The sequence below is a fragment of the Mustela erminea genome, chromosome X (genome assembly GCF_009829155.1).
Source record: "Mustela erminea isolate mMusErm1 chromosome X, mMusErm1.Pri, whole genome shotgun sequence".
Classification (NCBI taxonomy): Eukaryota; Metazoa; Chordata; class Mammalia; order Carnivora; family Mustelidae; genus Mustela; species Mustela erminea.
In genome coordinates, this window is record NC_045635.1 from 128441712 (window position 1) to 128547514 (window position 105803).

Genomic DNA, 105803 nt, shown 5'->3' on the forward strand with positions numbered 1-105803 from the left:
GAGCCACCGTGGGGCGAGCAGCAGAGTGGGCTGGGGGACAGGCCCAGAGAAGCAGGAGTCCCGACCCCATGGGGCAAAGGGAAGCAGGGAAGAAGGAGTTCTAGACCTTCTTGGAAGAGGGACCGCTGGCACAAAAGCCCAGGGGCCCATCAGGAGCGAGACCCAAGTCATCAGTGTGGTGCAGAAGGCAGAGGAAGGGAAGGGCTGGGCTGGGCCAGGGAGCCGGGACTGGCTTCGGAGGCAAGGAGAAGCTGCCGAAGGGTGCTGGGCAGGATGGAAACAGCACGCAGTCACGCCTGGGGCCGCCGGTGTGGAGGACGGTTTGCAGGGAGGCGAGAGCGCGCAGCTCGGTCCTCACTCGTCTGCTGGTGGAAAGGGAGACGGAGCAGCCGCTGTGAAGGCTACGTGTGCGGTCCCCACAGGAGCCAGCACTCCACTCCTGGGCTTAAACCCAAAACTGAAAACAGGTGTTCAACCAAAAACTTAGATGTGAATGTACATAGCGGGGCTATTGGTGGTAATCAAAAAGCAAAAACAACCCAGAAGTCCATCAGCATGAATGGAGAAACCAGATGTGGTCTCTATACAACGGAATGCCATTCGGCTAAAAAAAGAGTGAAGTTCTGACCCCTGCTACAAAGCTGGAGGAACTGTAAGAATGTGACACTGAGTGAAGGAACCCAGACAGGGAAGGAAGGCCACAAACACCGACTTCCCTGGGAGGAAACATCCAGAATAGGCAAATCTGTACAGACGCAAAGCAGAGCACTCGTTGCCATGGCTGCAACTGTAGAGGTGATGCTCACAGAACACCGGGAATGTAGCAAATGTCACCGAATTGTGCCCTTTAAAAGGGTTAATTTCATGTTATGTGAATTTCACTTCAAAAAAATAGAGCTATGGATAATCGATGACAGGTACATTGATTGAGTGATTGATGACAGCTAGATGACACATGATCGCTAGATAATAGCGAGATGATACACGCAGAGAGAGGGTAGGCGATAGAGGTGCGGTCGAGAGAACAGCCACTTAAAGCAGCTCAGGCAAGGTGTGCTGAGGCTTGAAATCCCAGGCATATTGGAGACAGGAGGTGTGGGAAGGGGATCAGACTCGGGGGGAGTGGAGAGGGATAGTCAAGGTGACCCTCAGGCCCTGGCTTAGGTGGCCAGATGGCAGCGTCAGCTGGAGGAGGGTCAGGTGGCGGTTGAAGTCACAGGGAGACAACCTGGGGAGGACGTGCCCGGGCTTCCATGCGGGGGGAAGGACAGTAGCCTACATTTTACTTGAATTCGGGGGTTGGATTTGTTTTTGATTCCAGGAGAGGTGGCGAATTCAGAGGGCTAGGAGCTGTCCCTTCTTTTCTTCCCAAGATTGTTGACGTTGTTCTTACCTGATAATAAATCCTTTTTTTTTTTTTTAACTTACATAGTTAGAAGGGTTCTGTGGTCTGCCACCAAACTGTAAGTGATACAGATGGAAAGACACAGCTGGCAGATACTGTCCACAAGGAAGTTAGTGGAGAGAAATTAACCTCGGATGAAGTAGACCTCAGGGCACAAATCATTATTAGGAATAAAAGAGGTCACTGCGTAATGATTAAAGAAATAATTCATTCGAAAGCATTAACCATTAACATGTGTGCACCTGCCTAATGGTAGAAACTTAAATGTGTGTCAAACAAAAAAGTTGCAGTAAAAAGAAAAATTAATTAGTACATTTGCCGCAATGAGCGGCACCAGTTCTCGCTGCAGGAAAAACTGAACAAGCTTGATCGCCGGACACCCCCACACTAGAGCCCACACATTCTTCTCAAGTTTACCTTGAGCGTTTAGTAAAACTCACCGTGTCCCAGGCCATGGAACAAATCTCAACAAATACTAAAAGAATGGGTATTATACAAAACATGTTCTCAAACTGTGATAGAAAAAATCCTAATTTTAACTAAAATTAAGTCGTCTTGTGTGTTTGGAAGTTTTAACATACAAATGTAAATTTTAAAATACACTTCCAAATAAGTGGCTGGTGCAAGAGGAATTATAATGAAAATCTAACAACAGAGCTGAACAGTAATGAAAACACCCCATATGAAAATGAATAGGGGCGCCTGGGGGGCTCAGTCAGTGAAGCCTCTGCCTTCGGCTCGGGTCATGATCCCAGGGTCCTGGGATCGAGCCCCACATCAGACTCTGCTCAGCGGGGAGCCTGCTTCCCCCCCTCTCTCTCTGCCCCTCCCCCCCTAGTCGTGCTCGCCCCCTCATTCTTCTCTCTCTCTCTCAAATAAATAAAAGCTTAAAAAAAAAAAACATATAGGATGTAGCTCAAGCAGTGCTTAGGAGGAAATGTATAGTTTTGAAAAGAATAAGACAAGCACCAACTCAGGAAGTTTGAAAACCCACAGCAGAATAAACAGAGAAAGTAGAAAAAAAGGAAATCACAGAGCAGGAAATTAATGAGATGGGAAAAAAAAAAGATCAATAAAGCCAAATGTTTGTTCTCTGAAATTAACAAAATAAACCAGTTTCTGGCAGGAATGAAAGGAGAGAATGTGCAACTAAGCGATGCTAGGAAGAAGAGGGGGTAGCCGCAGGGGTAGCCGCCGAGCCAAGTACAATGGGAGGCTCTGTGTGTTGGGGGGGGGCCTCGAGCACCCGTGTAGTCTGTGCTTCTGAGAGTGTTTTACGAGCTGGAAAACGGGTGGAAGAGTAACAAGGGATGTAGGAGACCAGAGCAGGGAGGAAGCGGCCGGGACCTGGGGCTGGCTTGCACCAGAGCTGGAAGCATCAGGTACCTCAGAAGAAAGTATGTATGTCTGGTGGTGGTGGACGGACAGGAGAATTAATTGAAAATCTGATCAAGAAGCTGCTAGATTACACACACACACACACACACACACACACACACACACACACAGGCTGCTAGATGTTCACATCTTGTCCCATGTCTTGCAGAAGACCAGACTATACTCTCCATCAAGTGAGAACAGAAAGGCCTGTGGAAATGCAGGGACACCTGGGCAGCACAGTCGGTCAACCGTCCGACTCTTGATTCTGGCTCAGGTTGTGATATCAGGATCGTAGGATTGAGCCCCATGTCGGGTTCCACGCCTAGTGCAGAGTCTGCTTAAGCTGCTCCCTCTCCCTCTGCCCCTTTCTCTCTGTCTCTTTCTATATGTAACAAAGAAATCTTCAAAGAAAAAAAAAAGGTCTAAGGAAATGCAAATCAAGTCGTGGTGAAAAGTCCTTTTATTCCCACTGATTGGCAGAAATGAAAAAGTCTGACAATCCCTAGTATCAGCAGTGATACGGAGTCGCAGAAACCAGTACATTGTGGGGGAGGGGGGGCAGTGCTCTGGAAAGTGGTATCACCACTTTGGAAAACAATTTGCCATTATCTAGTAGAGTCGAAGATGAACATGTTTATGACCTAACAGTGTCACTCCTGGGCACATCCTAGAGAAGGTCTTTTACAAATAAACCAGATCACGAGCACAAATAGTTCAGGGCAGCATTACTTACAATACACCAAACCTAGAAACAGGCCATCTCCCCTGTATCATTCCGATTTTCGTACCCTGGCTGCCGAAGCAAGCTCTCTGCAGTAAGAGTGGGTCAAGTACGCAATGTGGAATTCAAGCAGCAAGTTAGAGAAACACATGTCTGGTATGATTCTATACGAAGTTCAAAAGATACAAAACTGGGACCCCTGGGTGGCTCAGTGGGTTAAGCAGCTGCCTTCGGCTCAGGTCATGATCCCAGCGTTCTGGGATTGAGTCCCGCATCGGGCTCCTTGCTCGGCAGGGAGCCTGCTTCTCCCTCTGCCTCTGCCTGCCATTCTGTCTGCCTGTGCTCGCTCGCGCTCCCTCTCTCTCTGACAAATAAATAAAAAATCTTTAAAGAAAAAAAAGATGCAAAACTAATGTTGTTTAGGGACGATGCCTATTTGGTAAAAGTATAAAGAAGAACAAGGAAAGGGTAGAGTGGCCTCTGTTGACGGGGGAAGAGGGAACACAGAGGCCCCGGAGGCTCTGGAGTACGGCCGCCCTGCCTATGGCGGGGACACAGGTGCAGTGCACCCAACCCTAGACAATTTGTGGGACTGTTGTGTGCTCTCGTGGATGCCTGTGGTTGAATAAAATGAACCTGCCATTTTTCTAGCTCAAAATAACTGACTATTAAGCAGTTTCACCCACCTTTTGACCTACCAAATTTCGTAATAATCAAATAAAACCAAAAGAATGTAGGCTAATAAATGTAAACTGTGATGAAATGTGCATGCTCCTAAGAAAATACTGTTTATCAAAACTAACTCAACGGACGTCTGGGGCACTCAGTGGGTTAAGCGTCTGCTTTTAGTTCAGGTCATGATCCCTGGGTCCTGGGATCGAATCCTGCACTGGGCTCTCTGCTCAGCGGGGAGCCTGCTTCTCCCTCTCCCTCTGCTGCCGCTCCCCCTGCTGTGCTCCCTCCTCTCTCTCTCTAACAAATAAATGAAATCTTAAAAAAAAAACCTACTCAAAATAGAAAAACTCATCCAAAAATTCATATGGAATCTCAAGGGACCCCAAATAGCCAAAACAATTCTGAACAGGAAGCACAAAGTTGGAGGAGTCACACTTCCGATTTCCGAACATGTTCCAAAGTTTCAGGAACCAAGACCGTGCAGTACTGGCATGAAGACAGACAAACAGGCCTATAGAACAGAGTAGAGACCCAGGAATAAATCCCAATGTATACGGTCAAATGACATTTGACCAGGATGCCGAGACCATTCAATGGTCACATACAAAAGTCAACTCAACACCATTTAAAGACCTAAACATAAGACTTAAAACTATAGGGGCGCCTGGGTGGTTCAGTGTTGCAGATCTGCCTTCGGCTCCGATCATGATCCCAGGGCCCTGGGATCAAGCCCCGAACTGGGCTCCCTGCTCAGCGGGAAGCCTGCTTCTCCCTCTCCCACTCCCCCTGTTGTGTTCCCTCTCTCACTGTCTCTCACTCTCTTTCTCTGTCAAATAAATAAATCATTTTTTTAAAAAAGACTTAAAACTATAAAACTTCTAGAAGAAAACATGGGGGAAAGCATCATGACATTGAACTTGGCAATGACTTCCAGGAAAAGACACCAAAAGCCCAGGCAACAACAGCAAAAAGTAGACAAATGGGACCACACCAAACTGAGAAACTTTAGTGCAACCAAGAACTGTGTAACCAACAGAGTGCAAGGCCCCCGTGGAACGGGAGAAGACATCTGCGAATCATACACCTGAGAAGGGCTTAATATCCAGAATACATAAAGGACTCCTACAACTCAACAACTAAAAAAATGAAATCATCCAATTAAAAAATGGGCAAAGGACTTGAATGGATATTATTACTCAGAGATGACTTACAAATGGCCAACAAGTATATGAAAAGATGCTCAATATCACTAATCATCAAGAAATGTACATCAAAACCACAATAAAATACCACTTCACACCCATTAAAATGATTACTATTAAAAAAAAGGGGGGGGAGCGCCTGGGTGGCTCAGTGGGTTAAGCTTCTGCCTTCAGCTCAGGTCATGATTCCAGGGTCCTGGGTTCGAGCCCCGCGTCAGGCTCTCTGCTCAGCCGGGAGCCTGCTTCCCCAACCCCCCGCCTGCCTCTCTGCCTACTTGTGATCTCTCTCTGTCAAATAAATAAATAAAAATCTTAAAAAACAAAACAGAACAAAACAAAACAAAAAACAGAACAGGGGGCGGGGGAGGCGCCTAGGGGACACAGTCGGTTAAGCATCCGACTCTTGCTTTTAGCTCAGGTCATGGTCTCAGGGTCGTGAGGGAGTCTGCTTAAGGATTTTCTCTCTCTCTCTGCCCCATGCCTGCTCACTCGCTCTCAAATAAATAAATCTTTTTTCAAAATTATTTATTTATTTATTTGACAGACAGAGATCACAAGTAGGCAGAGAGGCAGGCAGAGAGAGAGGAAGGGAAGCAGGCTCCCCGCAGAGCAGAGAGCCAGATGCGGGGCTTGATCCCAAGACCCTGAGATCCTGACCCGAGCCGAAGGCAGAGGCTTTAAGTCACTGAGCCACCCAGGCACCCCTCAAATAAATAAATCTTAAAAAAAAAAAAACACACACACACAGAACATATCAGGTGTAGGCAAGGATGTAAAGCAGCTGGAAACCAGCCAGCGTTGGGAATGATAAAACATGGTATGGGTGCCACAGAAACAGTGTGAAGGTTCCTGAAAAGATTTAAAATAGAACTACCATCTGATCCAGCAATCCTACTTATGGAGATATATTTATCCTAAAGAGTTGAAAGCAGAGAGATTTGTGGGGTTTTTGGTTTTTAGATTTTTATTTAAATTCAATTAATTTAACATATAGTGTATTATTAGTTTCGGGGTAGAATTTAGTGATTCGTTCATTGCGTATAGAACCAGTGACCATTTCATCAACTACCCTCCTAATGCCTGTCACCCAGTTGTCACTCCTCCCACCCACCTCCCCTCCAGCGACCCTCAGTTTGCTTCCTAGAGTTCAGCGTCTCTTATGGGGGATGCCTGGGTGGTTCCCTCAGTTAAGTGTCTGCCTTCAGCTCAAGTCATGATCCCAGGGTCCTGGGAGGCAGCACCATATTGAAATCCTTGCTCAGCGGGAGCCTGCTTCCCCCTCTCCCTCTGCCTGCCATTCCCCCTGCTTGTGTTCTCTCTCTCTCTGACAAACAAAATCTTACCCAAAAAAGTTATCTTATGGTTTGTCTCCCTCTCTTATTTCATCTTGTTTTATTTTCCCTCCCTTCCCTTATGATCCTCTGTCATGTTTCTTGAATTCCACATATGAGTGAGATCATATGATAATTGTCCTTCTCTGATTAACTTATTTCCCTTAGCATGACACCTTCTAGTTCCAACCACGTTGTTGCAAATGGAAAGATTTCATTTTTCGATGGCTGAGTATCATATCCTCTTTATCCATTCCTCTGTTGAAGGGCATCTTGGCTCTTTCCACGCTTTGGCTATTGTGGACATTGCTGCTATGAACATTGAGGTGCACGTGCCCCTTCGGATCACTACATTTGTATCTTTAGGGTAAATACCCAGTAGTGCAATTGCTGGGTCATAGCGTAGCTCTATTTTCAACTTTTTGAGGAACCTCCATGCTGTTTTCCGGAGTGGCTGCACCAGCTTGCATTCCCACCAACAGTGTAGGAGGGTTCCCCTTTCTCCACATCCTCACCAACATGTCATTTCCTGGATTTTTAATTTCAGCTATTCTGACTGGTGTGAGGTAGTAGCTTATTGTGGTTTTGATTTGTATTTCCCTGATGCCAAGTGATGTTGAACATTTTTTCATGTGTCTGTTGGCCATCTGGATGTCTTCTTTAGAGAAGTGTCTGCTCTTGTCTTCTGCCCATTTCTTGATTGGATTATTTGTTCCTTGGCTGTTGAGTTTGTTAAGTTCTTTGTAGATTTTGGATACTAGCTCTTTAACTGATAAGACATTTGCAAATATCTTCTTCGGTTTCTGTAGGTTGTGTTTTTGGTTTTATCAACTGCTTTCTTTGTTGTGCAAAAGTTTTTATCTTGAAGTCCCAGTAGTTCCTTTCTGCCTTTGTTTCCCTTGCCTTTGAAGACTAGGCCAGCCAGAAGTTGCTGGGGCCAAGGTCAAAGACTTTGCTGCCTGTGTTCTCCTCTAGGATTTTGATGGATTCCTGTCTCACATTGAGGTCTTTCACCTCGTTGGGTTTGTTTCTGTGTGCAGTGTAAGGAAATGGTCCAGTTTCATTCTTCTGCATGTGCCTGTCCAATTTTCCCAACACCATTTGTTGAAGAGACTGTCGTTTTTCCATTAGCTACTCTTTCCTGCTTTGTCGAAGATTAGTTGACCATAGAGTTGAGGGTCCATTTCTAGACTCTCTATTCTGTTCCATTGATCTATGTGTCTGTTTTTGTGTCAGTACCATACTGTCTTGATGATCTACAGCTTTGTAATAGAGCTTGAAATCTGGCATGCGCTGCCTCCAGATTCTGTTTTTTGTTTTGTTTTGTTTTGTTTCAACATTCCTTTGGCTATTCAGGGTCTTTTCTAGTACCATACAAATTTTAGGATTGTTTCAGCTCTGCGAAACATGTTGATGGTATTTCGTTTGGGATGGCATTGAATGTGCAGGTTGAAAGCAGAAACATTTATATATCCAAGTTCACAGCAGCAATATTCACAAGAGCCAACATGAGCATCCATCAGTTGATGAATGGTGGAACAAAATGTGGTCTAGCCACACAACAGGATGTTATTCTTTTTGAAAAAGGAAGGAAATCCTGCCATATGCCCCTATGACATGCAAGAACCCCAAGGACATTATGCCAAGTGAAAAAAGCCAGTCACAAATGACAAATACTGTAAGATTCCACTTCTCTGAGGTATCTAAAGTAGTAAAATTCATAAAGATGGAAAAAAATAAGAGGTGCCAAGGGCTGGAGAGAAGGCGCAAAGGAGAGTTGTTTGATGGGTTTCAGAGTTTCAGCTCTGCAAAATGGAAGTTCTGGAGACCTGTTTCATAACAGTATAGGCATACTTAACACTACTGAACTGTACACTGAAAATGGTCAGGATGGGAAATTTTATGTGATGAATTTCTTACCACAAAAAAAAACTTGACTCAAGAAAAAATTTTAAAAACCTGCACAGTCCTATAATTATTAAAGAAATTGGATTGTTAGCTTAAAATGTACGGATAGAGGGGCAAGAGACTGCAAAACCAAAGTCTGTAGATGAACTCTGTCAGATCTTCAAGAAATAACCCCCTGTCAGATAAAATGTTCCAGGAACAGAAAGGGAAAAGAACACTCTCCCAACACATCTTATGATGTCTCTATACCAAAACTCAGCAAGTGTAATACAAGGCAGAGAGAAAAGGGGGTGGGGGGGGGGGAGAAAGGAAGGAAGGACGGGAGGAGGGAGGCGGGAGAAAGCAAGCCAGGCCCGGACTATATGTGAAAAAAATACACCATGACAAGGTTAAGTTTAGCCCGGAAAATGCAAAGGTGGTTTAACATTAGAAAATCAATTAATGTAATTTGCCATATTAATGAATGAAAGGAAGAAATCTCTGTCACCATCTCAACGCACTGGGAAAATGCATTTGATAAAATTCCACACATAGTAAACTGGGACTGACAGGGAAAGTCCTTACTCTCATAAAGGTATCTACCAAATACCAGCCCCCAACAAACACTGTGCTTAATGGTTAAACATTGAGAAGATTCCCTTTCCTTTTTTTTTTAAGATTTTATTTATTTATTTATTTATTTATTTATCAGAGAGAGAGGGGGAGAGAGCGAGCACAGGCAGACAGAGTGGCAGGCAGAGGCAGAGGGAGAAGCAGGCTCCCTGCTGAGCAAGGAGCCCGATGTGGGACTCGATCCCAGGATGCTGGGATCATGACCTGAGCCAAAGTCAGCTGCCTAACCAACTGAGCCACCCAGGCGTCCCTTATTTATTTATTTAACAGAGAGAGTGAGATCACAACTAGGCAGAGCAGCAGGCAGAGAGAGGGGTAACGAGCTCCCCACTGAGCAGAGAACCTGATGCGGGGCTCGATCCCAGGACTCTAGGATCATGACCTGAGCCGAAGACACAGGCTTAACCACTGAGCCACCCAGGTGCCCCACCTTTGCTTCTTTTTGAAGATTATTTCTGTATTTATTTGATAGGAGAGAGAGCGCACGTGGGGGAAGGGGCAGTGAGAGAGGAAGAAGCAGACTTGCCACTGAGCAGGCCTCCATCCGACGCAGGACTCAAGCTCAGGACCCTGGGATCATGACCTGAGCTGAAAGAAGACACTTAACCCACTGAGCCACCCTGGCTCCCTCGCTTTGTTTTAATTCAGTGTTGCACTATCCAGGAAAGCAAAGTGAAAAAAAGAAACTCTAGCTAAGTTCATCAGGGATATTGGTCTGTAATTCTCCTTTTTTATGGGGTCTTTATCTGGTTTGGGGATCAGGGTAATGCTGGCCTCATAGAATGTGTTTGGAAGCTTTCCTTCTATTTCTATTTTTTGGAATAGCTTCAGTAGAATAAGTTTGATTTCTTCTTTAAATGTTTGGTAGAATTCCCCTGGGAAGCCGTCTGGTCCTGGATTCCTGTTTTTTGGGAGATTTCGGAACACTGCTTCAATTTCCTTGCTAGCTTGGTCTGTTCAGATTGTCTATTTCTTCCTGTTTCAGTCTTGGTAGTTTATAAGTTTCCAGGAATGTGTCCATTTCTTCCAGATTGCCTGGTTTGTTGGCACATAGCGGTTGGTAATAAGTTCTAGTAATTGCTGCTATTTCCTTGATATTGGTCATGATTTTTCCCCTTTCATTCACGATTTTATTAATTTGGGCCATTTCTCTTTTCTTTTGGATAAGTCTGGCCAGAAGTTTATTGATCTTATTAATTGTTTCAAAGAACCAGCTTCTAGTTTCATTGATCTGTTTTACTGTTTTTCTAGTTTCTATTTCATTGATTTCTGCTCTAACCTTTATTATTTCTCTTCTCCTTCTTGGTTTAGGCTTTATTTGCTGTTCTTTCTCCAGATCCTTTAGGTGTAAGGTTAGCTTGTGCATTTGGGATTTTTCTAATTTTTTGAGAGAGGCTCGAATGGCTATGTACTTCCCTCTACGGACCAACTTTGCAGTATCCCGTAAGTTCTGAACAGCTGTGTTTTCATTTTCATAGTTTGTATGAACTCTTTAAGTTCCTCTTTAATTTCCTGGGTGACCCATTCATTCTTTAGCAGGATGCTTTTTAACCTCCAAGTGTTCGCATTCCTTCCAAATTTTTCCTTGTTGTTGAGTTCCAGTTTCAATGCATTGTGGTCTGAAAATATGCAGGGAATAATCTCAGTTTTTTGGTATCAGTTGAGCCCTGATTTGTGACCCAGTATGTGGTCTATTCTGGAGAATGTTCTATGTATACTCAAGTATTCTGTTGTTTCAGGATGGAATGTTTTGTTTTTATCTACAAAGTCTATCTTGTCCAATGTGTCCTTCAAAGCTCTTGTTTCTTTGTTGATCTTCTGCTTAGATGATCTATTGCTGTTAGTGGAGTGTTGAAGTCTCCTACTATTAATGTTCCTTATCAAATGATTCTTTTTATTTTTTTCAAGATTTTGTTTATTTATTTGACAGACAGAGATCACAAGTAGGCAGAGAGGCAGGCAGAGAGATACAGGAAGGGAAGCAGGCTCCCTGCTGAGCAGAGAGCCCGATGCGGGGCTCTATCCCAGGACCCTGAGACCATGACCTGAGCTGAAGGCAGAGGCTTAACCCACTGAGCCACCCAGGCACCCCTCAGTATGATTCTTTATTTTGGCTAATCGTTGGTTTATGTAGTTGGCTACTCCCTTGTTGGGAGCATGGACGTTTACAGTTGTTAGATTTTTCTTGTTGGATAGACTCTTTAAGTATGATATAGTGTCCCTCTGCATCTCTTACTACAATCTTTGGTTTAAAATCTAATTTGTCGGGACACCTCGGCGACTCAGTGGGTTAAAGCCTCTGCCTTTGGCTCAGGTCATGATCCCAGGGTCCTGGGATCAAGCCCCGCATCGGACTCCCTGCTCAGCAAGGAGCCTGCTTCCCTTCCTCTCTCTCTGCCTCTCTGCCTGCTTATGATCTCTGCCAAGTAAATAATAAAATAAAAATCTTAAAAAATAATAAAATCTGTCTGATATGAGAGGTGCCACCCCAGCTTTCTTTTGAGGTCCATTGGTATGATAAATGGTTCTCCATCCCCTCACCTTCAATCTTGAGGTGACTTTAGGTTCAGAATGAGTCTCTTGTAGACAGCATATGGATGGGTCCTGCTTTTTTATCCAATCTGCAACCCTCTGCCTTTTGATGGGAGCGTTTGGCCTATTCACATTGAGAGTAACTATACACAAAGATAAACTCAAAATGGATGAAAGACCTCAATGTGAGGCCGGAATCCATCAGAATCCTAGAGGAGAACATAGGCAGTAACCTCTTTAACATCGGCCACAGCGACTTCTTTCAAGATATGTCTCTAAAGGCAAGGGAAACAAAAGCAAAATGAACTCCTGAGACTTCATCAAGATAAAAAAACTTCTGCACAGCAAAGGAAAAAGTCAACAAAACACTGAGACAACCCATGGAATGGGAGAAGATATTTGCAAATGACACTATGGATAAAGAGCTAGTATCCAAGATCTATTGTTGGGAGCCAGTACAGGAGGCCTACTATAAGAGCTGTAAGGGACTGAATATGATTGGCTGTTCGTTTAGGTCCACTCACGCGGGAGGTGCATGAGCACAGTGCGGTGATTGGCTAGGCGGGCTAAGCTGCCGGTGTATATATGCTTGAATGTACTTGTAGAGGGGTGGGCCCGCCGGGAGCCAGGCCCTGCCGCGCGGCGCGGGCCAGAGGGGGCCGCAGTCCGGACCATGGCGGTGGCGGCGGCCCCGGTGCTGGAGGCGGCGGGCGCCGAGGGGCGGCGCGCGGCCCTGGAGGCGGCAGCGACGCCCGAGCGGGGCGGCGGGAGCTGCGTGCTGTGCTGCGCCAGAGGGGGAAGAAGATAAAAAGAAGCCATTAAAGAAGCTTGCCTCCACGCGTGTCTCCGCGTCGTTCTTGCTGGCGAGAGCGACAATCTATAAAGAACTTCTCAAACTCAACACCTAAAAAACAAATAATCCAGTCAAGAAATGGACAGAAGACATGAACAGACACTTCTCCAAAGAAGATATCCAAATGGCCAACAGACACATGAAAAAATGTTCAACATCACTGAGCATCAGGGAAATACAAATGAAAGCCACAGTGAGATACTACCTCACACCAGTTAGAATGACCAAAATGAACAAGACAGAAAGTAACATGTATTATTGGCAAGGATGTGGAGAAAGGGGAACCCTCCTGCACTGTTGGTGGGAATGCAAACTGGTGCAGCCGCTATGGAAAACAGTGTGGGGATTCCTTCAGAAATTACAAATAGAGCTTCCCTAGGACCCTGCAATTGCACTACTGGGTATTTACCCCAAAGATACAGATGTAGTGAAAAGAAGGACCATCTGTACCCCAATGTTCATAGCAACAAGGTCCACAATAGCCAAACCGTGGAAAGAGCCAAGATGGCCTTCAACAGATGAATGGATAAGGAAGATGTGGTCCATATACACTATGGGGTATTATGCCTCCTTCAGAAAGGATGAATACCCAACTTTTGTGTCAACATGGACGGGACCGGAAGAGATTATGCTGAGTGAAATAAGTCAAGCAGAGAAAGACAATTATCATACGGTTTCACTCATATATGGAACATAAGGAATAGAGCAGAGGACCACAGGGGACAGCAGGGAAAACTGAATGGGAAGAAATCAGAGACGGAGATGAAGTACGAAAGACTCTGGACTCCAGGAAACAAACTGAGGGTTACAGAAGGGCGGGGGTGGGGGGACGGGATAGCTGGGTGATGCGTATTAAAGAGGGCACACGTGGTGATGAGCACTGGTTGTTATCTGCAACTAATGAATCGTTGAAAACTACATCAAAAATCAGTGATGTACACTATGGCAGACAACTTAACACAATAACAAAAGAAACTAGCTGAAAGGACTGGAAATGAAAAAGCAAAATAGCCATTAGTGGTAGATGAGATGATTGTGTAAGCAGAAAAAGGAACAGAGGGGCGCCCAGGTGGCTCCATCAGCTAAGCGTCTGCCTTCAGCTCAGGTCATGATCCAGGGGTCTTGGGATCGAGTCCCGCATCGGGCTCTCTGCTCAGCGGGGAGCCTGCCTCTCCCTCTCTCTCTGCCTGCCTCTCTGCCTACTTGTGCTCTCTCTCTCCGTCAAACAAATAAATACAAAATCTTTAAAAAGAAAGAAAGAGGAACAGAATCCACAAAAGGAATTCCAAAAGAATCATTAGACTTCATACCAGTGACACAGTCAGAATGTCACTGAGAAAGAAGACAGTCAGCATTTAGCATGGCATCATAAGTCTAACAAATGAGGTGTCCGTCCTGTAGGGAAACAATATATTTAAAGGATCTTAAAAAAAGAAAGAGAGATACTATGTTCATAGATCGGGAAACAATATTTTAAGATTTTATTTATTTATTTGACAGAGAGACAGAGATCACAAGTAGGCAGAGAGGCAGGCAGAGAGAGAGAGGGGGAAGCAGGCTCCTTGCTGAGCAGAGAGCCCGATGCAGGGCTTGATCCCAGGACCCTGGGATCATGACCTGAGCCGAAGGCAGAGGCTTTAACCCACTGAGCCACCCAGGCGCCCCTTCAACGAAATTTCTATCTACCCCTTCAAAGAAATCCCAACAGACTTTTCCCCAGAAGCTGACAAGCTGTTTCTTACACTTTTAAGGAAAACTAAAGGCCCTAGAGTAGGCAAGATAATTTAGAAAGATGATGAGAAGGAGCAGCAAACCGAGGGGAAAGCAAGGAGAAGGAAGAGGGGAAAGAGAAGAAAATGAAGCTTTAAAGCTTTTGTAAGTGTGCCAGGGGCAGACAAAGACACCAAAGGGACAGAGGAGAGAGCCACCTGGCCGCCTAGGCCCGGGACAGGGCACAGGACCAAAGGCTCAGAGCACCTCAGTGGCTGGATAGGACGACAGCCCCCCACGCGGAAAAGGAGAAAATGTGAGCCCTACCTCACACCACCTGCACCAAACCCACTCCAGATGGATTGAAGAATACGTGAATATGGAAAATTTTTGAAAAAATACTTAGAAAAGAGACCCAGGAGACAATTTCTATGACCTTGGGTAGGGGAGGATATTTAAGCAAGTCAGAAAGGACAAAGCATAAAGGAGAAGATTGATCAACGCCGTTACGTCGCGACTAAGACTTATTTACCAAACGGCTCCAGAAGCAAAGTGAGAAGACACCGCAGACCGAACCCTGGAACCCGGAATATATTAAGAGTCCTTCATCAAAAAATGGGCCAAGACCTGCTCAGGCCATTTTGCCAAAAAGGGAACGTAAAGAAGCCCCACCCGCTGGGGCGCCTGCGTGGCTCTGTGGGTTACAGCCTCTGCCTTTGGCTCCGGTCATGATCCCAGGATCCTGGGATCAGTCCTGGGATCGAGCCCCACATCAGACTCTCTGCTCAGCGGGGAACCTGCTTCCCCCTCTGTATCTGCCTGACTCTCTGCCTACTTGTGATTTCTGTCTGTCAAATAAATACATAAAATATATAAAAAAAAAAAGAAGCCCCAACCGCTGGTAGCCCCGGGGACACCCGTGAAACGCCCAGTGGGATGTCACCATCCCACACCCACAGAACTGACGGGAAGGACTAAGGAAAAGCCCGAAGCACGCGCGGCGGCCAAGATGGGGTGAACAGAAGTAAGTGTCTGTGTGCTGGCTGCTGTGGGACACCAGCTTGGAACACGAGCCCCCTCCAGGCCCAGCAGACTCCGAGTGCACACGGCCTGGGGACCCCCTGAGCCTCCTTCCAGCGTCTAGGACCCTTGCACTCGGCAAGCAGTCAGCGTCAGCACAGCACCCCAGGGGCTCAGACCAGCAGAGGCTGCCTCCCCGCCCTTCCCAAAGACCCTGATAAATGCGAGATCTGTGGGGATCGACGCAAATACATCTCCACAGGGCCGTGGGGAGGAGAAGGATTTCTTTTCTTCAAGGTAGGAAAAATGTTCTCACTGCTGAGCTTGAAGACGTGTCTTTCCTAAGGTCACCAGGACACATGCGTGTTAGGTGTAGAGGTGGATGGACAGATGGGGTTGGGGAAAGAGGGCCAGATGCCTATGGGGCTGCTGAGGGACGGTCCTTCCGGTCCTATGGTCCAGAGTCCTTCCCCCCACGCCCCCCCCACACACAGCGGAGGAGTCCTCCCCCTCCTCAACAGTCTGTCCCTCCAGGAGCTTCTAGATCCCTCCTGTGCCGCTTCTTGGCCCCTTGGAGGGTGCATGGATGGAGGCAGTCACATCTATGTCCACATTTCCTGGGTCTTCAGGATCTGGGTCATTCACCTCCCCCGACACCCTTGGTCTCCCTTCCAGGTCCCCTCTAGTGACCCACTCTCGTTCCAGTGTTCCAGTCACCCCGGCCTGTGCTTTTTATGCTAAGAACCCAACAACTCCGTTGGCCATCTCCTCTTGCCTTATGGACCCCTCAGTCCTCCTGTCCTTCCGCGCGCCACCCACCCCCACCCCCACCGGCACCCCCGCCCCCGCTGCCTCCACCCCACCCAACACTAGGTCTCCAGGATTCGGCCGCCTCCACCCAGGGCCACCAGCTTACACTTGTCCAAATTCAAAGCTATTTACAAGGTCATGGTGACATGATTCCAGGTTCTCCCTCATTTGCTCACCTCCACACCCAGCTTGACCAAGGCTGTGCTCCAGGCAGGGCACACGCCCATGAGCCCATCACCTGCAAGCCCTCTCCTGCCCAGCGCCTGCCTTGGTTCACGGTTCAGGGCCACACCACCTGGTGGTTAAGTGCAGGGGCCCTGCAGTCGACTCTTAGCCTGGCCACTAATAAGCCGTGCAACTTTATGCAGGTTTCCCCCAACCTCCCGTGCCTCAGTGTCCCCACCTGTGAACTGGAGGAAATAACTGTACCCCCTCCGGGGTCATCAGAAGGAGTGAATGAGTTCACGTACACAAAACACTTAGACCAGCCCTGGTTGCCAGGAAGACATCAGTAGGAGCAGAACTGTGTGGTTCAAGGTCAGCTTAAATCTCACTTCCTCTGTGAAGCTCTCCCTGAGACTTGGCTCCCCTCCTTGGGGCCCCCTGTGTCCGCCCTCCACAGGTGGGCTCTTCTGGCCATGGAGCCTCATCTGTTGGCAAGCAGTTCTGCCCCTGAGGCCCCGGAGACTCTTGAATCAGGTGGCGGTGGGCTGCATCTCTTTGCCACCGAAAGGCACTTAGTGGAAGGCTAGGGAGCGCCCTGCTACCCTACCTGCCCAGCTGGGGGGCGCGACCCCGCTCTCACCTGTCCCAGCCAGGTGTGCATGGCCGGCCCTGCGTCGTGCCCACCATGGCCGGCAGAGGGCAGCAGCGCCCTGCCCTGCACCGTCAGGCAAATGGGCGGGCGGGGAGGGGCTGGGCCGCCCTGCAGGCCCCGCCAGGATAAGTCGGGTTGGGCGCGATTGCATTGTGGGGACGGAGGCTGGGGCTCTGCGGGGACGCACTTCTGGCACTGCCAGCTACTCTTCAGCCCCTGCCAGCGGCCCACCCAGGTAGGAAGGAGCTGGGGTCGGCGAGGGTGCGGGGTGCGAGGGCCGCTGGATCTTGGGGCGCTGCCTCGGGACGTGCTGGGACCTGGGAGAAGCCCAGGGTCTGCAGAGCCCACTTGCCCGACAGAGCAAAGGCCCTCAGGCACCAGTCCAAGCCCTGAGACCCCAGCTCCTGATGCCTTAGGGACATGCTCCCCCTTGAGGCTGTGGCCCTGGAGGTGGGAGGGAGGACCCCCAGGCTTTTAACCCCAAATGGGAAAGCTGGCAGGGCTGGGGGCCAGGGGCCCGGCCCAGGGTAGGGAGGAGGCCCGCCTGGCTCCCCACCCCCACAGCCACCCAACCGGCCCAGCCAGGTGGCAGTGAGCCCCACGGCTGCCACCACCTCACCCTGGAGCCCAGAGCCTGCTGCTGGAGCCTGCTACAGCCATGCACCATGGAGAAAGCACGACCCCAACCCGAGTGCACCTGCCCCAGCACCCCAGGCCAGGGCCCCTAGCTGTGCCTGCATCATGTGCAGATGGTGCCCTGGGGGGTGGGCAGGACAGCCAGCTGCCACTCGCCACTCCCTTCCCCATCCCAGTCAGCACCCCAGGCAGGGAGGGGAGCCTGAGGCCCATCCTGGGATGGTGTTTCCCCGGGGGGAGGGGGAAGGGAACAGCTGGCAGCCAGTTGCCATGCCTGAGCCAAGCGCAGGGTTCCTGGGGGCCACGCCCCTCACCCCGTCCAGGGCCTCGTCCAGCAGCATCCTCCGGAGCAGGGCCGTACCTGGCACGACTTTCTAAGTCCCCTGAGGCGGGACTGGATGGAGACAGGTCGCCTGCTCTCTGGCCAGTCATATTCCGGGCCAAGGATGTGGGATGGGGGGAAGAAGTTCTCCTGGACGGGCTGCCTTTGTCAGCGCCTCCCCGCCCCCAGCCTGGACAAAGGCAGGCATTGAGGGCCAGGACTGGCACTTCAACCGGGCACCAAGGCTACCAAGGCTGAGGCTGGCGTTGCAGGGGCTCAGCATCCTGACCTTCCCGGCGGGGGGGCCTCAGTGGCCTACCCTGTGCCCTTCACAGGGACGGGGGGTGGGGGGAGGGACACAGAGAGGAGCCCGCTGGCTGGCACGGGTTGGGAGTGGGGTGGGGCTGGCTGTGTGGGTCTCATTTTTCTGGCTGGAAGAAACCATGTCCTTTGTCCCCAGGTCCCAGAGGGTGTCTCTCTGGGGGTGGGGAGAGGCAAGTAGCCCCCTGGCCAGAAGAGCCTGGGTGGGGTTAAGAGCACCAGATAGTGAGTCCGGCCCCGGCCTGCGGACAGAGAGGACATTGTCGGGGTGGAGGCAGGGCTGCCTTGGCTCAGCCACCACGGACAAAGCTGCCAGCTGTGGGGGAGCCCAGCCACCCGGCCCTTGGCCCCCCTGGCCTCCCTCCTCCCCCGGGGCCAAGCCTCAGCAGTCTCCCTCCCACTCTGGACAATGCCCCCCACAGCCGTCCTGTGCCTGTCACCAGTGCCCTGGGCCCGCTGAACGGAGAAGCGCCTCTCTTGGTGCCACACCTCCCAGGAGACCCCTCCATTGCTCCCCTCCAAGGTGGTAAGTGCCCGGGGCCCCTATCTGCACAGACGCTCCTGGGAGGGGCCAGGCCAGGCCAGCCAGGCAGTCCCAGGGAACTTCCACCCCCTCAGCCACAACCCCCAGAAACTGCTGCCGATATCCCGGGGTGAGAGGAAATGCCCCCATCCCCAAGCTGGGCCTGACCTTCCTGTCTGTGTTCCCAAGATAAGGGGCCTTGGGGCCTCCGTCTGGGCCTCCATCAGGGCTCTGCCTCCAGCCCGCCAAGCTGCAGGGCCCTGAGTGACAGCAGGCCTAACGCTAACCCGAGCTCTACTGAGGGCCTGGCTTTTGTCCCCTTCTCTGTGGTCCTGTACCCAGGGGCCCTGCCCGGTGTGGGGTGTCTTTCTGTGCTGGTCACCTCGGCAGCCAGCTGGGGTCCAACGGTGCCGAGCAGGTGCCGCGGCTAATGGCTCCTGGCTGGGATGTGGCCCGCAGGGGCCCCGCTCAAGCCTTCTCAGGAGGTCTGGGCCCCCCACTTGGCCCTCTGCAGATACCTTTAGTCTGAGCTCTGAATGGCTCCACGTGGAGAGGCGGGGGTGCCCATGCCTTGCTCCCTCCCCCTGACCGTCCTCTCCTTAGTCAGGCTTCCCCCTCTGTTCTCTCCTGCCACCCCATCAACACCCTCAGGGGCTGGGGCCCAGGCTTGCCCCTCGCCCTGCACCTTGTGTTGCTTTTCCATGCCCCCCCATTGCCTGCCCCTGTCCCCACTCCGCCTGGCCCTCAGGTCTCCCCCAGCCCCTGCTCTGACCGCCTCCCAGCCCTCTAGCCTACCGTTCTGTGGCTGCCTCAGTTTCTCCCTGGCTCTCTCTCCCTCCCCGGCACTCATTCTCCCTGTGGCATTGGTTCCTCCTTACAGCTGGCCCTGCCTGCCCAGGGCAAGTTTTCTCTCCCTGCCCTTCATGTCCCTTGTGCTGTGGCTGTCCCCCTCCCCTTGTACGGTGGCCTTGCGCCTCTTCGTCCTTGTCCTGCCCCCCCACCTCTCTGTCTCCGCCCATCAGAGCCTCCTGCTTCTCCTCTGTGCTGTGTTCCTCTGCTGCCCTTTCCTGTCTCTGGCACTGCCCTTCTGTCCCTCGGAGTCCTTCTGTTCGTGTTCCCACGGCTCTTCAGGGTCTGCCCCCTCCAACAATCTAGACGTATAAAAAGGAGATGGAAGCCATTCTTTCCCTGGCACCCGTGTGCCCCGTGTGTCCCCCCCTCCCTTGGACTCTCTCTCTCTGCTCCTTTTCTGTCTCCCTCGGTCTCTTTCTCCGTCTCCCTTCCGTCCGGATCTGTTGCTCTTCCGGATCGTTCCCTCCCTCCCTCGTGCTCTCTCCACCCGCTCTTCCCTTGGCTCCGCTCTCCCCGCAGGTGCCCGCCCGCGATGACGCCCTGGGGTCCCTTGGGGCCCCGCCTCCTGCGGGTGCTTCTGCTGTGCCTGCCGCTGCTGCCCCCGCCGCGGGCGCACCGCTTCTCGGCCCCCAACACCACGTTCAACCACCTGGCGCTGGCGCCGGGCCGCGGCACGCTCTACGTGGGCGCCGTGAACCGCCTCTTCCAGCTCAGCCCCGAGCTGCGGCTCCAGGCGGTGGCGGTCACCGGGCCGGTCTTCGACAGCCCCGACTGCGTGCCGTTCCGCGACCCGGCCGACTGCCCGCAGGCGCGGCTCACGGACAACACGAACCAGCTGCTGCTGGTGAGCGGCCGCGCGCAGGAGCTGGTGGCCTGCGGCCAGGCGCGCCAGGGCGTGTGCGAGAAGCGCGGCCTGGAGGACGTGGCGCGGGTGCTGTACCAGGCCGAGGACCCCGGCGACGGGCAGTTCGTGGCCGCCAACGCCCCGGGCGTCGCCACGGTGGGCCTGGTGGTGGCCGCGCCGGGCCGGGACCTCCTGCTGGTGGCCAGGGGCCTGGCGGGCAAGCTGTCGGGCGGGGTGCCGCCCCTGACCGTGCGCCAGCTGGCCGGGCCGCAGCCCTTCTCCAGCGAGGGCCTGGGCCGCCTCGTGGTGGGCGACTTCTCCGACTACAACAACAGCTACGTGGCGGCCTTCGCCGACGCCCGCTCGGCCTACTTCGTCTTCCGCCGCCGCGGGGCCCGGGCGCAGGCCGAGTACCGCTCGTACGTGGCCCGGGTCTGCCTGGGGGACGCCAACCTCTACTCCTACGTGGAGGTGCCCCTCGCCTGCCGGGGCCAGGGCCTCATCCAGGCCGCCTCCCTCACGCCCAGCGCGCTGCTGGCGGCCTTCGCGGCGGGCCCTGGCGGGGCGCGGTCCGCGCTGTGCGCCTTCCCGCTGGCCGAGCTGGACGGCAGCATGGAGCGCGCGCGGCGCCTGTGCTACACGGCCGGCGGCCGGGGCCCCAGCGGCCTGGAGGAGGCCACCGTGGAGTACGGGGTCACGTCCCGCTGCGTCGCGCTGCCCGCCGTGAGTGCTCACCCCGCTCACCCTGCGCTCGGCTCCTGCTGTCTCTCTCGGCCTCGTCCGGCCGGGCTTGCCTCTCTGTCCCCATCTCTCTGCACCATGTCTTGGCCGAGGCAGGGACTGCTATCTGTTAGCCCGGGCTGCGGGGGGCTGGGCACTGCCGGGTGACAATCCTAGTCGGAGGGTGTCAAGGAGGAGCGGGCTCTTAGCGGCTCTTTTAGTCTTTCTGCCTCTGCAGCATCTGCTTGTTCTGCCATGAGGCTGGGACCCTGACCAATCTGCCCTGCCCCCCGCAAGGCTCAGCGGCCCTACCCTCTGGCCTGGGCTTGCTCTCTGCCCCGGGGAAGGTGCCTCCTGCCTCTTGCCGGGACTGATCCTCCCCTCCCTGCCCATCCAGGACTCCCCAGAGTCATACCCCTGCGGTGATGAGCACACCCCTAGCCCCATCGCTGGCCGCCAGCCCCTGGAGGCCAAGCCCGTGCTGCAGCTCGAGCAGCCCATCAGCGCTGTGGCAGGCCTCCAGACAGACGGGCACACGATTGCTTTCCTGGGGGACACCCAGGGTCAGCTGCATAAGGTAAGGTAAGGGGCCTGCCCTGGTCCCAGACCCCAACACCAAGGCCTCTAGGCTGCTGGGCAGGGCCCACCCTTGCTGCTTTAACCGGGTATGGCCCGGCCCTGCGGCGGCTCGGGGAAGCCCCAGGTACCTTGACCTCTCAGGCTGTGTCGCGCCAGCTGGTCGAAAGGCCATGCCGCACATGGGTGGCTGGCCGGGTGCCACCTCCTGGGGCTCCTAGTTGCAGAACTTAGGAGGGCTGCCCGGGCTCCAGCCGATGGTGGGAGCCGACAGTCAAGTTGGGCAGGGATGCCACAGGCGGGGAGTGGACAGTGCCTGGTCCCAGAGCCAGTCTGGCCCCAGAAGCCTCTCCGAGGCCAAGCCTTGCCCCCTCCTGCCCTGCTTAGCTCCCTGCAGCTGCCCTCCTGCCCCGGCACTGAGGTCCTTACCCAGAGTGGCTGGGTGACAGCAAATGGGGGAGGGGAGGGGAGCCATGCGGGAGGCCTAGGGGCCTGCCCCACCCTCTGGGGCCCAGCCTGGCCTCCCTGGTATAGCAGGAAGGAGAGCTGGCCCTGTGGCACAGGAGGCTCCCCGGGAGCCCCACCCGAGAGCAGGGCGCATGCCCCAAGTCTTGAGAGCAGGCCTTGTCGTCCCTCCAGGTCTTTCTCAATGGCTCCCAAGGCCAAGTGTACCACTCCCAGCAAGTGGGGCCTCCGGGCTCAGCCATCAGCCCAGACCTGCTGGTGGACAGCAGTGGCCACCACCTGTATGTCCTGACAGCCCAGCAGGTGAGGCTTGTCCCTGGGGGTGGGGGTGGGGGCACAGGAGGCCCGAGGCCCAGCGCCTACTACCTCTGCCCCTTGCTGCCCATCCAGGTGGACCGGGTGCCTGTGGCTGCCTGCCCCCAGTTCCCTGACTGCGCCAGCTGCTTGCAGGCTCGAGACCCGCTGTGCGGCTGGTGTGTCCTCCAAGGCAGGTGAGCACAGGCCCGGGTCCGGATTTGGGCCAACAGGTGGTGTATGAGGGGAGGGCGCCCTGGAAGCAGCCTCAGGCCTGCCAGGAGGCCAGCTCAGCTTCCAGAGATGGAGGTACAGGGCCACTGCCGGAGCCCCTCCGTCCTGCCCCACACGGCGCAAGCTGCTGTCTTCTCATTACCCAGCCCCACTCCCTGGTCAGGCCCCTGCCGCCTCTCCCAGGTGTTCCCATGCCACTTCTGCTCCAGGAACCCCTTATGGCAACCCTCCCCTCCACAGCAACGGCCCCCCCTCTTACTCACGGTCCAGGCCAAAGCCTGCACTTTGGCTGCGAGGCCCTATCTGCTTGGCCCAACCCTCACGAGCACTGTCCCTTTCTGTCCCCCATACCCGGGTAACGTGCTCCAGCTGGGCCATCCTCCCGGCCCTCTCGCCACCCATTGCCTGGGGAGCCTGAGACCCACATGCCGACCCAATGGCCCGTGGCCCTACAGGTGTACCCCCAAGGGCCAGTGTGGGCGGGCAGCCCAGGCCAACCAGTGGCTGTGGAGCTACGAGGACGGCCACTGCCCGCACGTCCAGAGCTTGCTGCCAGCCCACCGCCCCCGCCAGGAGCAGGGCCAGGTGAGCTGCCACTGCTGCCCACCTGTGGGGGCTGCCCACAAACTGCCCCCATCGTCTTCCTCCTCTCCCGCTGCCTCTGCTCCTACCCCGCTGTGCCCGAGCTCCCTCTCCTTTGCTGACACCCACCACATCCCCCTACCGAGGAGCCCCTGCCTGCTCTGTTTTCCTTGACGTGTGTCCCAGGTCACCTTGTCTGTCCCCCGGCTGCCCACCCTGGCCATGGATGAATACTTCCATTGTGCCTTTGGGGACTATGACAGCTTGGCTCACGTGGAAGGGCCCCACGTAGCCTGCGTCACCCCTCCCGAAGACCAGCTGCCGCTGAACCCTCCAGGCACAGGTGAGGAGCCCCTGGGGCCGGGGGCCAGGGGCCGGGGCAGGAGCTGGAGGGGCAGGAGCCCCGTGACCCGCCCTGCCACCACCGTCCCCTCCCAGACCACGTCACCTTGCCCCTGGCTCTGATGTTTGAGGATGTGGCCGTGGCTACCACCAACTTCTCCTTCTATGACTGCAGTGCCGTCCAGGCCTTAGAGGCGGCAGCCCCGTGAGTGCTGGGCCTGGCGGCTGGGGAGGGGTGAAGCCCATAGGGCGCCCGGCCTGAGCATACCCCTGCCCCTCCAGGTGCCGTGCTTGTGTGGGCAGCCTCTGGCACTGCCACTGGTGCTCCCAGAGCAGCCGCTGTGTGTATGGGGAGCACTGCCCTGAGGGCGAGGACACCATCTACAGTGTCCAGGAGGTGGGTGGGCCCCGCCCCGCTGCCGCCGCGCACCCACCGCGCACCCACCCCATGTGTGCCCTGCCCAGCCCCTTCTCCTGCCAAAGGGCTAAAGTGTCTCCGTTCCGCAGGTGGATGTCCAGGTGCGTGGCCCAGGGGCTTGTCCCCGGGTGGAGGGCCTGGCCGGTCCCCTCCTAGTGCCTGTGGGCTGGGAGAGCCGTTTGGCCCTGCGTGTGCGGAACCTTCAGCATTTCGGAGTGAGCGGGGGAGGCAGATGGGGAGGGCTGGTGGGGGGCGCTGACCGCGTCCAGGGTCCTGACAGTGCCCACTCCCAGAGCCCGCCTGCCTCCTACCACTGCTGGCTGGAGCTGCCCGGGGAACTTCGAAGGCTGCCGGCCTCTCTGGAGGAGATGGCGGGGGACGTGGGCCTCATCCACTGCCAGGCCCAGCAGGTGTGTGGCCGCCCAGCAGCCTCTCCTGCCCCTGGCTGCTCTCTGCGGCCCTCATGCCCCCACACCTGTTGCCTCCCAGATTGTTCTTTGCCCTCCACATCTTGTCGTCCCTCACAAGGCAGGCTCTGTGCACCCCAGCCTCTGCCCTAGGCTTGCAGTCCGGTGGGAGACGTGGGCACTGAACTAGGGCACCCATTCTGGGAGGAGTGTCCTGGAGGAGGCAGGGGTCAGGGTTGTCCGGAGTTGGGCTCGGCCTGACCCCACCCTCTTCCCATAGTTCCGCCCCTCCATGGCGCAGCGGGAGCTCCCGGTGCCCATCTATGTCACCCGGGGCGAGGGCCAACGGCTGGACAACGCCCACACTCTCCATGGTGAGCTTGGGGGCGGCAGGGGCGGGTAGGACTTGGTGGGGGGCAGGGGGCGGTGCCTCAGCGCCCTGCCTGACCTTCCTCAGTGACCCTGTACGACTGCGCCATGGACCACCCTGACTGCAGCCGCTGCCAGGCAGCCAGTGGGAGTCTGGGCTGCGTGTGGTGCAGCCACGGCCAGCCTGCCTGTCGCTATGGTCCTCTGTGCCCCCCTGGGGCCGTGGAGCTGCTGTGTCCCACTCCCAGCATTGACACAGTGAGCCCCCAGCCTCCTACCTCCTCCCCGTCAGCCCCGCCCCTCCCCCTCCCACTGTACTAACCCCACCTGGGTCAGACCCACCTGCTCAGGCCCCCAGGCCCCGGCAGCTCAGTTCCGCCCCAGGCTGGCTGGTGGGGTACCCCCATGGCAGAGCAGATGTGGGTTCGGGCCACCCTTCCTTGCTGCAGGTCGAGCCCCTAACCGGGCCCCCCGAGGGCGGCTTGGCCCTCACCATCCAGGGCTCCAACCTGGGCCGGGACTTTGCTGAGGTACAAGATGCCGTGAAGGTGGCTGGCCGCCCCTGCAGCCCGGAGCCCTCTCTCTACCGCACCTCTGCCCGGTGAGCCATCCAAGCTGCCGGCAGCTGAGGGACGCCCTCCCGCCCAGGGAAGCCGTCAGAGAGCGGCTACCCAGAGAGAAGGGGAGCTTGCAGCCAAGAAATGTGGGCCTGGGTCAGAAGCGCCAAAGGAAGATGAGCCCGGGGAAGGAAGTGGGGGCTGGCAGTGAGAGGAGGTGGCAGCGGGGTAGAGGGGGGAGTTCTGGGCGGTGGCTGGTGGGCGGGTGGCCCCCGGCTCCTGCTGAAGACGGGCCTGGTCCATGGGAGGAGCCCTGAGCAGCTCCCAGGCCTCCCTTCCCCAGGATTGTGTGTGTGACGGCTCCTGCCCCCAGTGGCACCACAGGGCCCATCCAAGTGGCCATTAAGAACCGGCCACCAGGCATCTCAACCCAGCATTTCACCTACCAGGTCAGCACCCACCCCAGAGTGGTTCCCACGCGGGACATAGGAGGGAGGGGAGGAGGGAAAACTAAGTGAGGATTTCAAAGTTGGCCCCAGGTAGCAGGAAGAGCTGGCATGTGTCCAGAAGGAAAACCAGGTGATCTGTCTGAGTGATCATCCCGGCCACCGAGTGGAGGACGGGCCACGGACACCAGTGGGACCGTGGAAGCAGCCAGTGTGGCATGCGGGTGGGACCGAGGGAGAACGGGGACACCTTGAGGCCGAAGCCGGGAAGTGCAGGGGGGCAGGGCAGAGCAGTACCAGGAGTCCGGCAGCACCCCAAGTTGGCCATTGGATCTCAGGATTTAGAGTTCGGGGGGGGGGGGGGCTGGGAGGAGTAAGCTGTGGCAAAGGAAGAAGCCGTCCTGAGGGGCAGAGACGCAGTGAGGAGAGACAAGCCCCTCTCAGGGCAGAGGAGAGCTTCGAGGCTTCTGGGAGGAGGGTGTGGTCAGCTATGGCCCACGGAATAAAGCCCCCGCACCTTGGGGCCCAGAGCCTAAGGGAGCAAGTGTCCGGCACCCCAGCCTGCTCTGTCCCTCAGGACCCCATCCTGCTGAGCCTGAGTCCCCAGTGGGGCCCCCAGGCGGGGGGTACCCAGCTCACTATCCACGGGCAGCACCTTCAGACAGGGGGCGACATCAGTGCCTTCGTGGGTGAACAGCCCTGTCCCATGTGAGTATCTCTCCTGTCAGCTGGGGTTATCCTTGGGGGCCTCATTACCCCCTTGTGTACATGGAGGCAGTGGGCTCAGGGCTCCCTAAGGCTCCCATCAAAGTCCAAGAGAAACGGCCACTTTGCCCTAATGGTCTCTGCCCTCACTGAGGGAGGCAACGTAGGTCTCTGGTTGGGTAGCCAGGCCTGGGCTAGAGCTCAAGATGCCAGAGCCGTTCGCCCCTGCCCCCGCAGCCAGGAGCCGGTGTGTCCTGAAGCCATCGTGTGCCACACCATGTCCCAGGCTAGCCCAGGAGAAGCTGTGGTTCGCGTGGTCTTCGGCCACGCCCAGCGCACGCTGCTTGCCAGCCCCTTCCAGTACACGGCCAACCCCCAGCTTGTGGGTGCTGAGCCGAGCGTCAGCTTCCGGGGGTGAGGCGGCCTCTGCTCCTTCCCCGGGGAGGTGGGGCTGGGCCGGGCTGCCTGCCACCCATTTGGCTGCTGACTGCCACCCAACGCAGGGGCGGGCGGCTGATCCGCGTCAGGGGCACCGGCCTGGACGTGGTGCAGCAGCCCCTGCTGTCCGTGTGGCTGGAGGCGACAGCAGAGGTGCAGGCGCGGGGAGCCCGGCCCCCAGATCCCAGCCCGAGGAGGAGCTGCGGGGCCCCTGCCGCGGCCCCCCAGGCTTGTATCCCGCTCGAGGGGGGCTTGCTGCAGGTGAGCACCCTACCGGCAGGCAGCGGGGCCGGTCGCGCCTGGGGTGCGGGGGCACGGGGTGCAGATGGGGGGCCATTTCACGCCCCCGGGAGCGAGCGAGGAAGCCCCAGCTCACCCCTCCTCATCCCGGGTCCCGCTGCCTCGCAGTGCTCCACGGTCTGTTCCGTCAACTCGTCCAGCCTCCTGGTGTGCCACAGCCCCGCCGTGCCAGACGGGGCGCGCCTGCGGCGGGTCTTCTTCGCTCTGGACAATGTGCACATAGACTTCGCCAGCGCCAGCGGGGGCCAGGACTTCCTGTACCAGCCCAACCCCCGTCTAGCCCCCCTCAGCCGCGAGGAGCCCGCCCGCCCCTATCGTGTCAAGCCGGGCAACGTCCTGGATGTGGAGGTGAGCGCTTCTACGGGCCGCCTCTGCGTGGGGACCACGGGCAGCCCCCCGCCCCCCCCCGCTCAGGCCCCTGCTTTCTGTCCCAGGGCCAGGGCCTCAACCTGGGCATCAGCAAGGAGGAAGTGCGCGTGCACATCGGTGACGGCGAGTGCCTGGTGAAGACACTCACACTCACCCACCTGTACTGTGAGCCGCCACCCCGGGCCCCTCAGCCCACCAACGGCTCGGGGACCCTGCCGCAGTTCGTGGTGAGGGGGGGCTCCGGGCACAGAGGTGGCTGGGCACTAGGGCCCCAGAGCCCTCCCCCCACTCAGGAGCCCTGCCCACCCCCCGCCCCAGGTTCAGATGGGCAACGTGCGCCTGGCCCTGGGCCCTGTCCAGTACGAGACCGAGCCCGCCCTGTCTGCCTTCCCTATAGAGGCCCAGGTGGGCCTGGGCATGGGCGCTGCCGTGCTCATCGCCGCCGTCCTGCTGCTCAGCCTCATGTACAGGTGAGAGGCTCCTCCCCGTCATGCCTGTGCCCACCACCCTCCTCACTTCCAGAAAGGTGCACCAAGGCCGGCCTCCACGCCCCAGCCACCCTGGCTTGGTGGCCTCGGGCTCCCGGCCGGCTCGGGCCTGTGGCTAACACCTGATCCCTGGGCCGCAGGCACAAGAGCAAGCAGGCCCTGCGGGACTATCAGAAGGTTCTGGTGCAGCTGGAGAACCTAGAGATCGGTGTGGGCGACCAGTGCCGCAAGGAGTTCACAGGTGGGGAGAGGGCAACAGGGAGGGGGACAGAGGACCCACCTGGGCCTGAGCCCACACATCAGTGCCTCCTGGTCCGCAGACCTGATGACCGAGATGACTGACCTCAGCAGCGACCTGGAGGCCAGTGGGATCCCCTTCCTGGACTACCACACCTATGCCGAGCGCGTCTTCTTCCCAGGGCATGGCAGCTGCCCACTGCAGCCTGCCCTCGAGGGGCCTGGGGAAGACGCCCGCCGTGTCCCCGTGCGCCAGGGCCTCACGCAGCTCTCCAACCTGCTCAACAGCAAGCTCTTCCTCCTCACAGTGAGGGCTGTGCGGGCGGGCGGGGGCCTGGAGGGGTGCAGGCCGGGCCGTGCGGTGGGGCTGGGTGGGCACAAAGGCAGGGCGCTGCGTGGGGCGCCCCTGAGTGCCAGCGCCCTGCCCCCCAGCTCATCCGCACCCTGGAGGGGCAGCCCGGCTTCTCCCAGCGGGACCGCTGCCACGTGGCCTCCTTGCTGTCCCTGGCGCTGCACGGGAAGCTGGAGTACCTGACCGACGTCCTGCGGACACTGCTCAGTGACCTGGCCGCCCACTACGTGCATAGGAACCCCAAGCTCATGCTGCGCAGGTTGGCGTGCCCGGCCATGCACTCCAGAAGCGGGGTGGGGGGTCTCCCCACGGAGCAGGGGTGGGTGGGGCAGGTGGGAGGGAGGTAGACGGGCCTCCTTACCAGGAACAGGGGGCACAAAGGGCTGACAGGTGGAAAAGCTCAGCCCAGGGCCCAGGGCGGGGGTGGGGGCCCTGCAGCACCCCCTCTCTGACCTGGGGCCCACTCCCGCCAGGACAGAGACCATGGTGGAAAAGCTGCTGACCAACTGGCTGTCCATCTGCCTCTACGCCTTCCTGAAGGTGAGGGTCAGCCCGGCTGACGCCTTCTCCCCTCAATTCCTTTCCCAGCTGCCACCTGTAGCCCCGCTGACCTGGGCTCCCTGTTCCCCCAGGGGCCCTGGGGTGTGAGCCCTCCGGGAGGGCTGGGTGTGAGGTTGGGCCGGCCATCATCCCTGCGAGCAGCCTGTCCCGTCGTGCCCGCTGCAGGAGGTGGCCGGGGAGCCGCTGTACCTGCTCCTGCGGGCCATACAGTACCAGGTGGACAAGGGCCCCGTGGACGCCGTGACGGGCAAGGCCAAACGGACCCTGAACGACAGCCGCCTGCTTCGGGAGGACGTGGACTTCCGGCCCCTGACGCTGATGGTGTTGGTGGGCCCCGGGGCCAGCGGGGCAGCAGGGAGCAGCGCCATGCAGCGCGTGCCCGCACGGGTTCTCGACACAGACACCATCACCCAGGTCAAAGAGAAGGTGCTGGACCAAGTCTACAAGGGCACCCCCTTCTCCCAGAGGCCCTCAGTGCACGTCCTAGATCTCGGTGAGAGAACCTACCCGCCCATCCCTGCCTGGGGCCATCCCCACCTGCAGGTGCTCAGCCCTGCACTGCCCCGGCAGGGAGGGGGAGGGAGGCTGGGGGTGGGGGTGGTTGGGGGGAAGAGGGGAGCTTGGGCCCTGTCACCCTGAATGCACCACCAGTGCAGCCTCGGGGCACAGGCTGCAGGCTCACTGGCTTCCCCGGGCGCCCCCAGAGTGGCGCTCGGGCCTTGCTGGCCACCTAACCCTGTCCGATGAGGACCTGACCTCGGTGACCCAGAACCGCTGGAAGAGACTTAACACCCTGCAGCACTACAAGGTGCCGGGCGGCCGGGGGCTGGGGGGTTGCCCCCGCCTCCGCATCAGCCAGGGAAGGAGCCCAGCCTCCGCTCGCCTTCCCGCCAGGTCCCGGACGGAGCCACCGTGGGGCTCATCCCACAGCTGCACAACGGACGTGCCGTCTCCCAGAGCCTGGCCCAGAGCTGCCCCTTGGGGGAGAGTGAGTCTTATGGCCCCAGGGCTCAAAGCAGGCAGGTGGGAGTCCCAGTCCTGCTGTCCACCTTGCCTGGGTGTCCCCCACATCTTGCCAGGGGGCGAGCACAACCTCTAGGCTAGGCCAGGGACCTGAGGCGGACGAGGGCAGCAGCTCGTCCTGGCTGGGGAGCTCTGGGACCCCGGGGTGTTGAGCTGAGCTCTTTTCGCCCCTGCTCTCCGCGTCTCCCGCTGCCCTGCCTCGCCTGGCTAGGTGAGCGGGTTGGGCGTCCCCAGCCAGTGGTGTGGGACACGAGACAGGGGCTGAGGACTGAGGCCAGACTTCTGGGCCCTCAGACGTTCCCATGCTAGAGGACGGTGAGGAGGGTGGGGTCCGCCTCTGGCACCTGGTGAAAGCCACCGAGGAGCCAGAAGGAGCTAAGGCACGGCGAGGCAGCCTGCGGGAGCGGGACCGGGAGCGGGCGCGGGCCAAGGCGATCCCGGAGATCTACCTCACCCGCCTGCTGTCCATGAAGGTTGGTGTGGCTGGGGAGCTGCGCTGCAGGGGAGCCCTCTGGTTGGAAGGGCCCATGGGGATGGGAGCTGGGACTGAGCTGGGAGGAGGGTGTGGTCCTGAGAGCTAGTGTGGTAGCCTGAGTCCCCGGAGCGTGGCCCTGGCCCGCACCGGCCTCCCACAGCGCGCCCCCTGCCTTCCAGGGCACGCTGCAGAAGTTCGTGGATGACACCTTCCAGGCCATCCTCAGCGTGAACAGGCCCGTGCCCATCGCCGTGAAGTACCTGTTCGACCTCCTGGACGAGCTGGCGGGCAAGCACGGCATCGAGGACCCGGAGACCCTGCACATCTGGAAGACCAACAGGTACCAGCGCTCACGCGGAGCTCGAAGGACAGGCGGAGCCCGGGAGGGTAAGGCCGGCCGCGCTGGGGGCGGGGCCGCAGGTCCAGGACGGGAGCCCAAGCTTGGTGGCATCCGCCCTGCGTTTCTGACATGGACATGTCAGACAGCCCCCCGCGGGACTCGGGTACAGCACGGCCAATGATGCGCGCGGCGGGCCTGTGTCCCCAGCCTGCTGCTGCGGTTCTGGGTGAACGCCCTGAAGAAGCCACAGCTCATCTTTGACGTGCGGGTGTCGGACAACGTGGACGCGGTCCTCGCCGTCATCGCCCAGACCTTCATCGACTCGTGCACCGTCTCCGAGCATAAAGTGGGCAGGGTAAGCGCAGAGCTGGCATCGGCAGCCCGAGGCCCAAGGAGGAAGGGCTCAGGGAGGAAGCCACAGAACTCTCCACAGAACTCCCCGAGCCGGGCTGGGGAGGTGGGCGGGCCGCGGGGCACTGGCGGTGCGGTCAGGGGCGCAGGGCCGGAGCTCCCCCCGCCTCCCCGCTCAGGCCCACTCCTACCCGGAGCAGGATTCGCCGGTGAACAAACTGCTCTACGCCCGCGAGATCCCTCGCTACAAGCAGATGGTGGAGAGGTGAGTGTTGGGACGGCGGGGCTGGGGGGCGGGGCTTCCCGCCTTGCCCGCCCCTAACCGGGTCTCCGCCGCCAGATACTACGCCGACATCCGCCAGAGCTCCGCCGCGAGCTTTCAGGAGATGAACTCGGCGCTGGCTGAGCTCTCCGGGGTAAGGCATAGCCCAGGGGGCACAGCCCTCCGCCTCGCGGTGCGTGCGGGGGTGGGGGTGGGCTTTAAGGTCCGGGGCTGAGCCTCACCCCTCCAATGTGCGGTCCCCAGAACTACGCCTCTGCTCCCCACTGCCTGGAGGCTCTGCAGGAACTGTACAAGCACATCCACAGGTATTATGACCAGGTGAGGCCCGGCGGCCGGGAGGGGGTGGGGACGCCCCCTGAGCCCGGAGGGAGGCCCCGGAATCTCCCTGGGGCTGGAAGGAGGTGTCTAGACCCCTGTGGGCAGAGGAGAGGAAGGGCGCAGGTGGGGGCAGAGCGGCGGCCTCCATCCAGATGCCCGGGGAGGCCTGGGTCGGCCCCCGCGATCCCTAAGCCACTGCTGAGATGGTCCAGGGCTGCCCAGCCCTGGGCTACCCAGCCCTGGGCTCCAGGCTGAGGGCAGAGGTCTCAGACAGGGCGCCCTTCTGTGCCCTGGGCAGATCATCAGTGCCCTGGAGGAGGACCCCGTGGCTCAGAAGATGCAGCTGGCCTGCCGCCTGCAGCAGGTCGCCGCCCTGGTGGAGAACAAGGTGACTGACCTGTGAACACCGAACCCCACGGACACCTGAGGCCCAGCGGCCCCGGCAGGAGCAAGCAGGAGCCCCCAGCGCAGTGCCTGAGGACCCCCAGTGGGAGCCGGCAGCTGAGGAGGGGCCGGCGGAGAGCGGCTGGGGTGCTGCCCGCCAGGGGTCTCCCTGAGGCCTCCCCCTCCACCTGCCCCTCGCCCCCCGCATTGCCCCACCCGGACTATTTTCTAATTTATAGTAATCCTCACCTCTTCCCCCCACCTCCCCACTGTATTTATTTGCTTGCTAGAGAATCACATCTGGAAATAAAATAGAAATACATCTTTTTAGAAAAAGCCCAGTCCCCAGCCCCTGCCTTTGCCTGCGCAGTGCTCCCCTGCTTGGCCTTCCCCTCCGCCCCATGGCTGCGACTTGTGCCTGAGGAAGAGGAGTCATCCGGCGCTCCCAGGCCTTGCTCTCCCCTCTCCTCCCCCGGCCCACCCCCCTCCATGTATGCCCACCCCACCCTACCAGTTCTTTCCCGGCCCAGGGCTGACAGAACCAAGCATCTCCTACCTTGGGCTAAACACAATCACTGCCAAGGCCCCTCTGCTTCTGACTCCCTGACAGTCCCCAGCTGGCCTCCTGCCTCCACACTGTGCCCTCTGTTCCCTCCTGGCCACAGCCAGAGTGCTCTTTCTAAAGAGAAAAGTGCCCCTCAGCCTTCATGGGTCTCTCACACCAGTGCCGATGGGCGCTGGGTAGGACCCGCAGCTGCCCAAGGCCTCCCCATCTCTCCCCCAACCCCAGCCACTCTGTGGCCCAAGAGGTCTCCGGTCCATAAGGCTATAGGCCTTGCACCAGCCACGCCCTGCGCCACCCCGAAGCTCACCCACCCCTTTCTGGAGAGCTGAGTCTTCCTGGCCCCCTGTTAGAGCCGTGGGCTTGTTGGGTCGCCGAGGACAAGCCCAGGGTGAATGGTTCCCTGTGCCTCCCACAAGGAGGTGGAAGGGAGGCCGCACGGTGTCAGCGCTAGGGTCCTGAGTGGGCAGGTTCCCAGGCTTTGACACTGTTCAGGCACCTCTGCTGGGAGGGACCAGCTGCCTTCAGCTCATGTCCCTGACTCATTCATCCAGAATCCCCAGTGACAGCACGTTCAGGGAGAAGACAGGGACCTGCCTAACGGGTCAATGACCATGGGAGAAGTGGGAACCCCACTGAGAGGGGACAGGGAATGGGGTACCCATGGGAATGGGAAGAGTCACCTCTGGAAAGGCTACCACAAGGGCCAAGCAAGAAGCCAGATACTGTTCCAAAAGTGTCACTGGTGCTGTAGGGCATATGCAGGGCGGGCCGTGGAGGGTTCCACCTGAGGACCAGGTTTTCCACTGCCCCCCTCAGCTGACTCCAGCTCTGGAGTGTGGGGACTCGTCCTGGAAAGCACGTTGCTGACACGTCCCCACTCAGTGGGCCTCCTCTGCCACCCCTGGGCCACAGGGGCTTAGCCTAGGGCCTGGGTTGCTACATCCTCGAGTGGGTGTCCCCCTAGGGTCCGTAGGAGGTCCCCCTTGGTGCGGGGGCTGAGTACGGAGCGGTTGTACTCATCCCCGCCACGGCCCCCTAGGCCAGCCCCAGGGCGGAGGCGGCTGGGGGGCGGCTGGGAGGCGGCTGGTCCTGGGGGCCAGGTTCTCCCGGGCCATGGTGGCCGCACCGTCTCCTCCCCGCCACATACCTTGCCCACAGCCGAGCAGCTGGGAGGCTATTTATAAAGGCGGGTGAGATCAGCGGCCGAGGCTATAAATGCGCGGGCCGCAGCCGGGCCCCACAGGAGCAGCCGCCTGGGGCGCGGGAGCTGCGGGCCGCGCGACCGGGATGAGCGCCAGCGCGGGTGGCGGCGGCGGCGGCGGGGACAGCGGCAGCAGCAGCAGCAGGTAGGGCTTGGCCCGGGCGCCCGGGGCGGAGGGTGGTAGGGGGGCTCGGCGCCTTGGCCGTTTGCCGCCCGCTCACCCCACCCGCAGCTCGCAGGCCTCCTGCGGGCCTGAGTCCTCGGGCTCCGAACTCGCCCCCGCCGCGCCGGCGCCGCGGATGTTGCAGGGGCTGCTGGGCTCCGATGACGAGGAGCAGGAGGACCCCAAGGACTACTGCAAGGGTGAGGCCTGGCCTCGGGCGGCAGGCCGCCGGACACAGGGCAGCCCGGGAGGAGGAGGGTGCTGAGGCCGGCCCACGTGGGCCAGGGAGCCGGCGGGGCTGGGCTCTTCCGGGCCACCCCCCTCAACCAGGCAGGCTCCACCGCCCACCCTGCCGTCCGGACTCCCTTCCCCAGGCGGCTACTATCCCGTGAAGATCGGGGACCTGTTCAATGGGCGGTACCACGTGGTGCGCAAGCTGGGCTGGGGCCACTTCTCCACAGTCTGGCTCTGCTGGGACATCCAGTAAGTGGCCCTTCGCCCCCACCCCAGGGCCCAAGGGCCCGCAGGGAGCCTGCCCCTGGGCTTGGTTGGGGCCACCGTGATGCCCCGGGGATCCCGCCGGGGCGGCAGCCGACACAGGGCTTGGTGTCGCAGGCGCAAGCGCTTCGTGGCCCTGAAAGTGGTGAAGAGCGCGGGGCACTACACCGAGACGGCGGTGGATGAGATCAAGCTCCTGAAATGTGTGAGGCGCCGCCCCCCGGCTCCCGGGCAGGGCGGAGCTCCGGCGGGGCAGGCTCCAGCTGGCGCCACCCGGGAGGACCCACAGCAGGCCAGGGAGGGGGAGAGGCGGGCGGGAGCGCCTCGGGGGGGTGCCTAAGGGAGCAGCCGCTGATGGGCAGCTTAGAGCTATTCAGGGACCCTTTGCTCCAGGTCCGAGACAGTGACCCCAGTGACCCCAAGAGAGAGACCATTGTCCAGCTCATCGATGACTTCCGGATCTCAGGGGTGAACGGAGTCCGTATCCTTGTACGATGGACAGGTCGTGCGGCAGCAAGAGCGCCGGCTCCTGCCATCCCTGCCGCTAGGGCCTCCGTCCCCCCGACCTACACGAGGGGGGCTTGCGCCTCCCAGGGACACTAGTCTACAAAAGCCCACCACTGCTTTGGGGGCCTGTGTTCATGTGCCTGGGGGGAGCGGGGGCTGGAGGACCAGACTGACACTGATTACCCATCAGGCCGCCGCGGCGGCGGTGTCCTCTCTCAGAGACGAACACAGGAGGCACCATCCCAACGGGCACACCTGAGAGGGACAGGGACACTGCACTGACACTAGAGCCTCGGGTGGGTGGGGCCCGCGCCGCAGCTGTGGACCTGCCGGCCACCCTTCACTCCTGGCCCCAGATGTGTGCATGGTGCTGGAGGTCCTGGGCCACCAGCTCCTCAAGTGGATCATCAAGTCCAACTACCAGGGCCTGCCCGTGCCGTGTGTGAAGAGCATCGTGAGGCAGGTAAGCGCCAGGGGCCCCGCAGAGGCAGGGCGTGACGCCAGCCGCCCGGCCGCTGAGGTGCGGGAGGGGCTCTCCCCAGGTGCTGCACGGCCTGGACTACCTGCACACCAAGTGCAAGATCATCCACACGGACATCAAGCCCGAGAACATCCTGCTGTGCGTGGGCGACGCCTACATCAGGCGCCTGGCCACGGAGGCCACAGAGTGGCAGCAGGCGGGGGCCTCGCCCCCATCCCGCTCCACAGGTAGCAGCAGCCTGCATGGGTGGATGGGGGGGCGCTGTGGGCCTCCGCCCCGGCCTGAGTCTCTGTTCCTTTCTCTCCAACACCCAACCTGCCCCTCCAGTCAGCACTGCCCCACAGGAGGTCTTGGTAAGTTGGGGTGCCCCTCTTTCCCTGGGCCTCATCTCCCCATCTCCTCAGAGCTCCCTCCTCGGCCTCTCTGGTCCTGCTGCCTCCCTACCTCCCTGCCCCTCAGGGATGCAGGTGATGCGCGGGGTGGGTCACAGTCCCTGAACTGCTGCTGGGGACTTCTGGGCTTGTCACTGCCTCGGTACAAAGACACGGTGTCTCAGCCAGAAAGGGCCCAGGCTGCCCCCAGGAGAGGCCAGCGCCCAGCCAGAGGGAGGTCCCTTGGCTCCTCCCCAAACTTGAGCTCTGGGGAGCAGAATGGGGGCAAGGAGACAGGAGGTGGGCTGGAGTTGGGTGGCACCACGTATGGTCATCCCAAGTAGTCTGTGGGGAGGGGACCTGGGGAGCTCAGTCGTTGGGCGCCCGCCTTCTGCTCGGATCATGACCTCCGGATCCTGGGATGGAGCCCCACATCGGGCTGCCTGCTCAGGGGGAAGCCTGCTTCTCCCTCTCCCCTTCCCTGCTCGTGTTCCTGCTCTGTCTTTGTCAAATAAATAAATAAACCAAATCTTTAAAAACAAAGTAGCTCTGGGGCCCGGAAGCCTGGGCCCCCATGAGGCAGGCAGGCCACAGGCAGAGGCTTGGGCTACTCAACGGACCTGCTGGGAGGGAGGACCGGGGTGACCCTGGCTCTACTGGCAGACCGGTAAGCTGTCAAAAAACAAGAGGAAAAAGATGCGGCGCAAACGGAGGCAGCAGAAGCGGTTGCTGGAGGAGCGGCTGCGGGACCTGCAGAGGCTGGAGGCCTTGGAAGCGGCAGCCCAGTCGGAGGGTGAGCTTGTGGGTTGGGGGGGGCAGCGGGAATCGCCCGTCGGGCCAGTGCAGTACCCCCACCCGGGGTTGGCAGGCCACAAGGACCATCAGCTCCGACGGTGCCTCTGCCCTCTCTGCAGATGCAGGCTCGAGGCTAGAGGGAGGCAGCGGCTCCACCTCCTCCTCCGGCTGCCACCCTGGAGGGGCCAGGGCCAGCCCGTCCCCTGCTTCCTCCTCCCCCGCCGCGGGAGCGCGCGGCCTCAGCCCAGGCTCCCAGACCTCAGGCTTCTCCGGCTCGCTTTTCTCTCCTGCCTCATGCTCCATCCTCTCAGGCTCCTCCAACCAGCGGGAGACCGGGGGCCTCCTGTCCCCCAGCAGTAAGTTGAGTAGGGCCTGCAGCCGGCTTGGTTTTGGGGGTGGGCAGGCAGCTGGCAGGCAGGGTGGTGGTGCCCGGCCAGCTCAGTCTCTCCCCACTTCTCTTCCTTCTCCAGCACCGTTTGGTGCCTCGAACCTCCTGGTGAATCCCCTAGAGCCCCAAAACGCAGACAAGATCAAGATCAAGATCGCAGACCTGGGCAACGCCTGCTGGGTGGTATGAGCTGGCCCAGAAAGCAAAGCCGGGCACCCTGCTGTGAGGGCAGGGGCGCGGGGCAGACCCCAAGGAGCCCGTTGTGGCCTACAGTGCCACTCGACCGACCCCAGGGTCTGCCTCGTGACGCAGACCCAGGACTGAGCCCTGACCGGCATCGGTCCCATCCAGTCAGCAGAACCCACGGCAAGGGGCGGGATCACTGGGAAGAGGCCGGTCCCTCTCGGGACCTCTGGGGACCCTGAGGCTCAGAGCAAACCTCACTGAGCTCCCTGGGTACACGGCCCAGAGGTGGTAGGAGATGGTGGGGGCCGGCGGGGGACAGGCCAGCCATGGCCCCAGCTCCTCCCCAGGGCTGCCCTTGCCTCCAGCACAAGCACTTCACTGAGGACATCCAGACTCGCCAGTACCGGGCGGTGGAGGTGCTGATCGGAGCAGAGTATGGGCCCCCGGCCGACATCTGGAGCACAGCGTGCATGGTACGCACCGGCCGCCCCAGCCTCGGGCCGGCCTGCCGGCCCGCAGCCTCACCTTCCCCCCCCTTCCAGGCCTTCGAGCTTGCCACCGGTGACTACCTATTCGAGCCTCACTCTGGAGAGGACTACAGTCGTGACGAGGGTAGGCAGAGGCCAGCCCTGGGCTCATCCTCGGGGCCTCCCGGCTGCCCAGCCACCTCTCAGCCGCCTCTCTGTCCACAGACCACATCGCCCACATTGTGGAGCTTCTGGGAGACATCCCCCCAGCATTCGCCCTCTCGGGCCGCTACTCCCGGGAGTTTTTCAACCGGAGAGGTAGGGCCGAGCAGGCTTAGTCCACCGGGCTATAGGAGACAGGTCAGGGAGCACAGGCCCCCGAGCGGAGGGAGGACTGCATCCCAGGGCCAGAGGCCTCCCTGGCAGAGCCTAACCTGCAGCCCGTGGACCCGCCCCCAGGACAGCTGCGGCACATCCACAACCTCAAGCACTGGGGCCTATACGAGGTGCTCATGGAGAAGTACGAGTGGCCCCTGGAACAGGCCACACAGTTCAGCGCCTTCCTGCTGCCCATGATGGAGTACATCCCTGAGAAGCGGGCCAGCGCCGCCGACTGCCTCCAGCACCCTTGGCTCAACCCCTAGGCCCCACCCGGGCTCACCCTCAAGCCCCTCCCAGTGCCTTCAGGGAAAGCGGGACACCTCCTGCCACCCCCAGCTGCCCTCCTCCCCGCTACTGGGCGTCAGCTTCCTCCCGGCCCCACCGCAGGGCAAAGAGATGCTGGAGCCAGGCCCAGGGTTCGGAACTCATTCTGCCCCTAACCCTCACCAAGGGCCCCTAGTGGGAAGCGTGCGCATTTCTTTTCTTAATAAAGTGTGAACTGAAATGTAGGCATCCTGGAGTGACAGGAGCACAGCAGCCGAGGCGGAGACCAGGGAAGGAAGCGGATTTATTCCGGGGCTGCCCACCGAACCGGCGAAAAGGCTGGGGCGGCAGAGGGGACGCGCGGAGGCGGTCCCGGGGGACGGCCTAGGCGTCCACGGCGCGGCCATTGATGATGCGGATGTGGCGGATGATGTCCTGGATGGCCTCCGATGTGGTGCCCTGCCCCCCAATGTCTGGGGTGTGCATCTGCGGGGCACACACAAGCTGGCGCACATGCCAGGGGCCCACCGACACCTGAGCCCTACGCTGCAGGCGGTCCGGGGCCGCCCATGGTCTCCCATAGCTTGCGGGGGCTAAACTGCTGGCGGGAGGGCAGCAGCGGTACCAGCTCCTGCCCAGAAAGACCGACCCGCCCTGGTCCCACCCTCCTCTTGGGGGCAGCGGGAAGCGCCAGGCCCCCCGCCTCCAGGCCCTCTAGGGGCACAGTGGCCCAACCCTCAACGGGGCCAGGGCTCAGGCGGAAGGCAGGGGAGGGGAGAAGAGGAGCCTCACGTTTTCGTTGTCCATGGACGCCAACACGGCCTTACGGATGGACGTGGCATAGGAATGGAGCCTAGAGAGGGAGAGCAGCTCTCAGGCCCTGCTTCCGAGGGCCTGGCCGGGCGCCGGCGGCCGGGCATCCAGAAGCTGCTTACTTGAGGTGGTCGAGCATCATGCAACTCGCCAGCAGCGTGGCCGTGGGGTTGGCGATGTTCTTGTTGGCGATGCTCTTGCCCGTGTTCCTCGTGGCCTATAAGTGGCAAGACAAAGGCAGGGGGAAGATCTGAATGGAGGGTATGTGAGGCCATTGGTATAATCCAGAGAGATGGAGAGCGGAGCAGTGGGGGGGCCAGTGGCTGGGGCTGGGAGTGCTTGCTAATGTGGCCGGGGTCTCCTCTGGGGCACCAGAAGTGCTCTGGAACTAGACAGAAGCGATGGTTCCACAGCACTGTGTGTGCGCCTAATACCCCTAAATCGCTCATTTTAAGTGGTTTCTTTGTTATGTAAATTTTGCCTAATTTTTTAAAGAAAAGCTCTAAAAACAGAAACTAACCCATAGGTAACAAAATGTGGTCTCTCCATACGATGAAATGCTATTCAGACATAAAAGGAACGAAGCTCTGAGCTGTGCTACAGTGTGGGTGAGCCTTAAAAATACCACACTGAGGTACAGAACCAAAGAAAGAAGAAACAGAGACAAAAACGAAACCCGACTCCGCCAAGCTAAAGCAGCCCATCATAACAGCCCACGTGGGGAGGGGCGCCTGGGGGGCTCAGTCAGTGAAGCCTCTGCCTCCAGTCCCGCTCACGATCTCAGGGTCCTGGCATGGAGCCCCCCATTGTGCTTAGAGGTGGACGAGGAGGGGGACGCAGAGTCCGTGCTGAGCGGGGAGCGCTCGCTCTCTAAAATCAATCAGTCGAGAAGATCTATCCGAAACACCCAACCACCTCCATTTATAAAAGATGGCCATAAGAGGCAAATCCACAGCGACAGAAAGCAGGTGAGTGGTGGCCAGGGAGGGACAACGAGCAAGTATAGGGTTTTCTTTTGGGAGGATGACAACACTTGGGAGTGAGACAGCGGTGACGGCTGCAAAACTCTGAATGACCTAAACCACGGAAGTCCTCCACCTTCAGGGACCCGATGACATGCGCGCTACACAGCACGGAGGGGCCGGGAGCCCTGGCCCGCCGGGGCCACTCACCGTCTCAAACACAGCATACACGTGGCCATAGTTGGCCCCGGCCACAAGGCCAGGGCCCCCAACCAGTCCTGCGCAGACGTTGTTGACAATGTTTCCATAGAGATTGGGCATCACCATGACATCGAACTGCTGGGGTCGGGACACCAGCTACGGGACAAGGACACAGATAGGAGCCTGAGCACCGGAAGCCCACAGTGCCCAAGGCAGGCCGCCGGGGAGCCCAGCAGGCTGGCTACCTGCATGGTGGTGTTGTCCACAATCATATTTTCAAAGGTGATCTGCGGATAGCGGGCTGCCACCTCCTTGCAGCACTGGAGGAAGAGCCCATCGCCCAGTTTCCTAGGGGGGGGGCATAAGACACCAGTTTGGCCATTTTCATAGTCAGCTGGAGGAATGGGGCATGCAGATGGCCACGGAAGCCGGGTCGTAGCCTCTAACCGGCCCCCGTCTGTGAGACAGGCACAAGCCCCCTCTACCCTGCCCCCAAAGTGTGCATTGTGGTAAACCCGGATCTGGGAAACAGGCAAGGGGGCACAGCCCTGAGCATGGCCCCTCGGTGGGCCCCAAGTCCCTGAGAGCAGGCCCAAGGAGGGTGTTCGGTTCGGCTGTTTCCCGACCGCCTGCAGCACGGGTGGGAGCATAGCAGGCCAGGGGCATACATGATGTTGGCTTTGTGCACGGCTGTCACTTTCTTGCGCCCGCTTTCCTGGGCCAGTTTGAAGGCGTATTCAGCGATGCGCAGGGACTTCGCCTTGGTGATGATCTTCAGGCTCTCCACCACTCCAGCCACACTCTGGGACAGGGACAGGGAGAAGAGACCCTCGGGCACAGGTTTTTCTTGGAGTCTGGCCTTCTTTACTGTAGACCCTGGCCAGGCTCGTCAGGGCCCCATGACCCAAGGGGATAAGGGGACAGTCTGGATCTCACCCACCTCATGTTCTAGGCTGCTGTACTCGCCCTCTGTGTTTTCCCGGACAATGAGGATATCTATGTCCCTGTGACGGGTCACCACTCCTGGCAGGCTCTTACAGTGGATGACATTGGCATAGAGGTCCAGGCTGGTGCTGGGGACACAGAGAGAAGAGGAGCCGGCCAATGCCGATGCCGCTGCCAGCGCGCCCCACCTACACAGAGCCCCGACGCCGTGCCCCGGCTGCTCACCGAAGGATGTTGTTTCGGGATTTGTGAGACGGAGGCAGGTTGTGATTGGTTTCAATGTTGCCTGCAAGACAGAAAGAAGACAGGCTGGAGAGGGGACCCCAGGCTCAGCCGTGCCACCATGTTCCCCTTCTTGAGCAAGGAAAAAGCGTGCAGAAGGCGGCTCCGACCCGGGGACAAGATGGCTTCCCACAGCAGAAAGGCCTCACAGGGTGGCTGAGTGGCTGAGTGTAGCTTCCACTGTAAGCCCCGTGAGGGCAGGGACGGGGACGGTGGTGCAAGTGCGTTTGGTTCCCTGATGGCTTCCGAGGACCTGGAACAGCACCTGGCACGTAGCAGGCACTTGACAGATACTGACTGATGGACTGACTGACTGAGCGAACAAATGAATGAACCAGGGCTGGCAGCCGGCCAGGAGAGCTTGCCAGCCCCTGGGCAGGAAACGGTAAGATCAGGGTCTGGCTGGATGCAAAGTGACGACTCCTGTTTGCTAACGGGCAGGCCAGCCAGGCTGGCGCCAGCAATGTGACCTTGGCCAGCGTCACTGTTAGGCCTCGCGTCGAGGTGCCACATGAACCCTGGCTCGGGGGCAGGTGTGGGCCGCCTGGACCCAGGGCAAAAAGAACAGGAACAGCGGGGGCCAGCAGTCACCGGGAAAAGGTGGTCCGGCCAAGGGTGCCAAGTAGAGCAGGCCTATCTCCGGGCCCACCGGGGCCATCGCCCCTCCGAGTCACACCCTGCCCACACCGCCTTAGCCCAGTGCCTCGGGCACCTTGCAGCTGCCACGTCTGCTCCTCCTCTTGCCTGCCACTGCCTCGGGCTCTAGCTGGGGTCAGCTCTGCTCAGAGACAGTGGGTAATACAAAACCAAGGCAAACTCAGGGAGGGCTAGAATTCCTTCCGTGACACCCACAGCTATGCTGGCTGGAGCCAAGGCAGCAGGCAGACGGCTAAAACTGTGACATCTCTGTGACGTCTGGTTCGTGAAAAAGGTTCTGAGGGTCAAAGGTGACCCCAGCAGAGAGGGCTGCCCCAGGAGAGAAGGCGGTGGGAGGAAGCCCTTTACTGAACAGGCTCCCACACAGCCTACTGCCACCAAGATCTCAGAATCGCAGCACACACGAGACCCCAGAAGCTTCTGTTCACTCTCTAAGCACAAGGGTCCTCCCTACCCAGAAAAGGCCTGAAGTCAGAGTTGGGCGGCCCCAGGGACAAGTGCTGGTTGGAAGGGAAAGGAATCAAGTACGGTGTCCCATTCTGGGCCCCCGGACGCACCCTTCAGGGCTACACGGTTCCGCCGGATGGCCATGATGGCGTTGCGGACATCCTCCTCATCAGCATTGGAGCTCACGTGCACCTCTTCAAAGTCCACCGGCACACACGCATGCCTGTGGCAGAACTGGGTCAGAGTGGCTGGCCCCAGGCATCCCCCATGGAAGGGGTGCCTCTAGGGGCCTCTAGGAAGCCCAGACGGACCACTGGGTGCAGAGGCCCCCCCACTGCTGCTGCCCACCCTGACCTGGGTCTGACTGACAGGAGACTGGGACCACCTGCGCCAACTAACGGGGCGGTACTTGAACTCTACGACAGTTAGCAGGACCGGCAGCACCTTCCCCTCGCCCAGGCCAGTCTGGCAGGATCCCAGGCACCGGGATGCAACGCCTGGGCTTACGACCCTCCTGCCGCTGGTGCACTGGGTGCTCAGGCAAAGCCCCAACCAGCGGGCTTCTGGGCTTCCTGCCCCTCTTGGCACAGTTCTCAAACCGCCCCCCCCCCAGGGTGGGCCTGGGGTCCAACCTCCCCTAGGGGTACAGGAAGCGGGCCAAGGGGCTGTGTACCTGAACACAGACTTGACGTGCAACATGAGCTCTGGCCCTATGCCATCCCCCGGGATCATGGTGACCGTGTGCCGTCCACCATACTTCGCCGACGGAGGCTGGAAGGAGGGGAGAGTGCAAATGGGCTCGGTAGGCCCCGAGAGGCCAGCTCGGGGTACCTTACCGCAGCACCCCCCCACCCCACCCCAGACAGGGCTGCTCCTGGGGGCAGGAGCCCAGCAGCCATCCCCACCCGTGCCTGGACTTGGGTCACCCCAAAGCAACTAAAAGCCCCCAAACCTAATAGGCAGGTGAGAAGAATACTCACAATGGTTTGTTGCTAGAGGGGAACAGGAAGGAAGAAGACACCTGTCAGCCAAGGTTGGAGAACAAGGCCGTGCCCAGGGAACAAGGCCTTGTCCCTGGGGACAGCGTGCAGTACAGCTCGGGTAAGGGGCAGGGGAGGGCCATCCCTGGAGACCGAGCCGCAGAGGGCAGGACGCGGGGGGCCAGGCAACAAAGGCACAGCGCACACGCACCCACATATACACAAACATACGCGCCTCTGCACACATACATGCTCACACACACACGCACCTACAGGCCACACGCGCCGACAGAGCTGACACTCGTGCAAGCACCCGCAGACACGTGGACACGACGCTCGGGCAGGTACTTACTGAGATGCTCCTCCGGGGGGCCTCATGGGCACCGAGAACCTGGCAAAGAGAACCCAGATGCCGACGGCTACTGTCCAGCCCATCCGGCAAAGGCCAGCTGAAGTCCTGGCAGGGGAGAGGGACCATTCCCACCGTACCCAGACCGGTCCCACGTGTCATCCCCTCACGGCCACCATACACCACCACGTGGGGAGGAGCACACAGTGCGCACCTCCACTCCCCAAGGACCAGCCAGTCAGAGCACCATGCGGGGCGGCGGCCAGTCAGCAGCTGGAGAAGCATTCGTCTCCCTCCCCCTTCTTTGTTGTTTGATTCTTTTTTTTTGTAAAGATTTCATTTATTTATTTGACAGACAGAGATCACAAGCAGGCAGAGAGGCAGGCAGAGAGAGAGGAGGAAGCAGGCTCCCTGCTGAGCAGAAAGCCCAATGCGGGGCCCGATCCCAGGACCCTGAGACTATGACCTGAGCCGAAGGCAGAGGCTTTAACCCACTGAGCCACCCAGGTGCCCCTGTTGTCTGATTCTTTTTCAGCAATTATTCCTGCTCTGAGGTATAACTTTTATAACTAACTTGCGATTATGTAAAAGTTTTTAACACAGTGAACGTGGCACAACAGAGAAGTCCATCATAACAAACCACAGGGCCATCACAACAATCATTTTATCGTTTTCTAAATCTTTTTTCCTTACTGCAAAAGCAGCATACAGTCCTAACATGGAGATCAGAAGAAAACGATAGCCCCCAGGTCCCTGCCCACCCAGAGGCAGTCACTGCTGGCATGGCGGGGAACGGCCCTCTGGAAGCACAAGCCCGAAGCAAACGAGGCACAGAAAATCCAACCATTTAAAAAAGATAAACAGGCACCGATCTCTTGGAAGGCTTTCATGAGTTATTGCAAAAGTGCCTTGTGCCCTGCATGGGAGATGAGTATCCCCCAACCCCGACTCAGAAACAACCACATTTGGCCACACCAAAGCCACGTCTGACAGCTTCAGAGTAAAAGCTGTTCGAGCCAAAGGAGACCGGCGTTGAGAAGTGATCCATCCAGAGCCCCCACGCTATCCCGGACGTAAAAGCCTGTGTCGTCTGAGGCGCCACTGCAGTGGGGCTGCAGGTCCTCACACTTTCCTCCCTGCTATGCCCCACCTGGGAACACACCCAGGTGTCCTTCAACCCAAAGAGGAAGTGACAGAGCCAAGGTCCTTTTTGTCCCTTGGAGATGCCCTGCCACTTGCCTACCGGGACGGTACAGAGTGCTCCGGCCAAGAGCACCGTCACCGCAGCTATTTGGCGAAGAGCCACACCTTCCTCCTAGAAGTCTAGACAGAGACTGACCACCCGCTAGGGGTCTCCGTGGCTGGTACTCATGAGGCACCAGCCCGCACAAGCTAAGGCAGGACTGGTGTGCCGGTCACCTGCCCAAGCCAGGGGGTGGGGGGTGGGGAGGGCTGACCACTAGGACAAAAGGCTCCAGGTTTCAGCTCATCCATGTGGCCCCTGGATCCACGGCGACAGGCCCACCCACTCGTGGCTTTCCTATTTTTCTGTCCAGCACTTGTCAGTATCTGGATTCATCTTATTTGTCAGTCCTTGGTACAACTTGTGGACGGAGACTTCCACTGGCCTTCTTCCAGGAAGCCTTCTGTGATGCCTTAAAGGCTGAACTGTGGGTCCCCCTGGGCTCCCAAAGCCCTACCTACTCCCTCCCCCACCAACCACAAGCTCCTTAGGCTGCCCCTAGTACCTGCCTTGCTTCCTCTCCCACCCTAAACTCTTGAGAGTGGCAGCCTTGTCTGTCCAGCTCCCTACTGTCATTGCGAAACCTGGCAGGATCTCTGGTCCAGAGCTTGGACATAAGAAACATTTCCCGCATTAGTGAGCACAACAGAAAATAGAGGAAGGGATGGTGGGTTTGGGGGCCAGGGAGGCCTCGGTCCAAATCCACCATCCACTATTTTTGGTAGCAAACAGCTTAAGCTTGCTAAGCTTCTTGTCCTCACGTAAAAAACCCACAGAATCGAGATACGCACTTTATGTGGCTGCTGGGAGGAGGAAGCAAACCATTTGGTCCCCAGCAAGGCACACCCACCCACATACCACCCCTGGTCCCACCAGTTCCTTACACCAGTATTTGATCCTGGGTAGACCCCTACAGCTCCGAGGAGTAGTTCCTCCTCGGAGTCCACTGGCCCTAAGCAAGTACCTCGGCCGTGGTGGTGACCGTCTGCACTAGCTCTGTATGGGGGCACCTACCCCCTAACCCCTCCCTCGGAACACATCATCACCTGAGCTAAACCTCTCCACCACCCAGTCCCTGTGCGAGATGTTTCTTCAGGCTTTACTCAAAGACCCAGAGACTTACTTACTTCCCTACCTTGCTCTGGACAGACACAGGCACGTTCTTCCTTCACGGGGTTACAAAGGTTCTGCCTCACACCTAGGCTGCCCTGTGAAGCCACGCATCCAAGCCCAGTTTAAAGCAGGGTGGGTTACACGCACAGGCCTACTGCTTATTCCTTAAGCAGGAGGGTAGACTGTCAGTCATCCTTTGGTAGTACCACAGAAAGAAGGGAGTCCACAGTGGTATGTGTTCCTGCCAAAGGATTCACACGCTCCAAACCTTAGTGAGGCTTCTTTCGTCAGCGTGTTCTGTTAGGTCAAGTGCCAATGATGGCTGCATGTTTTTCCATAGGGACCAAAGATCTGGGGTTCATCTCCAAAGCTTCCCATACCCAGGACACCCAGTCTCAGGGCAAAGCACTGCCCAGCTACCAAATGTCCTCTGCGCCCATCCCCACGCCGACATGGACACAAGCACACACGGAAGAGGTTAGGGAGGAGACAAATGTCTTCACCGAGACTCCACCAGAGCCGCCGGGCCTCTAGCAAGCCCCTGATCAACATGCTCGGAGAAATGAGAATTTCATAAAGCGTAAGCTGTCACAGTGTAGACTTCCTAAGGAGTCAGGCAGAAGCATATCAGATGCGTCTACAAGTAGTGTCAGCAAAGTCACAGGTTTCTGGAAGGTCACGGTTGGCTAGATCCTTTGAGACAGAGGGGAAACTGGAGCCCAGAACAGGAGGGTGGACATACTGTGGATCAGTCTGGGAAGCCAGACCTGGAGGTCATACCTCTTGACTCCTAGAGCAAGTCCCTGCTCTCTAATGCTTCGGATGGCTTCCCATCCACCCAGGGACTAAATTATTCTCGCTTAAGTGTGTAAAGAAAGAGGAATGAGACCTGAATAACCAAGATCCTGAACGGAGAACTGAGAAAGCATGGTCCCCACGGCCTCCCACCTCACCAGTCTCAGGAAATCAAGCACTGTCCCATCCCAGAAGGCTGCAAGGAAAAGGCATCTGGGCTATAAAAACCTCTGGGGCTGGGGTGTGGTATCGCGGGTACTGGCGAACTGGTTCTCCAGCTCCACTGGGGTAAGTGACAAAGCGGTCCGCCATAGAAAAACCCGAGGACGAATGGGGGCTGGGAACCAGAATCCTAAGGCGGCAAGAACGAGGAGGGCCGGTACACGTGACCGCCTCAGAAGGGCTCTCACAATGTCACTAGGGAGGTGACACTGGGCCCGCTGCTGCCCACTCACCACGCCGGTCCGGAGCTCCCCCCACCCGCTCAAGATGCAGACCCCTGGGGAAGTCGGACCAGAGTCAACTTTAGCTAAGCCCTTCACTGACAGCGGAGGGAGCCAATCAACTCCGGCGCGTAGCCCACTCTCCGCCCCTCGCGGGGCCCACAGCCAATCGGGCTCCAAGACGCTCCGCAAGCCTGCTGTCTCCGGACCGGCCCAGCGAGCGCTGCGGCTGTCCCGCTGCCCACTGCCCCTTCTCACCTCCCAAGGACGGCAAAGGAGGGCAGGTCTGAGCACCGCCTTTGCAGCGCCACCGACGACCGCCGCCACCTTCAGCGCCATGACGGAAAGTGAGAGCAGCCGCACGTCCAGAAACGCAGACACGGCTCTCGCGAGAGTTAGGCAGGGTGGGAACTGCCGGAAGTGGGCACGGACCCGGCAGTGCGCACGCGCACGACCGCGCCGGTTCCCATGGCCTTTTCCGGCGCGGAGAGCGCCGCCGCCGCCGCCGCCATCTTGATGGGGCGGCCACCTGGGCCACTGGTCTGGGGAGGGGACACGTCAGTGCCGCCAGCGACGTCACAGGCCCGCCCGGCCCGCCGGCGCCTGATTGGCTGCCACTGCTGCTTACGCGTCGCGCTTCCTCCTCTGCCCCTCATGTTCTGGGGAGTCGCTCTCTTTTTCTCTCGGCAGAGAAGAGGCAATGGCGGCGCTGGCATCTTTCGGCGCCCTCGCGCTACTCCTGCTGTCCAGCCTCTCCTGCTGCTCAGGTAGCGGCCTGGCCGGAGCTCGTTTCTGGCGAGCCTCTCACCCACGACTGGTGGTGCGTGGGGGGAGGAGGGGTGCGGGCGAAGCAGGGTTCTGGGCCTTCTTTCTCCGAGAGGCAGGTGGCCTCGGGGCGCGGCGGCCGAGGCCACCACGCGCTCCCGCACTACACACGTTTACCCAGCAGCCAGGCTGCTGGAAGATACAGCCGAAGCTTTTCTCTGTCTACTCCCGCGAGGAAGAGCCCCAGAGTCTGCCCTGTGCGCCCGCTTCCCAGCTCCAGCAGGGAGAGTGACACCCGTCCCTGCTCCCCCTCCGGAGCTCCCAGTCCCGGAGGGCGAGGGGGGGGTCGGACAAGAGCAAAACTGTGCAGCTCGGGGTGATAGGAGTGAGAAACTAGGCTGGTGGGAGAGCAGGCACCTGACCCGCCCAGGTGGGACCGGGCCTCCCCAGGCAGGGAGCTGTAAATGAACAGGGGAAGCAGGGTTGTGCCAAGCAGAGGGACCATGAGCTCCGGCAAGTTAGACAAGAGCAGAAGAAGAGGCGGGGGGTGGGGGGTTGAAAGGGGTTGGGAGCAGGGGAGGGCTTGGGTGCCAGGCCGGACTGTTCACCTTTTCCCTGAGGCCCTGGGATATTCTTAAGGGGCTTTTCAGGAGAGCTGAACCACAGTCAGATAGTGAGCATTCTTGTGAGATTCTTAACACCTGGTGGCAGGGTTGAGCTCAAACTGGAGTCTAGAAGTGTGTTTAGGAGGAGGGCCTTGCCAGAACAGCGCTAGGCTTGGGGTGCCTGGAGTGGGTCCGGGATCCCATCTGTACATTCACTTTACCTGCCTTGCTCAGTTCAGAGCCCCTGGTGCCTGGAGTGTTGCATCAGCCTAACTGGGTTTCTTGCCTGCACCCTTTTCACCTGCCCTTTCGGAATTAGCCACAGTGTAGCCACTGAGGTCTAGAAAGGACAAACCTGGCAGTAAAATCCTTTGGTGCGCCACAGGGTCCATAGGACAATGGCCAAGCTTAGTGGGACACAGATGTGGCTCCTAAGAACCAGCCCCCACAGATGTTCCCAGGATGCTTCCTCCTCCTGCCCAGACCCAAAGCTTCTCTGTCTCAGTCTAACACATGGCTGTGCCAGGACACATTCGGAGAGTAGTTACCAGAGAACTTTCCCACTAGTAGCATCTGCTTGGCACCCTATGATTTAGGCAGTGCGCTTCCTATAACCTGTACGAGTTAGGTCTTCAGCAGTGTGGAGGTGGCTGAGGCAGCATCCTTTCTGTCTAGACAGCCCTGTTAAAGGGGAGAAGATGTGCTGATTTCCTTCCCTTGGGCAACACTGGGTCCGGGCTTGGCCTTCTCCCAGTTGTGGCTGGAGGCAGAGACCCCTTCATCTCAAGGCCTCATGCGTTGCAAGCAGCGCTATGCTTGGTGCCTGCAGAGGGTCCCTTCTGTCAACTGTCCATGGCAGCCTGCAGCCCCAGATCATTGCATGGCTTCCCCGTTGCAGGTCCGGGCACAAGTAGCAGTTGTGCAGTGAACTCCTACTGTTGCTGCTGCCCCTCCCCCCAATAAGCGAGCGCGCGCGCGCGCGCACACACACACACACACACACACACACACACACGCGCGCGCGCGCGCGCGCGCGCGCTTTGTGTCTCTCCCTCCCTCCCTCTCCCGTGCTCTTCTTTTGCGCTCACATTTAGGTTCACCTATACAGAGCCTTTCTGTCCAGCTCCCCAGCCTGCCTTCACGGCCATGCCGCCCTGCCTCCCCTTACCACTGCATTTCTGACTAAGCGTTTGGATCCGTCTCCCACCTCCCCACCTGACAGGTTGCAAAGGGCCCTGTATGTCAACTGACAAGGTCTGGGAAGTGGGTCTGGGTGGCCCCTTCTGCCCCCTAGCCCAGCACACACAAGTTAGGCTTTGCGTAGACCTTTCTACCTCCTCCCCACAGCAGAGGCCTGCGTGGAGCCCCAGATCACCCCTTCCTACTACACCACCTCGGATGCTGTCATTTCCACTGAGACTGTTTTCATCGTGGAGATCTCCCTGACGTGCAAGAACAGGGTCCAGGTGAGGCAGCAGGGGTTCAGCCAGGAAGTGCTGGGGCAGGAAGTAGGCAGCGAGCCTGGGGAAGCCGTTTCTCACTGGCAGTTGATGGGGTCAGACCCACCTACCCACGCAGGCGGAGGGAGGGCGAGGGCTGCAGCGGATGGGTGTAGGAGAGCGAGCTCAGGATACAGCCAGGCCAGACCGTTTAAAGCAGGTGTTACACAAACATTTTCTTAGTCTGCTCTGCCTGGGTGCGAAACCATGAGCAGACGTCTTGCTGTGCCTGGTAAGAGCGTATACCGAAGTGAGAAACAGCAGGGCTGTAGCCCCTGGGCTCCTGTGTCCCTTCTCTGGTTGTTGTCTGCCACAGTGTAGCCTTTCTGGTCTGAGTGCAACACTCCGTGGGTGGCTCATTGGATAACCCTGGACCCCAGTGCCCGCTTCTCGGCTCAGAGGCATAATGACTACACTTGAGTCAACCTGTCTCTATCCACAGTTAACAGGCTTGCTGTGGGTTAGGGAGGCTAGGCCACAGGGGGGCTGTGCCTCCCCCGACATGGGGAGACACGCAGAGAGGCAGTGACCGCATCGATGGCTCCATGGCATGGCCCTGGTTCTCCCGTCATGCCCCCTGCAGACACACCACAGTCCCTGTGGGCAGCACAGTGGGGCTTCTGCTGGCTGCCAGGGAGTGGGGAAGGTGACTGTCTTTGTCCCCTCTCCCAGAACATGGCTCTTTATGCTGATGTCAGTGGAAAGCAGTTTCCTGTCACCCGGGGCCAGGACGTGGGACGCTATCAGGTAAGGGATGCTGCGGTTGCCGTTTGAGTGGAGGTCACCTGCTCACTAGGACTCCGAAGCCCTCGGGGTGGCCCAGTGGAGGAGCACTGAGGTGCTGTGGTGTGGCCGGCTGGTGGGGGGCACTGTCAGCTCCACCCAGGGCCGAACGTCCCCAACCCAGGTGTCCTGGAGCGTAGACCACAAGAGCGCCCGCGCAGGCACCTACGAGGTCAGATTCTTCGATGAGGAGTCCTACAGCCTCCTGAGGAAGGTGAGGGTCGGCCTCCTGCAGCCCTGCCCGGGCCTCCGGGAGGGGGGGCACGCCCCACTTCACAGCTGCTTCTGCTCTGCAGCCCCCCTCACCGTGGCTCCAGGCCAATAGGGACCTCGAGTTCGGGGAGCAAATCGGCCGGGTGGGCATTTCCCATGTTCCTCTCTCGTCTGGTTCTCCTCTCCCACGACCCAGGCCAATGTTCCTGCCTGCCCAACCCCCGCCCTGCCCTACCTGGCAGGACCCGCCACCCCAGCCTCCCCTTTGCAGGCTCAGAGAAATAATGAGGATATTTCCGTCATCCCGCCCCTGTTCACAGTCCGCGTGGACCACCGGGTGAGTGCGCCGGAGACCCCGCCCGGGTTCAGCAAGCCTCGCCCTTTCCGAGGGAAGGGAGGCCAGCGCCGTGCACCCTGGAGGGAAAGGGACTCGGGCCGGCTGGCTTCCCACCGGCTCTGCCCCGGCCTGATTCCGGTCTCCTTTCTTGCAGGGCACCTGGAACGGGCCCTGGGTCTCTACCGAGGTGTTGGCTGCTGCCATCGGCCTGGTGATCTACTACCTGGCCTTCAGTGCCAAGAGTCACATCCAGGCCTGAAGGCGGCACCCCGGGGCTGGGGCTACTTTCAATAAACAGCTGCTGGCTCTGACCGGCATTCAGGACGTGGGCTCCTGACTCGCACTGTCCTGCCTCTGCGCACGGGCAGAGCCGGGGGGCCGGTGCCCGTACCCACCGGACAGTGTCGGGTTCGTGTTTGCTCCACGCTCTGCCATCGCAGGTTCTCCTTCCTTGGCCCCCAGTTCAGCCTTCCCTGCCTGCTGCCCCCCGCCCCACCGTGTCTGCCTTCTGTCCTCCCAGCTGTATGATCTTCGGGTGGCTGTCCTGTCAGCTATCAGCAGACAGAGATGACTGCCCCAGGCACAGACATGGGCAAGATGACATGCCCCCCCCCAACCTCTGAGGAGCCAGCTGCCACCCTCTTCCAGTTCCAGCCTCGCTCCTGCTCTGTCGCCTTCCCTGCACCAAGAGGGTGGCTAGTGACCTGGCCCTGCCTGGGGACCTCCTCCAGACTAGGGAACACCAGCCTCTCCCTGTGCCTTGTCCCTCACTCCTCTGGACGGGGGTGGGGGGGGATGTAAAGACTGGTGAGCCCGGGGAGGCCCTCAGAAGAGCTGGCTCCTGACTGCCAAGGCCGGGGCTCCAGCCAGAGACTTGCGGTCAGTCCCCTGAGGATCAGACCAGGCTGGGACTACTAGTGGGTGGGCTTTCTGGGTTTCAGAGAAAGACCCACGGTGGGAGTTCAAGGGCTGCCTGCTGCTACCCCTCACTGCCAAGAAGTGAAGGGCGGTGGGTCCCCACATCCTGCCAACGGTCTGCAGGGCAGGCAGGGTGGACAGTGGCAGCCATTGGCCGAGTGGCTCTTGGTTCTGCTCCACATGAAGTCATTGTTCCAGGGCAGCGGCAGCTGAGGGTCGCTGGCCTTGCTGGTACCACCTCTCCCAGTGTTGGCTTCTGCGGGGCAAGGGACACCGGTTGATGGGCCCACATCCAGAACACTGGGCCTCCGGCACTCCCCTCTCTCCCAGCGCAAGGGTGGAGTGCCCCTAGTTCCCACGAAGTGAGCTCCGGCCCCCCGGAGACTAGAGGGGGTCACCCAGAGACAGCCTCGGTCTCCATCTGATCTGCAGCCAGTTTCCTGCAGTAGGGACTGAGTCCTTGGATCCCCGTCCGTCCCCACAGGGCCCGCTTGGGGCCCAGGTGTCCTCTCCAGAGGAAGAGATGTGCCCAGTGCTGGACTCCAGGGTCCCCGGAGGGCAGAGGCAGCCAATGGCTCCAGGACGAGCCCCAGCCCCTTGAGCTCCCATATGCCCCTCACCACCAAGCGCTTTCCTGCCTTCCGGCTTGCTGGTATTCCAGGGCTGCCTTGCAATGTGCTGGGCCTTCCCTCCCGGCTGCTCAGACAACAGTTCACAGATGGGGCCAGCCCTCAGGGCCCAGCCTTCCCTGCAGAGCAGCTGGCTTCTGGAACACTCGCTCTGATTTCTCACTCATGCCCATCACTACAAATTAGGGAGATCAGCAACAGGACGATGCTGATGTTTCCCGGTAGAATCTTCACACATCCTCGCTCGCTCCAGTGGCGTGTCAGGAGACGGCTCCTCCGCTGCTGGCTGCTGTACTGCCCACCCCAGGGGGCGCCGCACGCGCACACACCCCAGGGCCCCACCTAGCACTTAGCGTGCTTCCTGGCACTTAGCAGATGCCCGACCTTGCAGCCAAATGCTCGATGTTCCATGCAGTGCAGCAAACCACAGGGCATCTGCTAAGTGGCGGAGGAGGGCAGAACCCGCTTCTCAAGGGTTCCACTAGACCAGCGTTGTCCTCCACATGGCAGAGACCTGGTTGAGCACTGATGGCAGGGCCTGCCTCTGACCATCACTCTATGACCTCACTCTTATGAAGCGATCCCGGTGACAGTCAACGCCTCCTCTCAGAGCACAAGTTGGACTTGAGAAGACCCCGCTGCTCCGCAGTGATAGCGAAAGCACAGATGCAGAGCTTTGAACTGACCCGAGCCCTCCCACCCCACCACAACCGGCATCTCTTCTCCAACCCGTGAGAACGAACACAGAGAGGCCAAGAGTCACCTCAGAAAGGCAGCTTAGCTTTATTCTCTCAATGCCGATGCAGGGTGGGGGAGGGCGGCCTGTTTGCCTCCAGCTGAGGCTCTCTGAGTTACAGGGGCCCTGGGCCGGGCCTGGTCCACACTTGGCAGCGGGGTACAGAGCGGGTTCCCAGTCAGCCCAGTCGGCAGGGCCCGGCACTCGGGTCCAGGCCTCTCCTGCAGCTCACCATGGGTCTTTTCACCAAAACCTTCCCCCGCTGCTTATGCCTTAGCTCTCCCTCGGTCATCGGGGAAGTAAGTGGCCCCCAGGGCGGGCCACACAAGCCACATCGGAGGCTCCCCATCCCCACACCTCAAGAGCGGAGACCCCCAAGAACGCTGCTTCCTATTCTCCTATCCTCCCCCTCCCTCCCCTCCCCCTGCCCCAGCCCTCCCGCTCCTCCTCCCCCCCCCACCTCCTTCCCAGCCATCACTGGGGGTTCCACTTGCATCAGGCTGCCTGAAGGAGCTGCCAGCCCCCCCACCCCAGCAGGTCCACAAAACAAAAAGACAACAATTGGCAAGCACAGAAAAGGGGGAAAAAACAAACCCACAAAACTCAGGGGTGCCTTTGTCTACAAATAACCAAGGCCTCCGGCAGGGGCGAGACTGTGCACAGCTTCAAAGCCCGGCATTCTCTTGTGCTTAGGACAGTCCTCTTGACCTCTGATTTCCAGCTGTACTTTTCCTGTCCCCAAGCACCCACGCTGAGAGCTCTGGGGGGTGCGCGTGTGCGTGCGTACATGTGCCTGGGCCTGTGTTGCGCACACATGGCCCACACGAAGCTGAAGGGGGGCCTGCGACAGGCCTGCCCCTGCACCATGCCTACTGTTGACGCGGTCGCCAAACTCGGAGAGCGGGAAGTAGCCGACAGAGAGAAGCGTCCCTTCTCCTGGGGGTTTCTCTCTGGTCACAAAGTCCTGTGCGCACGCACGGACACACACTAGATTCTAAGGGAGAGCAGGGAATGGGTGTCTTGGGAGGCTCACTGGACCTGGGCTGGGGCGGGGGGCCTGCCCCGGAGTGCGGCGGGGCTCAGACGGTGGTGACGGAGAGCAGAGGGTTGTAGACCCGCTTGCCATCAGCAGAGCGCGTGCCGTGGGCCAGCATCTCCTGGATGGTGATCCAGTTATCCAGGATCTTCTTGTTCCGCTTCTTCATGGTTTTGCGGTGGCTCAAGGCGATGATGTTGAGCTCAGCCTTGCTGTCGCCGTTCTGCTGCTCCCTCAGGCACTCCAGCCGGCTCTGCATCATGAACTCGCGCCGCTTCCGCTGCTCCCGCGCCCGGATCAGGTGCTGCTTCCGCTCCTCCTTGCTCCAGTAGCGGCCCATCTTCATCTCGCTCACCGCGTCGTCGTCCGTGGTCATGCCGCTGCGCTCCTCGCGGATCTTCAGGGCCCGAGCTTTGAGGAGGCGATCGCGCACGGGCCGCTTGGCCACATAGCGGGTCCCGTCGCTGCGCACCTTGACCTTCCACTCCATGCGGGGTGCTTCGGGGGCCACTGCGGCCCCGCCCACGCGAGGGCCTGCAGCCAGACTCAGGGGGCCCTGGCCCAGCTCCTCCAGGCTGCGTGGCGGGGCCAGCTGTACGCAGCTGTGGTAGTGCTCGCCCTCCTGGCCCTGGCCGCGGTGGCGCCGAGACAGGTACGGGCTGCCTTCGGGACCCACGCGCTCCAGGGTCGCGCCCGTCTTGGGGCTTCGGCGGACACGCTCCTCCGCGTGCTGTCTCCTGCCCACCTCGGGATCCCGGGAAAGAGAGCGGAACTTGGCGGGGCTCCCCTGCAGGGGGGGTGCCTTGGGGTGGGCGCTGACCACGGGGCCGGAAGGGGTCCGGTTCAAGTTGGAGTTGCCGGCAGCAGCCCGCCGCAGGGGGCTCTCCGGCGAGGGCTCGGCGAGCAGTGGGGTGCTGCGGCAGCTCTCCCCAGTGTTGTAGGCGCTGGTGCTGTCCTTGTCCGACTTCTCGGGCAGCTCGGAGATGTCTGACAGCTCGTGCTTCTTGGGCTCCCCGGCAGCCAGGTCGTAGAGACTCTCCTCCTCCAGCAACCAGGCCTTCATGCAGCGCTCCCGCAGCTGCTGCATCTTCTGCGCCCGCAGGATGTTCCGGCACTTGAACTCCAGGTGCCGCAGCTCCTCCTCCAGCATGGCCATCTCGTGGCCCAGGCTCTCATTGCGGTTCACGTCCAGGGCGCTATTGCCACCCGCAGCACGGGGGAAGAGCAGGCCCGGCTGGTTGCCATTCTCCAGATGGCCCTTGATCTCCAGCAGCTCCCGGTAGCGCTCGTACTCCTCGTCGGTGAGGCCGGGGACGTCGCCTCCACCCAGCCCCGCCCCCTCTGCCAGCAGCGAGTCCATGCTGAAGTGCAGGTCCCGGCTCTTACGCAGGGCACCAGGGGTGTTGGCGGCACTGGCGGGCTCGTCCCCCAGAAGGTCGTGTTCGGAGCTCTCCTCGGTGCGGGTGCTCTCGTCAGTGCGGCCCACACCGCTGTCCAGCTCCTGGCTGTTGCTCAGACCCGTGCCCGCATCGGGGACCCCTTTCTCCTCTTCATGGCCGAGCTGGGGCAGAAAGAGGAGTCCCACTTGGTATGGGTCCCGCAGGCCAGGCTTGGGGTCAGAAGGGCCTTCGGGTCCAGCCCATCTGCCACATGCCCCAGCCCCCTGGCACCCCCACCCGCCCTGCCTCCTTCCTCACCTGCTGGGCAGGGGGGGATCTCAGCTTCCGTGCACGCAGGTCCCCCTCGTGCTCAGAGCCAAATTCATCCAGAAAGTCATCCCGGTCACTGTCCTTCCACCGCTTTGCCAGCTGCAGACACAGAACTGTGCTGTCCCCACTGCTTTAAGGACCGCCCAGGACACAACCCCAGTGGTTGCCTTTAAGTACCATACCCGGTCTCCTGGTCTCAGGGAGGTTGAATGAACCCAGGCGAGAGGGCAGCCGCAGCACACTTGGTCATCAGAGGCCGGAAGGGGAAATGGGCCCCAAAGACACGCCCCACCCTCCATCAGCAGCCCCCACAGAAAGCCCGATGCCAGGGGTCCCGGAGGGCCCTGCCGGGCACACACACACCTGGCTCTCGGGCCGGGCCACCAGCAGGGAAATGTTGGTGTTCTCCTCCTGGCTCAGAATGGCCACCGCCTCCTCCCGGTTCTGGACGTCCACACCATTGATCTGCAACAAGCCAAGGGACCATCACACAGAATGCCAGGGCTGGCTCTGGGGCAGGCCCTACCCTAGTGGAGCGTCCTGGGCTAGGAAAGGCTCTTGAGCTCTGACAGGATGGAAATGAAGTAGAAGGTGCCCAGGGAGAGGAAGGGGTCCTCGTGCCAGAGCAGCACAGACACTCGATGCCAGCAGATCTCCCAAGGCAGCCGGACCGGAGAGAGAGAAGACCCAGCCCCGGTTTCAGGCACAGCAGGATGTCTAGCCATCGGGCGAGGCTCTTGGCAGGAGAGAGCTGGGACTGGCTAGGGCATCGGGGCCATGGTCAGGCCTGCCCGCACCGCCCGCACGCACCCACTCACCTGGATGATACGGTCCCCCTCGCGGATCCGGCCGTCTTTAGCTGCGATGCTATTGGGGTTCACCTGCAAGGCAGATGCATCATGGGGACCTGGCATCCTTCACTCGGGTTCCCTTTTGGGAGCAAGGGGCAGCCTCACCTTGGGGAGGGGGTTCTGAAGCCAAACTACAATCTCCTGGCTTGCTCCCTCTTCAGCTCAGACTGGAAGCTTCCAAGCTCCAGGAGGCAGGGACAAAACAGTGGGTCTTGGGCTAGTCACCTCTCCCCAGCACGAGCCAGCTAAAAGCTCCCCAGGCCCAGGCCCAGGCCCCCAGTGGTCGTAGACTCTCGTGCATGGAAACCTGTTCTTTTCCACGTCAGAGGCCGGGCAAATGCAGGAAATGCAAATGCAGGAAGCCGAACACTTCCCCACACTTTGCCCCACCCACACCAGCTCTGGGGCTCAATGGGCAGGAAGGTATCCATGCAAAGGTTGACTTGACAAGAATGCGGGCGGCTGGATGCACCATGTCCACCAAGGACAGGTGGGGAAGAACCACCCTATGAGTTCCAGGGGGTGCTGGCTGCGGGCCATGGGAAGAAGAGCAAAGCCAGGCCCAGACCTCAGCCTCGCTCCCAGTCCCAGCCCCAGCTCGAGTCTCCCGGGGAGGATGGCGGAGGCTGAACACGTGCCCCATGATACTGAGCAGGCGCCGCCCCTGGCAGCCGGGGCATTGCGGGCTGCCTTAGAGCCCCGCACCGTATGGAAATGCCACAGGGATCGTGGTGGTGTGGGCACTCTTCATGTGGCTGCCGTGTCACCCGCCACCACGACGCCCCGCCCCACTGCCGGTGCCACGAGCAGCCTGGGGGTCCGGCGCCTGAGGAGGCGGCCTGGAGCCCCACCCCCTGCTAGAGGGCCCGCCCCCACGCCCTGCCGCCGTACCTCTCCAACATAGATGCCCAGGTCCTCCTCCTCGTCCGTGCGGTAGCACACCATCAGGCCGAGCTTGTCCCGGTGGCTGGTCTTATACAGCTCCACCTCCTGCCACAGCGGGCGCGGGGGAAGCAAAGGAAGAAAGCCCCCAAAACCGGTGAGCGCGGAGGCATGCTAGCGGGTGGCAGCCGCGCCCCAGCCCCAACCCCGGCAGCTCGCCACCGGAATCAAGTTTCCAGCCTCCAGCTTAGAGGGTCTCTCTTACCATCCCAAGTGGCGCACGTGTGCCGCGGTCTCCCCTGCCAGGAAATGCCCGAGACACACGCGAGACGCACGGGACACACAGATCACAGACATGCGTGGGACACAGACTCACTGACACAGACTGACTAAGGGACCTCGCCCACGCCCCTCCCCGACTCAGCCCGATTTGACCCGCCTTGGCCCGTGAGCCGGAGTAGGCAGCCGTGCGTCTTGGCCGCTGGGGACAAGGGGAGCCAGGCCTGAGCTGGGCTGCGGACAGCCGTCCCGGGGCCGGCTCCTGAAGCTGGCTCACCTCATACTCCAGCTCGTCCATGCGGTCTGCCTCCTGCGGGCCGCCCTCCATGAACTCCGCCGGGTCATAATACTCATGGCTGATGGGGGGGCTGCCCAGGAGAAGTGAGGTCAGGCCAGCCATCTGCTCCTCTAGTGCCCTAGCCCCAGCTCCTGGGCTGGCCGCTCCCACTGAGCTCAGCACGGAGCCCCTCGTTCTGAGCTACATGCATCCATGCAAAGACCAGGAACGCTTCCTGAACGGGAGTGTGCAGGGCTCTGCACTGAGGACAAGGGCCTGCCTCGCTCTCCCCCACTCCATCCCGCCCTGTCGCCCAGCCCAGCCGGCAGGGTACCCACTTCTCCAAATTGCAGGTGCCACCCACCCCACCCCGGCACTGGTCCCGCCCATGCAACGCCCCCAGGAGTTATCCAGGCCCCAGAGGACTGCTGGGGAGTAGGAGGACCCACTCTACCTCCAGGGGCAGCCCTCCTTGCCCCAAAGGCTAAGCGCGGCTGCCAGCGGCCAGGGGCCTCACTCTGCGGAGGAGGGCATCCCGGGACCCCCGCCCTGCAGCACGGGTTTAGATTAGCGGAATGAGCCACCCGGCCTGGATGAGACGCCCTTCTTCTGAAGGGGCCAGAAAGAAGCCGAAGAGATGGAGGAAGTTCAGAGCAGGGAAAGGATGGGACAGATAAGGATGTGAGAAGATTCAAGGAAGGATGCTTGAGAGGCAGAGGCAGAAGACGATGGACGGCAGAGAAGACAGGTGGAGGAGGAGGAGCGGAGGCCCCCAACCTTCCAGGAGCAAGGTCCCGGGGGGGGAGGGGAGATACCAAAGGGAGCCCGTGTGTGAAGCCTCCCCGGTCCCTGCACCGGCTGCTGTCCAGCCTGAGGCCGCAGACGCCTACAGACTGCTGAGCCCTTGGACGTCCCAGTCGGCTCTGGAGGCCAAGCAGCCTGCTTCCTGCCCAAGAGGGCAGGCCAGGCAGGGTCTCCCTGCCACGCCCAGAGCTGCGGCGACGTAGCCTCTGGGTGGCGTGCCCTCTCTGGAGGCAGGGCCCGGGGCCCTCCTGAGGGCGACTCACAGCTCAGATAGGACGTACGGCTCCAGGATGACCATGGGCGGGGTGGGCGGGCGCAGCTTGCCCAGCGCCATGATATGCTCAAAGGTGATGTCGGTCTGAGTGCCACTGTCCACCAGCTGCAGGTCATGGCACGAGCTGTCCCCCCGGAGGCGGGGGCTGCGTCTCAGCACCTGGATCACTAGAGGCTCCTTGGAGGAGCGGAGGGCCTCCAGGGTTTGCTCCTGAGACAGCTTGGAGAGCTCCTTCCCGTTCACCTGCGGCAGAGACACGCCCCCGTGAGAACCCGCCCACTGCTCGGCTCTCCATGGCCAAGTGCGCTCTCCACCCTCATGCCCCGGGGAGCCCCACATCTCAGCCCTACCCCTACATGGTGCTGCCTGGGCCTGAGGGAGCCCCCGGGACTCCACCCCCACCCTAGAACGTCATCCAGCAGGAGCCCCCCAGGCTTCGGTCCTCAGTGCTCTTGAGGACCTGCTTCTCCTCCAGGCAGCACAGAGGCCAGAGCTAGCATCTAGGAGACCCGCAGCGAGGCCCCCTTGGCAACGACAGCACTTCTGTCGTGCTCATCTGACATTCAGGGCTGGAGGAAGACCTGGACTCCTCGCCCAGTGGAGTCAGTCCATAACTAGGTTCAGGCAGGAGGGTCAAAAAGAGCACGCAGACGTCAAGGACAGGATCTGTCCTCAAGCCAATGACAGAATCACTGAAGACAAAGGGTGACCCCCACAGAGCCCCCTCACACGCCAAGACAACCTAAGGGAGGTGCCAATCAAGTGATCCTCGTAAGACAACTGCCATTTCTTGGGCGCCCAATGTGTCTCCCCTAGATCCTGACCCCAACGCCCCATTGTGCCCTTGAGGAAACCGAAGTCCAGCAAAATGAAGGGAGTGAGTGAGTCAAGGTCACAAGCTGGGCTGCGGAGTGGCAGGAGCTAGGGAGAAGCCTCCGGGGAAGGCTCCCTGAGCAGGGGGCACCTGGCCGGCCTCAGGGGAAGGGAGAAAGGGAGGCATGTTTGCAGGCGGAAGCAGAGTCCCCACCAGTCAGCACAAGGAGTGCAGGATGAGGGGACAGGGGCCGCACTTGGGCCCCGTGGCCAGGTTGTCCCAGTCTCCGAATTGCCACAGTGCCGTCTGCGTCTCTGGGGGTCTCAAGGATGGGAGCTCTGCAGAGACGCGCCCCGTCCGACTGCGAAGGAGCGTCTCCCGGCTGCTGCGGAACCGACCAACGCCTGGATGTCATTCCGGGGTCACGGCCATGTCAGAAAAGCAAACAATTACCTATCCACTACTTCCTTCTGTCCTTGTAGATAAGAAGCTCAGTATTGATGTTTCCCGGCTCCACAAACTTTCCCTGGTCAGAAAACATTTTTTTTTTTTTAACCAATCTGGTCTACTTAGGCAAGAAACACAGGTTCATTGTAGAACATTTGAAAAATACAGAAAACCATAAGGAAGAACACAGAAATCTGCCAAGACGTTACTAGTTGCCAACTAAAGGTAAGTGTGAGAATGTGGTCAATACCACCGGAGAGACCACAGTGTGGGGGGCAGGGGGCACGGAAGAAATTCGGGAAACTGTGGGCAGGGCAGCGTGGGAAAGGCTGTGAACAGAGGAAACATCAGGAATGTCCTCAAAGACCTTAGCAGGGCAGGGGCTGGGTGTGAAGCTGTCGGGAAATCTGCGAGCCAGCTATTAAACACAGCCATTATCAACGTTCCGATGGGATAATCTTACAATGGAACGAATTATATTAAAAACAAAGGCAGGAGCAGCTGGGTGGCTCAGTGGGTTAAGCCTTTGCCTTTGGCTCAGGTCATGATCCCAGCGGGGAGCCTACTACCCACCCTCTGCCTGCTTCTCTGTCTACTCGTGATCTCTCTCTCTGTCAAATAAATAAATAAAATCTTAAAAAAAACAACAACAAAGGCATAAGTACTCCAAGCTCATGACTTTCTAGTTCTACTACACTCTCCTGTTAGCACTGTTAGCGTGACCGGTGCCTAGTGTGTTTGGCGTGTGCCTGTGTGTCTCTTCCCGGGCTGAGTGACGCCACGGAAATCGGCCACAGCTTCGAAAGAGGGCTTTTGGTCCTGGACATATGCCAGCTCCCCACTGCCCTTAAGTCAAGGGCTTCCCTAAAATGTGTAAGGGCTGGGCTGTCAAAGGCTAGGTGTGCCCAGAGCAGGGCCACAAGTGAGGGCCACAAGGGACATTGAGAAATGCAGGAAGGTCTTTCTCCCTTGAATCCACTGGTTCACCTGCAACCCCGTTGCTATGGAAACTGGGTCCAGACAGTGAGGAGGAGAACGCTGGTTGGGCTGGGACAGGAGGAGGAGGAGGAGGAGGAGGAGGAGGAGGTGAGGTCATCACAGTGAGGCCTGGGGCACCCAGCAGCTTCCCCTTGACCCACGGGCCTTCAGCTTCCTCTCTCCTCTTCCTCCGTCAGTGGGTGCTCCTGAGCTAAGGAAGAGGAGTGAGGCAGAGACGGGTCCTGACGAGTTAGAACCAAGCCCCTCCCAGACTGGGTGTGGGCTCCGGACAAGGTGGGGAAGCTGGGGCGTGGGGGGCGGGGGGTTGCGCGGGGCTGAGCAAAGCAGCCTGCGGCCAGGCCCACAGTACCGACCCAGTGCTCTGCAAACACCTGTGCCTGTCCTGCCACCATGAGTTCCAGAAAGACCACGGGGGCCTGCTCCAGCCTCAACCAGCTTGCCCTTCCACGCCCTGCGACTCCCCAGTCACATGCAAATGTCTCCAGGGGCCCCCTGGGAGGAAGACTAAGACCAATTTCCTTCCTCCCCGCCACCTCCCTCCCCTAACGCCGCCGCTCCAAGACCCTGTCAGCCATGATCCAAAATGGACCGAAGTCCTAAAAGGACAAAGCGAAACTGCCTACCTTGGACGTGAGGGACAATGTCCGCGATGCTGCGACAGAGAATTCTTAAGATGGACACGGGCCAGCAGGAATGGAAGACACACATCTGACCATGCTAAATGGTAAAACTTCCAAACAAATGACAGAAACACAGTGAAATGACCGGCTAAGAGAGGATCCTTACAATGCATAGAACTGATAAAAGATTATCCAAAATACTCCGTAAAGAATTCCAACAAAACCCTAAGAAAACACAGACGACAGTAGACAGTAGAAAAGCCCGCACTCACAGAGGAGCCCCACCACCTCACTAGCCCTCAGGCGAGGGAAGGACAGGCTTGGGGTCAGGGACTTCGGGCACAGGCGGCTTCAAATCTGCCTTCTTAAGGGATAAATGTTGAGGCCACAGAGACGCGCCGATGCCAGGAGGACGCGCGATACCTTTCCGTACTTGAGAAATGTTTCAGGACGGTCGCACGGGGGTGGGGGGGCCGGACAGGGACGGGGACAGCCAGGGGCAGGCGAGGCCAGTCCCCTACTCGGAGGGGGACGGAGTACGTTGGAGGCCCGGGTGGCCGGAGCGGCGGGAGAAAGTGACCTGCCAGCACCAAGAGTCGCGTCCAGCACGGGACAGGAGGGGCTGCATCTGCAGGGCGGTGGCCTGTGTGGGTGGGCGGGAGCCCCGGCGGCAACAGCAGCCCGCGACCCTGTGTGGAAGCCCGTTCTCCTCCTGGACGGCCCTTTCTTCCCCTCCCTCCCCTGGCCGCCCCCCGCGTCCGCCTGGATCCCTCCCTCTCCTCCGTCCCCCCCTGCCTCAGCAGCTGCTCATCCCTTCCTGTCCCCTCCTGTCACCTACACCCACTCAAGGACAGGTGCCCACGTGTGTCCGCCGGTGCCCAGAGTCACCCTGGCTGCGGAGCAGACACCCGCTGAGGGGCTGCGGTGGGCTCAGCTGACCCCGGGGGAGAAAGTGCGGTGCAAGCGTGCGGCCAGCAGCCTGGCCCGGGCCTCGCTCCTTTTCCTCAGGCTCCTCAGGCCCGAGAGGGCCCAGCAGAGCTCAAAGGCTCATCCCCAGCTCAGAGCGGAAGCCAGGCCCCAGGGGCCCCACCCAAGCTTCCAAAGGGGCCTCCACTCTGCTTCTGGGTCTGTCTCTCCCACCAGGCCAGGGCACCTGCTTTTTCTTTTTATTTTTTTTTTAATTTTTTTATATCAAAAATTTTTAGACTCTCTTGGCAGACTCCCCACTGACAGCACAGCCGCAGTGAGACAGGGTGCTCGATCGAGAGACCCGTGAGGTCATACATGAGCCACACAGCCAGAAGGAATCCAGAATGAGGGTCGCAGTGGGAACGGTCATTTCCACTTCAGGGACGGTGCTACCTGCTGGCCACGCCCATTGTCAGAAACTCTCATTATTAGAAGATGTTGCCTTCTCAAGTACAAACCTCTCTTCTTTGGAACATTCCAGAAGACATCCACTGTGTCTTCCAACACTCCACATACGCCTGAAGCCCACCTGAAATGTTCCCCCGCCACGCCCCATGTGCCAGGCATTACCCTGCCTTAGCTGGAAACATCTTTCGGCAGCCGATCCTGCTGGCTTCGTAGCAAGCAAAACCTCAAGCACGGCCTCGCCTGAGGCAGACGTCATGCTCGCTACTCAGAGGAGCTCTCCATGCCCGGATCCATTTCCTGCTGCCCGGATGGGCCCGAGTGGATTGACCTGAAACCCACAGTTCTAATCCAATCCCAGCTGAGCGGGAAGCCGCTTCACTTCCACTGTGGGGAGAGGGGACCCAAGCCTCAAGGCACCCCTTTGCTCAGAGTGGCCCGGGTGGCCCTCACATGGCCCTGGGGGGTGTGGCCTGGTTCCCGTCTATGCACCAGCAGAGCACCCAGGGCCCTACGTCCGCAGGTACCGGAGCACCTTGCCAGCGGGGCTGCCCCGGGGCCCTAGCGCAGTGGCCACCTCCGAACCCTGATCCTGGCTGGCCGCGTCACCCGGTCACGCACTCTCCGTCCAGACCCCCTTCAATCCACTAAATTTGCTCTAAGTAATAGATGTTCCTTAACACATTTTCTAGGCTAGTCCATCTTGCAGTAAGCATTAGTACTTCATTCCTTTTATGGCCAAATAACATTCCTTTATATGCCAGAATATTCCTTTATATGGAAGGACCACATTTTGTTTACCCATTCATCTGTCAATAGACACTGGATTGTTCCCACTTCGTGGCACCATCAATAACGCCGCTCTGAGTATTCGTGTGCAAGCGTTTGAGACCCTGTTTTCTAATCTCTGGGCTGTACGTGTAGGAGTAGAAGTGCTGAGCCCTACACTCCTACATTTAACTCAGTCAGGTACCGGCACTATTTTTAAGGCCGACAACTTCACAACTATCTTAAGCACTGAGTGTCTACCTAATTAAAGCACACAGCTGCCCTACCACAGTCTTCCAGTAACATGCCTGTTTCTCAAAAAAGATATAATGGGGCGCCTGGGTGGCTCAGTGGGTGAAGTGTTGAACTCTTGGTTTTGCTCAGGTTGTGATCTCAGGGTCGCGGGACTCGCCCTCTGCGCCTCCTACCCCTCAAACAAATAAATAATTTTTTAAAAGATTTTATTTATTTATTTGACAGATAGAGATCACAGGTAGGCAGAGAGGCAGAGAGAGAGGAGAAAGCAGGCTCCCTGCTGAGCAGAGAGCCCGATGCGGGGCTTGATCCCAGGACCCTGAGATCATGACCTGAGCCGAAGGCAGAGGCTTTAACCCACTGAGCCACCCAGGCACCCCAAATAAATAAATTTTTAAAGATTTATTTCTTTATTTTTGAGTGAGCCAGCAAGTTAACACAAGCAGGAGAGGCGGAGGGATAGGAAAAGAGAAACTCAAACAGACTGCACTGACTGGAGAGCCCGATGCAGGGCTCGATCTCACGACCCTGAGATCAAGACCTGAACTGAAACTGAGAGCCAGACACTTCACTGACTGGGCCGTCCAGGCGCCCCAACAAAGAAATCTTTTTTAAAAAGATATAAAATGACATGTGAACTAGGTTGATTACCATACAAAATAAAAAGGCTGGGAAAGAATGTATAAAATCGTTGTGGGAAGGAAATCTCAGCTTTTCCCCCCTTTTTACCTGTACTGTTTTTTGAAAATATAATAAATGTTTATGAACTGCAAAATTAAAAAAACATTATTGCTGGAAAATTCTCACGATAAAATATTAAGCAAAAGACCTGCTTAGAGCAGGGCGACCCCAGTTCTGGGAGCATGGGTCTGGGCATATGTTACATATATTCACATATGTGTTTAACACAATACTTTCTTTAAAGAATAGGAGGAAATTCACGGGAGATAGTATTTACAGGTGACTTCTCTTTTCTCTTGTTCTTTCTAGTATTTTCTCCAATGAACATCACCTTTATGATCATAGAGAAAACACACAAAAGCAATCTGGCCCGATATATTCGGAGTCGTTCTGAGGCTCTGTGGCAGGGGATGGGTGTGTGCTCCGAGCCCCAGGACAGCTCAGGCTGGGAATGCGGCTTCTGGGCTCAGGGCCCTGGGTGCCGGCAACAACGAGCAGCACTAATGAAGTCATATCACATCCACATCCACACCTGATCTGAGGCGGCTCAGGAGAAGCACTGCTTTCTCCCTCTACTGCCTTCCATTTCCTGCTGGGGTGTCCCCAAAAAGGAGCCTGGAATCCCAGAGGGAATGAAGGAGGCCCGGGGAGGGGGCTGAGGGCTCCAGGTGAGGGGGATGAATCCCAGCCACCCACCCCCTAGAGGAGGTGGTCACGAGGGACATGCCCCACGCCCACCCCAGGGGCCAGGCCTGACCACAGGGCCCCCCAGAGAGCCTTAATGGGCCTCAGGCCCTGGGGAGCAGGACCGAGCAGACACCCTCCCCATTCCCCCGGCGCAGCAGCCCGCGGGCCGGCCCCCTACTGCCTCCCTCTAAGGTGGGATTTACAGAAGGCGTCCTGTGGGCCCCGGTGTCTCAGCAGAAGAGGACAGGAGGCCCCTGGGGCCGGGGGAGCACTGACCCCACAAGCACCAGCCGACAAGGCAGGGAGGCAGAGCAGGCAGGCCCCCGGGTCTGCCTTCAGAAGAAGCTTGGGGCCGGGACGCCTGGGTGGCTCAGTTGGTTAAGCAGCTGCCTTCGGCTCAGGTCATGATCCCAGCTCCTGTGATCGAGTCCCACATCGGGCTCCTTGCTTGGCAGGGAGCCTGCTTCTCCCTCTGCTTCTGTCTGCCTGTGCTTGCTCTCTCTCCCTCTCTCTGACAAATAAATAAAATTTTAAAAAAAAAAAAAAAAAAAAAAAAAAAAAAAGAAGAAGCTTGGGGCCAACCCACGCACAAGGCCCACCCCAGCCCCTTGATGCAAGCCAGGTCACAGCGGACCCCTTCCCACCAGGGGGTGGACAGGCACAGGGCAGCAGTTCAGGTAGTGGGCTGAGACAAGATACAAGCTAAGGCAGGGACATACCTCAACCCAGGTTCTAAAGGAGGGTGGGGAGGGAGCTCCAATGGTAGAAGAACTTTTTAGCAATCAGGGGTGTTGGGAGTGAGCAAAGAAGGTGAGGGGGGATGGATATGGGCAAGTGGGCCACTACCCACTTGTCTCTCTCATTCCAGGCGACTGAAGACAAGGAAGTCCTAGAACAGACCTGTGAGGTCCCTCGTGCAGCTTCTCCAGGGAGCGGAGGGACAGTGGAGAATGAGCCTGGGAGGCAGGGAGGCAGGGAGGCAGGGAGGCAGGGAGGCAGGGAGGCAGGGAGGCGGACTGCTTCGAACCCCGTGGCACGGTGGGAGGGGGAGGGGCAAAGCTGTCCCTGGCAGGGAGTCCAGGGGATGAGGGCCCCACAGGGGTCCTGGGTGCACGAGGGACTCTCCGTGTCCCCGGACAGCAGGGAACCACTGGAAGGACGAGGGCACAAGCGGACAGACGCGATCCCTGTGCTCAGAGAACCCAGGCGAGGAGCAAGCCAGTGAGGCCGTCTGGGACCGCACGCAGAGCCCTGAGTTCCGCTGGAGAAAAAGCTCAAGTGGGGCCTGCTTTAGATGGAGTGTGCAGGGACAGCGTCCCTGGGGATGCCTGACCTAAGACCTGAATGACGGCAAGGAGCCAGCCTCGGTAGGGACTTTGAAGAACATTCCAGCCAGAGCTAAGCCCTTGGTGCTCTCTGGAGAGTGTCGGGTGCACAGAGGAGCGGCTCCCTGTGGCCCCGGCAGAGGAGGGGACCAAGCGGAGGTGGGGGAAGGAGCCGCAGGCAACCACAGCAGCCCAGACCAGAGATCATGGTGGCTTGGCCTGGGACAGAGGTGGCGGTGGAGAAGGGGACCCGAGGGGAGGAAGGATGCTTGACAAGCAGAGTAGATGCCTGGCCTTGCTCCACATCAGCAAAGCGCACGTCAAAAGCACAGTGAGATCCCCACTGACGTCCACTAGGGTGGCTGGGGTGAAGGGGAAGACAGGTGTTGATGCGCTGGGGGGGACGGAAAACGGGACAGTGGCTGTGGAGAAGTCTAGAAAACAGGCATCCACACGGAAAGGCGCAGACAGCTGTTCATAGCGGCACTGTCCGTAACCACCGACACTCGGAAGCCGCCTCGATGTCCGCCCACCGATGGATCAATGCAACGTGGTAACACCCGCAAGGTGGCTTATGCCCCGCAGAAAGGGACGATGGCCTGACGAGTGAAAGAAGGCCGACTGCAAAGGTCACCTGTGTGACCCACGACAAATCCGTCGGGACAGAAAGTACAGGAGTGGGTGCCAGGGGCTAGGGGAGGGGAGAATGGGGAGTGCTTGCTTAATGAAGTTCCATTTTGGGGTGATGAACATGTTCTAGAAATAACAGTGGCGATGGTTGCACAACACTGCGAATGTATATAGCACCGATGGCAAATCTGATGTCCCAGCCTTTCCTGCAGTAAAAATATAAGAGTGCCACCTAGATCTGCAGAGACCATGAAGATGAGGGTCACTGTGGGCGATGCGGGCGTTGGGGGAAACAGGGGAAATGGGCATGTTTATTAATGGAAAAAGTTTTTCTCAGATTTGAAGTTCCTGAGACATGCAAACATCCTCGATGGCCCGTTCCTCCTACATGTGTCCCGAATCATGAGATGGGGTGGGGGGCGCTCTTCCACTTCCTCTGCCTCCACTTTTCTCTCGAAGATAAATAAATAAATAAAAAGGCTCCTGAGTGGGTCAGTTGGATAAGTGGCTGCCTTCAGCTGAAGTCATGAACCAGGGTCCTGGGATCAAGCTTTGCATCCAGTCACTGCTCCGTGGCAAGCCTGCTTCTCCCTACTTGTGTGCTCTCTCACATAATTAAAATCTCTAGAAGAAAAAAAAAAGGCCTGAGATGGGACACAGTCGATAATGTCAGGGTTGTGGGATTGAGCCCCAGGTTGGGCCCAGAGATTACTTTAAAATAAAAATAAGTTATATAGGAAAGCATGAGATGGAGGAGATAACGGGCATTGAGTGTAGACAGAAGAGGCCCGCGGACGATCATGAGGGACGCTTACATTTAGCAGTTGAAGAGAGAGACCCAGAGTTTACAGCCAGCCAGAGAGAAGCTAAGGATTCGGAAAGCTGAACAAGACGGCATGGAGGGGGAGGGAACGGCTGGCCCAGCAGCCAGAATGGCCTTCGACATCTGTTAAGGGGTGGACCACCGCTGGGCGGAGTGAGAAGCTTGGTCTGTACAGACACAACCTTTGGGAACTTTGGCAGAGAATGGGGTCCCAGTGGTTGGGGACTGCCTTTGGGTTTTACCAGGAGAGACAAGACCTGGGCGGTCTGCATGCTGAAGGGAGGTTTACAAGAGGGAGACCTCAGGCCAAAGAGCGCGAGGGGGGGAAACGGCAGCCGCGCAGCCTTGGGGGACAGGGGAGTAGGCGCGGGGAACACGGAGGAAGAGAAGAATCACCAGCGGCAGGTGAAGGAGACACAGGGGCAACGAGGGGACACGGTGGGGAGGCGGGGCGGGGGCGAGAGCTATGCGGGAAGCCGGGTGACACAGCCAAGCGGCCGGGGAGTAAGGTGCTCTGCCCCGCCCCGCCTCCCGACTGAGAGGCGGCGGCGCCCCGGGCGGGGAGGGCGGGGCCACGGCGCAGTAGCCCCGCCCCCCGCCCCCGTTCGAAGCCGCAGACAAAGAGGGCGGCGGCGGCGCAAGGCGGGCCGGCGGTGGTCTCCTGCTCCCAGCCCCGGCTGCAGCAAGCCTCCGGGCTCCGACCTGGGGAGGCTGGCGCAGCTGTGCGGGGGCTCCACGGGCGCTGTGCGGGGCGGCTGTGCTGCGCGATCTCCGGGAGGGCGGGGAGCACGGCGCGGGGAAGGGGCCCCGAAGGAGCCCGACCGGGCGGGGCCCGCGACCCCAGGGAAGCCTGCGAAAGGCCCCTTCCACTCGCCCGAACGCGGGGAGTAGGGGGCTACCTACATAAATGTCCTAGTGGGGTTCCGTTAGGACCCTCCTAACCCCACTCTGCGGATGGAGGGACAGACAAGGAGACAACAGAAACCGGACGTTGCCCTCTGCAACTTGGGGTAAATCAGTGCGCCCTTGGGTGGCTCTCAGCGCTGCTAACAGGTATATCCTGGCCTCAGACAACTGTTCCACCGACCCCCAAACCAACAGACCAGGGCGGATAGAGAAAGCAGAGAAGGGAAGCCTGAGCCTGTTTTCAATGGCCCAGCACAAGTGCTCCCTCCTGTTTTCCCAACTCTGGATTTTGAAAATGGTCAACCCACAGGGACGTTGCAACCCTGCATTCTCTGGACGCAGCTCTCCCGCAGAGTGCGCACTCCCACGCCGCTCTCCTCTTTCTACACACACGATTTTGCAAGCAAGATGCCAGCGCCATACTCCCATTCCAGAAGAACCACCGTCATCAGCCACCCCCACATCTCCACAATGTACCCCTAATGCCCTTACAGCTCGTTTGTTCTGGTTTCTGGACCCAGGATAGAGTCAAGGACCACACACATTACATTTGGTGTTATGTGTCTAGTATCCTTTAATCTAGAATAATCTATCCACTTTTTCTTTTTTTAACTTTCATGGCACTGACCTCGGAAGAGGTTTGGGGCAGCTGCCTTGTACAATGCCTGAGTCTGGATCTGCCCTCATTAGATTCAGCTTAACTGCTCTAACAAATTGCTGGGTCCTGCCCCTTCCAGACCAACAGCATCAGGAGGCACTGGCATGAGGCCGTCCCACTGCTGGGGACTCTTAATTTGCTTTAGTCACATGGTCAAAGTCACGGCTGCCAGGTCTCTCCTTTTCCCTTCCTAATTTACAAGGTACCGGGGTAACACCTTGAGACCCTGTGACCATCCCATACCCTGACACCCTTTAAGTAATGGTTTTTACCATTTGAGGAGGATCCTTGCCTAAATGAATAGTGTCAGTGACTATAAAATGCCTTAATCTGGAAGAATCTAGCTGGACAGTACATTCCAACATCACGTGACTGGCCCAGCAAATGCACGCCCCCAATCGTGGCTGCCTGGACAAACCAGCCCATCCAACTCCCTAACTGTGGCCGCCACTTCTTGCCCAGGGGCAGGAGAAAGAAAAGGAAGCATGGGAGGCCTTCGTCTCAAAAGCCTTTTTAGCCATTTGGGTGTGTATGTCCAGGTGCCTCGGGGAGCTGTGTGCGTGTTGGTGAGGATGTGCGTGATGGAAAAGGAGCCTTGCTTATCTGGAACACAGTATGTCCCTTGGGAACCTCAGTGGGGCAGTAGCCCCTGGAAATGGATTTGGTAGGTCCCAGGTGATGCCTTGCCTCCCCCTGGGGGATGCTGACGGGATCCAGGGCTTCACTGATGTTCCCCAAGCTTCTTCCTGAGCTCCTTGCTCTTGGTGTGGCTGGTCCAAGGACCAGCAGCAATGGACGTGGCCTGGAAGCTTGCGAGAAATGCACTCTCAGGCCCTGGGCCTCCTCCAATTCTGCATTTTAGCAAGGGCCTAGGACTGGGGTCATGTACTCAAGGAACCAGGAAGGACACCCAGACCTGAATGGGATTCAGACACCAGACAAGTGACTCAAATGGTCTCTCCTTCCCTCTTAGTCCTTATCTCCCCAAAGCTGCTGAGTGGGTGGTGGGGCCCACCCAGGGTCTACTGAAATCTGATCCACTTGCCTGCCCCCAATTCTAGGTGAAGCAGGCCTCTCAGGGCGCCTCTGGGTCCTGCCTGGGAAGAGTGGCTGGGAAGGGAGGGTAACCCAGATGGCCTGTGCGAAAAAGCAAAGCAGGGGCGCCTGGGTGGCTCAGTGGGTTAAGCCTCTGCCTTCGGCTCAGGTCATGATCTCAGAGTACTGGGATGGAGCCCCACGTTGGGTCTCTGCTCAGCAGGGAGCCTACTTCCCCCTCTCTCTGCCTGCCTCCCTACCTACTTGTGATCTCTCTCTGTCAAATAAATAAAATCTTTAAAAAAAAAAAAAAGGGAGGCCTAGGTGGCTCAGTTGGTTGAGCCGCTGCCTTCGGCTCAGGTCATGATCCAGGGGTCCTGGGATCGAGTCCCGCATCGAGCTCCCTGCTCAGCAGGGAGCCTGCTTCCTCCTCTCTCTCTGCCTGCTTGTGTGTACTCTCTCTCTGACAAATAAATAAAATCTTTAAAAAATTAAAGTTAAAATTTAAAAAAAAGAAAGAAAAAGAAAAACAATTCTTGAGGTTATCATCAAGAACAACCTTGCGGGGGGACATCTGGGTGGCTCAGCAGATTGGGCACCTGCCCTTGGCTCAGGTCATGATCCCAGGGTCGGGGCGGGGGGGGGGATGGAGCGCTGCGTGGCATTCAGCCCCAGAACACCTCAGGCTTCCAGCTTAGCTGGGGCCTGCTTCTCCTTCTCCCTCTGCCACTCCCCCTACTAGCTCTTCTCTGTCAAATAAATAAATAAATAAAACCTTAAAAAAAAAAAAAAAGGATCAACCTTCAGGTGTAAGCTCACAACAATTAAAAACAAACATCCACCACCCATCTCTGGGCTGACCTGACCTCTCCAAGGCCGGCAGTCACCAGAATGATAGTCTTTTCTTATTTTTAATATTTTTTATTTATTTATTTGACAGAGACACACACAGCCAGAGAGGGAACAGAAGCAGGGGGAGTAGGTAGCAGAGGGAGAAGCAGGCTGCTGACTGAGCAGGGAGCCTGATTCAGGGCTTGATCCCAGGACCCGAAGGCAGAGGGTCAACTACTGAGCCCCCCAGGCGCCCCTCTTTTTTTTTTTTTTTGGTAATTTGAGAGAGAGAGAGAGAGCATGAGAGCAGACAGGTCAGAGGGAGAAGCAGACTCCCCGCCAAGCAGGGAGCCCAATTCGGGACTTGATCGTGGGACTCCCGGATCGTGACCCGAGCCAAAAGCAGTAGTAGCTCAGCCAACTGAGTCCCCCAGGCGCCCCGGAATGATAGTCTATGCGATCTTCCTCATTTCCACTGCTCCAAGCCAGCGCGGGCAAGAAGCAGGCTGCGCAGTCCTGAGCCCCGCTTCGCGGCCGCGCAGATGTCCCTCGTCCTCACTGATCTCGGGCCTTCCACTGCACAGCTGGGGGCTCCTCTCCCGGAGGGTTTCCTCTCCTTTCTTTCACATTACACAAACCCTCAGAATACTACTGAACGTCCTTCTGTCGCCGGACATTGGCTGTGTCCTGGCCACGAGTAAGGCTGTCTCCATCCATCTGCCCCGCCTAAACCACCCACCACATGGCCTGATGGCGCAACTCGACCCTCTAGCCAAAGGAGATCCCAGCGGACTCAGGGCCTAGGAGAAAAGGCTGCCGGATTTCCCCATGGCCATGACCGCGGGTGGCAGGCACTGTTTCCTCCCACCTGGTACTGTCTTCCCTGCGGGGACCCTGAAGCAGAAGGAAAGAAAGAACCCCCAACCCCACTAGGGCCCCATGTTGGGTTAAGTACACTCATGTGTTTTTCCTTTGGTATGTGTGTGTTACACGTATTTCTTGTTTTTAAGGGTTTACTAAGGTATAGTGCCATGTAATCGGATTCACGTATTCAGAGCGTTACGCTTTATAGTTCTGTAAATTACACCTGTGACACCACCGTCACAGCCGAGATACTGACCATTTCCTCGCTTCCACCCATGCTTCTTTCTGCCCATCCCTGCAAAATGCCGTCTGCCTTCAATCACTGTAGATTAGTTTGCATTTTCTAGAACTTCCTAGCTCCATGGCTCAGGCAGTCCTTGGAACTGAGGTAAGGAAGGGCATTTTAAAATGTTGCGACAATGAAAAACATGCTGAGCCCGAGCAGATGACGGCTACTGGAATTCAGCGCCGCGGTCGTGCCCTCTCCAGTTGCTTCCAGAGGGCCTGCTACCCTCAGCAGCAACCCACAAATCCTGCTCACAGGAAGCCCCGACTCAAGGGGCAGGGAGCGTGTCAGGGGGAGAAGAGCCGCCACCAAGGACGGAGGAAGATGGAGGGAGGGGACAGCTGTGGGCCCGCTGCCCTGCCCGCTGCCCTGCCCGCTGCCCTGCTCGCTGCCCTGCTCGCTGCCCTGCTCTCGTGGCACACTGGGCCCTGCTCTCCCCAACTGTTGCCTCTTTGTTCCCCAGGCAATCTCTCCCATCACAAAAAGGCCCCCCGGGGGGGGGTCTGTGGCTCCTCCTCGTGGGGACTGAGGGCTGGCACAGCGGGGGGGGGGGGGTTCGGCGGGGTGGGGGTGCTCACAAGGAGACCTGCAGGGCTGTGGCCTCTCCGAAGGTGGACAGAGGGGAGCCGGTGGTGGTCCTGACTCACTCGGCTGAAAGAGCGGAAGTCTGGACGGCCCCGCAGGGAATGGGGGCAGCAGGCCCGAGGCCAGTTTCCTTTGTTACATAGGTCTCCCAGGCACGGGGCCTGTCCGCAAGCATGTGATGGTATGGAGTAGCGGGGGAGGATGCCAAGATCTAGAAGGCTGGGGTGGCAGGGAAAAGACAAAGGGGCAGAGAGAAGCCCAAACAGAGTGGCGTGTGATTAGATCCACGACAAAGGGGTCAAGGTGCCCCACGGAAGGACAGCAGGTCCCCAGCCAGCAAGAGCACCAGGAAGGGGTCTCAGCAGGCCTCGTGCCCTTGGCGCTGATGCTGCTTTCTCCCCACCCTCCACCCTCCGGAATCTGGTTCCCGCCTCTTCCTGAGGCATCTTGCAAGACCGCCCATCCCCCAGGACCTTTCTACCTCTCCAGAGGTGGTTGGTGTGGCACCCCCTCCCCCATCCCAGCGCATGCCTGGCGACGCCCCGTGACACACCAGCGGGACAGAGGTGGGGCTGGCGGGGGCAGGGGGATAAAGGGCCCAAACCCAGGAGGGGCTCAGCAGCCACCCGGAACACAGTGGACGTCCTATGACACTTCGTCATAAAAACACCCAAACTAGGAATGAAAGGGAACTTCCCTGACTTGATAAAGAGCATTTATGAGAAACCTACAGCAAGTTGTAAGTCACTGGTGGAAGTCTGGAAGCTTCCCTCTTTGATCAGCAGCAAAGCAAGAACACCTGCTCTCAGCGCTTCTACTCAACATCCTGCGGGAGATTCTAGCCAGAGCAAGTGGGCAAGAACGAGAAAGAACAGGTATCCGGGTTGGAATGGCAGACGGAAAAGTATCCGAGTTTGCCCTTGACATAATCCCACACATTCGAGATCCTCCAGAATCCACTAAGAAACGATGAGCGCTAATAAATGAGTTAAGTGAGGTTGCAGCACAGAGGATCAATATACAAAAATCAACCGCATTTCTACTCAGTAGCAATGAGAAAGATGAAAAGTAAGTTCAGAAAACAGCCCCCTGGACAGCCCCCCATGACATTTCGGCTCAGGTCATGATCTCAGGGTCCTGGGATCAAGCCCCAAGTTGGGCTCCCCGCTCAGGACAGGGTCTGTCTGCTCTCCCTCTCCTCTCAAATAAATAAATAAATCTTAAAAAAAAAAAAATTCCTGGCTGGCTCGGTGAGAAGAGCACGCTGCTCTTGATCTCAGGGTGGTGAGTTCGAGCCCCATGGTGAGTGGAGAGATTGGTTAAATAAATGAAGTTTTAAAAATCTTTAGGGGCACCTGGGTGGCTCAGGTGGTTAAGCGACTGTCTTCAGCTCAGGTCATGATCCCAGAGTCCTGAGATGGAGCCCTGTATCCAGCTCCCTGATCAGCAGGGAGCCTGCTTCTCCCTCTCCCTCTGCCGCTCCCCCCACTTGTGCGTGGACTCTCTCTATAAATATCAAATAAATAAATAAAATCTAATTTTAAAAACCTTTAAAAAATAATGAAAAGGAAAACAATTCAACCCACAATAGCATCAAATAGAATAAAACAATCAGCAGTAAATGTAACAAAAATGCAAAACATCATTTAAAGAAACGGAAGACCCATGTGGAAAGACATCCTATGTTCATTGGTTAATACTCCCTCCAAACCAATGCACAAATTCAATTCCGACAAAACTGTAGCTGCCTTCTTTTTAGAAACTGGCAAGCTGATCCTACACTTCATATAGAAACTTAACCGGGGCGCCTGGGTGGCTCAGTGGGTTAAGCCTCTGCCTTTGGCTCAAGTCATAATCCCAGCGTCCTCGAATCGAGCCCCGAATCGAGCCCCAAATCGGGCTCTCTGCTTGGCGGGGAGCCTGCTTCCCCCCGCCCCAGCTGCCTGCTTGTAATGGATCTCTCTCTCTCTCTCTGTCAAATAAATAAAATAAAATAAAATAAAATAAAATCTTTTTTAAAAAAAAGAAACTTAACATACCCCCAAATAACCAGAACAATGGCGAAAAGTACAAAATTGGGAGGACTTACACTTCCTGATTTTAAATTTTACTTACAGGGTCTCCTGGGTGGCTCAGTTGGTTGTAATATTGGACTCTTGGTTTTGGCTCAGGTCATGATCTCAGGGTCATGAGATGGAGCCCCTGACCTAGCAGTCTCCTGACTCCTAGGTCTCCTGACTGCTAGGTCTCCTGACTGCTAGGTCCTGACTAGGCTCCTGACCTAGCAGTCTCCTTGACACTCTTTTTCCCTCTCCTTCTGCCCCCCCGCCCTGCTCGTGCAGGCTCTCTCTCTCTCTCAAATAGATAAATCTTTAAAAAAATTTAAAAACTAAGATTAACTTACAAAGCTATAGTAAAAGCAGAGTGGCACTGGCATCCAAATCGACATTTCTCCAGAAAAGACACACAAAAGACCAATGGCACATGAAAAGATACTGAGCATCACTCGGGAACTTCACATCAAAACCGCAGTACCCCTCACGCAAAGCAGGAGGACCACAATGGGAAACACGCTGCGGCATCTGGGGGGTCTTTCGGGTCTGTCGTTAAGTGGCTGCCAGGGTCCTGGGATGGAGCCCAGCTGGGGGCTCCCTGCTCAGTGGGAAGCCTGCTGCTTCTTCTTCCACTCCCCCTGCTTGTGCTCCCTCTCTAAAAAAACATGCGTTGGGGGGATATGGAAAAAGTGGAACCCTCTTACTTTCCTGGTAGGAATGTAAAATGGCTCAGCCCCCGCCGAAAGAGATCAACAGCTCCTCAAACAATGAGACAGAATTATCATCCAATCCAGCAGTCCCAAGAGAATTAACAGCAGGGACTGAGGGCGCCTGGCTGGCCTAGTAGGTGGAGCCTGTGACTTCTGATCTCAGGGCTGTGGGTTTGAGCCCCACGGAGCGTGCAGAGAGGACTTAAAATTAAAAAATGGGGACGCCTGGGTGGCTCAGTTGGTTAAGCAGCTGCCTTCGGCTCAGGTCATGATCCCAGCGTCCTGGGATCGAGTCCCACATCGGGCTCCTTGCTCAGCAGGGAGCCTGCTTCTCCCTCTGCCTCTGTCTGCTATTCTGTCTGCCTGTGCTCGCTCTCTCCCTCTCTCTCTCTGACAAATAAATAAAATCTGGGGCGCCTGGGTGGCTCAGTGGTTTGGGCTGCTGCCTTCGGCTCGGGTCATGATCTCAGGGTCCTGGGATCGAGCCCCGCATCGGGCTCCCTGCTCCGCAGGAAGCCTGCTTCCCTCTTTCTCTCTCTCTCTCTCTCTGCCTGCCTCTCTGCCTACTTGTGATCTCTGTCTGTCAAATAAGTAAATGAAATCTTTGAAAAGAGAAAATAAATAAATAAATAAATAAATAAAATCTTAAAATAAATAAATAAATAATAAAAAAAAGGGGGGCGCCTGGGTGGCTCAGTGGGTTAAAGCCTCTGCCTTTGGCTCAGGTCATGATCCCAGGGTTCTGGGATTAGGTCCTGAATTGGGCTCTCTGCTGGGCGAGGAGCCTGCTTCCCCCTCTCTCTGCCTGCCTCTCTGCCAACTTGTGTTCTCTGTCTGTCAAATAAATAAATAAAATATTTTAAAAAATAAAATAAAAGCAGGGACTCAGATATTTGTATATCCATGTTCACAACAGCATTATTCACAACTGGGAAAAGGTAGAAGCAACCCCAGTGTCCATCCATCCCATGCGGCACAGTGACGCGATGGGGTATATAATTCAGCACTAGAAAGAAATCCAGCGGGTGCCTGGGTAAGGCTTAGTCGGAAGAGTGCGCAACTCTTGATTTGAGCCCCACGTTGGAGGTAGAGATTACTTAAAAAAAAATTTTTTTAAAGAAAACATGATAAATGGAAGAAGCCACACATAAAAAAAAAAAATCACATATTGTATGGTTCATAAGGTTCATTAAGATGAAATGTCTGGAACCGGCAAATCCATAAAGAGGTGAGTGGTTGCCAGGGGCTGAGAGGTGTTAGGGGAAACCGGACTGCTAAAGACGGGCTTTCTTTCCGGAGCGATGAGTGTTCTGGAAGGAGACAGCAGGATGGCTGCACAGCTCTCAACATATCACTACCAGTGACCGCACACTTCCTCAGGGCAGGCTCAGTAAAGCTACAGCCAGTCTCATGCCTGTGAGCCACCACGAGAAAAGGGCCTGGAAGTCAAGGCTAGAAGAGACAACTCTGGGTTCTCAAGCGGGGGGCTGGGGGATGGAAGGCACATGGAAGCACCCGGGCAAGCGTCCCTCTGGGCTGCGCCGGCCCCGCCCAGGTCCCTCACTCTTGCCGGGTGCAGAGGCCACAGGCAGGCGAAGACAGGACAGGGAGAAGCACCACGGACGCTAGTGTCAGCACCACTGACTCCACTCCCCAGGCTTTAGGGGAGTACGGGAGCCAAGCAAGGGCTCTGACTGGTCTGTTGGGACAGAAGCTTCTTTCTGCTGAGAGGACTGGACTGGGCCAGCAAACGCTCTCCGTGCTGTGCCTGGGCCTCCAGCCCCAGCAACAGGGTCGTCGGGGACTACCAATGGTTTCCCCTGCTTTCCAGCTCCTTTTTCTTCCATCTTCTTTTGTCTCCCTTTAATTTTATTTTGTTTACTTATTTATTTTAGAGGGGGACAGAGAGAGAGAATCTTAAGCAGACTGCACACCCAGCACACGAGCCCAGGCTGGGGCTCCATCTCACCCGCCTGAGATCAGGACCGGAGCCAAAATGGAGGGTCAGTGTTAATAAGAGGCCGAGCCACCCAGCTCCCCGCCCCGCCTCGAGGCCGCTCCTGCATTTTTAAAGGGTCATTCCTCTTTTAAAAGCGCATCCACGGTCTGATTCTGCCCAAACTTCCTCAGGAGCTTTAAAAGGGGGCAGTGCCCCCAGAGACCGGCCTGCGACGGCTGCAACCCCGACCAGGAAATGGCAAAGGGCAGCTGGCGGCTCGGGCCCCTCCTCTGGGGACTTCTCTCCCGACGGCTTGGAGCGCTCTCTCAAGGAAAGCCTGGCTCCGAACTTTCCTGCCCGGGTCCATCGCAAGCCCTCCCCCAACACGGAGCCTCGCTGACGGCGGTCCCTGCCCCCTGCGGCAGCCTCCCCTCCCTCACTGCCAGGGGGAGCCCGAAGGGTCACCTCGCGTTGCCCCGTCCACCGCCGCTCGTCTCAAGCCTGCAGGGCGGCGCGGGTCGCCCTTCTTGAGCCACGCACCCCCGTGAGATCGGTCTTACACGAAACACGACCTCAATCCCTCTCTGAGGAAGTCAAGAGCCAAGAGCTTTGGAATCGCTTGCCATTTGGTGAAATAATTCCAAGAAAGGAAGGAGCGAGGGTGGGATCCCACGGCGTCACCCACCAACCAGTGCAGCCCCGGTGCCCGCCACTGGGATGCCGAGGGGCTGCCTTCCGGTCCCAGCGCGAGTTATTACCGAACCCGATTCCACGAGCCATGACAATGGCCGGGAACAGGACGAGAGGCATAGCCCGGGGGCGGACGGAGAAAATGGGAAGAAAGGCGAGGGGTAGCGAGCGGGCAAAGCGGAGGGACGCGCGCGCCCGGGGAGCCAGGGCCTCGGAGAGGAGCCGAGCCGCGCGGCCAGGGCAGAGCACGAGTCGCCCTCCCGCCGCCTCCCGCTCACCGGGACCAGAACCGGGCTCACAGCCCCGGAGCAGGGCTCCCGCGGCCTCCGATGCCTCCTCCCCCACCCCCACACACACCGCGCCCCCGCGGATGCTTACAGGAGTTCCCCCATTCTTCTAAGGAGACCCTCTTCCCCCAGCCAACACCGCACCGACCAGCGCCTGCTCCCCAGTCCTAACCCATAAACCCGGATCGAAGTGCATACCTGTCCGCGCTGGGTCTGCCCCTGGATCCCGACTCCCTCCGACCTGGAACTCCCTCCACTTAGCCCCGGGGGCGTCTGAGGCCACACCATGCGGGACATTTCCCTAGACACCTCTCTGAGCGCACACAGAAAGTACACACACGCGGGGCCGGAGGAGCCTCCGCGCACACACAGACGGGGCACAAGCACGCACTCACGAAGTCACGCCACGCACAGGCAAGGAAGCCCCGCTCCGGGCCACCGGGCTGGGCTTGGGTTCCAGGAGCGCGGCCGGGCGTATCCCCTCCGGCCCCGCCGAGCACCTCTCGGTCCACGCCCCCCAGCGGCCCGGACCCGAGGCCCTGCAGGGCAGAGAGCGAGCCCGGCACCGCTGCCGGCAGATCGCCCTCTGCTCGGTGAGCCCGCGGCACCCCAGTCTGGAAGCCCGCCATCTGGGCAGGGCCGGAGCGCAGAGTGGGGGCCGGGATAACCTTCCCGGCCCCAGACCGCCCGCGCGCTCCTGCGCCGCTGGTCCTCGGGGGCCACGATTTGGCCGCCCCCCGCGCCGCGGGGGCCCCTCTCCCTCCCCCGCCCTGGGTCCAGCCGGGCGAGCGTGTGCAGGGAACGGAGCCCGTTGCTATGCAACCTCCATCCCGCGCCGGCGCCGGCAGCACCGCGCCTCCGGACTCCCGGGCCCAGGGTGCAAGCGCGCCGGAGCAGGCCGAGCCCAACTTCCCGAGCCAGACCGATCTGCACCCAGGATCCACGTCCCCACCTACGCCGGGCGCCCAAGGGATGCGCCCTGCACCCCATCCCCACGCAGCTTCCCGCGTCTGTGACTGGTTCCCACGGAGCGCCAACACCCAGCAGCCCCAGAAATCGAGGGCGGGAATGGCTCCCTACCGTTCGTTTCCGAGCCCTTCAGCCCTCCCAGGTTTGCCGCCCGCTGCTTTCCCAGGTGGCACCCACGCCCCCCCCCCCCCGCCCCAGCGGCCCCTACCTGAAGCATCACTTTGTACTGCTCCTCCGGTTTCTGAACCACGCACATATTACATCCCATGGTGCTGGCCAGCGAGGGGAGGAGGGCGGGAACGGGAAAACGCCTTTCACTGGCCGGAGCGCGGGACCTCGGGTCCCGGGCCGGGGCCGGGGGCCATACCCTAGCGCAGGGGGCGGGCCGCTCAGCGGGGGAGGGGGGACGCCCCCGAGGGAGGGGCCGCTCCACGCCCCTCGGGTTAACTGGGCAGCCCGAGGCCGGGCGCGGGCATGCTCCCTCACACCGGCCAAGAGAAAAAGGGCAGCGGGGGATGGGCGGGCGCGCCGGGCGTTGCTGGGCGACGACCCCCCAGGAGGCGCGGGGGCGCGCCGGGCCGCCGGGGGCCGTCAGGGGCCGTGGGCCGCGCGCCTCCCCGCCTGCGGGGCCCGCCGCTGCCGCTGCCGCTGCCGCCTCCGGCTCCCACCCATGGCCATCGGCCCCGGGAGCCCGGCCCTCGCGCTCGGCGCCGCGGCCCGGCCCGCCGACTGGGGGGCGGCGGCGCGGCGGCGGCCCCCGCCCGCGGCCAGGCCCGCGCCCACGCTCCCGCCTCGCCCGGCCGCGCTCCCGGCGCTCCCGGCGCCCGCTCTCTGGCCCGCAGTCGGCCCCGCAGTCTCCGGCTCCCGCCCGGGACGACGGGCACGCGCGCGCGCCCGCGGCGGCGGCGGGGGTGGGGGGGAGGGGCGCGGGGACGGGGCGCACGCGCGCGGGGGAGGGGAGCTGGGCGGGGTGCAAGCGCGAGCTGCGGGGGCCGCGGGAGCGGGCGCGGAGAGCGGGGGGCGGGGCCTCGGCTGGGGTGGTGGGGGGCCTGGCGCCCCGCTCCCGCCGGCGTCGAGTCTCCTGGCTCTCCGCTCTGGACGTGCCGCCTAGGCTCTGCGGGCCCAGGAGGCAGGGGTCCGGTTTGGAAAAGCGTCCCCCGGGATCCCCCAGAGAGCTCGGGGCCTCGGGAGGGGGTCGCGGTCTCAGCCCGGTTCCCAGGGCCTCCACGCTGCAGCCCGACTACCTCTGCCCCTCCCTCCGACTTCCCCTTAATAACTGCTTCTCCCCTTCGACTCGGCCGTTCCCCCGCTGTCGTTTAAACGGACACCTCTGTTAAAATAAGATAAAAAGAAGAGGTGGTGGAGAGTCCGCCACGCCACATGGCTTGGGGTGTCCTGGGACCCTTGCGCATGTGCAGGGCTGACCCACCTGGGTCCGCTGCCTACCTGTGTCTCAGCCCCAGCCCACGCTCAGGCACCCCGCTTTGAAGTTCCCTCCATCTCCTTCTCCCCCACAGCCTGCCCTCTCCTCTCGGACAGGCCTGGAGAGGGAAGGCCTGTGCCTGGAAAGCAGCATCAGACTGAGAGCTGGTTTCCCATGGGGTGCCCGGGAGAATTGCTGAGCCCAGCCAGCACCCCCCCCCCCCCCCCCCCCGGCTGAAGTTCGCTTGATTAAATTGCCGCACGCTTCATTTCCATGCTTTGGAAAATGACGAATCATTAACCACTAGGAGCTGTTTAATTAGACAGCGGCGGTTGGGGAAGGCCCCTCCAAAGCCCTTCCCCTCCCTGACTGCTGGGTGAGAGGCTGGGCATCAGGACCGGTGGGCCTGCTCCCGGTCTGCAGAAGAGATGAGTGGAAAAGCAGACCTTGAGACAAGGGCTGGTGTGTAGGTTCCTTGTGCTGGACAGTGGTCTCGGGATGAAAGCCAGTTCAAGGGTACATTCTCAAGCTGGTGGGCACTCGGAGCTGCTGAGACTTGACCTTGCTGGGAGCTGGATAGAGGGCATCTCAGAATTGTCTACCCCAAACCCAAAGAAGGTACTGCCACACTGAAGGACCACAAACCTGGTGGCTTAAAACAACAGAAACGTGCTTTTCCACAGTTATGGAAGTTCCACGTCCAAAATCAAGGTGTTGGTAGGGCCGTGCTCCCTCTGAAGGCTCTGGGGGAGGATCGGTCTTTACCTCTTCCTAGGTTCTTGGTGGCTCCCAGCAATCTCTGCTGTTCCTTGGCTCGTCCCACGTCGCTCCAGTTTTTGCATATCCTCACATGGCCTTCCCCTTGTGTCTCCTCTGTGTTTCCAGTTTTCCTTTGTTCTATAAGGACACAGACCACTGGACTTAGGACTTACCCTCCTCCAGCATGACCTCCTCTTGACATGATTACGTCTGCAAGGAGTCTAATTCCAAATAAGATCGCATTCACAGATACCAGAGTTTGGGACTTGAACATTTTGGAGGACATCATTCTACTCACCGCACAAAGCAAAGTCCAGATTCAAGGACTGCATAGACCACTTCTTGATGGGAGGAGTGACAAAGTCATATAGCATAGGAATGTAAATGTCTTCAAACACGCGAATGGTTAGGACTCTGTGGCCATTTTACGATTGACTATACCTCCATCACCAGTTCTGAATTTCCCTTGTCCCTGGAAAGCATCACTGGTCTAGGTGTTTTTCCTGAAGGCTTCAACTGGGTCTTCATCCTACATAGGTCTCAACCTTCCTTGTCAGGCCACAGTTGTGTGTCTGTTTACGAAACACAAAGACACCCGATCGAATGCTCTCAGTTGCAGGCATTCTTTTTGCTGTCCTTAGAGAGCAGCAATGCCACTCCTGATGTCCCCCCGGGTCAACTGCCCTACCAGTATAACAATCTTTTCTTGGCTGGATGGTCCACGGGCACAAGGAGCCTAGGTGGGCCAGATGCTAACTTCTGTTTCAAGTTCAACAGAACACTTCACCGTGAGTCTCTCGCCCTGAAGTAGTGTGTGGCACAGCATGTCAGTCCAGCAGGGGCTGTGTGCACCCTCGGATGGATTGCTCGCAGAGATGCTGCACATAGAGAAGGCAAATCCACATCCTAAGTGTAACTAATTTGCCCCCACCACCCCCACAGCGTGGAAGGAATCCTGATGTAACCTTCCTGCTACCAAATGGCTGGCTGGTCCTTTTGAGAAACGGGCATCATACCAATTGCTCAGCATTGATCTCTGCTGGGTCGGTTAGGCATTCAGTAGTGGCAGTATCGAGATCATCCTTGGTGGAAGAAACTCTTCCTTCCGGGCCGTGCAGAACCTCCAGCCCTTGCACCAAGACCACTGCCTTCACGGACCCGTTGCTGCTGTGGGGAGAAGCCAGCTGGGCCCCACCGCGGGGTTCCCTCTCTTTGCCGGGAGGTTGAGGTGGAGTTGCCATTTTGCTGGGGGCCCCTGGCAGAGACACAGGAATCCACGTACCCTTTTTATGCACCGCCCTAGGCACATTAGATGTGTCCGCGCACCTTTCCAAAACTTCTGGTCTCTGACTGTAACATTGTGATTTATAATGAAAAAATGTATATATTTGGTCTTTGTCCCTGTTTTTTGGCCCAGAGCTCCTGAAATGCTTGGAATTTCCTGTGAGGAGAGCAGTAAACGTGTCTTTTGTTATGTGAATGAGGTGACTTTGGGAGCACACCTCAGGATGGGGGCTGGTTGCCTGGAGAACCAAACGAATAATTAGAATGTTGGAACTTTCAGTTCTCCTTTCCTGACATCCACAGAGGGAGGAGGGACGGAAGGTGGAATGGAATCGATGGCCCATGGCCAGTGAGCTGACTAGTCATGCCTTCGTGGGCGCACCTGGGGGGCTGTCCTTAAGCATCTGCCTTCCGCTCAGCTCCCGATTGTGGGGTCCTGGGATTGAGGCCCGTGGCAGGCTCCCAGCTCAGTGGGGAGTGTGCTTCTCCCTCTCCCTCTGCCTCTGCTCCTGTGCCCCGCTCTCTGGCTCACTCTCTCTCTCTCAAATAAGTAAATACAATCTTTTTTAAAAAGCATGCCTTTGTAATGAAGCCTCCTGTAATACCCAAAAAGAACAGGGTTTGGAGACCTGGGTTGGAGGTACGGGAGAGTGGCGTGCCTGGAAAGAACATGGAAGCTCTGTGCCTTTCCCCCATGCCTTGTCAATCAGGCTGTTCCCGAGTTATAATAAATCAAAGATCTAGTGTCTCTGCATCCTTTCAGCTGCTCCCGCACATTAATCCAACCCACAGAGGGGGTCTTGGGAACCTCTGATTTATAGCCAGTTGGTAAGAGGTACAAGCAAAAACCTGAATTTGAGGGGTGCCTGGGTGACTGAGTTGGTGGGGCATCTGCCTTTGACTCTAATCATGGTCTTGGGGTCCTAGGATGGAGCCCAAGTCGGGCTCCTTGTTCAGCAGGGAGACTGTTTCTCCTTCTCCCTCTGCCTCTTCCCCTGCTCATGTGCTTTCTTTCTCTGTGTCAAATAAATGTATAAAATCTTAAAGACAAAAAAAAAAAAAAAAAAAAACAAGAAACGACCTGGATTTGAGACTGGTGTCTGAGGTGGGGTGAGGTCTTAAAAGGACGAATGCTACACAGAATCGAGCTAAATTTTCGGACACTGCATGGTGGACAGGAATCGCTTAGTGCTCTACAAAACTCCCACCACACGCTGGCACTGGGTACAGAACGTTTTTTACTGACCTTCCAATCTGATGCCTCCTGGGTCCCTGACCAATCTTCCAAGTCATTTTTCATGGACATCTGTATCTCAGGCCATTTATCTCTCTCCACCAAGGGGAAAACCAAGTGTGCTGCTCACTGGGAGGATTTCTTGGTCATCACCCTGAGCGGGACTGGAGCTAGGCAGCAGTCTGTTTTTACTAGTACCAACGTAATAACATGACCCACCAATGAGCCAGGTCTAAGCGTTTCCCTATCCTTGGTCAGTCGCAATGACTCCCTCTCGCACCACTCAGGAGTCCACAGGTATGAGCTAGTTGAGGGGGAGAACCAGCGCAGTGGAGCCAGGTGACCTGGGGTCTGGACTACCGGTCCTCGAACCTGACTTAAGCCTCTTTCTGATTCCAGATGGGCCTGGTCCTGAAGGTGCCATCTTCACTATCTTGCTTCTGTGCCTGCCTGGCCACATGACTTGGTGAGTCTGCCAATACTTAGCTCATGATGGGCAGCTCCAGTCACATGGGTACTGGATGTCCCGTGGTGGGCTTCCACGTCTGCACCAAAGCCCAGCAGAGTGATGGCAGCTGCTTTTTGAATAGTAAGGACTCTGGCCTTGCTCCAGACCCTCACCAGTCTGTGCTTGGATCCTTCTATAGAGGCTTCCCACGGACTCTTCACAGCATCGTTATCTACCATGGACAGATCCCGCCGGCCTTCAGGTCGGCCATGTTAGGCTCTGATGGCTGAGCGCTGGCACAGCTGCCCTGTCCTTCGGCGGGACACTTCCTTGCTCTGGGCCCTGCGCAAAACAGGTCATGCCTGTGCATCCCAAGACCTGCTCGATCAAACAAGCCACCATTTCAGTGATCTACTCAGCATCATGCCAAATACACCCCTTTTCTTGCCTGAGTTAATGTCTGTTTCTTTTTGCAATCAGAAAATCCAAAAAAAAAAAAAAAAAAAGTCCTAACAGCCCTTTTCTTCTTTGCCTCCGAGAGCAAGATGGGTCACTAGCAACGCTACTGGAACCGTCTGAGGAAATCTGCTTAACCCAGCACGGTCTGATCTGGAAAAACGGCCTCAATGTTTGCCCCCACTGTCTCCATCAGTCCAAAAAGAACACAGGCTTCATTAAGTTGGATTACGTGAACTTCCTTGAAAAGGTCATCCAAGAGACCTATCTTATCTGCAGATATCCAAGATACCTACCTTAATGCTAACTCATTATACATAAAATAAAAATACTTCAATTAAAAAGAAAAGAAAAGGGGCGCCTGGGTGGCTCAGCAGGTTAAAGCCTCTGCCTTCGGCTCAGGTCATGATCCCGGGGTCCTGGGATCGAGCCCCACATCTGGCTCTATGCTCAGCAAGGAACATGCTTCCCCCTCTCTCTCTGCCTGCCTCTCTGCCTGCTTGTGATCTCTGTCTGTCAAATAAATAAATAAATCTGTTCAGGTCATGATCCAGGGGTGCTGGGATGGAGCCCCACGTCCGGCTCCCTGCTCAGCGGGAAGCCTGCTTCTCCCTCTCCGACTCCCCCTGCTTCTGTTCTCTCTCTCTCCCTCTCTTGCTGTTTGTCTCTCTGTCAAGTAAATAAATAAAATCTCTGGAGGGCGCCTGGGTGGCTCAGTGGGTTAAAGCCTCTGCCTTCGGCTCAGGTCATGATCCCAGGACCCTGGGATCGGGTCCCACATCGGGCTCTCTACTCAGCAGGGAGCCTGCTTCCCCCTCTTTCTCTGCCTGTTTCTCTGCCTACTTGTGATCTTTGTCTATCAAATAAGTAAATAAAATCTTTGGGAAAAAAAAAAAGAAAAGAAAATCCTAACAAATACAAAGCCTTCCCAGAGTGTGGAGGAGGAAGACCTCAAGAGACAGTCAGTCGATCCAGGGGTAGCTACTTTGATCTGAGCGCAGCAAGGAGGAAGAGACTGGGGGCCACTCCAGCATAGCAGGAGGGCTTTCTCCACCCTGACTGTCATGGCCATTGTAGCATTGTTTAGCCTGAAGACAAATGCCAAGGTGGGCTTCACCTGGGTTCTTATCCGGCTGGTCCTGTCACGACCCTGTGCTGCCTTCCGTCCATGCCCTGAAGCTTGGATCTCCTGAGGACACTGCATCGCCCTATGGAAGGCTTCCACTTCACCCCAGCCTTGATTGCGTGAAGAGGTCAGGAGCTCACTCTTTTATTTTTCCCCTGGATGTGGCTGCTGGTCCACATCCCCACCATGCCAGATGCCCATCTGGGGAGCCCTGTTTCCCAGTAGCCACTCATGACCTTCCCTACTGGCTTCCCCGGAAGGAATCTCTCAGGGAAGCTGAGGCCGGACCGTGGCCCAGAAACTCTGTCCAACCTTTCTTTAAATGTTGAGTTTGCCCACTCCAAAGGCACCAGAAACTTTGTATCCAAGGACGTCGTCGCCAAACCCAAGGTCATTTAGGCTTTCCCCTAGGTTATCATCTTCTGGGATTTTATAGTTTCGTGTTCTATGTTTCGGTCTATGATCTATTTTGAGTTAATTTCTGTGAAGTGTGTGAGGTTCATGTCCAGATTCATTTAGTTGCATGTGGATGTCCAAGGTATTCCCACACCATTTGTTGAACAAATTGCCCCTTTCTCCACTGAACTGCCTCTGCTCCTCTGTCAAAGCTCAGTTGACAGCATGTGTAAGGGACTGTTCCTGCTGTTGCATTTGGCCACACTGAAAGCCCTGTTGATGGCATGAAGCAAGCAAACGCAAGACCCAGGGCGCTTCTCGCGCTCTGTAGGAGAATTTACCTTGGCTCCTGGGAACATGGGTGTTTTCTTTTCCAGTTTTTTTTTTTTTTAATACAAATGCAGAGCATCAGATTATCCACTACCCATAAAATTTGTCCATTCAAGGCCCACTTACATTTTGTTTATTTTTAAAATAAGCTAATTCATGCCTGTGAAATAGGAGCACCTGGGTGGCCCAGTGGGTTAAGCCTCTGCCTTCAGCTCAGGTCATGATCTCAGGGTCCTGGGATCGACCAAGTAGGGTCCAGTCCATGTCAGGCTCTTTGCTCAGTGGGGAGCCTGCTTCCCCTTCTCTCTCTGCCTGCTGCTTTACCTACTTGTGATCTCTGTCTGTGTCAAATAAATAAATAAAATCATTAAAAAAAAAAAAACCAAAACGAAATGAAAAACACCCGAGAAACTACCAGCTGGCCCTGGCACGGAACCACAGGGACCAATAGCCTGGATTAAGATTTATCATTCTCTTGCTTGTTCAAAATTGCCATAGAATATGTATAAGACAAAATTTGCCATTTTCACCACTTTTAAGCACAATTCAGACGCATTAAGTACATTCTTAATGACTCTTGCCATTATTTCCAAAACCTTTCCATCACCCCTTAAGTCTTTTTCCATTCAGCGCTGGCTCCCCATTCCCCTCCTCCAACCCCTGGCAACCTTTACCTACTTTCTGTCTGTGTGACTTTGCCCATTCTAGATGTTTCATTTAGGAGGAATTATGTAGTATTTGTCATTTTATACCTGATTTCTCTCAATAATGTTGGCAACATATTGTAGTATGGATCAGAACCTCATATATATTTTTTAAATTTTTTAAAGGATTGTACCTATTTATTTACCAGAGAGAGTGAGAAGGAGAGCATGAGCAGGGGAGCAGCAGGCAGAGGGAGACGCAGACTCCCTGCTGAGCAGGGAGCCTGCCATAGAGCTTGATCCCAGGACCCTGGGACCATGGCCAGAGCCAAAGACAGATTGACTGAGCTATCCACGTGCCCCAATATTTTTAAATTTTTATCAGTTTTTTATTTTTTTACATATTTTTAAAAATTCCCTCCAATTAAAAAAAAAATTCCTTCCCATGTCTGTGAATCTGTGACCCTCAGGATGGGGGTGTCCACTCCCTGAGGAAGGAGGTGGACACCTTCCTCTGCTGTGGGAGGCCTCCAGGCTGTACTCCTAGGTAAGTAAGGATGACTGTTCCTCGAGGAGGAAATGTCCCATCAATCAATTTTTTTTTCAGATTTTCTTTCTTTCTTTCTTTATTTATCTGAGAGAGAGAGAGCACAAGCAGGGGGAGCAGCAGGCAGAGAGAGAGAGAGAAGCAGGTGTCCCTACAGAGCAGGGAGCCGGATGCAGGGCTCGATCCCAGGACCCCGGGATCATGACCTGAGTGAGAGGCTTAACCAGCTGAGCCACCCAGGCACCCCGCCATCAATCATTCAGTCTCCATAGAGACTGTCGAAAATTGCCAATGCCAGCTCTATCTCAATTTGTCACTGCGGGGTACTGGGAGAAGTTTTCAATTAGCAATGATTGTGTCACAGATAAACCTCATTGGCCGAATGGCATTTCACTGTGTGGATAGACCACATTCATTTATCCATTTATCTGTCAATGGGCATTTGAGTTGATTCCCCTTCTTTATATGGTTTTAAAGTATTTTTAAAGAAGATTTTAATTATTGGGGCGCCTGGGTGGCTTAGTGGGTTAAAGCCTCTGTCTTCGGCTCAGGTCACGGTGTCAGGGCCCTGGGATGGAGCCCCGCATTGGGCTCTCTGCTCAGCGGGGAGCCTGCTTCCCCCTCCCCTCTCTGCCTGCCTCTCTGCCTACCTGTGATCTCTGTCAAATAAATAAAATCTTTATAAAAAATAAATCTTTAAAAAGAGAGAGAGTACAGAAGAAAACCTATGGACAGACAACTCTCACTTTTGAATACAAGTGCAAACATTCCTAAGTAAAGATAAACAAGACTACAGCCATATAGCAAAAGAATAAGGTAGGACGTATGACCAAGTAGGGTCCAGTCCGTAAATACAAGGGGAGTTCAGCATCAGGAAATCCTTACCCAGGATTCCCATCAGTAGGTGCTGATAAGGATTTGATAAAATTCCACACTTGCTTTGTTAAAACCGAGCACAAATGTGGGAATATGGGGGTGAGAGACAGTGCTTCGACTCCTCTAGGGATCTCACAAAACCAGTGAGGTGCACGCAAACCCTCTACCAGCTCCATTTTCAGCAAAATGGCCCCACGCCAAGGTTAAGGGTCTGACAAAGCAGTTAGAATTTGTACAGAAGCCACAGGAGACAGGTATACAGAAACAAGAGGGGGCTGGCCTCACGATAGCATTTCCCAGGTAAGACCAGTGCGTTTCAGCTAAGTACCACGCTCTGTGAGGTGGGAACCTATATCCATTGCACACGGCAGGGACTATGGGACTCCAGGAACATCAGCAGGACATGGAACAGAATCCGCTTAGGGGAAACATGCAGTTAAAAGGCAAAGAGCATAGCAAAGCAGGGGCGCCCGGGGGGCTCAGTCAGCTGAGCAGCCACTCTTGACTTCAGCTCAGGTCATGATCTCACGGTCCTGAGACAGAACCCCAAGTCAGGATCCATGTGTGCGGCAGGGAGCTCGCTGGGGATTCTCTCTCTCCCTCTGCCCCTCTGCCCCTCCCCTCTTCTAAAAAAAAAAAAAAAGAAAGAACACAGCCAAAGCGCGTGGGGGGGGGGGGCAACACACCTCAGAAAACACCTGAAGCAAAGTACTCACCTGCAGGTAAGGGACTCTCCGTGAAATGGTAACCCTCCGTGCCTTGCTCAGAAAACGCTCACTTCCCACCATTTTCCCTATGGTCAGTGCTTCCTGTGTCTTAAGAAATCTTGTCCAACCCCAAGACCATGAAGATGTTCTCTCCTTGTCTTCTACAAGCTTTGTTGTTTTGTCTTTTATTTTTACATTTTCAGTACAATTGGAGTTGCTTTTGTGCAGAATGTCGGGCAGTAGTCAAGCCTCTTTTTTCAAAGGAAGAAAGGGAAAGAGAGAAAAAGACTTTTCCAGGCTGAAGAGGCTTGGGAGGGCTCTAGAGTGTCCTGTCACCAGGCCCAGGGCAGTGTTGATCACTGGTTTGCTTGGCCAGGAAGCCAACAAAGTACTCCCTTCCTTTAAAAGACATTGACAAGACAGTAAACAACGTGTGCTGGCAAGGATGGGGGGAAAGGGGACCCATCTCTGCACTGTTGGTGGGAATGCACGTTGGTGCAGCCACTTTGGAGAACAGTGTGGAGATCCCTGAAGAAATTACAAATAGAGCTTCCCTATGACCCTGCTATTGCAGTACTGGGTATTTACCTCAAAGATACAGATGTAGTGAACAGAAGAGCCATCTGTACCCCAGTGTTCATAGCAACAATGGCCACGGTCGTCGAACTGTGGAAAGAACCAAGATGCCCTTCAACAGACGAATGGATAAGGAAGATGTGGTCCATATACACTATGGAGTATTATGCCTCCATCAGAAAGGATGAATACCCAACTTTTGTAGCAACATGGACGGCACTGGAGGAGATTATACTGAGTGAAATAAGTCAAGCAGAGAGAGTCAATTATCATATGGTTTCATTTATTTGTGGAGCATAACAAATAGCATGGAGGACATGGGGAGATGGAGAGGAGAAGGGAGTTGAGGGAACTAGGAGGAGGAGATGAACCATGAGAGACTGTGGACTCTGAGAAACAAATTGAGGGTTTTGGAGGGGAGGGGGGGTGGGGGGTTGGGAGAGCCTGGTGGTGGGTATTGAGGAGGGTAAGTCTTGTATGGAGCATTGGGTGTGGTGCATAAACAATGAATCTTGGAACAATGAAAAAATAAAATAAAATTTAAAAAATAAAATAAAAGGACATTGGGATGAGATGCAAGTCCCCTTAGGTCTCAGGTACTTTTAAATTTTAAGGGAAGCCCTTGGAAACTCTAAGGGTCAGATCAGCACTGCTTCCAAGAGCGAATGCAAACGAGGAGCTCCTGGGGAGGGATGTGGTCCGTTCTCGCCCTGCGCTCCGCTAAACCCTGAAGGTCATTGAAATGCAAGTCCCTTTGAGGGTAGAGTCATTTGCTTATCCATACCAGGTCTGGGCTACTTTTACATTGTAAGGGGCCACTGGAAATTCTCAGCGCCGGATCAGAGCTGCTTCCTGAAACACAGGTCTCCTGTGAGCTCCTGTGGAGGGATATTGTGAATGGATCACGCTGACAATTCTCAGATGGGCCCATCCCCTCCTTTCTGCCTGGGGCCCCACCTTCTTCGCCCAGACTTGGCTGTGGCCTCCAAACGACTTTCTCCATCTAGTTTCCACCCAGCTCACCCACCTTTTTTTTTTTTGCAGATGCAGCTGTGTTCTTCAGCAGGGGTGGTGCCCCAGATTGGGCGGCGGGGGGGGGCTAGGCACTGTCCTCTACTCTCTTTGGGTCTCGAGCTGGCTTTAAGAAGGAAACTGACATCAGACAGATGAACAGGAGAGAAGCGCAGGTGTCGTTGAATTTTTGCAGGTACGCAGGGAAACATGGAGATCCGAGGAAGGGACCAGAGCAAGCAGCAGCTTTTCTATTTTTTTATACAAAGAAACCATGAATCTTAAAAACTGAAAAGACAGGGGTAAAGGTGAGTTTAACAAGGTTTGTTTGTACGGATTTCTGGGCCCCTAATTCCCCACATACTTTTGATATTAACACTTACTTTAAAATAAATTCACTTTACTCTTAGTCAGCTTGATCATACATTAAAATTCCCTTTCAGGGGCGCCTGGGTGGCTCAGTGGGTTAAGCCTCTGCCTTCGGCTCGGGTCATGATCTCAGTGTCCTGGGATCGAGTCCCGCATCGGGTTCTCTGCTCAGTGGGGAACCTGCTTCCTTCTCTCTCTCTCATTTCTCTCTCTGCCTACTTGTGATCTCTGTCTGTCAAATAAATAAATAAAATCTTTTTAAAAAAATGCATCTCCATTCCCCATACCTTCTCTTACCAAAAACACGTCTTACTCTTCTGACATTCAAAGCTGTTTCCCTGGGGCACCTGGGTGGCTCCGTGGGTTAAAGCCTCTGCCTTCGGCTCAGGTCATGACCCCAGGGTCCCGGGATCGAGCCCCACATCGGGCTCTCTGCTCCCCTCCCTTCCTTTCCTCCCTCTGCCTACTTGTGATCTCGCTCTGTCAAATAAATAAATAAAATCTTTAAAAAAAAAAAGCTGTTTCCCTTATTTATTCATTTTTTTAAAGATTTCATTTATTTGACAGAGAGAGAGAGAGCGAGCGCACAATCAGGGGGAGCTGCTGGCAGAGGGTGAAGCAGGCTCCCCACTGAGCAGAGAGCCTGATCCCAGGACCCTGGGACCATGACCTGGGCCGAAGACAGACGCTTAACTAACTGAGCCACTGACTGAGCACTTTTTCTCTCTCCATCTGCCCCTCCTTCTACTTGAGTGCTTTCTCTCTCTCTCTAAAAAAGATAAATAAATCCTTAAGAAACAAAAGAGTGTGCATGGGTGGCAGGGTACCGGGGTACTTCAGCTCAGGTTATGATCACAGGGTCCTGGGATCCAGTTCCATATCAGGCTTCCTGCTCAGCGGGGAGCCTGCTTCTCCCTCTGCAGGCTGCTCCCTCTGCTTATGCTCCCTCTCTCTTCCAAAAATAAAATTTTTTTTAAGATTTTATTTATTTATTTGACAGACAGAGATCACAAGTAGGCAGAGAGGCAGGCAGAGAGAGGAGGAAGCAGGCTCCCCGCTGAGCAGAGAGCCTGATGCTCGGCTTGATCCCAGGACCCTGAGATCATGACCCGAGCTGAAGGCAGAGGCTTAACCCACTGAGCCACCCAGGCGCCCCAATAAAATCTTTATTTAAAAAAAAAGTCAGACTTGGGGCGTCTGGGTGGCTCAGTGGGTTAAGCCTCTACCTTTGGCTCAGGTCATGATCTCAGGGTCCTGGGATCGAGCCCCGCATCGGGCTCTCTGCTCAGCAGGGAGCCTGCTTCCCCCTCTCTCTCTCTGCCTGCCTCTCTACCTACTTGTGATCTCTGTCTGTCAAATAAAAATTTAAAAAAAAAAAAAAAAGTCAGACTTTTAACCGACTGAGCCACCGAGGCTCTCTGAAGCATATGGCTTTTTGAATGGGTATAAATTCAAGAACAGTCGAGGCACCAGCCTATCCAAATCAAAAGCCAAGAGGAGATAAACTGCCTTGTGCAAGGTCTCCAGCGGCCCAACCACGCAAACCAGTTTGAGCTGAAGCCTGACTCGCCCCGGTGCAGACAGATCGCGCAGTGACCCGTGGAGAGACCAACAGCCACCCTTACCTCAGTAATACTGAAACCCCCGCCCAGGAAGGAGCCCACGCTTCACTCACGTGACACACAGTGATGTATGTGACACACAGTGACGTATAAGCATGTTTTCTGGAAGCCCACGAGAAGCTTTGTTTTTCCCGTGGAGACAGGGGGAGGGGCAGAGGGAGAGGGAGAATCTCCAGCAGGTGCCACAGCCAGCGGACAGCCCCACGCCAGGCTGCATCTATAACCCCGAGATCATGAACTGAGCCAAAATCAAGAGTCCGACAGGTAACCGGCGGAACCATCCATGTGCCCCACAAGCAGCTTTTTGCATCCTAATGGGATCCTTAAACTTCGAACTTCTAAACTTGGGGGACCCAGGGGGCTCAGTCATGAAGCATCCGACTCTTGATTTCAGCTCAGGTCACGGCTTCAGGGCTGTGAGATCAAGCCCCACGTTGGGCTCGGAGCTGGGCTGGGCGTGGAGCCTGCTTCAGATTCCCTCTCCCTCTGCCCCTGCCCCTCTCTCCCTCTTAAAAAAAATTAAAATAACTAAATTAATTAATTAAGTAAAGAATAAATAAAACTCCTAAACTTGTCAGAACTACTGGACTTCCCTGGCTTCAGGCACCGCTTTTAGCGTAGCTGTTAGTGGTATTCCTTTTGGGACACAAAGTCATTCCACACAAGGTAATCGGCAGCCAACCAAGCTGTACTGACACAACTTTCTGCTCATCCCTTGTTGCCTCGGGTAGTATGACCGGCCAGTGGTCATTTCTAATGCCTTATGTTCAAGCCTGTCACCAACAGGTTAAGGAAACCTTCCCAGGTCCTGTGACGAAGCATCCTGCCCGTCAGTTTACAGTATGGTGACTGGGTGCTCCAGAAACGTCACGAAAGGAAGGCAGGCCCCCACCCCCAGAAAAAGAGAAGACAGCCCCCAGCCCGCTTGAAAGGGACCTTGCCAAGTGCTCCTGACCATGAACACTGCAATGCGAGAGAACAAGACTTCATACTTTACTCTTTTTTTTAAAGATTTTATTTATTTATTTGAGAGAGAGCATGAGAGAGGAGGTCAGAGGGAGAAGCAGACTCCCCATGGAGCTGAGAGCCCGATGCGGGATTCAGTCCCGGGACTCGGAGTCATGACCTGAGCCAAAGGCATTCGCTTAACCACCTGAGCCACCCAGGCGCCCCAAGACTTTATACTTTAAACATGAAACCCGTCTGGGGCGCCTTTTGGGGCTCTGTTGCTTTAGTGCCTACCTCTTGATTTCAGCTCAGATAATAATCTCAGGGTCATCATGGGATCGAGCCTTGCCCTTGGGGGGGGCCCACACTCAGCGGGGAGTCTGCTTGAAATTCTCTCTCTCCCTCTCCCTCTGCCCCTCCCCACCCCTGCTCCCACATGCTCAGTTTCTCTCTCTCTCTCTCTCAAATAAATAAATGATTCTTTAAAAAAACAACAGGGAAACCCTTTCTCCTTTTCCTTTCCTTTACTCTGGCATTAGCGGGAGAAAGATAATGCCCTGATCTGTACCTCCCAGGCCCCTGGTGAGTGGGAAAGTCACTTCTAGAAAGGAGACCAGCCTTTTATTTCCGTGTAGGAGAAAACATAACCGGCCCAGCTTTTCCGAAGCGACACAAGAGATCTCATTGGCTGGCTGCCCTGAATTTACGCTGCTGAGTTAGAAAGGACCCACCAGGATTCATTGCGTTGGCCTGTCCCAACTTCCCAGTGAGGAATACACGTAAATGAAGCTGTGATCAAGAATTTTTCCTTAATTCTTGAAATTAGTGCAGAATCTGCAGCGGAAGTTGTTGGTAATAAGATAGCTTTCGTCCTTTTTTGGCTGAGCAAGGAAGCGTCTGTACTGTGGCTAAGCTCGCCCCTTATACCTGGATTAGACGTTCGGCCGCACGCCATCCCCGAGCAAGCTCCGTGGCTTACAAGGGTGTCTCCTTCAGTGGGGTCTTTCTGTGATCAGTCTGGGTCTTGTAGACCATGGCTCATGAGGATTTATCCTTCTTATAGTTACCGTAATCTCCCTCTTGTATCCTCTCAGAAGCTGTAAATGTCTGTCCACAGCCACGGACTACCAAGCACGTGATCTCCCTGAGGCTGGAACTCGAGAGGAAAAGTGAAGAGAATGGCTGACTTAACGGTTGTGGCCTGAGAAGATCACGGGGATTTAGCAACAACGTGAACCTGTGAGAATCACCCAGAGGGTCAGCAAAGCCGTACGAACTACAGAGCAACCAGATCTCTCACCCGGCGGGAGTCTAAGCGAAAGCAGGGACTGGTGAAAAGAAAGCACAGGACCAACATGGCGGTACTTGGGCCACGTCACCCAACCCCAGCTTGATATGATACCTAACTGCACTTTCAGCCTCTCCCAGAAATGTCAGTCTGAAAGGTCAGTCAGGAATTTTCTGGTCAGGGCCAATAGGGGAAGCTGTCACATGGGCTGTCTCCGTCCTCCAAAGGGAGATGAGGCCCTCCAGCCGACAAGACCCCTGGTCCTTCCACCCAAGGGAAAGGGACCTCACCTGGGATAACCTTTCTCTTCTGTTGCTAATACGTCTTGGGGCCCATCTCGTGGTGCAGTTCCTTAGAGCGCCCCCCTCCCTGCTAAACAGGAAGAACTCAACTGAACCACTTAATAAAGCCGATTGTATCCTTGAACTTACTTAGTTGAGTTTTTCTTTTTTTTTTTTTTTTAAGATTTTATCTATTTATCTGAGAGAGAGAGCACAAGCAGGGGGAGCAGCAGAGGGTTGGGGAGAAGCAGCTCCCTACCCAGCCAGGAGCCCGATGCGGGATATGATCCCAGGACCCCGGGACCATGACCTGAGCTGAAGCCAGATGCCCAACTGGCTGAGTAACCCAGGTGCCCCAAAGTTTTCTTCTTTAACAACATGTCAAAGCTCTAATCCCCAGTGGATTATTACTTGCAGGCGGGGCTATGAGGAGATGATTAAGTTTGGATGAGGTCATGAGGGTGGGCCCTTAGAAGGGATTAATACTCTTAGAAGAAGTTTTTCCCACCCGCAGGAGGGCCTGTGGGGGCGCACAGCACGACGGCAGCTCACTGCTGGAGTGGGGCTCTCCCTGGGAGCAGGCTCTGCCGGCATCTCATCTCCAACTTGCGACTGCCCAAACCTGAGAAGAAAATGTCTGCTATCAAACGTCCTGCTCTGTGCTGTTTTGTCATAGCAGCTGAGCTGGCTAAGGCGTCCTTCCTTTTTATTCCAAGTGTGTAAGTACTAAAGGGTAAGAGCCTTTTCAAAGTTTTCTCTTGTAGATTACTTAAAAACGCAATCTCTACACCCAGCGTGGGGCTCAGACTCACAACCTTGAGCTCAACAGTCCCAAGTCTCACTGAGCAAGCCAGCCGGGCACCCCGAGTTTTGAGCCTTCTGTTTTCTACTTCAGAGTCTTGTCCCTGTAGGCTCCGGAGTCTCCTGTACTGTGATTCCGGTCTCCTCCGGCCTCTCTCCACAATACCTCTTCCAGCATCCTACTTTCTTTAGATAAGCACATACAGTGTCTTTCTTCCTCTTTCCCCCTTAATAGGCTGGCCAAAGTAGAAACCACTCTCTTAGAGAAGAGGTCCAACTGGGAAATTAACACAGCAGTTTTTAGTTTCTCCTTTTCTTTCTTGTCTTCCTTTAGAGTCCCCCAAACAAGGTATCTGCTGCTGATCTTGGGCCGTAGTCAGACCTGGCCAGCCTCCCACCTTCTCTTAATTTGAGTTTCAAGAGTCAAAACAGGGGCGCCTGGATGGCTCAGTGGGTTGGGCCTTTGCCTTCGGCTTGGGTCATGGTCCTGTGGTCCTAGGATCGAGCCCCGCATCGGGCTCTCTGCTCAGCGGGGAGCCTGCTTCCCCCTCTCTCTCTGCCTGCCTCTCTGCCTACTTGTGATCTCTCTCTCTGTGTCAAATACATAAATAACATTTTAAAAAAAGAATGAAGTAAGGGATATTAACACAGACCCTCCAGGCATCAAAATGATAATAAGGAATTCTACCAATAACTTATACACAGAGATTTGACAAAAAAGAAGAAATGGAAATGGACCCATTTTTCAAAAACACAACTACCATAACTCACTCAATATAAAATAGTTTGAATAACCCTATAACTATTAAGGAAATAGAGTTGATTTAAAATCCTCTACCAGAAAGAGAAACTGCCAGTCCCAGAAGGTTTCTCTGGAGAGTTCTACCAAACATTAACAGAAGAATAAATAACCATTCTACACACTCTCTTCCAGAAAATAGAAGAGGAGGGAACACTTCCCAATTCATTTTCTGAATCTGGTATTACCCTGACACAAAAAATGGACAAAGTTAAAAAACAGAACAAAACAAAAAGCAAACTGCAAACAAATACCTCTCTTGAACATAAACATAGAAAAATTTTTAAAAGATTTTATTTATTTATTTGATAGAGAGAGAGAGAGAGATCACAAGTAGGCAGAGAAGCAGGCAGAGAGAAAGGAGGATAAACATAGAAATTTTTTTTTAAATATAGAAATTTTTAAAAAAGATTTTACATATGTACTTGAGGAAGAGACAGAAAGAGTAGCAGCATCTTCCTGGAGTTTTTCCCCCACTTTTTTTTTTTTTAAGATTTTATGTATTTATTTGACAGACAGAGATCACAAGTAGGCAGAGAGGCAGGCAGAGAGAGAGGAGGAAGCAGACTCCCCACTGAGCAGAGAGCCTGATGTGGGGCTTGATCCCAGGACCCTGAGAGCACGACCTGAGCCCAAGGCAGAGGCTTAACCCACTGAGCCACCCAGGCGCCCCCCTCAGAGTTTATTTTATGGGTTAGCTTTGCTAAGTAGTGAATCACCACCAAACAGTAATTTATTTACTCTCAACTTAGGCCGGGCTCAGCCATGTGGTTCTTCTTTTGGCTTCACCTAGGCTCACCCATGTGGTCACTGTCAATTGACAAGTTGGCTGGAGGGTTGGGGTGACTGGGCCTGTGTCTCCAGTGGAGAAGCCCAGGTATCTTCACATGACGGTGATCATGGTTAGTATTCCATACAGCAGCAAGGGAGAAAGTCCTGGTGCACACTTTTTTTTTAAAGATTTTATTTATTTATTTGACAGAGAGAGAGATCACAGGTAGGCAGAGAGGCAGGCAGAGAGAGAGGGGGAAGCAGGCTCCCTGTTGAGCAGAAAGCCAGATGCGGGGCTTGATCCCAGGACACTGAGATCATGACCTGAGCCGAAGGCAGTGGCTTAACCCACTGAGCCACCCAGGCGCCCCATGATGCACACTTTTTAAACTTCACACTTGTTGATGTCGCACTGACCGAAGCAAATCACACGGGTGACGCCATATTTGACCATGCCGTAGGGGACTCCAACTCTTGAAGGGAGGAGCTGAGCAGTCATGCTACAAAAAGATATGGATAAAAGATAGGAAGAACGTATTGTCATTTACGTGATCTATCATAGGTATTTTCATCAGATCCAGAATTCTACACTGGTAGCTATTTTTGCCAGCAAGTCAAATATATTATCACCTTGCTTTCTGCTTTCTGTAGTTTGTGCTAAGAAGTTGTCTGGCTGTCAGTCTAATCACATAAGTAAAAACAATCTGCGCACCGCCCCCAACCCTGCGTTGCTTTGAATATTTTCTCTTTGTCTTTGCTTTTCCTAAGATTTACTCTGAAGTACCTGGGTGTGGTTTTCTTTTGTTTTATCTTGCTTCAGGTTCACATGACTTCTAGAAACTGTGAATGGATGTCTGTCATCAATTTTGGAAAACGTTACTTATGCCCCCATTTTTCCTCTCCTCTCATTCTGGCACTCCAGTTAAACATCCACTAGGCTTTCTTTCCGTATGCCCTATGTCTCTGACCTCCTTTTACCTTGTCTTCTGCTATCCTTTTACCTCACCAGGCTTTATTCTGGCTATTTTCTTCTTTTTTTTTTTTTTTTTAAATTTTATTTATTTATTTATTTGACAGAGAGAGAGATCACAAGTAGGCAGAGAGGCAGGCAGAGAGAGAGGAGGAAGCAGGCCCCCTGCTGAGCAGAGAGCCCGATGTGGGACTCGATCCCAGGACCTGAGATCATGACCTGAGCCGAAGGCAGCGGCTTAACCCACTGAGCCACCCAGGCGCCCCTGGCTATTTTCTTCTGACCTAACTTCCAGTTCCCTGATTTTCTCTTCAGCCCCTGTTGAATCCACCCTTTGAACTCTTAATTTTGGTTGATGTACTCTATGTTTCCAGAATTTTTATTTTATCCTTTTTGTAGTTGCAAACTGTCTGCTGATTTCTCAGTTTTGTCTCTTATTTCCTTAAGTATATTAAATATGATTATTTTGAAGTCAGCATTGGATAGTTCCATTACTGAATTTCATGTAGCTCTGTTACTGTGGTTTTGCTTGTCTGTTATAATGCACTCTACGCCGGATGTGGGCTTGAACTCACAAACCCAGGATCAAGAGTTGCGTGCTCTGCTGACTGAGCCAGTCAGGTACCCTTCTGTTACTGTTTGCTGCTGTTTTTTGTAACTTTATTTTTATTACATTTTCTTCCCTCCCTATAGACTGGTTGTTTTTAAGTGAGTGTTGGGCATTAGATGTGGAAAACTGCTTAAATAAATTGAGGCCAAGGATGATGTTATCTTCCTCCAGAAAAGATTTATATGTGCTTCTGGCAGGCAGCTAGGACAATAGAAATCTTGGATTTCCTTCATCCAGTTTCCAGGTATTGAAATGGCTCAGATCTTGACTACAGTCCCTTAAGGACAGAAATACAATCCTTGTTCAGGACTATTCTATTTATACTTTATGTTTACTCCTAGACCTTTGCAATCCAAAGCGTGAGATGTCACCTTTTTGCTGGGCCCTGAACGCCAAGTCTTGAGCCCTTGACATGTAAGTCTGTCAACTACTGAGCTCTGCTTTTTATACTCTCAGCTGCCTCTTCTGGAATCAGTGGCTGAGCTCAGCTTTTTCTGTTTCCCCTTTCTCCCAGATCTTGGCCCCATAATGCTTCACTGCCTGTTATCGCTTGGATACTTTTTTTCATAAGATTTTATTTATTTGAGAGAGAGAGAGTGAAAAAGAGAGCACAAGCAGGGTGAAGGACAGAGGGAGAAGCAGGCTGCCTGATCAGTAGGGAACCTGATGGGGGACTAGAACCCACGACTCCAGGGTCATGACCTGGGCTGAGGGCAGACGGCTTCACCGACTGAGACACCCAGGTGCCTTATTTTTTTGTTTTCAAAGTAATCTCTATACCCAACGTGGGGCTCAAACTCACAACCCTGAGATCAAGAGTCACATGCTCTCCCAACTGAGTCAGTCGGGTATTCCTACCACTTGGATATTTTCAAGGGAGTGTTTTTTATATTTCCTTGAGCTTGTTTGGTTGTTCTCAGTGAGAACCATAATTCAAATTACTTACTCTGTCCTTACTGGCCACAAAAGTTGTTCGGCACCATGCTTTTAGACTTTCTCTGCATTGGTGGATCTACATATAATCTTGCTTGAAAATTCTGCACAGTGTTCCCTAATGTCCTATTTGCTTACTCAGTGATGGATGCCCGATCACTTACCCTTCCCAGTCGCCGCCAATAAAGCTGCAATGAGCTTTCTTACACATGCCACCTTACACCTTGTGTACATCACAACTACTTTGTGATGTACACCTAAAAGCAGAATTGCTGGCTGTATAGGCTGGGTATACGCTTAACCAAATACTTATATGTTCTTCTCCAGAAAGGCTGTGCCCATCTGTTTTCCCAGCAGCAGGACACACACGTTCTTATATCCTTATATCTCTGCCAGCATTTGGTATTATGTATGTTTCTGGGTGCGTATGTGTATTTGCCAACTAATGAGTATAAAATGATTTCTCATTGTTGCCTTAATTTGCATTTCTGTGATAATCAGTGGCTTTGAGCATCTTTTTTTACTATAAACCCCTTATTCATATGCTTTGCCCAATTCCTTAGTTTTCTTATTTTTTCTAATTTTATTGAGATATACTTGGCACATAACCATTAAAGTACGCCGTAAGTCAGGATCCAGTCAAAAAAAAGCTACACCGAGTGTTTCAACAGAGCGGCTTTAATATGGAGAATCCATCGTCCAAGCAGCAGAAGGCTGGGCACGGGAGGAGCTGAGCACAGAGGCAGTAGCTGGAGGAAGCAGCTCCCACCTTCAGGACTCGAAGAAGAAAAGGAAGGTGCTCGGCTATGATCCTTGAAGCTCAGATGAGGGGTTCTGCAGAGTTGGAAGACAGACTCCAAGGAGAGAGTGCTGGATGGGTGCTACCTTACTGCCAAGGCTTAGGGGAAGGGCCACACAGGGCTGGGACATCAGCCTCTGAGGAGGGGTGACCTCTGACCAGTTCTGAGGATGCTGGATTAGCCGGCCATCAACTTGTGCTCCCAGTTGAAGGACCAAGGCTGGGCAACAGCAACAGGGGCAGAAAGCAAACAGGAAAGAACAAGATCTTTGCCCCCCTTCTCCAGGCTCTCAGTGTTCCTCTAGTGTCCCTGCTGGTGGAACCAAACTACCAGACAGCCAGAAGACAAGGAAGGTTACAGAGTCCTGGTGCGAGCATCACAAACTAAATGCGGTGTATTTGACCCCCCCCCCTTCTCAGCATCAGTACAAACCCTTTTACATGTATTTGAACTTCAGTCACCAATGGTGACAACTTTCTGTTTCTGTCTGACAAAATGCTGGCATTATTAATAAAAGATATGCTCACACCATCTCCCCAAGGCCGAGAGACTCAAAGTCCCAACAGCCTTTGTAATCATCCCAACTCACAGCCACAGAATCGATTTATTTATTTATTTGACAGAGAGAGAGAGAGAGAGAGATCACAGGTAGGCACAGAGGCAGGCAGAGAGAGAGGAGGAAGCAGGCCGTCCGCTGAGCAGAGAGCCCGATGCAGGGCTCCATCCCAGGACCCCGAGACCATGACCCGAGCTGACAGCAGAGGTTTAACCCACTGAGCCACCCAGGTGCCCTATAAGTAAATCATAGTCCCACTTGAGTATTTCGTGACCCAGAGACGACATTGTAAAATTACTCATCACAACAATTGCTATATAACGTACTAAAGGGAAAGGAGAGGAAGCAGAAAAGAAATTATCATATAATACAAAATAATATAATATAATATAATATAATATAATATAATATAATATAATATAATATAGGAAGAAATCATACACAGCTGTAACGTGTATTTCTGTCAATGGTCTGCCCCAAATTGGTTTTGATAACTTCCTTCTTCTCCTATCTTTTCCATCTTTCTCTTCCCATCAGTGGCCACTTTGGCTGGTTGGGATTCTATACGTAGGGGAGTTTCTCAAACTTTTATTCCCAGAGAGTCCGAACAGCTTCCAGAGCGCCGTGTCCCCCACGGGTTGGCTGCTCTGCAGGTGCTGCCATTTAGGGGCAGTGGGAGGCTCTGCCGTCGGGGCTGAGGCCCTCGAGGGACCTCCGAGAAGGTTCTGGGCTGGCTGGGCAGCGGCTGGGCGGGCGCTCACCAAGCAGACGCTTCATCCGTCGGGCGCTGAGTCTCCTCTGCCCCTTCCGAGAGGCCCATCCGCATTCTTCCCCAAACCTCTGTCACCAAACTCCCACCCTTGTTCTTTCCAAGTCACGACCTTTCGGCCACATCCTGAGCAGCGTCCTGTGCGTCGCTCTGGAGCCGAACTTCCAGCCTCTCTCAGGCGGTCAGAATGAGCGACCGACCGCAGCAGTTTAAACGGCGGCCGCACGACGCGGCTGGTGGAGCCCGCAGCCCCTGGCCTCCAGACTGAGTTCAAGCCCCACGTTGGGCAGGAAGCCCGCTTTTAAACAAACAAACAAACAAACAAATAGCAAAGGAAACAATCAATATGACCAAAAATCAACCTGCAAAAGGAAGGAGAATATTTGCAAACCATATATAAGATAAATGGTTAATATCGAAAATGTATTTTTTTTAAATCTCCTACAACTAAATGGCTAAAAACCCCAATTAATCCAATTTAAAGATGGGCAGAAGACCTGAATACACTTTTTTTTCCAAAGATTTTATTCATTTATTTGAAAGAGAGAGAGAATAAGCAGGGGGAGCAGCAGGCAGAGGGACAAGTAGACTCCCCACTTGAGCAAGGAGCCCGATGCGGGGCTCGGATCT

General features: G+C 56.5%; 5 protein-coding genes across 12 annotated transcripts; 3 read left to right on the forward strand and 2 right to left on the reverse strand.

The window, feature by feature from the left end:
- Positions 1–17090: 17090 nt before the first annotated feature.
- PLXNB3 (plexin B3) lies at positions 17091–32860 on the forward strand. 4 transcript variants are annotated; one of them, XM_032330900.1, is made up of 36 exons: positions 17091–17211; positions 18678–18781; positions 20150–21197; positions 21592–21771; positions 22410–22538; positions 22626–22726; positions 23219–23348; positions 23532–23688; positions 23784–23892; positions 23970–24084; positions 24195–24320; positions 24399–24515; positions 24793–24886; positions 24970–25139; positions 25331–25482; positions 25782–25887; positions 26462–26592; positions 26827–27003; positions 27093–27288; positions 27436–27675; positions 27762–27923; positions 28015–28166; positions 28325–28425; positions 28505–28728; positions 28854–29032; positions 29247–29313; positions 29500–29827; positions 30039–30142; positions 30229–30322; positions 30652–30830; positions 31012–31172; positions 31380–31527; positions 31724–31788; positions 31864–31939; positions 32050–32124; positions 32423–32860. In XM_032330900.1, the coding sequence occupies exons 3-36, from the start codon at positions 20163–20165 to the stop codon at positions 32525–32527; spliced, it is 5685 nt and encodes a 1894-aa protein (XP_032186791.1). In that variant the 5' UTR covers positions 17091–17211; positions 18678–18781; positions 20150–20162; the 3' UTR covers positions 32528–32860. The 4 variants fall into 4 exon arrangements, with proteins under 4 accessions (XP_032186791.1, XP_032186793.1, XP_032186792.1 ...); XM_032330902.1 differs by having other exon boundaries at positions 31048–31172; XM_032330901.1 differs by having other exon boundaries at positions 18699–18781.
- Positions 32861–34345: 1485 nt separating this feature from the next.
- On the forward strand, positions 34346–39016 carry SRPK3 (SRSF protein kinase 3). Its single transcript, XM_032330480.1, has 15 exons — positions 34346–34419; positions 34507–34637; positions 34812–34920; positions 35053–35140; positions 35329–35416; positions 35799–35905; positions 35985–36150; positions 36251–36276; positions 36958–37087; positions 37209–37445; positions 37560–37660; positions 38029–38136; positions 38206–38275; positions 38356–38448; positions 38590–39016. Exons 1-15 carry the CDS (start codon positions 34361–34363, stop codon positions 38772–38774), a joined length of 1698 nt encoding a protein of 565 aa, XP_032186371.1. The 5' UTR covers positions 34346–34360; the 3' UTR covers positions 38775–39016.
- A 46-nt stretch (positions 39017–39062) lies between these two features.
- On the reverse strand, positions 39063–48428 carry IDH3G (isocitrate dehydrogenase (NAD(+)) 3 non-catalytic subunit gamma). Of its 2 annotated transcripts, none has more exons than XM_032330482.1 (13): positions 48264–48428; positions 44415–44453; positions 44063–44074; positions 43756–43853; positions 43193–43305; positions 41922–41982; positions 41692–41824; positions 41420–41553; positions 40997–41099; positions 40761–40907; positions 39711–39805; positions 39568–39628; positions 39063–39261 (listed from the first exon to the last, which is right to left on the reverse strand). In XM_032330482.1, exons 1-13 carry the CDS (start codon positions 48342–48344, stop codon positions 39160–39162), a joined length of 1179 nt encoding a protein of 392 aa, XP_032186373.1. In that variant the 5' UTR covers positions 48345–48428; the 3' UTR covers positions 39063–39159. The 2 variants fall into 2 exon arrangements, with proteins under 2 accessions (XP_032186373.1, XP_032186372.1); XM_032330481.1 differs by having other exon boundaries at positions 44415–44519; positions 48264–48424.
- Positions 48429–48636: 208 nt separating this feature from the next.
- On the forward strand, positions 48637–52531 carry SSR4 (signal sequence receptor subunit 4). 2 transcript variants are annotated; one of them, XM_032330484.1, is made up of 6 exons: positions 48637–48772; positions 50726–50841; positions 51547–51621; positions 51782–51871; positions 52142–52207; positions 52362–52531. In XM_032330484.1, exons 1-6 carry the CDS (start codon positions 48706–48708, stop codon positions 52464–52466), a joined length of 519 nt encoding a protein of 172 aa, XP_032186375.1. In that variant the 5' UTR covers positions 48637–48705; the 3' UTR covers positions 52467–52531. The 2 variants fall into 2 exon arrangements, with proteins under 2 accessions (XP_032186375.1, XP_032186374.1); XM_032330483.1 differs by having other exon boundaries at positions 48639–48772; positions 50723–50841.
- A 1982-nt stretch (positions 52532–54513) lies between these two features.
- On the reverse strand, positions 54514–82566 carry PDZD4 (PDZ domain containing 4). 3 transcript variants are annotated; one of them, XM_032331158.1, is made up of 8 exons: positions 82048–82566; positions 60610–60845; positions 59525–59615; positions 58978–59076; positions 58054–58116; positions 57599–57700; positions 57224–57334; positions 54514–57087 (listed from the first exon to the last, which is right to left on the reverse strand). In XM_032331158.1, exons 1-8 carry the CDS (start codon positions 82105–82107, stop codon positions 55570–55572), a joined length of 2280 nt encoding a protein of 759 aa, XP_032187049.1. In that variant the 5' UTR covers positions 82108–82566; the 3' UTR covers positions 54514–55569. The 3 variants fall into 3 exon arrangements, with proteins under 3 accessions (XP_032187049.1, XP_032187048.1, XP_032187050.1); XM_032331157.1 differs by having other exon boundaries at positions 60592–60845; XM_032331159.1 differs by lacking the exons at positions 59525–59615; positions 60610–60845 and having other exon boundaries at positions 82048–82562.
- Positions 82567–105803: the final 23237 nt, after the last annotated feature.

Bases quoted from the DNA above. Each gene is read 5' to 3' on its own strand.
- PLXNB3 (XM_032330900.1), top strand. From the start codon at position 20,163: ATGACGCCCTGGGGTCCCTTGGGGCCCCGCCTCCTGCGGGTGCTTCTG. The intron at 25,483-25,781 runs GTGAGCCATCCA...TCCCTTCCCCAG, and splicing joins CTCTACCGCACCTCTGCCCG to GATTGTGTGTGTGACGGCTC. The intron at 27,289-27,435 runs GTGAGCACCCTA...GCTGCCTCGCAG, and splicing joins TCGAGGGGGGCTTGCTGCAG to TGCTCCACGGTCTGTTCCGT.
- SRPK3 (XM_032330480.1), top strand. From the start codon at position 34,361: ATGAGCGCCAGCGCGGGTGGCGGCGGCGGCGGCGGGGACAGCGGCAGC. The intron at 35,141-35,328 runs GTGAGGCGCCGC...CCTTTGCTCCAG, and splicing joins AGATCAAGCTCCTGAAATGT to GTCCGAGACAGTGACCCCAG. The intron at 38,276-38,355 runs GTAGGCAGAGGC...CTCTGTCCACAG, and splicing joins GGACTACAGTCGTGACGAGG to ACCACATCGCCCACATTGTG.
- IDH3G (XM_032330481.1), bottom strand. From the start codon at position 48,344: ATGGCGCTGAAGGTGGCGGCGGTCGTCGGTGGCGCTGCAAAGGCGGTG. The intron at 44,520-48,263 runs GTGAGAAGGGGC...CTCCCCTGCCAG, and splicing joins TCCTTTGCCGTCCTTGGGAG to GACTTCAGCTGGCCTTTGCC. The intron at 39,262-39,567 runs GTGAGGCTCCTC...TGTGCCCCGCAG, and splicing joins CGTCCATGGACAACGAAAAC to ATGCACACCCCAGACATTGG.
- SSR4 (XM_032330483.1), top strand. From the start codon at position 48,706: ATGGCGGCGCTGGCATCTTTCGGCGCCCTCGCGCTACTCCTGCTGTCC. The intron at 51,622-51,781 runs GTAAGGGATGCT...TCCCCAACCCAG, and splicing joins AGGACGTGGGACGCTATCAG to GTGTCCTGGAGCGTAGACCA. The intron at 51,872-52,141 runs GTGAGGGTCGGC...TCCCCTTTGCAG, and splicing joins CCTACAGCCTCCTGAGGAAG to GCTCAGAGAAATAATGAGGA.
- PDZD4 (XM_032331157.1), bottom strand. From the start codon at position 82,107: ATGGGATGTAATATGTGCGTGGTTCAGAAACCGGAGGAGCAGTACAAA. The intron at 59,616-60,591 runs GTGAGTCGCCCT...TCTCCTGGGCAG, and splicing joins CCGTACGTCCTATCTGAGCT to CCCCCCCATCAGCCATGAGT. The intron at 57,088-57,223 runs GTGAGGAAGGAG...TTTCTGCCCCAG, and splicing joins GATCCCCCCCTGCCCAGCAG to CTCGGCCATGAAGAGGAGAA.